Source organism: Pseudorca crassidens, chromosome X (genome assembly GCF_039906515.1).
Source record: "Pseudorca crassidens isolate mPseCra1 chromosome X, mPseCra1.hap1, whole genome shotgun sequence".
NCBI lineage: Eukaryota > Metazoa > Chordata > Mammalia > Artiodactyla > Delphinidae > Pseudorca > Pseudorca crassidens.
Genome location: NC_090317.1, coordinates 59,300,762 through 59,444,940, shown reverse-complemented (window position 1 = coordinate 59,444,940; position 144,179 = coordinate 59,300,762). Strand labels below are relative to the sequence as shown.

Here is a 144,179-nt window from a genome sequence, read left to right as displayed (position 1 = left end):
CCTAGGTTTTTGTCTTATGGGGTAAAATTTTCAACATGTAGTTAAAGCTGGTCTTCCTAAAGCTGGGCCGCCTTCAGCAGCAACTTTTTCCAGCCCCTCTTGCTCTTGTGTACTTTTGACATGATCTCACTGTCTTTGACGGTTGTTTTGCTCATTGACACAACAATATAACACAATTTCATCTTGTTTATTTCCTATCTCAAACCTGGAATTAGCTATTACCCCCAGTAAGTCCTCATACTTTTTCTGTGGAATAGTATTTAGAGAACTTTTTGTGCATCATTTTGTGTATTTTTATCATAGACTAAAGGAAAAATATTTGTAGTCAATGTTGATTTAAGCTAGCTTTATTATAATGTTACTTAAACATAAATAACAGTAGAGCTATGTATAAATAAATATCATAGGCTTATGGTGCTTATACAATTAGAAAACCAAAACAATAAACAACAAAACTAATAAATTAACAGCATTAATGCTATGCATTATATTGTTTTCCTGAAAGTAAATTACATTTCATAACATGAATATGACTCCACAATAGCATATTGAGCAAAGCTTATCTTATTGTATACTATGGGATGACTCACTTGCCCCACCACTTTATTCCAACTACCAAGAAATTATACTATGTACAGCACACCTGGTATATGACCAGACCATACAATTTACAAAGTCTGACTCCTTCATTTCATATCAACCTAAAATAATTAAAGTGGTACTCTCTGGTGTTGATGTGCTTGTAAATACAAAAACAAATGTGAGTGTTGCTAATGTATGACAGTGTTCAGTTACAAAGCAGTCTTCCAGATGATTCTGAATATGCTTGTGTTAATTTATTTTAGATTATTTCCTTGGGAGATGGCCAGGTGCTGGTTAAAGCAAGAAGTCTAAGAGTTTTCAGAGAACAGGTTGAAGTTAAAGGGAATATATCTGATGACAAACTGTGACTTAGGAAGTACATGAGGAAGGAGGGACAGCAACATGTGGTTTCTAAATGTACCATAGCAAAACACTATTAGTTAGCCAAGACTATCAAGGGAAGTAGAGGGAGTGAAGTGAGCAAGCTACAAAACAAAGCAAGCTACAAACTACAAAGAGTTTATAGCACCTAACTAATATTGGTCTTGGGGCTATAGGGTCTCTGTCACAACTATTCAATCTGCAGCTGTAGCCCCAGTGCAGCCATAAACAGTATGTACACAAATGAGCATGGCTGTGCTCCGTAGAACTTTATTTATGGGCACTGACATTTGAATTTTGTCATTTTAAAGTGTCTTGAAAAATTATTTTTCTTTGAATGTTTAAAAACTATTTAAAAATGTAAAAAACATTCTTAGTCTCAGGCCATTAAAAACGCTGAAGCATGACTATAAAAGCAACACTTACTAATTAAAATAATAGCACAAACAGCCATCCTTAACATAGTAGTTAATTTACCCTTCAAATAAATATTGACCAAATATCTAAAAGATGTATGTTGGATCGTCTTCCACATAGTTGCCCAGCTGGGAGTCTTACAAGTCTCCTTCATTCCTTGCCTGAATATCATCCTTGACTTCCAGTGGGAATTGACAGTAATGTTTAAGCAGGGGAATGAGGTATCAGTTTTGTTTGGTTTGTTATGCAAAGTGATCTTTGTGGTGGTGTAGACTCTACACAGTAAAAGATATCAAGTGGAGTAAAGAGAGACTTGTAGCCGAGAAATGAGTTAGGAGGCTATTGCACAGACCTATTTGCTGAGGACCTCAACTGAAATGAAATTGAAGTCAGGAAGCTTTATTTGAGATATTTTTCTGATCTGGTGATTTTTGATTTCAGGATTTGATGGCAAATGGACCAGATGAACAAGTTAGGAAGGTGTTGCAGTAATCCAGGTAAGAAGGGATATGAACCCAAATAGGGTAATGATATTAGGAATGGAAAAAATTGGATGAATTACACAGATATTAAGGAAGTAGAAGTCTCAGGACAATTTGATGGAAGAGGTGTTTGGAGAAAGAGAGAAGAGCAAGGATGATCTTCAGGTTTTAAAAATTATCTACCACAATGTACTGTTCACAAAGGTTTTTAATGTAGAAACCCCACATCTTTCTCAGATTTTTCCATGTCGCCTATTGGAATTGTCACTGGGAGAAGACCTTTCAAATAGTATTTGCCAGGGTATCCAATGCAGAAACACAGCATGGATGGGAATATACTCATAAAAATACCTTTCTTCATCTAGGAGGGAAAATAAAAGTGTAAACAAGTAATACCTACAGGGGTCAGCAAACTATTGTGCACAGGCCAAATCTGGACGGCTGCCTGTATTTTTAATGGCCTGAGACTAAGAATGTTTTTTACATTTTTAAATAGTTTTTAAACATTCAAAGAAAAATAATTTTTCAAGACACTTTAAAATGACAAAATTCAAATGTCAGTGCCCATAAATAAAGTTCTACGGAGCACAGCCATGCTCATTTGTGTACATACTGTTTATGGCTGCACTGGGGCTACAGCTGCAGATTGAATAGTTGTGACAGAGACCCTATAGCCCTCAAAGCCTAAAATATTTACTACTTGGCTCTGTACGTAGACAGTTTGCAGACTCCCGGTCTTCTATAAGCCAGATACTGTTCCAGGGCTTTCACACCGTGTCTCTTACTTTTCTCAAAACCTTTAGTGGTATATTAGGTTATAGAGACATGGAGAAAATATCTAGCTGATGGAGAAAAATAACGTTTTATTTGTAAAATATTCAAATTATTTAGGCAAAGGTAATGTTACTTTTTCTTTTTCTTTTTTTTAAGGATCATACCCTTTCCCTCCTTAAACTCTGCTATTCATTCCAAATGCTCATAGTACTAAAGCTAAATTTCCAGAACATAAGGCCCTTTGCAAATGCAACCTTTTAGTCACATCGCATCACTCTTTTCCCCACCTTTCACCACTGAATTTCTCACTGTTCTCCCATTTTGTTCAGACACAAGCTGAAAGTGACACATTCAAGATATTTAATATTCACTTCATTTAGGTCCTTTGTCCACCTTTCCCTTCTATGCTTTTCTTCACTTTACTTTCTTCATCGAATTGTCTACCATTACGAAATATAAAAGAAATGAAGGAGGGAAACTGCAAAACACACAAGGGTTTCATTTGGGGAGGTAAACCTCTTATCACTCTGGTCAGCCTAATTGGTCAAATCCTCGAGGGTAGGGCCGATTTTTTCTTAACGGTATCCAACATCTATGAGAGGTTCAGTGAGTGGCCATTCAAATATTAATTCTCCCCCTCCCCCTCTTCCTCTCCTTTGAGAAACCTGGAAAATAGAAAATCTTCCCACGGAAACTCCTCAGGGTCGCGCCAAGATCGAGGCTTGCGCACTGGGTCTCGGCCGGTGGCACAGCCCCGGCTTGCAAGTCCGCGGGGTCTCCGGGCAGAAACCCAGCGCGGGCTTCTGGATCGACCGCGCGCGCGTGCGCGCTCCTCCCTCGGCCCCCTACCCTGCAGCAAGGGGAGCGTGACGTAATGCAACCTCAGCAAGTCAGCCGCTATATAAAGGAGGACTAGGCGGCGCGCCTCCCAGACGCAGAGTAGCTTGTGATTGGCTCGAGCTGCGGAACCTCGGAAACCCGAATGTGAGGAGCTTACGGATCCACAGCTGCCGCCCCCCGCAGAAATCCGGAGCGCGGTCAGAAGCCAACTGGCGGTAGCGGCTGCAGGTAAGGAGACTCCTGAGGAGAAAGTAGAGGGACTCGGGTCCGCTGCGCTCAGTGTCGTTAGCGTGAGTTGAGGAGAGGCTCCCACCCAGCGTGTAGTGTAGGACGAAGGGAACAATGGAAGTGGCGTCTAGTCCCTAAGCGTTCCCTCCCCCTCGGGCAGACAGTGTTTCTCCTCAGCAGCAGCGGGTGGCTGGAGGAATTGAGAGAATTACTTCCCCCTCAGCCGATCCGTTCTTCCCCAAGGCCAGAGCCCCCGGGGGCGAGAGCCGTCGTGGAGGCCGTCGGTGGTTTAGGGTGACGGGAAAATGGCGGAAAACAAAACAGTGAAGTGAAGAATGCGGCGGCCCCCTGGCATTTTCTCTCGGCGACCCCCGCCCCGCAATATTCCTCTCGGTTGCACTGCCCCTACCTCGCCCCCGCCCCCCGCCTGCCGCGAATGGTAACCTTGGAACGCGCGAGGGATGGCGGCGTTTGCGAGAAGGTGGCACCGAATCGGGCATTTTAGGGGCTAGGGAGCCGTCAGAGCCTGGGGTGGGGGTGGGGGGCCGTGTGCGGCAACTGTCGCCTCCGTTAAAACACCACCATTTTGGTTCCCAGCCGCCGTCTCCCGTGTAGCGGGGCAGAGGTAGCAGGAGGAGGATGAGGGGTTGGGCAGCACGGCGTGGGTAGCAGCGGTGGCGACCGCTGCACCAAGTGCGGGAGGAGGGGTAAGGGTATTCTTGTTTCTTCGCTCTCTTGACTTTCCACTGCGAAGGTTCTCTTGTTTGGTTGAAGATCCAGGCAGATGGGTAATATATGGGAGGGCACATGTGTGCATTCTGCTCAAAATGATTGAAACTTGGCATGATCATGAGAAAGGGAGACTTCTGCGGGAAGAGGGCTGCGTCCAAAGCTGCAATACTGCTACTTGCCAGGGCTCCTTTGTCTCCTATCTCTGCTAATACTACTTTCACATTCTCTTGCTCTGCCGCCTTAGGATTTCTCTCCTGTCCTTCACCCTATTTACATTATTGAGAAACTAGGTCCTGAGTGAACTATGTTTAGAGGAGACGAGGAGAAAAATGAGAGTAAAATGTGGGGGTGGGGTTGTCTTGTTTTGATTTTTGTTTTGTGATTTCTGCTCCCCACATATTTATGGAAAGATGTTTACTTGAAGAGTGCTTGGTGGGTACCTCCATTCAATAAGGATGGGAGATACACTCTTGAGAAGACTGAGAAGCCTAGCTATCTATTGGCTGTTGAATCCTTAACACACTGCTGTTCTCATACCTCATTCATTATTGATCTTATTGAAACTTCCTATATGGGAAAAAGGTGCTCCAATTTATTTATTTGGTATTCTTGCAGTGTGATACTTCCCGTAATAGTTGCACTGTGTGTTAAAATTTTTACACTTCATTGAGCACTAGTGCAGATTTTTCTCTATGAATTTGGCAAGGGTAACGCTTGCCCTTGGTTGGTTCTCTTTTACTTTCCAAAATAAGGTATTGCTAGTGATTATTAAAATATGCTTTAGGGAAGATTTTGGTTTAATCAGGTGGTCGAATTCTAAGTGAAATAACGTTGCTTATGTCGTTTTAGGTAGTTGTTTCTGTTGCAATCCCTTTGGTTGCTTTTTGGATTAGCAGTTTTGAGCATATGAACCCTTCCTAATCTCACCCTGAACATTAAAGTGTAAAGAAAAATTCTTAAGTTGTGTAAGAGATTTGGTTTAAAATGTTTTAAAATATCTAATTGTGAATGTATTTTTACAATAGGTAAAAAGAACGTTTTTCCAAAGAAAGTAATGTAGTTCAGAAGGAAAAATAACAAAAAGAAAGTGCTGCAGATTTTATTTTACAATATGTAAGAAAATCAACAGTTTCTTCAGGATACTCATATTAAGGTGATTAACAAATTACTTAATGTTTTATCTTTAATAATTAAACAAAATTAAGTGTTAAAACATTTTAAAGACATCTATAATTGTTCTATTAGTTATGTGATAAAGAAAGCAATTACTCTAATTAAATTTGGAATAGTACACTGTTTTAAATGTTAAAAATAAGTCCTTATGGCATTTTAATTTATCTCTCTGAAACCCCAGGTAGTTTATTGTGAACTCTCTTGGCCCCTCTTGACTTCATTTTGAAGGCAGAAAATAATGTGGTATTTGAAAAAATATAGAGAAATATAGCTAAGAGTTTCTAAAAATTTGTAATTTTGCTCACACATGAAGTAATTTTGTTAGAATCATTTTAATATACAGATGAATAACCTACTGCTGTAGAATTTTGATATACATGACTCAAATGTTAATAAAGATTACTCTGTGAGCCTTTCTTGCCTCTTTTACACCTATCAAATTTTGAGACAAGGGAAAAAATCTTAGTGATCTCTGGTACTTAAGGATAGATTAAGTTGTCTTACATGGCAGCTTTCTAAAAGTTTCTAAAACTTAATGATGCAACCTCATCTTTTGTGTGGTATAGCCCAATTTATTAAACATTCCTAACTAAAAATGAGGAAATGTTTTATAAAATTGACAGACTTTTTGGTTGATTTACTTAGAATCTTATGTTTGAAAGCAAAGTATACATGTAGTTGTAAGAAATACGTTGAGTTACAGAACCTGACTTTAGGTTCCATACGATCTGGTGATCTTAAATATAGGATAAGTCATTTGAAATAAAATAGGTTGAGCCCTTGCTTTCAAAACTAGCATGAGGCTAGTGTGACTTTATTAATCATTAATGAAAAAAATTAGTCATACAATTACAAGTAAAAGATATTCTGAAAGAACCAATTTACTAAATGTTTGTATGTGATTGATCTTATCTCCACTATATTTAGGAAGCAGTCATGTTTCATGAGTCCTCAAAACTGTGAGACAAGAGAATGTAGTAGAATAAGGCCAGACGTCCTTACTGGCTCAAAGAACTCCAGGGAAACTGGGATAGAACATTTTACATTATAAGTAGAACCCCGGGAGCCAGAGGTGAAACACACGTTTATCTGCAGAACTACGCTGCAGAGCTGAGCTGGGTCTGGAAGAAATGGATGAGAGCCACTGGATGAAATTCACTAATACTAGACACCTGAGTCCTCTAGTAATGTATAAATATCCCAACTATTGCCTGTTGTCATCTTGTTCTCTTTTTTCTTCTTATTTAATAACATTTTAAGTGGAACCTCAGTGCTACAGTTTTGTTCTTTTGCTTGCTTCTTTCACTTCCCTATGGCTCATCACCCTTACTGTGCTTATTCTCCATTATCTTTGGTTTACTTCCATTTGACCCTTCTTTTATTTATGGTTGTCACGTAAAGCATCTAATCAAGGTTTTTGCTTGTTTTGTTTTCCTTTGTAATAAGATTTGCACACCTGGTTGAGAGGCACATTTTCAATTGCATCATTTTCTCAAAGCAACTGACTTTGGCCTAAATGTATTTAAACTATTTTTAAAACCGTTTCTTTTACAGAGATTTGTGAATGAACTTTGCTAAGTATGGATTCAGGTGGTGGAAGTCTTGGATTGCACACATCAGACTCTAGAATGGCACATACCATGATTATGCAGGATTTTGGTAAAGCATTTTCTTTGTTATATTTTTTCTTTCTTTTTTAAAAGTCAGAACATACTAAATATCAAAACTGTATTGGGGAAGGGGAGAAATTACAATGAAAAATTGTTCTTTTGCCAGGAAAATACATTTGTAGGGCTTATTTTCTTAAAGTAAGGCGATTTGTCAGTAGTCTAGATAAAATCATTCTTATAATTTTGTGGGAAGGTTGAGGTAAGGAAACTTGGAATATAGTGGTAATATGTCATTGGAAATGAAAAACTCAGTTTGCATAAATACCTGCATCAGTTCTCATGTGTAGGAAATATTAAAATATAAAATACATTTTAAGTTGCATTGTTAATAAAGCTGAAAAAGGAAGTACTTCAGTCATTTCAAAGAAGTTAGTTAGATGCTTATATAGTGATAGAGGAATATCTTGCATTAAGTGATTAATTATATTCTGATGCCATATCCTCAGAAAGTTGTTACTAATAGCATTACCTTTTTATTTTTTTTGAAAAAAAAATTCCCTACTTTTGTGGCCAAGTTTTTCAGTAGCCTCTTAACAGTAGTCATTTTGATGAAGATGATAAGACTCGCTTGACAGTCAACAAAGAAACTGAATTTGGACAGGTTCAGTCTGAATGATAGAAGAGAGAGGTATCTGAAGTGTAAGAGGCGGGCATAGAGTGGTAAGAATTAAAGAAAAGATCAGAATGAGAGTAAAAAAGATAAATGGTAAATTGGGACCAAAAGTAAACAGAAACATGAGATACTGTGGAATTGTTAAAGATGAAATTAGGAATGGGGGATTACAACAAGTGATACTTTACTCAGTTAAGAAAATGCTCCTACGGTTTTCAGATAATATGGTTGAATATGTTATTTTGTCCTCTGTTGTAAAGCCCACAGTAATGAGAGCCAGAAGAACTAGATTCTAGTCTTGGCAGGCCTATTAAATTATCTGTGTAAATGGGCAAATTACATATTTCACTTTTATGAAGGGGTTGGACTAGAAAACATTTAATGTCCTCCCCAGTTCTCTGATTCCTTGACCTTTCTGTCTGATGGTAAAGGTGCAATGCGTAGATTAAGATTTAATATGGTGGGAATCGAGATGACTGTGTAGTTCATGAAATAGAAAGGAATTATGGATTTATTCTGCTGAAAGAGTCAGAAGTGAGTTGTGTTGATTATTGATGACTTAGAAGTGATTTTATGTGAAAAAAAAGTATAGGAATAAACTCTAGAAGAAGGACAAAAGGCTGAAGCATAAGAGATTTCACAAATAATTTTGTGAATTCTTTACTAGAGATAGTTTTTCAAATTCTGGAACACTTGAAATTCAGTGTGATAAATTAAGTTTTGGTTGAAATTTCAACTTTAATTTTTTACCTTTTAAAAGTAAGATATTTTTAAATGGAAGAAAGGCAGTATTTTCTCCATTTAATACAAAATATTACCTACCCTGTAGTATCTGGTAAAGTGCCAGAACCACCCTCACTCCTGAAGAAGTTGCCCATTGGCAAGTAAAACTTGATTCATTTCAAAGAGTGAAAAAAATGTCTGATTGGTGCTGGTGAATATTTGCTTGGTGTTCCTCTTACCTTTCTTTCCACTGTTCCTCCTCAATGTCTTGAGGTTTAATTAATCCCTTATTTATCTAATACTAAGCTTTCCAAATTCTAAAAATTGATTAGAAATTAGATACATTCTCTTTAAATTTTTGCTAACATCAAAACTTAGATATCTGCAATGCCATAAATTAATTATACTTGTGAAACATAAGAGTTTAGCATACATAGGTAGACCTAGCCAAGTAAACACATTGTGTGGCTCAGGATCTCTAAATTCTGTAAGGTTTTTGGTTAATATGAAATGGCTACTATATTAAGAATCTACAAACAATAAATGCCGGAGAGGGTGTGGAGAAAAGGGAACACTCTTGCACTGCTGGTGGGAATGTGAATTAGTACAGCCACTATGGAGAACGGTATGGAGGTTCCTTAAAAAACTACAAATAGAACTACTATATGACCCAGCAATCCCACTGTTGGGCATATACCCTGAGAAAACCATAGTTCAAAGAGAGTCATGTACCAAAATGTTCATTGCAGCTCTATTTACAATAGCCAGGAGATGGAAGCAACCTAAGTGTCCATCATCGGATAAATGGATAAAGAAGATGTGGCACATATATACAATGGAATATTACTCAGCCATAACAAGAAATGAAATTGAGTTATTTGTAGTGAGGTGGATGGACCTAGAGTCTATCATACAGAGTGAAGTAAGTCAGAAAGAGAAAAACAAATACCGTATGCTAACACATATATATGGAATCTAAGAAAAAAAAATGTCATGAAGAACCTAGGGGTAAGATGGGAATAAAGACACAGACCTACTAGAGAATGGATTTGAGGATATGGGGAGGGGGAAGGGTAAGCTGTGACAAAGTGAGAGAGTGGCATGGACAAATATACACTACCAAACGTAAAATAGATAGCTAGTGGGAAGCAGCCACATAGCACAGGGAGATCATCTCGGTGCTTTGTGACCACCTAGAGGGGTGGGATAGGGAGAGTGGGAGGGAGGGAGACGCAAGAGGGAAGAGATATGGGAACATATGTATATGTATAACTGATTCACTTTGTTATAAAGCAGAAACTAACACACCATTGTAAAGCAATTATACTCCAATAAAGATGTAAAAAAAAGAAAAAGAATCTGAACTATTAATTTAATTGAGAAGTTTATTGGACCAGTTTCTTTTGAAGGATACTTTAGAGTTTAAATTTTACAGTAGTATGATTTATGTAATAACTTGTGCGTGTCTCAGTGTAATAGTTGCCCTTGGAGTCTGTGCCATTGAATTTAATTGTTGTTTAAGTTTTTATTGCTGAAAAGAGTCCATATTGCTTTGGGACTTAAGTAGCAGAAAACCTTAGATGGTGGCCCAAGATGGACCCAACAAATACCAAATTTTATGCTGTCCTGGTGAAATTCCAGGTATTCACATTTAAATTAAATAACTTTAGTAAAAAAGGAAATGCTTGAAATAATGACTTGTTTCTTACTGTTATCTGGTTATCTAATTGATTTCACACTTTTTAAAAGTTCTTCATATCATTTATAATTTGCTACCTAGTGAGATAAATTTTAATGCCCTTTAATGTTGCTTACTAAATGCCTTAAATTTTAAACGAGTGACTCTATGGTAGGTCTTCTTATTCTTTCTCTTTCAAACTCTTCCTTTAGTAGTTACTCACTTGATTAGCCCTATAAATTCCTTAAAAAATAGTCTCTAGAATAAGTAAATTCTATTCTCCTCATTTAGGCAAGTTTAAAAAAAAAGCCAGTCTGGAGTAAAACAATGAGTTCAGTTCCCAGCTTGAACCTTGGGCAAGGTTATTTATTTATTTATTTATTTATTCATTTATTTATTTATTAACATCTTTATTGGAGTATAATTGCTTTACAATGGTGTGTTAGTTTCTGCTTTATAACAAAGTGAATCAGTTATACATATACATATACCTCCATATCTCTTCCCTCTTGCGTCTCCCTCACTCCCACCCTCCCTCTCCCACCCCTCTAGGTGGTCACAAAGCACGGAGCTGATCTCCCTGTCTGTGCTATGCGGCTGCTTCCCACAGCTATCTATTTTACGTTTGATAGTGTATGTATTTCCATGCCACTCTCTCACTTTGTCCCAGCTTACCCTTCCCCCTCCCCGTATCCTCAAGTCCATTCTCTAGTAGGTCTGCGTCTTTATTCCTGTCTGGGCAAGGTTATTTAATCTCTCTAAACCATAGTTTGTTCATATTTAAAATGGGGATAATAACACTCACCTTATTACAGAGTTCTGAGGCTTAAATGAGATAATATATGTAAAAGTATTAGGTTGCTTGGTGCATAGTACTCAATAAATATAGCTAGAGTATAGCTAAAATAAGTGACTTTGTTTAGAAAGTCAGTGAAATCTAACAGATGAGTTGATAAGAGGAAAGTGCAAAATTTAATAAAAGACATCTTGGATCTTGGTCTGAGTAATGTGCCAATACCCTGTGAGGAACCTATTAATTCTTGGTCTAAGATCCTTAAATTATTTAGTTCAGGGCAAACAAGGATGTTTGGATTTTTTTTGGTTTAGATCTGATTTATTTTGACCTGTAATTTCCTGCTAGAGTTAAAGACTAGGTAAACTAAAAAACACTTATTCCTTCTTCTTAGAACCCTCCCAAACAGATTAATCTGAACCCAAGCCAGCACTAGCATTATTCTATCCTTCCATCCTTCCCTAGTGTCTATTCTCAGAAACCAAACTACTCTCCAGCAATGTTCTAAAATAAATGAGATTTCCCATATTTTAAGTCTAACTTATGAAAAGATTTTATAAAATACTAATTTCATTGTTCATATACATAGAATTGCAATCCTGTGAATTTTATAGGGTTAACATTTAACTTTTCCCTGGTAAAAACCATATTTCCAGTCTGGCTGAATACTAAATTTGAACCCTCACCTTCTCCCTGTCTCCAAAAATGGCCAGTGGAGTAACAAGTGAATAGAAAGTACTTGTTCTGTACGTACTCCCTTTGTCTACCAGATTTTCAAGGTTGAGGCTGTGTCCTTTTGGGTAATATGGTGGTTTAGGTGAGAGTTTGAGAATAGTGAGAAGGCTACAGAAGGGTTGAAAGGAATATAATCCTGAAAGGCAGCTTTTCCCTTCTCACCTTATTTTTTGATGTGTTAGGGTATTAGTAGTGTTTACTGGTCTCCATCCTAACTTGCTAACAAACTTCCATAATGAATTGGTTAATAATAGTGAACAGTGTATAACAAATGGTACTCTTTCAGGTATTACTGTATAGAAAGTGATCATTATGAAGAAAAGGCTTTGTACTGGATTATTTCATGTAGGTAATTTTGTTGTAACCTGGTCCACAAACTCTGTTAATTTGTTTACTATACCACCTCAGGGAGAATGTAACAGAATTACTTATGAAGGAATTTTACACTCTTACAGTATTTACAAGGGGGGTAGGAGTTGGTGTTTACCGTGCTGCTCAAGAAAAACGTTATTTAAAACTTTATTCCTGCAGATTTACTAATTTAGAATTTAATGCAATTTAGAGTTTGTATGTATGTTTTTTAAATAAACCAAATCTTTGCCTAAAATGAGTTGGTTCTTTTTCTCCTCAAATCAGATGTTAAAGGATGCTTTCCATTTTTGAATATAGTAATTCTTGTACAATAAAGAAGTTCAGGGACTTTTATGTTTATAATATGTATTTCTAATGTATTAAGCTTGTCATATTTTATTAACTCAATTTAACATATTAGCAACCTTTTATGTTTGTGTGCTCTTTTTATTTTAATTTTAATTTTTTGAAATGTTAAACTCACAGGAAGTAGAAAAAATAGTATATAGGGTCCTGTATACCCTTTACTCATCTTCCTCCAATGGTGACATCTTTATAATAACTGTAGTACAGTATCAAAAGCAGGAAATTAACATTGGTACATTATTGTTAATGGGACTACAGATCTCATTCAGTTTTCGCCATTTGTGTGTGTGAGAGTGTATATAGTTCTATGCAGTTTTATTTCATATATAGATTTGTGTAGACACCACCACAATGAAGATACAGAATGGCTCCATCTCCATATATATGCTATTCCAAAATAGTCACACACACCCCAACCCTTGGCAACTGCTAATCTGTTTTCCATCTCTATAGTTTTAGAATTTTGAGAATGTTATATAGATGATTCCATTTATACATTATACAGTACAGTAACCTTTGGTAATTGACTTTTTTCATGCAGCATAATTTTCTGGCAGTTGATTCAGGTTGTTGAATGTATCAATAGTTTTGTCCCTTTCTTTATTGCTGAGTAGTATTGCATAGTAAGGATGTGCCAGAGTTGGCTTAACCAACCATTTACCTGCTAAAGGACATTTGAGTTGTTGTATTTTTGTTTTTTGCTACTAGAAATAATAGCTACTATGCACTGTTATGGATATTTATGTATAGCTTTTTGTGTAAACATATTTTAATATCTGTGGGAGAAATGCCACAGAGTACAGTTGTTAGGTTGTATTGGTAAGCACATGTTTTTATAAGAAACTGGGCAAATTATTTTCCAGAGTGGCTGCTGCCATCACGTATGAGAGATCCAGTTTCTCTGCATCCTCACCAACCTGTGGTGTTATTGTTTTTTATTTTAGTTATTCTAATTGGTGTGTAGTGATATCTCATTGTAGCTTTTTTTTTACTTGAAAATAAAGTACATTATTTTTAAGGTCTTAATTTAGATTTTACTAATATTGTTTTCACCCATCTCCACCCCAGTTCCTGGTTGGTGATGATTTTTATTACAGTTAAATTGTCAGTGGTTCTTTAAAATGATAGTTTGCCCAGGACTGTTTCATATTTAAAAACTATTTTATGTCATCTGATATATACATACAGTACTTTTAATTAATAAAATAACTTTACTTTTTTTGGATAATTGTTTGTATTGTAGTGGCTGGAATGGCTGGTACTGCGCATATCGATGGAGACCATATTGTTGTTTCAGTTCCTGAGGCTGTATTAGTTTCTGATGTTGTCACAGACGATGGGATAACTCTTGATCATGGTCTCGCAGCTGAAGTTGTCCATGGGCCTGATATCATCACCGAGACTGATGTAGTAACAGAAGGTGTAATTGTTCCTGAAGCCGTACTTGAGGCTGATGTTGCTATTGAAGAAGATTTAGAGGAAGATGACAGTGATCACATCTTGACGTCTGAGCTAATTACAGAAACTGTTAGAGTACCTGAGCAGGTTTTTGTGGCTGACCTTGTTACTGGTCCTGATGGACACTTAGAACATGTGGTCCAAGATTGTGTCTCAGGAGTTGACTCTCCCACAATGGTATCAGAGGAGGTTCTTGTAACTAATTCAGATACAGAAACTGTGATTCAAGCAGCTGGCGGTGTTCCTGGTTCTACAGTTACTATTAAAACTGAAGATGATGATGATGATGATGATGATGATGATGATGATGATGTCAAGAGCACTTCTGAAGACTACTTAATGATATCTTGTAAGTGAAACTTAAAGTCCATAATTACTTGGTAGAAACTGATTTATGTATAACACCGACAGGTTTTCTAAGATGGGGATCTATTCAATAAAAGTCATGGGGGTGATCTTTTTGAAAAATAATTTTTTCAAAGCTGTGTTGTTGAGATGCTTTTTTGAATTTGTTCATGTTTTTAATTTATGAAAATTTATACCCACAATGGAGTAAAATAATGCAATTTATTAATATCTTAGAACAAAAATACAGATTTGGAAGGTTCAAAAAGAACATTAAGTGACGCAATATTTTAATGGTAAATATATATATTTCAAAATGGGAAGTTTATTTCATGCAACCACTGCTTTCTTTTTAATATGACAGGTACTGGAGATGTCAGTTCAGTTTTGCTTAGGAGTTTAAGCATAGTATGTTAAGAAATGTGTGATTAGTTTTTTGAATTAAATACTTGAAAAGTAAATAATCAACTCAGATTGTGTTCTACAGTTCTGCCTATGTTTGTTTTCTGTTGTCTATATATGTGTCTTTATAGTCCATGCAAAAATACTTTAAACATATTTATTTCAGACTGCTTTACGATGTCCTTAAGACATTCTATCTGAATGAGGAAGATAGAAATATCTTATTCTCATTTTAAGTGGTAAGTTTGCCTGAACAGCAACAATAATAAAAATCTCACGATAAGTTATTGATGGAGCTTGAGGAAGAAGTGGGTCTATTCTTTATAAAATTTGAAGGCATTCCTTTATTTAAAAAATCCCTTTAAAACTTAAATAATTTTTTATTTTAGAAAATAGAATATACAAAAATTAAATATTTTTTATATCATTCATTCTCTTGCCACCCAGATCCCTAACTTTTTATAATGGTTAGAATATTCAAATTGAGACTAGTTACTCTTTTTAACCATTTTCATTTATTTTATTTTATTTAGTTTTTCCCTTTTTTTCTTCATCACTTAATCTTTAATTCATTTTTTTACCTCTTGGTTTCTGTTGACCATTGAATCTTTCAGGAGTTAGAGAATAAATTGCCTTGAAATGTCTCAATGGTAATTTTAAAAGTCCTCTGTTTTTTCCCCAAGATATCTTCAAACTACTCAAGGGATAAAATTGAAGACTTAAAACAGACTGTTATCTTATTCCTAAATCCCTAACTATTCCTATAAGGAAATCTTATCAGCAGCTGAGTTTGTCTTCTCTCAGTCTCTGAGGTGCATCTGAGATTTTTCCACTTTCAGACCAAATGTCACAATTTCTTTATCTTAGCAGTTGGTTAGGCTCTTCCACTTGTGCTAAGTAACTTGGAAATTAATATAGGATAACTGTATCTGTCTAACGTTATCCCAGGTGTGCTTTTCTTTAAAAATACCTAACACCCTCAAAACATTTCTGGGTGATGATTTGCTTTATGAAAAGCTTCACCGGAGAAGGGAGGTTCCTTTAAATAATGAACCAATATAATGCATTCAAATTATTTTTTTTACCTATAAAATCAGTTTTTATTTCTTCCAGGAAAATAATTTTGTATAAAGCAAAACATATTGGTAGGGTCATTATGGGAGCGGTCATGAAACCTCACCAATTTCAGGGGTAAAAGAGAAAAGTTAACACCTTTGTATTTTTTTTTAGTATAATAGCTTTATTGAGATATAATTCACATGCCATACAATTCATTCATTAAAGGTGTGCAATTCAGTGGTTTTTCATATATTCACAGAATTGTATCACCATCACCATAATCAGTTCTAGAATTTTTCTTCCCCCCAAAAGAAACCCCCATACCCTTGAGCAATCACCCCTGCCACTCCATTCACCCCTCAGGCAACCACTAATCCAAATTCTTTCTCTATAATTTGCCGGTTCTCAACATTTCATGTAAATGGAATCATATAATATATGGCCTTTTGTGTCTGGCTTCTTTCTCTTAGTATAATGCTTTCAAGGATCATCCATGTTGTAGCATGCATCAGTCCTTCATTCCTTTTTATTAATGAGTAATATTTCATTATATGGATATACAGTTTATTTATCAGTTCATCAGTCGATGGACATTTAGGTTGTTTCCACTTTTTGGCTGTTATGAATAATGCTGCTCTGAACATTCATGTACAAGTTTTTGTGCACATAGGTTTTCAGATGTCTTGGATATATACAGCTGGGAATGGAATACCTTTGTAATTTAAATATTACTAATTTTTGTTTGTTTCATCATTGCATAATACGGATCCATTACACATTGCCTCACCCCATCCCTGTGGTACATCAATACAGAGTTGACCCTTGAACAACACAGGTTTGAACTGTGTGGGTCCACTAATATAAAGATATTTTTCAATAAATATATACTACAGTGTCACATAATCTGAGGTTAATTGAGTCTGCAGATGCGGAACTACGGATACGGAGGGGCAACTGTAAAGGTATACATGGATTTTCGACTATGTGGAGAGTCAGTGCCCCTAAGCCCTGAATTGTTCAAGGGTCAGCAGTAGTCTATACTGATGTCATATTCACCATATAATTTTGGTAGATGTAACATGAAAGGGGTACAGTAAAAAGCCTACTTAGTGTTTAAAAGAAATATTATACTGTACATTTTGCTAAAATGAAATTTTAATCAAATTGTACCAATGGGCTATAGAAGAATATTGAACGATAGCAAACTTTGTAGGGTTGGCAAATAATGCACCTTACTGTTTTTTTTTAAAAATTTTTATTGGAGTATAGTTGCTTTACAATGTTGTGTTAGTTTCTGCTGTACAGTAGAGTGAATCAGTTATACGTATACCTATATCCCCTCTTTTTTAGATTTCCTTCCCATTTAGATCACCACAGAGCACTGAGTAGAGTTCCCTGTGCTATACAGTAGGTTCTCATTAGTTATCTATTTTATACACAGTAGTGTATATATGTCAATCCCAATCTCCCAATTCATCCCACCCCCGCACCTTACTGTTTTAATGTTATATTTAGCACCAGTAGAATTCTGCGTTTTATATACTATTACCCACTTATCACTGGCTGGGATGTCATGTGGGTTGGGAAACAACACCGTGGGACTTGAATGTTGTAAGCCTTATAACAAAAAGGTTAAGCTTGAATTTTGGGTATTTTGAGTATTATCTGTGTAAAGAAGAGTCTTTGAGGATCTATTTCTAAAATCTGTTGATTGCCTGTTAAATCTTTGTTAACTTTGTACTTTCTATAACAAAGGGTATAGAATAAATCTTGGTGAAGTTGATGGTTTATCTCTTAAAACTGTACACTAACATATTTAATAACTTTATCATCTTCTATGAACTTAAAATACAGAACAAGTTTAATTACTCAATACATTTCAAAATTGTTCATTCTGAGGAATCTAATTAAGTAGAAAATAATGGATGCATTAAACTGTGGACCTCGAGGAAAGGTGTAAATGGAATCAGAATAGCACCAGTAATTTCAATACTTAAAGCAAAAATTATGGTACAAAACTTTTGAGAAATGACCAAACAAATGTCTATTTCATTTCATGAGCTTTAGTTTTGTGAATTACAGTTTTAATTCAGTTTATCCCAGGAGGAACTCTGATTACTTTTAACCATTGAAGTGTAATAAAGTAGTATTTATCAGATGAGAGTATTTTTTTCATTAATTTACTGTTAGTCCAACCTAAGAAATTCATATTTTGGACACTTTTTGAGTGTTTTATATCCTATGTCTTTATTTCCAAGAATGAGAAAGTACTTTTTTTCTGAAGACTTAACTTGCCTCTTAATTTTTTTAATGATCTCATTGTTTTATTCAACGTATTTTAAAAGAGAGGCTGTTAAAAACCAGTAATATCAGATTCTTCCTCATCCTTTTTTCTTTCATTTTAATCTGTCCCATTGTGAAAAAAATATTTGCCAAAAAAGTACTAACAGAATTAGGTTTATGATGGAATGAAAATATTTTTTTCTGTTTATTTTGATCATTTAGGTACTCTCTTTCATAGACAATAAACTATTTGAACTCTTAAATAATGTGGAATCATTTATATTTAACCACAAAGTTAAAGTAGTTTTACATTGTAAAAAGAATTTCTGAAATTCTGGTGTTTTCACCATTTTGAAAAGCCAAAGGAATATTTTTGAATTTGCATGTATCAAATTTGAAACTGAGGTAGAGAAAATCTAGACTTTGACCCATTTAGATCTTACTGAAATTCATATTTTAAGAGTACTGAGTTAAAAACTTTTTAATGTCACTTTATTCTGTTTTCAGTAGCTCTGGAATTGTTTAGATATAGTCAAGTCTTCATGATTTTGTTTCATATATGATACTATGATACATATAGTAGGGAGGAGCAGATTTTCAGTTTAGGTTACATTTCAGTTTTTATGGGGACAGGACAAGCATTGAAATAAAAAATGGTAGGCATATAATCTTTGGGGGAGTATATTGTTTAATATTTATGTTCAAAGAGCAAACTTTATGAATATAATGTATTCATTGCATAGTTTATGCACAGTATTCACTTGAAACTAAATGCTATTCTTAAAGAATCAAATTTTTAAGTATACTTAAAATGTAAGTAATTATTGTTGCTTTATTTTATATATGATTTGAAGCAAATCATACAATGGTAAACCTGGAAATATACAAAATTTCTGATTTGAAGTAGCCTTCCATTGACTCAACAAGAATTAAAAGTATTTACTAAGATTTTATTTTCATGATTTCTGAAAAGCCCTTTTTATAAAATAATTCAAGTGTTTTCTATTTTCTCTTTTTTAAATACTAGATTTTATATGTTAATTGGTTTTAGATATACTGCTATTTAATTTGGGAATTGTTTATGTCAGCTTATTTCATGAGTACTATATATTTTATGTTGTAATTTTTGTTATTAATTTTGGTGTTAGGATTTAGCTTAAAATGTTGAATGCAATGGAAGATTATTTAATCTTTTCCCAAACCACTTTAATTAAAACTGTATGGTTAAGAGTATTTCATATACATAAATTGAAATCTGTGATTATGTCTTTTATATAATTACGATCATGTAGTATATCTGTCTTGTATACATTTTTTCATGAAATATACCACTCTTAATGGTTGCATAATAGGTCATTAATTGAATATAGTGGGTAGGTGGTTAACACATTATTTCACATTGCACTAATACTTAACACCGACTAAATGTCAATGGTACTTTTTGACTGAAACAGTTTCCCGTTTATATTTTACAGTGGATGATGTTGGGGAAAAATTAGAGCATATGGGGAACACACCATTAAAAATCAGCAGTGATGGTTCACAAGAAGATGTTAAAGAAGATGGATTTGGTTCAGAAGTAATAAAAGTGTATATATTTAAAGCTGAGGCTGAAGATGACGTTGAAATAGGTACAAATAATAATTTTAATTTATTGCTATAATGGTTAGGAATTAGAACTTCTCTTTTCTGGAGACTAAGTTCTAATATTGCCTTCAAAGTGCAACTCTTATAAAAGGTTTCTTTGGGGATGGAATATTTAAAAATTATATATAAATATAAATCACGGATAGAGAACAAGTCATCTTAGATATTTTTAAACTTGAGTAGAAGATTCCAGTTGAAATTTCAAAACATATGAGTGGAGGGGATTTGGTTTAGAGAAGGAAATTATGAGTATTTAAGGGCAGGCTAGAGGCAGGGTGCTTTGGATTTTAATCCTAGTTCTTCCATTTAGCTGAGTGGTCTTTGGTGAATTACTTAACCTTCTTCTGCCTCAGTTTCCTCATCCATAAAATGGCCATAATGGTAGTAACTACCTTATAATGCTATTGTGAGGATTAAATGGGTAAATACATGTAAAAGACTTAAATAGTGCTTGGCATATACAAGTGTAATGTAAGTGTTAACATTTGTTGTTATTTCTTAGTGATGACTGAAAATTTAAAGTGCAATTTATAAGAAAATTCTCTTGACACTTAGAACTTTATGTTTGAATATTTGAGGGGGAATATTTTTCTAAAGGAAAATATTTTTATGTATCCTTCTTATTAATTTAGGGAATTATTCCATGATACTTACTGATTTTGATACATGTTTTAACTTTTAAGGTGGAACGGAAATTGTCACAGAGAGTGAGTACACCAATGGGCATTCTGTAGCTGGAGTGCTTGACCAGAGCCGAATGCAGCGGGAGAAGATGGTTTACATGGCAGTTAAAGATTCTTCTCAAGAAGAAGATGATATCAGTAAGGAAAAAAGGCACTGTAGTGACTTATCAGTAGTCATCATGCATTCTTAAAAAAAAACAATCTCATATTCAAGCACTACATAGGAACAAAATTCAATAAAATAAATCTGACCCTTCTCTATAATTAATTTAAAGGAAAAGGGTCCTTTTGACAATCCGTGCATGCATGTATTGTTCAAATGAGCAAACGTAAAATACTGTGTCTGAGATACTAGGGATACAGAGATCAGCTAAATATGGTTCCTGACTTTAGGATAGCCCACAAATATGTAGGGAATTACTGAGAATCTACTTTGTGTGTGTTATTGAATATGTTGCATATGTATTATCTCATTTAATTCTCATAATTCATCTCTGAGGTAGGTGGTATTAGCCCTGTTTTATGGAAGGAGAAAGTGCTCAGGGAAATTAAGCAGTTGCCCAAGGCCATTCCAGTATTAAATGAGGAAGATAGGATTTGAACTCATGTCTGCCTAACTCTGCTGTCAGTAATCTTTGTACATGGCAGTGAGCACTGTTGAACTCTCTCTGAATTTAGCAGTAGAAGGGCTAGCTGTTTGTTTTCCTTCTGCCACTGAGAGATTAGCTGAGTAAGTATTCTTCCAAGTCAAGCCACCAGGATTTTTACTTATTATGCCGTTGATGGTCTCCAAGTAGTTGCTGTTTAAGGTTTCTTGCAGCTGAGTACCACAGGGAGTAAAAAGCTCCTCACATTTCCTTTCCTGCCATGGTACACATTTCCTTATGATGTTTTACTTTCTTCCTACTTTCTCCTCACCTCAGTGTAGGAATGCAGCCCTTCCTTAAGGCTTTTTCTGTCTTCTTGCCATGCTGAGACAAAAATGACTTTGTTTTGCCCTAGAAGAGCAAGAGCCTCCACTTCAGTGCATTACCTTGATAATAGTTAGCTTTACCTATACTGCACTATGATCCCCACTCCTCAAATTTCCTCCCCTAGAAGTCATAGGGAGCTGAATTCCAATCCCAAACAAACATGAATAATATACCACAGCTGAAAATGTCAAAACAAATGAGTCTAGAGGATTTGGTTAGAGAGAAAAAGAATTAATTTCTATTTGGTCTCTAGATTATTTCTTTTCTGTTTTGCTCATTGGTCAGGAGACTGAAGGTTAGGTTAGCTGATGCCAGAATTCCATAAGGATGTGCAAAACTTAGACCAATGTTTCCTTCTGGTTAATTGAAAGAAGGGAAACCTAGGAGAAAAGGGATACTTTTTCCCCACATTTTTTCCACATTTTTTCAGTAGTGAGTAGGGAATTCCCTAGTGGTCCAGTGGTTAAGACTCCATGCGTCCACTGCAGGGGGCATGGGTTTGAGCCCTGGTTGGGGAAGTTCCGCATGCCGCACCTCGCGGCGCGGCCAAAAAAAGAAAAAAAAATTTAGTAGAAAATCCCAGTATGTGAATCAAAGGAAAAGCATAAATTCAAGCCAATTTTCTACTTAACACTTCAAATCCAAATGGATTATTTCACATAAAATATACTTACTGACCTTCTAGGTTTAAATTCTTTTACACTAATACTATGTTTTTTTAAATGTCTCACTTAACGCTTTTGTCTTCAGTAGGGTCTCTGAAAATCCTGCCTCTTAATGGGTGTCCACATAGCCTTGAGCCACCAGCATTTTATATTATAACCATATATTATGGTTTTACTTTCATTTTTAATTCTTTTTCAATTACTAATATTTTTGACAATTTTTCACTGCACATACAGTACTGCATTTAATTTACATGTGGGATAGCATGGACCGCTTTTTAGTACTGATTCTATGGGAAATGCCTTCTGAGTTCTGAAGAACTGTCAGGCAGAATTATGGAATACAGCTTTTCTTATAAATTCCTAATGCCCAATGGACTGTGAAATCAGTCAATATATTTCAAGCGCACGTTTTATATAATCTAGAAGTCATTTTCGTAGGACTAGGTTTTAAGAGGAGGATAAGAACTTTGATAAATTACTGTTTCCTAGTGGCACCAGCCTGCGAAGTGCCTAATGTAATTTTTAAATTAACCAAATTGAAATCTTGAAAGTTGAAAGATAATCGTTTGGAAATTTTTACCCATTTATTAAATACTTGGGGTTATAAACAAGCAATTATTTCTAAAATTTAGGTTGCGCTGAAATAGCAGATGAAGTTTACATGGAAGTCATTGTAGGGGAAGAGGAAGGAACTTCTCTCCCTGAGACTCAGCTTGAGGACTCTGATGTTAATAAAACAATTGTCCCTGTTGTCTGGGCTGCGACATATGGTAGGACACTGGCATTTTTTCACCTGATAAGTACATAACATATCTATTTGATCAGCCTTTAGGTCATTAAATATGCTGTGCTAATGCCCCCATGAGTTGGCTAATACTATAAAATGTTTTGCTGTGGACTGATTCATCTCTAGTTACTTACATAATTTTTGTACCACATATCTTGTGTTATTTACAATGAACCTTGCTTAATGCATTTTGTTTTTCAGTAGGATTTATTTTAAATCCTACATGTATAAGTGAGTGCCATAAAAAGTTTTATTTTTCTAAAATAGGAATATCCTTTGAAAATTGATCCTTCCCCTTTTGGAAAAACTTATTTTATGTTTTAACACCACAAATAATAAGATATTGGGGTTTTGAAAAGGAACAGAAATCCAAGTGTGCTCTTCTAGGAAGTACGTAATGAAAGGTAAATTTATCAAGTTATTTTTTCCCTTTCTATTTTATCTCATTCTTACTTAATTTACAAGATGGTCCAGGTATACTCTTTACTTTGAAAAATTTTGTTGTTCAAATGCATTAATTTATCTTTACTTGGTTTTTCCAAAGATTCATTCATTCAACAGTCATTTATTGAGCATCTTCAATTTTGAGGGTATTCTGCGGAAATATCTACCCAGGTTTTATTTGAAAAGTAAGGTTGTCCTAGATGTTAGTAGTTCAAAGGATGCTGACAGCAGCCCTTATTTTCAGTGTGTGATATTATCTAATCTATGGGAGTGGAAGAACTCAACAACAAAAAAGTTTAATCCAAGGAACGGTGATCAAAGTAAGATTTTGTAGATTAAGATGTGATCTACTAGTAATCATTATACTCAGTCTATTAGTTTTTAATTAGCCTTTTTTTTTTTAAGGAGATGAAAGAAGAGTTTCTCGAAGGTATGAAGATTGTCAGTCATCAGGTGAGAGAGCATTATATGTGAGATGTAAGTTAAGTAGCTGGTTTTGTGTACTGCTTGGTAGATACAGAGTTATTAGTTTGTGTGTACAGACCCATTTGTTAGACTCTTACTTGCCTGGTCATATCTAGTTAGTTAGAAGAGTTTACCTCCTTGGGAAATTGATTAATTTATATAGAGACATAGCGTGTGTTATTCTGTGAATGCAGTTCATTTTAGATTTACCTCGTGATTTCCTTGGTGGTCCAGTGGTTAAGACTCTACCCTTCCACTGCAGGGGGGCACGGGTTTGATCCCTGGTTGGGGAACTAAGATCCCATATGCCACATGGCATGGCCAAAAAATAAAAAATTAAAATTAAAAAAATAGATATACCTCAAGATACAAATATCAGGCCACTTACTACATGGGCCATAAAAAAGTTACTATGGAAAAAATTATAAAATAGAAATTACTCTGACATGAAAGTAAAAGTTGCCCATGATATCAACCACTTGTTAATGTCTTCCTTGGGATGGAACTATTTTTTTAATTTCTATGGCAACCAGTAGATTTATATAGCTGTTACATAAAGCTCATGTGTCAGCGTAAATTTTTCTTTTTTAGTTTTGATACACTTCATATAGTGTTATTTATTCCATGGTTGATAGTTCTTTTTATTTTCTTACACAAGGAGACTTTTTCTAATGATAAAGTGTCTATTTTGTTTCTATCTTTAGGAGGTATTTGACTCTCTAACTGTAGATTTCAGGGGAATTAATGAGAGGCATATATATCACAGCATTTAAGCTAAACAGTTTCTTAGGGCTACATTTTTAAACTAAATTGCATAACACAAGAGACTGTGAGAACTGAGATTTTATTAAGTACTTTATTCCATATACACTGATCCCACTGAAATTGCAGTAGATTGCCTGCCACTTTTATCTTAACACTTAAAAAAATCAATCTTAATACTTTTAACATTAAGTAAACTATTCTAAAGCATAAATACAAGAAATCTGTTGTTTGTCATGTATTACAGTTACCATGATTGTACTGGATAACTGACATGTGTAAATTTCTTTGCTAAATCTCTTTAATTTCATCAGCCTTCATCAATGAGAAATTGATCTGATGTCAAGATTTTGTTTAGGATCATAAAATTCAGTTTCTTATGTTTCATTCACCTTATCAGTTTGTTCCTTTAGGATGAATAAATTGGGATATTTTAAAGTTACTTCCACATGGTATCGTATTTAAAGTATTTGCATATACACGTGTGTGTAAGAGTATAAAAGACAGAGAAGGAGAAGATGGGTGTACTTTGTGAAATTTAGTACTGCAATGGCAACTGAATGCCATGTCTTCTCTAATTCCTCTAACTAAAACCAAAAAAGTATAAATATATGTAGTTTAATAGTGTATCGATTTTTTTTCTAGGAAATACTTTGGACTCAACATTAGAAAACAGAAGTAGTACAGCAGCACAATACCTTCAAATTTGTGATAGCATTAATACAAATAAAGTACTTAAACAAAAAGCTAAGAAGAGGAGAAGGGGAGAAATGAGGCAGTGGCAAACAGGTAAAATACTAATACATTACTCGATGAATATTATAATTACTTGAAATGCAGTAGTATTTTTTGTAACCCAAGAATATGCCAGTTGTTTGTAGTGTAGTTAGTCCTACTCCCATGTACCTACTTGTGTTTGATCTAAATAGTTGGGGTTTTTTAAATGTTCTACTGGTATTTAATAAAACTGTGCTTGTTTGCTTTTTACCCAAATGATGTTTTTAAAGAGAATTTTCAGGTTGATTTAACAATAAAGGGTGCCTATTTCTAGTTTACAAAGTGCATGTGATATAGCATTTTGGCAGGTGAATAGTCTATAGTAGAGTGCTGCTCATTACTTTTTAGTGAGCTACTTTATTATAAATTGCTTTCAATGTGCATTTTATCTTACGGGATCTTATTCTACTAGTACAGTTCTCACATTGTGAATGTCAGCTAATTTTGCCGCCTTTGTGGTAAAACTTTAAAACAGTCTGGCCAAATTTCACAACTTCCCTGTTTTGTTTTGTTGTTGTTGTTGTTGTTTTTAATCTAGCTGTTATAATAGGTCCTGATGGACAGCCCCTGACAGTATACCCTTGCCATATTTGCACGAAAAAGTTTAAATCCAGGGGATTCTTGAAAAGACACATGAAGAATCATCCTGATCATTTGATGAGAAAAAAATATCAGTGTACAGATTGTGACTTTACAACTAACAAGAAAGTGAGTTTCCATAACCACTTAGAAAGCCATAAACTTATAAACAAAGTTGACAAAACCCATGAATTTACGGAATACACACGAAGATACAGAGAGGCTAGTCCATTGAGTTCAAATAAACTTATATTAAGAGACAAGGAGCCGAAGATGCACAAGTGCAAATACTGCGACTATGAAACTGCAGAACAAGGACTGTTAAACCGACATTTACTGGCTGTTCACAGCAAGAATTTTCCTCATGTTTGTGTTGAGTGTGGGAAGGGCTTTCGACATCCTTCTGAACTCAAGAAGCATATGAGAACCCATACTGGTGAGAAGCCATATCAATGTCAGTATTGTGTCTTCAGGTGTGCAGATCAATCAAATTTGAAAACTCACATTAAGTCTAAGCATGGTAACAATTTGCCATATAAATGTGAGCATTGTCCCCAAGCATTTGGTGATGAGAGGGAACTTCAACGCCATCTGGATTTGTTTCAAGGACATAAGACACACCAGTGTCCTCATTGTGACCATAAGAGCACCAACTCAAGTGACCTTAAACGGCACATCATATCTGTCCACACTAAGGATTTTCCTCACAAATGTGAGGTCTGTGATAAAGGTTTCCATCGTCCTTCTGAGCTCAAAAAGCATAGTGATATCCATAAGGGTAGGAAGATTCATCAGTGTAGGCACTGTGACTTTAAAACATCAGATCCATTTATTCTTAGTGGTCATATCCTTTCAGTTCATACTAAGGATCAGTCACTGAAGTGTAAAAGGTGCAAAAGAGGGTTCAGACAACAAAATGAGCTCAAAAAGCATATGAAGACTCACACTGGAAGGAAGATTTACCAATGTGAGTATTGTGAATACAGCACTACAGATGCATCTGGCTTTAAACGACATGTGATATCAATACATACAAAAGACTATCCACACAGGTGTGAATTCTGCAAGAAGGGATTCCGAAGACCATCAGAAAAAAATCAGCATATTATGAGGCACCACAAGGAGGCTCTTATGTAATAAGATCAATATAAAGAAAGAAGCTATTTAGAAAATATGACATGCTACATGGAAAGATAATTTCATGAACTGTTTCACCTGGTTACAAAGCTTGATATTAAATCATAAATTTACATTCTTTTTACTAAAGATCTTAAGATATTTGAATTGAGAGGGGATCTCATAGCCCTTTGAAATTAAAGAATTTAAGGAGCACCATAGAATGGTTGCAGAAAACCTTATTGTCTATTTAATAGTATTATAAGCATAATTCAGCTACAGGGGGCAAGAGCAAAGACAACCACTTTATTTGACTGATCATACTAGAGACAGATGTTTCTGAAAAGATCATATCTAATTGAGGAGTTTAGCAATGCTTTGCTATCGCAAGCGTCACTTTTATGCCGTTTTAGAAATGGAGTGGGGAAATAAAATGCAGTCATCCATTAGTCACTTAGTCATTGAGCCTTTATATGGTACCTGGAAATTGAATTCCAGAAATGGCAAAAGTTTTGTGTATTCATCAAAAGAAATTTCACTGGAAAACAGGTTAGATTAATTCAATACTATTTAAAAGAATTTCAGAGCTGCTAAGATTTTAACACAGGATAGGATGTTTAAAATATAGCATTCTGTACTGAAGTCTAAAGATTAAAGATCCCCTTTTTCTGATGTTCAAGTTGATTGTTGTTCAGTGTGGCATATATGACAGAAGTATATTTGAGTCAAATGTGGCTTTCTAAAATGGATGCAACAGTAATGTTGCAAAGTTAGCACTATATTTCTTAATGATCTAAAGATTACATTGAGAGAACACAGTTTTCTTAAATATTATGTTTAGAGGTTTTTTTAGGACAGTCATAGCAAGTATGATTGTTCTAGTCTTACTTGCTCTAATGTTTAAAGGTGCAATTTTATGCCATTATTGAAAATTTTGATTTTTAAAATCTATATACCATATTATTAACATGAATTTTCAATATGAGGCAGTATTTATGCGGTATTTAACAAAACACTATGCTGCCAATAGAACTTGGAGGTGGATATTCAGTTTACAGTGTATAAATTTAAAATATGCATCCCTTTAACAATGCTTCATGTTAGCATGCTGCAAATCAACATGGCGCTTAAAATAAAAAGCAGGTTTAGGGAAATTTAATGAAAATCCTGTTCATAAATGTAATGCATATGATGTGTATTTTAAAGTTTTAGTTGCTTCATGTTTACACTCATCTGTTAAACATAACTAAAATGTAATTTTACTTCATGCTATATTGTGGCTTTGTGTTTTAAATAATGTTCACCTTTCTGTTTTTGCACCAGATAGGAATCAGTTCCTTGAGAATAAATTTTTTATCTTTCTTAACTTCAGAATATTAAATTTGGAAATCTAAAATTGTGTGTCATGTGATTGTAAATGATGTACACGCTGTAAAATAAGATTGTCACTGTTATGTGGGATTATTATTTCTAAATGTTACTCATTGAAATGAGCATACAATAAAAAGCATTTATTGCACTTCAGGGTTTTATGAGTTTATTTAAAGTTGTGTTGCAGTGTCCCTCATTAAAAGACTTCACTTAAAATTGCTCTTAGGCAATTTTGTCTGCAGTTTAGCGTCTTGTAGGATTTTGTGCATTAACAACATGAGCTAGGAATTTAAACAATTATGATGACTATGGCATGATTATTCCTCAAAATTTTGTGTTTTTGCTAAAACCGTGATGGAATGCTTTAAAGTTGCCCATCTTAAGACTTGAGACTTAGTATTACAGAGGAAACTAAAAATTCTTAACCTCCTTAAGTAACACAATCCTGAAAAATGAATCTAATTATATTCCCAATAGACCAATATACATTCAAAAGGAAAAGTATTAAATCAAGTATTTGGGAAATATTTCTGCAAATGAGCGTAAAAATAACGTGCTGTATTCAAACTAGTCAGCATTCAGTAGAATCCATGTACCTGGATAGAATATATAGCACTATTGCTAAGACTCTTTGTCAATTGGGTTATTCTTTAATGATCACTAAGAGAAAAAGAAGGAATCTGTTAGCCATTACATGTTAGACCGGTGCTTTAAGCTTTAATTCTATAGAGTTCATCTAGGGATCTTGTTAAAATATACTAATTCCATAGGTGCAGGCCGGGGCCTACAATTCTGCATTTCTAGCAAGCCCCCAATGTGTTACCACCATAGAAACAGTAAGGTGTTAGACAAAGCCCCCAGTGTAATTCCCGTACACTTTGCCAACTTTGCTTAAACAAATATCTATGGGTGAGTACATAGAGGAGATCCATACTGAAGACTTGGCATTTGAGCTGAGACATGAGTGGCAGGAAAGAACCAGTCATGAAAATCTTGTGCAAGTGCAAGAGCATTCAAGGCAGAGAAACACACATGCAAATGCGAACAACCTGAAATGGTACCAGCTTTGGCTGGATCATGGTGAAGGGAGACTGATAAGGGATGACACCTGTGAGAATTTGAAATGGGAAGTCATTGGAGGGTTTTAAGGAAAGGAGTGATATGATGTGATTTACGTTTTGAAGATCACTGTAGAGGCTGTGTGAGGAATGTATTGTACAGGGACCAGAGGAAGCAGGCAGCCATGTGAAGAGGTTATTCCAGTTGTTCGTGGTCACAGTGGTGCTGGAGAAAAGCAAATGGATTTTCTTTCTTATAAATTGGGCCTAGAAAACAGCCAAGATGGACACATAAGAATTCAGCCCATGTTACAAACAAAAGAAAAAAACAGCCAAGATAGAACACATGAGAATTCAGCCCATGTTACAAACAAAAGAAAAAAAAAGGCACTTTTCCAGGACAGTCCAGGGTCATTAGGGTCATTATGTGCAGATGAATTTGTCTGATTGTCACTTCTATGCGGCCTATACCATGATGGACAGGAAAATATTTAGAATTATTCAGGTAGACCTCTCCAATTCACGTCTCATACAGGACAACCACCAGTTTGAACCTTGGCCTTCCCTTAAAGATATGTATGATAGATGTAGTATGACAGATAACTTTTATTGTAAAATATCTTCAACCACATACAATATAATGAATCCCCATACAGCCATTACCCAGCTTCAGCAATCATCACCTTATGGCCAATTTTGTTTCACTTTTACTCTTCCTCACTCCTGCTTTCACCAACCTGCCTCTCATTGGTTTATTTTGATGCCCCCTTCTCTCACTGGCTTAATTTGAAGTAAATCCCAGACAGCTTTTTAAGAATTTTTGAAGGAAAACAGCAGAGATTAAGAACTGGACTTAACATCTCATCTACAAGAGACCAACCCAAGATTACCAAGACTGCCTGGCTATCATGTATTATAATTATGTCATACAACGATTCCAGTCTTCCTTTGTAGACTCAAAAGCAGTATGTCTTATTTTGTCACTAAAGATTAATGGTTTTATAAGACAGATGTAGTTGTTTATTCCATTCTTTGTTTTTAAAAAATATATTTTATTTATCCTAGGTTGGTCTTGAAATACGTTGCACTTTTTTATTGGACAAAAAAGTACTATGGAAATCCAATAAATTCAGTAATGGTGTGTGGTGGGAGAGAGAGACCTTGTAGGGAAGTCTTTTCATGGCTTATTATTTACTTTCGAGGGAATTATGTCTACATGTTATCTTTGTAGATTATAACAGGAAAGAAGTGAGAATGGCTTTTTGTTAAAAGTGATCTAAATTGGGTGGTGACATGCAATTTTTTGAGCTTTATTTTTTTCCTTTTGTACTGTTTGTGTAAAGACAAAGTATAACAGTTAAAGCCCCATTACAAAGATAGGAAGAATGCTTTATGGCATCTAGTTATGAACTTAGAGAATTACAGAACTTAGAAGACTAGGTTTGTAAGCAAATAAATTCTCATTTAAAGCAGAAACCTGCATCAACCAGAGGTCCAACTATGTTAAACTGCTGTCTCTAGTAGTCCACATCAGGATTATTTTTATAGTGGTGCTTGTTAGCTCTAACATAAACATTCACATGATAATAACTTCCTGACAAAAGTATACAGCTAAGCTAAAACTCCATTCCGCATGTTTCCTACTAGGACTTCCACAAAGACCATACAGATATATATTTTATTTACACACTTAAACAAATTACTTTGCATGTCATTGCACAGTCTCCATTTTATTCAACATCTAAAGCAAAATATGCTGGGAATAGAAATTAGATAAACAGGCATTCCTCATCCAACAATATCTTTGCAATTTTCAGAGATAAGCTGTGCGAAACTTGTGAGAGGAAAAAATCACTAGTATTTCTATTGAGCTTAATCAAAAATTGGAAAAGAAATACATACATTTAACTTTGTTAAGTATAATAAGCACCTTGTTATGACCCCCATTTCTCACTATGCATAGATCAAGTGAGCCAATGAAGTGCTGACTTCTTAACTATCCCAAATTTTGGACACTTATTTTTATTTAAGAGTATTTTAGGAAAATCACACTTGTTCTAATTTTCAGACAGTTATGGTGGCACTTTTCTATCAAGCTACTAAAAACTTTCACTTATATGCAATGGGTAGATAACATGGCATAATTACAGTTACACATATGAGTAGTTAGCAGAGGAGAAACTACCCTGTTCTTACACCAAGGGAAAAAATGTAAGGACTACATAGCTCATAAAGAATATTAACATTTTCTATCACAAAATAACTAATAAGACTGGAATTGTATCAATCCACATTATAGAGCTTAACATTTAATATTTTTTAATATATTTTCTTTTTTTGGCCACACTGCACGGCATGGAAGATATTAGTTCCCCAACCAGGGATCAAACCCTTGCCCCCTGCAGTGGAAGGGCAGAGTCTTAACCACTGGACCGCCAGGATGTTCTCAAGCTTAACATTTTAGTTGAGGTATTAAAATAAGGCTTTTAGCTTCATATCAAAACTTATTTGGCTATTTACATAAGTATTAAAAGCATTTTCTCTCTTCATTTGTGGTTTGATTTCATGTAGTGCCTTATATGTTGCTATCTTAACAGTTTCTTAATATAATGGATAATTATTAGAATATAATTATAAGGAATGACAGAATTCTATATAGTTACTTGCAGAGACATTTCAGTGCAAAATCTCATTCACATGTAAACCCAAATTTATTTGTTATCTTAATCTATACTTTGTCAAATGCAAACAGTTTAATTTTTGCTAATTCTTAACTTTAACCAAAGGCCTTGACATTTTAAAAATTTATTCTTATCTACTACTGTATTTAGAAAATACTTTAGTTCACTTTTAGTAAGGTCATTAGAACCCAATTAATCAACCAACTTCTAAGTACATTAAATATTCTACTATAAAGTCTCTCCCAAGTAGAATACACATATCAAGTATTTGTTTTCGTTATTTTTATTCCTTAAGCTTTTACACAGTATTTCAATGTTGTTTTGTCTACTGCTATAAAAAAAAAAAGCCCACCTTCCTTCCACCAGTTACTATAATAGTAGTGTTACAGGTTTTTTGTTTGTTTTTGTCTGTCTTTTTGCGGTATGTGGGCCTCTCACTGTTCTGGCCTCTCCTGTTGCGGAGCACAGGCTCTGGATGCGCAGGCTCAACGGCCATGGCTCATGGGCCCAGCCGCTCTGCGGCATGTGGGATCTTCCCGGACCAGGGCATGAACCCGTGTCCCCTGTATTGGCAGGCGGACTCTCAACCACTGCACCACCAGGGAAGCCCAGTGTTACAGGTTTTTAAGGAAGTGGGTGGGCTCATTTGGGGATGATATGCTTCAAAAGAACAGATTTGCCAAGCTACTGATATGTACTTAGAACCATAATAGCATAATGTACAATTTAGTGGATTTAGGTATTTTAAAAAATATGCTTCCCACTTCCCTGCTAAATGAAATTAATCATCACCTTTGATTTAGTTCTGTCTCCAAGAGGTATGAATAGCATGTAATAAATCACCTCTTTTATTCACAAAGTCTAATGTGAGAAAAGCAAATATATGCTGTATATACCATGCACTAAACTGTTGTTTTTAATTCAATAGTATTGCTTTTTGTTGTTGTTAAAACACAGTATTTACTCTTGTAGCTAAATTGCACATCTAATATCATAGAAAAATCTTCTAATGGAATAACTTGTAAAATCTCTACCCCAACAAAGTTAATTCAGTGTCTAGGAAGCACCCTATTGAAAAATAGTGGATTAAGTCCTACAGTGCCTGTAATTGAGTTTTAAAAGTGGTGTCCCTTGTAAAGCAATTATACTCCAATAAAGATGTTAAAAAAAAAGTGGTGTGTTGCTATACTGAATACAAAAATGTGATAGAAAGGATTCAGGCCTTATAAATGGTTGGAGAAACTCTCATCTGTATATCTAATTAATTCCATTAGACTTCCTGGGTAGTAGCTTGGTTCAAAATATTGATTGGCTTTAGTTATGGAAAAATAACAAAGTACTAATGAAGACAAAAAAATTTCCTTTGAGTTGGAGATTCATTCACGGCTAGAAAAGAAAAAAAAAAGTCAGTTTAGAATGGGTTATAATTAATTTAAAACATTGTAATTGTATGCACACAGTTGTAAAAATGATTTAAATTGATATGAATAATACCAAGGGAAATGTATGGCACAGTTTGGGCAGTTTTTATATGTATATTCAATGAAACAATGGTTTGTCTGACTTTAGCCAAAGTATATGTTTCAAATGATTTTAAGCACAAGGGAGGGAGATGTGAGTAGATTTACTCCTTGGTGTCATAGTTAGAAGTTAAATATGTCCAAAAGTCTCTGTTAATAAGTACAGATCTATCATCTGTGAATTTACTTAAATATATTTTGAATTTGCTATCAGTATCTAGTTCCTTCAGATACTGAGTTTGATGTTCATTGCTGTATGCTGTTAATGAAAGGAGAAGTAATGACTATTATTCTGTAGACCCTTTATTTGGTAGGTCTTCACATTGATGCCACCTCTGAGACACATGTGGTTAGTAGCAGCAATTGCTTCTCAGTATTAAATTTCAGAATCAAATAAACTTTGAGTGACAAATTTTAAATCCTATGCTGACTTTCTCTTGTTGCTCAACTGGTTCTTGGGCCACAAAGCACCCTTTGTCAATTAATAATTAGTAATAAATAATTCTCAACTAATTAATGACCTAAGAAGCACAATATATTTCAAAGCTTAAATTTTTATCTTAGGATTACTAAGTGTTGGTTGCTTTCAGTGATGATAGATAATCATGTATACAAGATTGATGGCTTTATTGTAGTCAGAGAAGTGCTTCAGAGCTATCAACTTTCTGAATTTTTTGGTTTATTCAAATATTTGAGCTTGTTCAACCAAAAGATAATTTTTTTAAAGTGAGTTATTTAACAGATATTTAATTTTATTAACTACATCTGTAGTAATTTATTAGTTATACATCTGTAGTATTTTATTAATGATAAATCTACATTTAAAAATTTCCTCAAAAGGTTATACAGAATAATTGATTGACATACATTTATCTGTTGCTCATCATGATATACTTAAGCATTTTAAGACTTTTATTGAAGTATAATAAACATAGGAAAAGTGCACATATAGGTGTACAACTAAATGAATTTTCCCAAACTGACCATGTATATGCAACTATCACTCAGATCAAGAAACAGCATATTATTAGTACCCCAGTAGTCCTCCTTTTGTTTCCTTCCAATCAGTACCCGACCTTGAGGATAACCAACCACTTCCTGACTTTAATAACCATGGATTAGTTTTACCTGCTTTCAGTACCTAAGAAGTTTTTAACATAACAAGACAAAGACTGTCATTTTCATAGTGTTAAAAGTGAGATTCTACATCATTTTAGAATGTCCTACAATGTGCAGGGAAGTCCCCCCACATCAAATTATCCAGCCCAAAATGTTAATAGTGCTGAGGTTGAGAAACTCTGCTAACACAACAAAATGGCCTTAGGATTTTTTTCCTCCCTAATTATATACTCGAAAAATGCCCAAGTGAACTTACACAAGTCCATTTGTCTTCTATTTTCTCAATCACAATAGTCTGTGTGTCACTACCTGGTGGTATATATTCATAGTCATCATACAGGAGGCCTAAGATAGGATATTGTGACCTGTACCTATATAGAAAAAAAAAGTTAGTTTACAAGCTGGACAAGAAAATAACTCTCATTACTTTTTAGTCACTCCTAGTTTGATCCTCCTTATTTAATTAATTTGGCTTTGAATGACTTTTAACTCTTTCTAAAAAGAAAATCACCTCTCAGTGGTACAAAGATTTACTACGGCTATTTTCAAGAGAGTAAGAGGGAAGTACTTTTGCTTCTGGCAATAATGGACCACTGGCTGCACAATACAGTGATCCCAGAGAAGGGAAGCAAATGACATGAGCACTACAAGTGCCTAGCTCATGGCCTGGAGTCAGAATATGTGGAGCAGAATACCAGACAGGAGAGAGCTACATAGTTGGAGAGAGGTCATGGGATCTGTAGAGAGTTCCCCCACAAGTCCTTTGGTGAGCACTGATCAGTATAGGCTTGTGAAAAAGCTACTGAGGCTAGGGAAAGAAGCACTGAAAAAGAGCACTCTTCAAATTCCTGGAGTTCACATAGTAAAGGGAACTCCAATCTGTGTTCCACTAACCAGAATGGAAAGACCTCCTAATACCAGAGGGCATCAGGCAAATACTACAAAAGACTATCACCTTAGTAGTGAGAAAAATTACCAATGGCATTTTTCACAGAACTAGAACAAAATATTTCACAATTTGTATTGAAACACAAAAGATCCCAAATAGCCAAAGGAATCTTGAGACAGAAAAACGGAGCTGGACGAATCAGGCTCCCTGACTTCAGACTATACTACAAAGCTACAGTCATCAAGACAGTATGGTACTGGCACAAAAACAGAAAGATAGATCAATGGAACAAGATAGAAAGCCCAGATATGAACCCACACATATGTGGCCTTATCATTGATAAAGGAGGCAATAATATACAATGGAGAAAAGACAGCCTCTTCAATAAGTGGTGCTGGGAAAACTGGACAGTACATGTAAAAGAATGAAATTAGAACACTCCTTAACACCATACACAACAATAAACTCAAAATGGATTAAAGACCTAAAGGTAAGGCCAGACACTATAAAATTCTTAGAGGAAAACATAGGCAGAACATTCTATGCCATACATCACAGCAAGATCTTTTTTGACCCACCACCTAGAGAAATGGAAATAAAAACAAAAATAAACAAATGGGACCTAATGAAACTTCAAAGCTTTTGCACAGCAAAGGAAAACATAACACCAAAAGACAACCCTCAGAATGGGAGAAAATATTTGCTAATGAAGCAACTGACAAAGGATTAATCTCCAATATTTAAAAGCAGCTCATGCAGCTCAATTTCAAAAAACAAACAACCCAATCCAAAAATGGGCAGAAGACCTAAATAGACATTTCTCCAAAGATATACAGATGATTGCCAACAAACACATGAAAGGATGCTCAACGTCACTAATAATTTGAGAAATGCAAATCAAAACTACAATGAGGTATCACCTCACACCAGTCAGAATGGCCATCATCAAAATAATCTACAAACAATAAATGCTGGAGAGGGTGTGGAGAAAAGGGAACACTCTTGCACTGTTGTTGGGAATGTAAATTGATACAGCCACTATGAAGAAAAGTATGGAGGTTCCTTAAAAACTAAAAATAGAGCTACCATACGACCCAGCAATCCCACTACTGGGCATATACACCAAGAAAACCATAATTCAAAAAGAGTCATGTATCACAATGTTCATTGCAGCTCTGTTTACAATAGCCAGGACATGGAAGCAACCTAAGTGTCCATCGACAGATGAATGGATAAAGAAGATGTGGCATGTATATTCAATGGGATATTACTCAGCCATAAAAAGAAACGAAATTGAGTTATTTGTAGTGAGGTGGATGGACGTAGAGTCTGTCATACAAAGTAAGTCAGAAAGAGGAAAACAAATACCGTATGCTAACACATATATATGGAATCTAAAAAAAAATTGTACTGAAGAACCTAGGAGCAGAACAGGAATAAAGATGCAGAGGTAGAGAATGGACTTGAGGACACGGGAAGGGGGAAGGGTCAGCTGAGACGAAGTGAGAGAGTGGCATGGACATATATACACTACCAAATGTAAAATAGATAGCTAGTAGGAAGCAGCCACATAGCACAGGGAGATCAGCTTGGTGCTTTGTATCCACCTAGAGGGGTGGGATAGGGAGGATAGGAGGGAGATGCAAGAGGGAGGAGATATAGAGATATATGTTTATGTATAGCTGATTCACTTTGTTATACAGCAGAAACTAACACACCATTGTAAAGCAATTATATTCCATTAAAGATGTTAAAAAAATAAAATGAAATAAGCTATAAGGATATATTGTACAAAACAGGGAATATAGCCAATACTTTATAGTAACTAAAAATAGAATATACTTTAAAATTGTGAATCACTACATAGTGTACTTAAAACTTATTTAATATTGTAGATCAACTATACCTCAATAAAAAAATTTGGACTAAAAAAAGTACATATAAATGAAAAAAATAGCAAAAAATCATGAAGGGGAAATGGAAGTATACTACCATAAAGTTTGTATGCTACATGTGATGAGGTATATTATTTGAAGATAGACTGTGATAAGATAAAAAGGAATACTTTGAAACTTATACCAATTATAAGAAAGTAATATACCCAATAAGCCAATAAAATAGATAAAAACAATAATGAAAGAACATTTAAAATATCACTAAAATTGATATAGTTCTAAGCAGACTAGTTAGCAAAGAAAGAGCACACAATTAACTGATATTAAGAAAGAGAAGCTATCACCTCACACATGTCTTAGAACGGCTATTATCAATAAGACAAGAAATAGCAAGTGTTGGCAAGATGTGGAGAAAAGGGAACACTTGTGCACTGTTGGTGCAAATGCAAACTGGTGCAGCCACTATGGAAAACAGTATGGAGAGTCCTTAAAAAATTAAAAATAGAACTAGCATATGATCCAGCAATGTCACTTCTGGGTATTTATCAAGAGGAAATGAAAACACTATAATATATCTACACCCTCATGTTCACTGTGGCATTATTTACAATAGTCAAGACATGGAATCAATGTAAGTGTCCATCAATATTAGAATGGATAAATAAAATATTATATATATAATAAATGTATAATATATATATACATATATTTACACACATACTGGAATATTCTTTTTAGTTTTTTAAAAATTTTATGTTTATTTTTAAAAAATACAGCTGGTTCTTGTTAGTTATCTATTTTATACATATTAGTGTATATATGTCAATCCCAATCTCCCAATTCATCCCACCACCACCCCGCCCCACACTAGAATATTATTCAGCCAAAAATGAAGGAAATCCTACCATTTATGACAGCATGGACGGACCTTGAGTGCATTAAACAAAGTGAAATAAGTCAGAGAGAGAAAGACAAATACCATATTCTCTCACTTATACATGGAATCTAAAACAAATGAACTCATAGATAAAGAGGATATATTGATGGTTGCTAGAGGTGGGGGGTGAGAGTGGGCAAAATGGGTGAGAGTGATCAAAAAGTACAAACTTCCAGTTATAAAATAAATAAGTCCTGGGGATGTAATGAACAGTGTGGTGACTATAGTTAATAATACTGTATTGGATAATTGAAAGTTGCTAAAAGATTAGATCTTAAAACGTTCTCATCACAAGAAAAAAATTTGTAATTATGGATGGTGACGGGTGTTAACTAGACTTATTGTGGTGATCATTTAGCAGTATACACATAGTGAATCATTATTTTGTACATCCAAAACTAAAATAATGTTATAAGTTAATTATATCTCAATTTTTAAAATTTTAAAGGAGATACTTTGTCTTGAAAACATAATAAAGGAGTATTATGACAATTTTATGCCAAGAAAACTTGATAACTTAGATGACATGCACCAATTCCTCGAGAGACACAAACTACAAAACAGAGCTGACAGAAGACCTCAAACTTCCGAAAAGACAAGAAAACCTCCACATAACCTGATAAGACAAAAGGAAAAAAAAAAGGAATCAGGACAGGGAGGGAACTGGGAAAGAAGAAAGATTCCCGCACCTTGGAAAGTCTGCTCACCAGTGGAGAGATCAGACTGGATGAAGGGGGAGTTTCGGAGCCTAAGAGGGGAGAGCAAACAACCAGTTCGTGTAAGGCAAAATGGAGAGTAACCTGCATAGAGGGCTGGAACTGCCACCCTGCACTCCCCAATCTGAAACACTCCTCTGTTGGTGAGGGTGGGAGTTGGGTGCTTAAGCTCAGACTCTGAAGTTCGGTCCCAGGGAGAGGACCAGGGTTAGGTGTGGAAGCAGCCTGAAGAGGTCAGGCAGTGGCAACTGAAGGTATACCATGAAGAAGCCTTGGCCAACCAGAGAAACAAGGCACCATTATTGGGAGGTGCATGAGGAGAGGGATGTGACCACAAGCTTCTTTCCCTATGAGTGCTCCCAGTCAACAGGACACTGCCTAGAGGAGTTCTCAGGGTGGGCGTGAGTCACCACCTCCATCTTGGTCTCCAGAGGCAGGCACTGGCCACCTCTTCCAGACCCACAGGCAGACACTGGAACCCATCTGACTGTCTCAGGAGTGCCCTGATAGCTCTCACTACAAGGAAATCCACCAGTGGGTGCTGGGACTGTCAGCGTGTGCTAGGACTTCACCCGCTGTCCCAGGAGCACACAGAAACCTCTCACTACTAGGAAATTCATCAGCGGGTGCCAGGACCTGCCCCACTATCCAGGGAGCATGTGGATAGCTCTCGCTACAGGGAAATCTGACAGTGGGTGTCCGGACCTGCCCCACTGTCCCAGAAGGAGAGGGATAGCTCCCACCACTAGGAAATCCACCCAGAGTAGGGGCTGAAACCACCACTGAGAGCCAGGGGTTGTGTGACTAAGGAAGAAGAGCTGAAATCTCTCCTCGGAGCTGAACGAACTGTGGAGTTACACCTCTGCTGATGGCTTCCTAAATTCAGCACCTGTGAAACATCCAAAAGGACAACAAGAACTCCTGCACTTGGATGGAAATGGCACTAGTAGCTGTGGGATTTGTGGGCATGTACACATGGGGAATGTGCCAGACCAGAGTCTGAGCAGCCTCCATAGCTCCCATGGCAGGTCCAGGTGAATGAATGCTGCAGTCCTAGGAACTGACCTCAGTGGATCTGTGCCAGTGACTGGGTGAAAAGAATGCCTGAGAGTCACCAGGGCCAATTGCTGGCATACCCACAGTTAAGGTGGGACCAAGAGCAGTGCCAACAACAGTGTACTTTGTGAGTCCACACAACGGATGAAAGGGGACACAACAGAGCACATTCACAGTGAACACCTCCAGAGGAGGAACACTCATTAGCTTCTCTCTCAGTGGGAGTCCTCCAATCCCACATACTTCACATCACACCGCAGATCAGAATCACAGCAAAGAAAAAGATCTAGGGACCTCTACTCCAACAAATAGAGAAGACCCCACCCCTCACAGGGCAGCAACAGCCACTGGGAGCAAAGGGGAGGTCCTCTCAATATCCAGGGCAGGCTCTGATCACCACAACACCAATCAAACAGCTTACCAACGGGATAACAGCAAAAGCCAATGGACTAACCTCACCCACCAGGCGGCAGACAACAGAAGCAAGAGGAAGTACAATCCTGCAGCCTGTGAAAAGGAGACCACAAACAGAATAAGTCTGACAAAATGAGATGACAAAGAAATATGTTGCAGGCAAAAGAACAAGAAAAAAACCTACAAGAACAACTAGATGAAGAGGAGATAAGCAATCTGTCTAAAAAAGTATTCAAAGTAATGATAGTAAAGATGATCCAAGATCACAGAAAAAGAATGGAGGCATGGATCGAGAAGATACAAGAAAAGTTTAACAAACACCTAGAAAAACTAAAGAACAAACAGAGCTGAACAACACAATAATGAAAATAAAAATACACTAGAGGCAGAGGACCTTTAAGAGGGCAGAGGAGTAAAACGTGGAGAACACCTTCCTCCCCACAAATACATCAAAAATACATCTACATGTGAAACAACTCCTACACAACACCTACTGAACACTGGCAGAAGACCTCAGACTTCCCAAAAGGGTGTGTGAGGAGAGAGGATTCAGAGCACCGCCTAAACGAGCTTCAGAGACTGGTGTGAGCCTCAGTTATCAGTGCATACATCACAGACGGGCATGAAACGCTAACACTGCTGCTGCAGGCACCAAGAATCCTGTGTGCAAGCACAAGTCACTATCTACACCACCCATCCCAGGAGGCTGTGCAGCCCGCCACTGCTAGGGTCCTGTGATCCAGGGACAACTTCCTCAAGAGAACACACAGCACACCTCAGGCTGTGGCAATGTCACTGCGGGCCTCTGCCACCACAGGCTCGCCCTGCATTCTGTACCCCTCCCACCCCCTGGCCTGAGTGAGCCAGAGCCCCCTAATCACCTGATCCTTTAAGCCCACCCTGCCTGGGCAAACAACAGATGCCAGAGGGTGACCTACATGCAGAGGTGGGGCCAACTCCAAAGCAGAATCCCAGGAGCTCTGTGAACAAAGAAGAGAAAGGGAAATTTCTCCCAGCAGCCTCAGGAGCAGCGGATTAAATCTCCACAATCAACTTGATGTACCCTGCATCAGTGGAACACCTGAATAGACAATGAATCCTCCCAAAACTGAGGTAGTGGACTTTGGGAGCAACTATAGAATTGGGGTTTTCTTTCTACGTCTAATTTGTTTCTAGTATTATGTTTATCTTAGTTTAGTATTTAGAGCTTATTACCATTGGTAGATTTGTTTATTGATTTGGTTTCTCTCTTCCTTATATATATATATGTATTTTGTTTGTTTGTTTTTTCCCTTTTCCATTTTTGTGAGTGTGTATGTATATGCTCCTTTGTGTGATTTTGTCTGTATAGGTTTGCTTTTACCATTTCTCCTAGGGTTCTGTCAGTCTGTTGTTTTTTACTATAGTTTCTAGCACTTCTTATAATTGGTGGATTAGTTTATTGGTTTAGTTGCTGTCTTCCTTCTTTTTATTAATTACTTAATTTTATTATAATAATATTTAAAAAATTTTTTTTTACTTTAATAACTTTAGGGTTTTTTTTTCTTTTTTCTTTTCTCACTTTTCTTCTGAGCTGTGTGGCTGACAGGGTCTTGGTTCTCTGGCCAGGTGTCAGACCTGAGCTTCTGAGTTGGGAGAGCCGAGTTCAGGACAATGGTCCACCAGAGACCTAAGAGCTCCTCATAAGATCAATCAGCAAGAGTTCTCCCACTGATTTCCATCTCAATGCTAAGACAAAGTTTCTGTCAATGACCAGGAAGCTCCAGTGCTGGACACCCCATGCAAAACAACCAGTAAGACAGGAACACAGCACCACCCACTAGCAGAGAAGCTGCCTAAAATCATAAAAAGTTCACACACACCCCAAAACACACCACTGGACATAGTCCTTCCCACCAGAAAGAAAAGATCTAGCCTCAGCCACTAGAACACAGCACCAGTCCCCTCCACCAGGAAGCCTACACAACCCATTGAACCAACCTTACCCACTGGGGGCAGACACCAAAAACAAAGGGAACTATGAACCTGCAGCCTGCAAAAAGGAGACCCCAAACACATCCGGTTAAGCAAAATGAGAAGACAGAGAAACACAAAGCAGATGAAGGAGCAAGGTAAAAACCCACCAGACCAAACAAATGAAGAGGAAACAGGCAGTCTACCTGAAAAAGAATTCAGAGTAATGATAGTAAAGATGATCCAAAATCTTGCAAGTACAATGGAGAAAATACAAGAAACATTCAACAAGGACCTAGAAGAACGAAAGAGCAAGCAAACAATGATGAACAACACAATAAATGAAATTAAAAATTCTCTAGAAGAATTAACAGCAGAATAACTGAGGCAGAAGAATGGATAAGTGACCTGGAAGATAAAATAATGGAAATAACAACCACAGAGCAGAAAAAAGAAAAAGGAATGAAAAGAATAGAGGACAGTCTCAGAGACCTCAGGGACATTAAACACACCAACATGCGAATTATAGGGGTCGCAGAAGAAGAGAAAAAGAAATGGACTGAGAAAATATTTGTAGAGATTATAGTTGAAAACTTCCCTAATATGGGAAAGGAAACAATCAAGTCCAGGAAGCGCAGAGAGTCCCATACAGAAAATATCCAAGGAGAAACATGCCAAGACACACAGTATTCAAACTATCAAAAATTAAATACAAAGAAAAAATATTAAAAGCAGCAAGGGAAAAGCAACAAATAACATACAAGGGAATCCCCATAAGGCTAACAGCTGATCTTTCAGCAGAAACTCTGCAAGCCAGAAGGGACTGGAAGGACATACTTAAAGTGATGAAAGGGAAAAATCTACAACCAAGATTACTTGACCCAGCAAAGATCTCATTCAGATTCGAAAGAGAAATTAAAACATTCAGAGACAAGAAAAAGCTAAGAGAATTCAGCACCACCAAACCAGCTTTACAACAAACGCTAAAGGAACTTCTCTAGGCAGGAAACACAAGAGAAGGAAAAGACCTACAATAACAAACCCAAAACAATTTAGAAAATGGTAATAGTAACATACATATCGATAACTAACTTAAATATAAATGGATTAAATGCTCCAACCAAAAGACATAGACTGGCTGAATGGATACAAAAACAAGACCCATATACATGCTGTCTACAAGAGGCCCACTTCAGACCTAGGGACACATACAGACTGAAAGTAAGGGAATGGAAAAAGATATTCTGTGCAAATGGAAATCAAAAGAAAGCTGGAGTAGAAATTCTCGTATCAGACATAATAGACTTTAAAATAAAGACTGTTATAAGAGACAAGGAAGGACACTACATAATGATCAAGGGATCAATCCAAGAAGAAGATATAACAATTGTAAATGTTTATGCACCCAGCATAGGAGCACCTCAACACTTAAGGCAAATGCTAACAGCCATAAGATGGGAAATTGACAGTAACACAATAATAGTAGGAGACATTAACACCCCACTTTCACCAATGGACAGATCATCCAAAATGAAAATAAATAAGGAAACACAAGCTTTATATGATACATTAAACAAGATGGACTTAATTGATATTTATAGGACATTCTGTCCAAAAACAACAGAATACACTTTCTTCGCAAGTGATCATGGAACATTCTGCAAGATAGGCCATATCTTTGGTCACAAATCAAGCCTTGGTTAATTTAAGAAAACTGAAATCGTATGAAATATGTTTTCTGACCACAACACTATGAAACTAGATGTCAATTACAGGAAAAAATCTGTAAAAAATACCAATACATGGAGGCTAAACAATACACTACTAAATAACCAAGAGATCACTGAAGAAATCAAAGAGGAAATCAAAAAATACCTAAAAACAAATGATAATGAAAACACGACGACCCAAAACTCATGGGATGCAGCAAAAGCACTTCTAAATGGGAAGTTTATAGCAATAAAATCCTACCTCAAGAAACAAAAAACACCTCAAATAAACAACCTAACCTTACACCTAAAGCAATTAGAGAAAGAATAAAATAACCCCACAGTTAGCAGGAGGAAAGAAATCATAAAGATCAGATCAGAAATAAATGAAAAAGAAATGAAGGAAACGATAGCAAAGATCAATGAAACTAAAAGCTGCTTGTATGAGAAGATAAACAAAATTGTTAACCATTAGCTGGACTCATGAAGAAAAAAAAGTAGAAGACTCAAATCAACAGAATTAGAAATGAAAAAGGAGAAGTAACAACTGACATTGCAGAAATACAAAGGATCATAAGAGATTACTAGAAGCAAGTGTATGCCAATAAAAAGGACAACGTGGAAGAAATGGACAAATTCTTAGAAAAGCACAATCTTCCCAGATTGAACCAGGAAGAAACAGAAAATATAAACAGACCAATCACAAGCACTGAAATTGAAACTGTGATTAAAAATCTTCCAACAGGGCTTCCCTGGTGGTGCAGTGATTGGGAGACCACCTTCCAATGCAGGGGACACAGGTTCGTGCCCCAGTCCGGGAATATCCTACATGCCACAGAGTGGCTGGGCCCGTGAGCCATGGACGCTGAGCCTGCGCATCCAGAGCCTGTGCTCCACAATGTGAGAGGCCACAACAGTGAGAGGCCCACGTACAGAAAAAAAAAAAATCTTCCAATGAACAGAAGCCCAGGACCAGATGGCTTCACAGGTGAATTCTTTCAAACATTTACCGAAGAGCTAACACCTATCCTTCTCAAACTCTTCCAAAATATATCAGATGGTGGAAAACTCCCAAACTCATTCTACAAGGCCACCATCACCCTGATACCAAAACCAGACAAAGAGTTCACAGAGAAAGAAAACTACAGGCCAATATTAGTGATGAACATAGATGCAAAAATCCTCAACAAAATACTAGCAAACAGAATCCAACAGCACCTTAAAAGGATCATACACCATCATCAAGTGAGGTTTATATCAGGAATACAAGGATTCTTCAGTATAGGCAAATCAATCAATGTGATACACCGTATTAACAAATTGAAGGATAAAAAACATATGATAATCTCAATAGATACAGAAAAAGCTTTTGACGAATTTCAACACCCATTTATGATAAAAAATCTCCAGAAAGTAGGCATAGAGGGAACTTACCTCACCATAATAAAGGTGATATATGGCAAACCCACAGGAAACATCATTCTCAATAGTGAAAAACAAACCATTTCCACTAAGATCAGGAAGAAGACAGGGTTCCCCACTCTCACCACTGTTATTCAACATAGTTTTGGGAGTTTCAGCCACAGCAATCACAGAAGAAAAAAGAAATGAAAAGAATCCATACCAGAAAAGAAAAAGTAAAGCTGTCACTGTTTGCAGATGACATGATATATACATAAAATATCCTAAAGATTCTACCATTAAACTAGTAAAGCTAATCAGTGAATTTGGAAAAGTTGCAGGATACAAAATACACAGAAGTCTCTTGCATTCCTATACACTAACAATAAAAGATCAGAAAGAGAAATTAAGGAAACAATCCCATTTACCATCACATCAAAAACAATAAAATAGCTAGGAATAAACATACCAAAGGAGGCAAAAGACCTGTACTCAGGAAACTACAAGATGTCGATGAAAGAAAACAAAGATGACACAAACAGCTGGAGATATACCATAGTCTTAGATTGGAAGAATCAATATTGAGAAAATGACTATACTACCCAAAGTAATCTACAGATACAATGCAATCCTTAACAAATTACCAATGGCATTTTTCAAGGAAGTAGAACAAAAAATTTTACAATTTGTATGGAAACAGAAAAGACCATGAATAGTCACAGGAATCCTGAGACAGAAAAACAGAGCTAGAGGAATCAGGCTTCCTGATTTCAGACTATACTACAAAGCTACAGTCATCAAGACAGTATGGTACCAGCACAAAATAGAAATATAGATCAATGGAACAGGATAGAAAGCCCAGAGATAAACCCACACACCTATGGTCATGTAATCTATGACTAATGAGGCAAGAATATACAATGTAGAAAAAACAGTCTCTTCAAAAAGTGGTGCTGGGAAAACTGGAGAGCTACATGTAAAAGAATGAAGTTAGAACACTCCCTAACACCATACTCAAAAATAAACTCAAAATGGATTAAAGACCTAAATGTAAGGCCAAAAACTATAAAACTCTTAGAATAAAACATAGGTAGAATACTCTTTGATATGAAGCACAGCAAACTGTTTTTCAGTCCACCTCCTAGCATAGTGAAAGTGAAAACAAAAGTAAACAAATGGGATCTAATTAAACTTAAAAACTTTTGCACAATGAAGGAAGCCATAAACAAAACAAAAAGAGAATCCACAGAGTGGGAGAAAATATTTCCAAATGAAGCAACCCACAAGGGGTTAATCTCCAAACTATACAAATAGTTCATGAAGCTCAATATCAAAAAAACAAAAAAACCCAATCGAAAAATGGGCTGAAAATCTAAATAGACATTTCTCCAAAGAAGACATACAGGTGGGCAAAAAGCACATGAAAAGATACTTAGCATTGCTAATTATTAGAAAAATGCAAATCAAAACTACAACGAGGGAGGCTTCCAGGAAGATGGCGAAAGAATAAAATGTGGAGATCACCTTCCTCCCCACAGATACACCAGAAACACATCTACACATGGAACAACTCCCACAGAACACCTACTGAATGTTGGCAAAAGGCCTCCGACCTCCCCAAACACAAGAAACCCCCACGCACCTGGATAGGGCAAAAGAAAAAAGAATAAACAGAGACAAAAGGATAGGGACGGGACCTGCACCAGTGTGAGGGAGCTGTGAAGGAGGAAACGTTTCCACACACTAGGAAGCCCCTTCGTGGGCGGAGACTATGGGTGGTGGAGGGGGAAAGTTTTGGAGCCGCGGAGGAGAGCACAGCCACAGGGATGCAGAGGGCAAAGTGGGGATATTCCCGCACAAAGGATTGGTGCCGACTGGTACTCAGCAGCCCGAGAGGCTTGTCTGCCCACCCGCCCCAGTGGGCACGACTGGGAGCTGAGGCTCGAGCTTCGGTCGGAGCTCCGGGAGAGGACTGGTGTTGGCGCCGTGAACACAGCCTGCAGGGGGTTAGTTCACCACAGCTAGCCAGGAGGGAGTCTGGGGAAAAGTCTGGACCTGCCGAAGAGGCAAGAGACTTTTTCTTCCCTCTTTGTTTCCTGGTGCGTGAGGAGAGGGGATTAAGAGCGCTGCTTAAAGGAGCTCCAGAGACAGGCGTGAGCCACGGCTAAAAACGCGGACCCCAGAGACGGGCATAAGATGCTAAAGCTGTTGCTGCCACCACCAAGAAGCCTGTGTGTGAGCCCAGGTCACTATCCACACCCCCTTTCCAGGGAGCCTGTGCAGCCCGCCACTGCCAGGATCCCAGGATCCAGGGACAACTTCCCTGGGAGAATGCACAGTGCGCCTCAGGCTGGTGCAATGTCACACCGGCGGCAGCGCAGGCTCGCCCGGCATTCCGTGCCCCTCCCTAACCCGCCCCCGCCGGCCTGAGTGAGGCAGAGTCCCTGAAGCAGGGCTCCTTTAACCCCATCCTGTCTGAGCAAAGAACAGACGCCCTCTGGCGACCTACATGCAGAGGTGGGGCCAAATCCAAAGTTGAGCCCCGGGTGTTGTGAGAGCAAAGAACAGAAAAGGAAATCTCTCCCAGCAGCCTCAGAAGCAGCGGATTAAAGCTCCACAATCAACTTGATGTACCCTGCATCTGTGGAATACATGAATAGACAACGAATCATCCCAAATTGAGGAGGTGGACGTTGAGAGCAAGATTTATGATATTTTCCCCTTTTCCTCTTTTTGTGAATGTGTATGTGTATGCTTCTGTGTGAGATTTTGTCTGTATAGCTTTGCTTACACCATTTGTCCTAGGGTTCTATCCGTCCATTTATTATTTTTCTTAATAATTATTTTAATAACTTTATTTTACCTTACTTTATTTTATTTTACTTTGTCTTCTTTCTTTCTTTTTTCCCTTCCTTCCCTCCTCCCTCCCTCCCTCCCTCCCTCCCTCCCTCCCTCCCTCCCTCCTTTCTTTCTTTCTTTCTTTCTTTCTTTCATTCTTCTTCTACTAATTCTTTCTTTCTACTTTTTCTCCCTTTTATTCTGAGAAGTGTGGATGTAAGGCTCTTGTTGCTGCAGCCAAGAGTCACTGCTGTGCCTCTGAGGTGCGCAAGCCAACTTCAGGACACTGGTCCACAAGACACCTCCCAGCTCCACATAATATCAAACAGCGAAAATCTCCCAGAGATATTCATCTCAACACCAGCAGCCAGCTTCACTCAACAACCAGCAAGCTACAGTGCTGGACACCCTATGCCAAACAACTAGCAAGACAGGAATACAACCCTAACTGTTAGCAGAGAGGCTGCCTAAAATCATAATAAGTCCACAGACACCCCAAAACACACCACCACACGTGGATCTTCCCACCAGAAAGACAAGATAGAGCCTCATTCACCAGAACACAGGCACTAGTCCCCTCCACCACGAAGCCTACACAACCAACAGAACCAACTTTAGACACTGGGGGAAGACACTAAAAACAATGGGAACTACGAACCTGCAGCCTGCAAAAAGGAGACCCCAAACACAGTAAGAAAAGCAAAATGAGAAGACAGAAAAACACACAGCAGTTGAAGGAAAAAGATAAAAACCCACCAGACCTAACAAATGAAGAGTAAATAGGCAGTCTACCTGAAAAAGAATTCAGAATAATGATAGTAAAGATGATCCAAAATATTGGAAATACAATAGACAAAAGGCAAGAAACATTTAACAAGGACCTAGAAGAATTAAAGATGAAACAAGCAATGATGAACAACACAATAAATGAAATTAAAAATACTTTAGATGGGATCAATAGCAGAATAACTGAGGCAGAAGAACGGGAAAGTGATGTGGAAGATAAAATAATGGCAATAACTACTGCAGAGCAGAATAAAGATAAAAGAATGAAAAGAACTGAGGACAGTCTCAGAGACCTCTGGGGCAACATTAAACACACCAACACTCGAATTATAGGGGTTCCAGATTAAGAGAAAAGGAAAGGGACTGAGAAAATATTTGAAGAGATTATAGTTGAAAACTTCCCTAAAATGGGAAAGGAAATAGTTAATCAAGTCCAGGAAGCACAGAGAGTGCTATACAGGATAAATCCAAGGAGAAATATGCCAAGACACATATTAGTCAAACTGTCAAAAATTAAATACAAAGAAAACATATTAAAAGCAGCAAGGGAAAAACAACAAATAACACACAAGGGAATCCCCGTAAGGTTAACTGCTGACCTTTCAGCAGAAACTCTGCAAGCCAAAAGGGACTGGCAGGATATATTTAAAGTGATGAAGGAGAAAAACCTGCAACCAAGACTGCTCTACCCAGCAAGGATCTCATTCAGATTTGGTGGAGAAATTACAACCTTTACAGACAAGCAAAAGCTGAAAGAGTTCAGCACCACCAAACCAGCTTTTCAACAAATACTAAAGGAACTTATCTAGGCAAGAAACAGAAGAGAAGGAAAAGACCTACAATAACAAACACAAAACAATTAAGAAAATGGGAATAGGAACATCCGTATCCATAATTACCTTAAATGTAAATTGACTAAATGCTCCCATCACAGAAACAGATTGGCTGAATTGATACAAACACAAGACCCATATATATGCTGTCTACAAGACACCCACTTCAGACCTAGACACACATACAGACTGAAAGTAAGGGGATGGAAAAAGTTATTCCAAGCAAATGGAAACAAAAAGAAAGCTGGAGTAGCAGTTCTCATATCAGACAAAATAGACTTTAAAATAAAGACTATTAGAAGAGACAAAGTAGGACACTACATAATGATCAAGGGATCGATCCAAGAAGAAGATATAACAATTGTAAATCTTTATGCACCCAAAATAGGAGTACCTCAATACATAAGGAAAATACTAACAGCAATAAAAGGGGAAATCGACAGTAACACATTCATAGTAGGGGACATAAACACCCCACTTACACCAATGGACAGATCATCCAAAATGAAAATAAATAAGGAAACACAAGCTTTATATGATACATTAAACAAGATGGACTTAATTGATATTTATAGGACATTCCATCCAAAACAACAGAATACACATTTTTCTCAAGTACTCATGGAACATTCTAAAGGATAGATCATCTCTTGTGTCACAAATCAAGCCTTGGTAAATTTAAGAAAATTGAAATCGTATAAAGTATCTTTTCTGATCACATGCTGTGAGACTAGATATCAATTACAGGAAAAGATCTGTAAAAAATACAAACACATGGAGGCTAAACAATACACTACTTACTAACGAAGTGATCACTGAAGAAATAAAAGAGGAAATGAAAAAATACCTAGAAACAAATGATAATGGAGACACGATGACCCAAAACCTATGGGATGCAGCAAAAGCAGTTCTACAAGGGAAGTATTTAGCAATACAATCCTACCTTAAGAAACAGGAAACATCTCGAATAAACAACCTAACCTTGCACCTAAAGCAATTAGAGAAAGAAGAACAAAAAAAATCCCGAAGTCAGCAAAAGGAAAGAAAGCATAAAGGTCAAATCAGAAATAAATGATAAAGGAATGAAGGAAACGATAGCAAAGATCAATAAAACTAAAAGCTGGTTCTTTGAGAAGATAAACAAAAGTGATAAACCATTAGTCAGACTCATCAGGAAAAAAGGGAGAAGACTCAAATCAATAGAATTAGAAATGAAAAAGGAGAAGTAACAACTGACACTGCAGAAATAAAAGAGATCATGAGAGATTACTACAAGCAACTCTATGCCAATGAAATGGACAACCTGGAAGAAATGGACAAATTCTTAGAAATACACAGCCTGCCAAGACTGAATCAGGAAGAAATAGAAAATATGAACAGACCAATCACAAGCACTGAAATTGAAACTGCGATTAAAAATCTTCCAACAAACAAAAGCCCAGGACAAGATGCCTTCACAGGCGAATTCTATCAAACATTTAGAGAAGAGCTAACACCTATCCTTCTCAAACTCTTCCAAAATACAGCAGGGGGAGGAACACTCCCAAACTCATTCTATGAAGCCACCATCACCTTGATACCAAAACCAGACAAGGTTGTAACAAACAAAGAAAACTACAGGCCAATATCACTGATGAATATAGATGCAAAAATCCTCAACAAAATACTAGCAAACAGAATCCAACAGCACATTAAAAGGATCATACAACATGATCAAGTGGGGTTTATTCCAGGAATGCAAGGATTCTTCAATATACGCAAATCAATCACTGCGATACACCATATCAACAAATTGAAGGAAAAAAACCATATGATCATCTCAATAGATGCAGAGAAAGCTTTCGACAAAATTCAACACCTACTTATGATAAAAACTCTGCAGAAAGTAGGCATAGAGGCAACTTTCTTCAACACAATAAAGGCCATATATGACAAACCCACAGCCAACATCGTCCTCAATGGTGAAAAACTGAAACCATTTCCACTAAGATCAGGAACAAGACAAGGTTGCCCATTCTCACCACTCTTATTCAATATAGTTTTGGAAGTTTTAGCCACAGCAATCAGAGAAGAAAAGGAAATAAAAGGAATCCAAATCAGAAAAGAAGTAAATCTGTCACTGTTTGCAGATGACATAATACTATACATAGAGAATCCTAAAGGTGCTACCAGGAAACTACTACAACTAATCAATGAAATTGGTAAAGTAGAAGGATACAAAATTAATGCACAGAAATCTCTGGCATTCCTATACACCAATGATGAAAGATCTGAAAGTGAAATCAAGAAAACACTCTCATTTACCATTGCAACAAAAAGAATAAAATATCTAGGAATAAATCTACCTAAGGAGACAGAAGACCTGTACGCCGAAAATTATAAGACACTGATGAAAGAAATTAAATATGAAACAAATAGATGGAGAGATATACCATGTTCTTGCATTGGAAGAATCAACATTGTGAAAATGACTCTACTACCCAAAGCAATCTACACATTCAATGCAATCCCTATCAAAACACCATTGGCATTTTTCACAGGACTAGAACAAAAAATTTCACAATTTGTATGGAAACACAAAAGACCCCGAATAGCAAAAGCAATCTTGAGAATGAAAAACGGTACTGGAGGAATCAGGCTCCCTGCCTTCAGATTATAGTACAAAGGTACAGTCATCAAGAAAGTATGGTACTGGCACAAAAGCAGAAATATAGATCAACGGAGCAGGATAGAAAGCCCAGAGATAAACCCACACACATATGGTCACCTTATCTTTGATAAAGAAGGCAGGAATGTACAGTGGAGAAAGGACACCCTCTTCAATAAGTGGTGCTGGGAAAACTGGACAGGTACATGTAAAAGTATGAGATTTGATCACTCCCTAACACCATACACAAAAATAAGCTCAAAATGGATTAAAGACCTAAATGTAAGGCAAGAAACTATCAAACACTTAGAGGAAAACATAGGCAGGACACTCTATGACATAAATCACAGCAATATCCTTTATGACCCACTTCCTAGAGAAATGGAAATAAAAAGAAAAATAAACAAACGGGATCTAATGAAACTTCAAAGCTTTTGCACAGCAAAGGAAACCATAAACAAGACAAAAAGACAACCCTCAGAATGGGAGAAAATATTTGCAAATGAAGCAACTGACAAAGGATTAATCTCCAAAATTTGTAAGGAGCACATGCAGCTCAATAACAAAAAAAAAACAAATAACCCAATCCAAAAATGGGCAGAGGTCCTAAATAGACATTTCTCCAAAGAAGATATACAGACTGCCAACAAACACATGAAAGAATGCTCAACATCATTAATCATTAGAGAAATGAAAATCAAAAGTACAATGAGATATTATCTCACAGCAGTCAGAATGGCCATCATCAAAAAATCTAGAAACAATAAATGCTGGAGAGGGTGTGGAGAAAAGGGAACACTCTTGCACTGCTGGTGGGAATGTGAATTGGTACAGCCACTATGGAGAACAGTATGGAGGTTCCTTAAAAAAGTGCAAGTAGAACTACCATATGACCCAGCAATCCCACTACTGGGCATATACCCTGAGAAAACCATAATTCAAAAAGAGTCATGTACCAAAATGTTCATTGCAGCTCTATATACAATAGCCCGGAGACAGAAACAACCTAAGTGTCCATCATTGGATGAATGGATAAAGAAGATGTGGCCCATATATACAATGGAATATTACTCAGCCATAAAAAGAAACAAAATTGAGCTATTTGTAATGAGGTGGATAGACCTAGAGTCTGTAATATAGAGTGAAGTTAGTCAGAAAGAGAAAGGCAAATACTGTATGCTAACACATATATATGGAATTTAAGAAAAAAATGTCATGAAGAACCTAGGGGTAAGACAGGAATAAAGGCACGGACCTACTAGAGAATGAACTTGAGGATATGGGGAGGGGGAAGGGTAAGCTGTGAGAAAGCGAGAGAGAGGCGTGGACATATATACACTACCAAACGTAAGGTAGATAGCTAGTGGGAAGCAGCCGCATAGCACATGGAGAGCAGCTCAGTGCTTTGTGACCACCTGGAGGGGTGGGATAGGGAAGTTGGGAGGGAGGGAAATGCAAGAGGGAAGAGATATGGGAACATATGTATATGTATAACTGATTCACTTTGTTATGAAGCAGAAACTAACACATCATTGTAAAGCAATTATACTCCATTAAAGATGTAAAAACAAAACAAAACCAACAAAAAGACTACAATGAGGTTTCACCTCACACCAGTCAAAATGGCTATCATCAAAAAATTTACATACAATAAATGCTGGAGAGGGTATGGATAAAGGACAACCCTCCTACACTGTTGTTGGGAATGTCAATTGGTACAGCCACTATGGAGAGCAGTATGGAGGTTCCTTAAAAAACTAAAAATAGAACTACCATATTACCCAGCAACCCAACTCCTGGGCATATTTCTGGAGAAAACCATAATTCAAAAAATACATGCAGAACAGTGTTCACTGCATCACTAGTTACAGTAGCTGGGACATGGAAGCAACCTAAATGTTCATCAAAAGAGGAATGGATAAAGAAGATGCAGTACATATACACAGTGGACTCTTGCATAAAATAACAAAATAATGCCATTTGTGGCAACATGGATGGACCTAGAGATTGTCATAGTGAGTAAAGTAAGTCAGACACAGAAAGACAAATACCATATCATATCGCTTATGTGTGGAATCTATAAAAAAGTGTACAAATGAACTTACTTAGAAAACAGAAGTAGAGTCACAGATGTAGAAAACAATCATTGTTACCAGGGGATAAGCGGGGGAGGGATACATTGGGAGGTTGAGATTGACATAAACACACTACTATATATAAAATAGATAACTAATAAGGACCTACTGTATAGCACAGGAAAATCTACTCAGTACTCTGTACTGGCCTGTATGGGAAAAGAATCTAAACAAAGAGTGGATATATGTTTATGTATAACTGATTCACTTTGCTGTACACCTGAGTGTTAACACAACATTGTAAATCGACTATACTCCAATAAAATTTTTAGAAAAAGAAATTAAAGAGGATCTAAATTGAAAAGAATCCCATGCTTATTGACCAGAAGACAGTTTTGTTTACATGGCAATAATACCTGAAGTGTCCTACATATTCAATGAATTTTCTGTAAAAATTCCAGTGGGATCTTTTTTAACAGAAATTAACAAGCTTAACCTAAATCCCATATGGAAAAGCAAAAGACCACAAACAGCTAAAGCTTTCTTGAAAAGAAAAGTTTAGAGACTCACACTCCTGCTTTCACAACTTCAATAAAATGCTATAATAATCAAGACAGTATGGTACTAGCATAAAGACAGATAAATAGATTAATGGAGTGAAACTGAAAGTCTACATATTTGCCCTTACATTTATGGTAGTTTGATTGACAAGGATGCCAAGTCAATTTAATGGGGGAAAGGATAGCATATTCCATAAATGAGTCTGGGACAACTGGATATCCCCATGCACAAGAATGAACTTGGATACCTAATTTACAATATATAAAAAATTAACTCAAATGGATCCTAAATCTAAATGTAATAGATAAAAATATAAAACTCTTTAGAAGACAATGTGGGTGTAAATATTAATGACCTTGTATTAGTCAATGGTTTCTTACATATGATACCAAAAGCACAAGTGAGTAAAGAAAAAAAATAGATGTATTGGACTTTCTCAAAATTAAAAACTTGTGCTACAAATGATACAATCAAGATAGTGAAAAGACAATCCATGGAATGGAAGAAAATGTTTGCAAATCATATCTCTGATAAGGGACTTGTATCCAGAATATATAAATATCTCTTGCAATTCAACAATAAAATAGCAAATAATACAATTTAAAAATGAAGAAAGACTTTAGTCATTTCTTCAAGAAGATATACAAATGCTCAGTAAGCACATGAAAAAATACTATGCAACACTAATTATTGGAGAACTACAAATCAAGAGTGCAATGAGATACCACTTCCCACCCCTTAGAATGGCTACAATCCAACAGATGGACAATAACAAATGTTTGGGAGGATGGAGAGAAATTGGAATCCTCTTACATCACTGGTGGGAATGTAAAATGGTGCAACTGTTTTGGAAAAGTCTAGCAGTTCTTCAAAAAGTTAAACAGAGTTACCATGTGCTCAGCAATTCTACTCTTCTTTATATACTCAAAGAAATGAACACATATGTCCACACAGATTTGTACCCAGATATTTACAGTAGCATTTTTCAAAATTGAAAACAGCCCCTAAATGTCCATCAGTTGCTGAATGGATAAATAAAAGGTTGTACATCCATAAAATGGACTATTATTTAGTAACAAAAATCAATGAAGTACTGACACATGCTAAAACATGGATGAATCTTGAAAACATGCAAAGTGAAAGAATTCAGCCACCAAAGACCACATTTTGATTATCCCATTTATGTGAAATGTCAAAAACAGACTTTTGCTGAAACTATTCATAAAGAGTCACTTTCTATTTGGTTTTGCTAAATTGTTGAGATGTAAGCTATGGTCGTACTGCTAACATGAGGAGAGACCCTGCCTAAGAATGACGTCTATCCAGGAAAGAGCAGAGCCAAAAGATATACAGATTTCTGAAGACATATTTTGATCACACAAATCCATCTGGACACCAAGCAATCCCAATTACGTGAATTAACTAATTCCCAGTTTAAGTTGGGTTTCTGGCGTGTGCAACTGAAAGAGCCCTGACTAATATGGTTGGTTAAACAACTAATTATTTGCTTTTCACTTTCATTGTATTTACTGTATTGTAAATACAGTAAAAGTGTGCTCTTGAATTTTATTGACCATAATAGCTATGTCTTTTTGTGAACATTCATTCTTCAGTAGAATTATTGGCCAGCAGAAAACACCAAACTCTGTCTAGGGGCATATATATCAGTTAAACATGCTATAACTTGGATTATAACATAACGAAAGTCATATCCAAATTTCATTAAAAATACATTACTTTCTAGTGGTAATAGTTGTCCTTCCACCACTGGAGGGTTGGTTATGAGATGAATATATTTCTTGTCTCAACTTCGAGAGTTCCTTACAAATAAAAGACAATATAATCATTTGAAAACCATAGAAACATGAGGTAAGAGGTATGTTTGATAATTTAACAACGTTACTAAAGAATAATTACTTTTTTCCCTTCCTTTTTAGCCTTGAGGTAAGAATGTTCCAATCCCACTTGTTGAATTCCATATAGTCTTGCTTCATGGTACCTAATCAGTTACATTGTAAGTCTCTGCAGGAATCCACTAACTGGTTCTATACTTAAGGGATAACATGAGATAGAATGGGCATGATTCTCAAGATGAAGATGTGAAAATTTTTGTTCCAAAAAGATTTAAATGTGTATCTATAGCAGAAAAATATGAAATTTCAATATGGAAGTAGATATTGTTTCATAACAGAAAATCTATCACTGAATGTTACTACAAATACCATTTGTTCAATAACAGCAATACAACATTAGCCACGATTTGGGTAGTTTCTTCCTTCAGTACCTATTTTATGACAGATCTTGGGCTACATGCTACAGACATAGAAAGGAATATAACACAGTCCCTTGCTGAAGCAGCTCACAGCCTTATTGGGAGTTTGACTGCCAATGAGGTAGAAAATCAATGTCTTAAAATTATTAAAGGCACAATAGCACATATTTTTTGCTTCAATTCTAGCTTTCATTTGAATTATTTCTCCTGAAATGTGAGTCTTCTACTTCTCATAGGCACTCACATTCTACTTCATGAATAAAGTAAGTCTTGGAAACATGTCTTTTTATAGTTTGTGGGAAGTATTTATCCTACAGGGCTGAGTTGTATGGTTTGTCTCCACCTTGACCCCTTCTCTGTTACCTCCGATTGATGCTTTATAAGGGAATCCTTCTCTTCCAGCAAGCTTGTCAGTTCATGAATCTTGAATTGGAAGTCACTGCAACTTCCTTCTCTTCTTGAAACATCTTTTTGGTACTGATTTAATTGAGTCTAAGGATTTAAAAAGAACTAAGAATTATTATAATTCTCATTAACAAAATGGGTAACTGAGTTCCAGAGAGGTTAAGTGACATAAAGTCATACAGCTAGTTATGAAATGAAGAGCAAAATACCAATAGTTATAAACATTTAAAGAGCTTTATGAATGTAATATGTGAACTGAAATGCCAATTAGGAATTTCTCACTTTTTTAAGATTTATTGTTTATTTTTGGCTGTGTCGGATCTTAGTTGCAGTACATGGGATCTTCATTGAGGCTTCTACCTAATTGTGGCATGTGGGGTTTCTCTTCTCTAGTTGTGGCGCGCAGGTTCCAGAGCACATGGGCTCTGTAGTTTGTGGCAACGTGGGCTCTCTAGTTGAGGTGCACGAGCTCAGTAGTTATAGCATGTGGGCTCTAGCTGCCCCATGGTATGTGGGATCTTAGTTCCCTGACCAGGAATCGAACCCGAGTCCCCTGCATTGTAAGGTGGATTCTTTATCACTGGACCACCAGGGAAGTCCAATAAATTTCTCATTTTTAAAAGGTGACTTTACTATTTAGGCTTAAGCATTACTTAAGTAAAAGTCCTAGGCAACAAGAATTAAAATAAAGCTAAGAAAACAGGTACTTTATATTCCTTCAAATACTAATTAAGGAAAACTCAATAACAAATATTATATCATAATTTGCAGTTCACAACATATTCCTCCTGCATGACTCATCTCAGTCCTCACAGCAGCCCTCCGAGATAAGTATTATTATAATCTTTATTTACAAAACAGGTAAATGAGATCCAGAGACACGAAGGCACAACAGCTACTAAGCAACATAGCTGCAACTCTATGACAAGTCTTCTGACTGCAAATCCTGTCCATTTCCCTTTTTACTGCATTATGTGTGCACAGATGGCTGTTTAGGTTAAAGTGTTATTAGTAACGTTCAGATGGAAAATAAACCAGTGGAGGACATCTGCAAGAAACATCAGCAGACTTTTGAACAAATTCTATTTTGTTTCATTTTGATTTTTGGTAAAGACTGTACATTATATTTGGAGAGAAAAAACTGTGGTCAGTTTTTCTATTAAAATATTTGAGTTTATATAACTACAATTAGGAATCAGTAAATTAAGGGTTAGTCAATTTGACCTAGAATGACAAAATAAGGCAATGTATATTTATTCTCACAAATATCACCTTAATTTTGATGCCAATTACAGGTATATAATTCAACAGTTCTTATCCATGTGCTTGACAAAACTCTTGCTAGCTATCATCCTTCAAAATCAAGTGAGGATATTTATGAAGTCAAATGCGGCTTCACTGGATAATCTTGAAAGTTGCTTGGCTGCATAGAGCAAGCTTTAGGCAAGATCATAAAGTGTTCCCCTGTCACCATAAATAAATAAATAGAAATTAAAAATCAACAACCCTGCACTTAAGGTCTTCTTTTGCTTTCCTAGAAAAGATGAAGCTAAATTACAAGACAATTTAACAATATTCCCTACATAGTGATATGTATTTAAAGAAATGGTTCTATGGCATACTCCTAAAACTCTACCTTTGGTTGATTTTTCTTTGTAGCATTAAACTTGAGACTATCATTATCTTATTAGAAAGTTTGTGCTGAACTGTGTATTTATGCAGTGTAGGATCTACATACCCTTAGTTTGCAGATCTCTCTATCTTTCTCCATTCTTAAGCTTTTTACCATCTCCATGTAATGGTTGCCAATCTCAGCCATTTTAGCCTGCAGCATCGGGCCTGTGCAAGTCTCTGAGAGCTACACAAGACAAAATAAATTTCTGTAGTTAGACTGTTATGAAGGAAACACATATTATATTACAAGACATTAATAGATGAAAACCACTTGATTAAACAAGACATTGAAATAATGAGAGTGATTTTTAGGAACTGCATTATACAGCTCAGATGGCAGTGAGTTAAGACCTAACTGCATGTGAGATCATCAGAAAGCAGTCTACATATTTTCTCGAGATGAATTGGATATATGTATATATATATATATATATATATATATATATATATATATATATATATATATATATATAGCCAATGCTAGGATTACAACCATATAACTAAGACAATAACACACATTTAAAACAAAATTTGAATACCTGCACTCTAAGATTTTTATTCTCTTGCTCTAAATTACGCTTACAGTATTCCAGTTCTTTTAGTTTATATTCTATGTCTGATAGTGTATGCCGAAGAGAAAGATTGTTTTCTTCCAATGCTTGGCATTTTGAGGTTGAGTCTTGAAGTCCTTGCTGTAAAGACACAGTAAATAAGACAAATGGATTCTACTTTTTGGGAGAGAGTGCTTTTAGTTGATTAATTCAATGAAACAAAGCAAATATTGATATTTTTCCATGCCCAGTTTTCTTATATATTTAACCTTAAAAGGTAAGTTAAGGGCTTCCCTGGTGGCGCAGTGGTTGAGAGTCCACCTGCCGATGCAGGGGACTCGGGTTCATGTCCCAGTCCGGGAAGATCCCACATGCCGTGGAGCGGTTAGGCCCGTGAGACATGGCCACTGAGCCTGCGCGTCTGGAGCCTGTGCTCCGCAACGGGAGAGGCCACAACAGTGAGAGGCCCGTGTACCGCAAAAAAAAAAAAAAAAAGGTAAGTTAAATCAGCTATGAAAGACATCATTACCCTCACTTGCCTATCTTGAGTGAGAAGGAATCAAGATCAGATGAATTTTCAGTGTACCAATCTAGCAACCTGACTCTTGCTGCTTTTTGACAATACCGTAACCTGCCTTTTAGTAGGCACCAAAATGACCATATGCCTGATTATGTGACAAATGAAAACTCAGCCAAATTTGGGACTGTCATGGGAATGAATTTTAAGAATGGACTGGCCTCAGAGACTCATTACGATTTCCTAAGAATCCTCTCTGCTCAGGTATCTGGAGAAATCTTCTAGAGTTCATTCATTCAGTTATTCATTGCACAAACATGTGTTAAGATCTACAAAAACTTTTTTATTGACACATTAGTAGATTAAATGAACGAGTGAACTTAGATTTTCAATATTTATACAATTTTTGTCACCCAACAAAACAGATAATTGTGGATAGTATATACTTTATATCTAAAATACTTGGGGTTATCTATTTTTCTGAGAGGGCTTCAGTATTTGGAAATACCTAAAGCCACTCAATTCCCATATGAACAAATTGTTCCATCATATTTAATTTTCTGGATTATATCTCATAACTCCAATGTGCTAGTAATTGTGCATATGAAAAACTATCAAATTTATTATCAAAGAAAATGTCAACTTACCTGCTGCTGGCGATTATTTGCTCTCACTGATGCTAAGAGTTCTTCATACTCTTTTATTTGAGTTTCTTTGAATGCCAAGTCTTTCTCAAGTCTTATCTTGTCATTTTCCAGTGACTAGAAGCAAAATTATTTATGACTCAGAATTACAGAATCCTGTCAACAGTTATGTAATACAAAGACCTGTTTACATTGGAAGGTTTAAATAAGCACTTGTTTCATTTGTAATTGTTTAATAAAACGGAATTCTTAAAAGTTAATCAAACTATGGGATACAAAGGATTGAAAATTTAAAAACCTGCATCAATGGACATTTTGATGAATTGACTAATTGTAAGTACAATGAAGCAGAACCTTTTGAATTATTTTAATGTTTTTCTTCAATCTACAAAGACCCTTGTTAATCCCAGCAGGTGGTGAATTTTCAAATTAAGAGTCTAAATGTGTTCATCAGAACCCAGAAACAAGAAAGCCCACTCCAAAGTCCCCAAGGAGTTATTCATTGTATGGAAAGTATTCTGAATGTATCTAACTGATGTCATGAAGAGCACCAATTAAAATAGAAAATGTTAAGTTCTTAGAGAAAGAAGTTTTCAAGTATTCAAATAAATTCAAAGTATGCTTTATTATTACAGAAAAGGGGAAATTATGAATCAGAGTCAGATTATTGTAATTTTACAAACTACTCCCTGGTTTTAAGCATTAAATTACCTTAGCGGTAAACTAAGTAGTAAGTGTTCACCCAACTTTCATTTTCACATTGGATAATTCTTTACTCCTCTCTCCCAACCCCAATTAACTATTTCAGGAAAATAACTATATCTGGGTGAGCACAATGTTGTTGTGTTGTATTAAATTTTAAAAAGGTATACTGAATGCTTTGATTTCTATGTTATGAAGCTAGGATCTAGAAAAGATTTGGAAAGAAAAATCAAAATAAATGTTACTGTCAAGTCATTCTGAAGATTTCCAAGCTCCTCCCGTATGTTGCTGAATGTGGACAGCACTAGCCGGAGTGATTTATCAGACATACCCCTCATCTGGAGGAAGAAAATTATTGATGGTTTATTTTTACTAGCATTTAAAAATAGGCAGTATAAGTAATAATAATCTTATTTTTTCTATTCCTACAAGCAAACTTATTAACAGTTTCATTTTTGATATGGCAATATTAGAATAGTGATGCAGGGCATTTGGTCAATAACATGCATTAGTAATCCAAGCAATATCCCTGAAGAGTACCTGAAGAGATCATAGCTATGCTATTAAAACAAGGGTCTCTTATTTTTTCCATGATAAAGTATCATCTTTCTCATGACAGAAATGTATCATCAAATTCTTAAATTTACTTTTCTTCTCTATTTAAAGATTAGAAAAGATGAGACAGTCAACCTTCAAGTAATAAATTGCATCTCCCTAAGTGTGTTGTCAAATGCATAGATTTTGCCTGAGTTGAGAAGAATCTAATACAAATTAAGTTTAACCTTGAAGTATAGAAATGTCTCAAAATTTAAAGAGGGAGAAAAACCCTTTAACTAGATTAAACTCATTTCTTCAAAGAAAAGTGGTTTTGAAAACAGGCAACTTCTGTTTCTGAAAAGATGGAGCAGAAATACTTTTCTCTATTTTTCCTGCTAAGTCTAACTAAAACCCCTGCACTTTATGTATAAAACAAACATAAAAAGACTCTGAAAGTTAAAAAAGAAGAATGAAGTCTGGTTGAGAACATTGGGAGCTAAGGAATAATACGGAAGTGATTTCCTGGGTTTTCTTTTTGCTTCATATATGAGTGGTATTGGGCAAACCAATAACAAAGAAACACCAGTGGATACAGACAACAAAAGTCCCTAGAAAAGCCTGCTCTTTCTACCCAAAGTACCATGAAAAGGGCAGCCTAGCAAGGCAGATAGCATTTAGATAATAACCAGTCTACTCCAGCCAAACACCACAGAAAAAACCTGCAACTCTATTCTACGCCCACCTAAACCATCAAAAGCCAAGAAGGGAACGTAGACTCTCTCTCTCAACCTCCCTGCTTGGGTGATGTCAGAGAATTCTTAGTGAAGTGTCAAGACTTTCATCATTGCCCAACAGAAATGAGGCCACTCACATTGCAGTGTCAGTAGAGGCCAACAAGGGAACAGTAACACAACACACCTCCCCATCCAAACCAGGGTGTTTTCAGTGGAAGCCTAGTAGAGAGCCACACTTCCTACACCTGCCAAGGAAGAACAAAGAGCTACTCCCCCAACCTGTGTCAACAGAGGCAGAATGGGGAACCTGGACTTCCACCCCCATGTGGCAGTAACAAGTCATGCCCCTACTTCCCCTGTTGCTCAGTATCAGAGGAGGTCTGCTAAAACAGAAGATGTGAATAAGATCCAAAGTCAGAAAACAGTACCCAAAATGTCCAGGTTTCAATTTTAAAAAAGTCACTTATTCTAAGAACCAGGAAATCTCAACTTGGTAAGAAAAAAGGGTTAATACATGCCAACATCAAGATATCAGAAAAGTTAGAATTATCTGATAAGGATTTTAAGGCAGCCATTTTAAAAAGGTTTCAAAGTGACTAAATGTCCATCAACAGAGGAATGGATAAAGAAGATGTGGCACATATATACAATGGAATATTACTCAGTCATAAAAAGGAACAAAATAGTGCCATTTGCAGAGACGTGGATGGATCTAGAAACAGTCATACAGAGTGAAGTAAGTCAAAAAGAGAAAAACAAATATCACATAATATCACTTATATGTGGAATCTAGAAAAATGGTAGAGAAGAACTTATTTGCAAAGTAGAAATAGAGTCACAGATGTAGAGAACAAACTTATGGTTACCAAGAGGGGAAGGGAGGGGTGGGATGAACTGAGAGATTGGGACTGACATAAATACACTACTATGTGTAAAATAGATAACGAATGAGAGCCTACTGTGTAGCACAGGGAACTCTACTCAGTGCTCTGTGGTGACCTAAATGGGAAGGAAATCTAAAAAAGAAGGGATATATGTGTATGTAAGACTGATTCACTTTGCTGTACAGCAAGAAACTAACACAACATTGTAAAGCAATGATACTCTAATAAAAATTAATTTAAAAAACACACCAAATTAAAAAAAGTTTCAACAAGAAATTGCAAAGATTTAAAACAAATAAAAAATAGAAAGTCTCAGCAACAAAACAGAAAATCTCAGAAAACAAACAGAAGCTATAAAGAGTAACTAAATGAAAATTTTAGAACTGAAAACTCAATAATTAAAAAGCAAAACAAAAACAAAAACCTCAGTAGATGGACTAAAAAGCAGAAAGGAAACCATAGAGCAAAGAATCAGTGAACTTGAAGACAGAACAATAGAAAATACTGAGTTCTGAACATCAGAGAGAAAATAGGTTGGAAAAAAATTGAACAGAGCCTCAGTGTCCAGTGGGAGTATGACATATATCTAACATTCATGTCATCAGAATCCTAGAAGGAAAAAAGAAAGAGGGGGGAGCTGAAAAAGTATATGAAGAAATAATGGCTGTAAACTTCCCCAAATTAGCAAAAAAAATACACAGATTTAAGAAGTTGAGCAAACCCTAAACAGGATAGACCCAAAGAAATCCATGCCTGGACATATGAGGCAAACTTCTTAAAACTGAAGATAAATTTAAAATCTTAAAAGCAGCAAAAGAAACCTTAACTATTGGGAATAGCAATTCAAATGACAGCCGATTTCTCATGAAAAATCATAGAGGCCAGAAGGAAGTGGCATACATTTTTAAAGTGATGAATGAAAAGAATTGTCAACTACAAATTCTGTATGCAATGAAAACAACCTTTAGGAATGAAGGGAAAATCACATTTTCAGAGGAAAAGAAAAAGAATTTTTCACTAGCAGACCTACCCTTAAAAAAATGGCTGAAGGAAGTTCTCTGAAGAAAAAGAAAATGATAAAAGAAGAAATTTGGAATATCAAGAAGGAAGAAGTAACACAATAAGCAAAAATATAGGTAAATACAGTAGGCTTTCCTTCTCCTTTTGAATTTTCTAAATTATATTTGAAGATTGAAGCAATATATATATATATATATATAACACTGTGTGATGTGGCTCTCAATGCCTGTAGAGGAAATATTTTAAAAATTATAAATGTGGAGGTTAAAGAAAGATAAAAGAAGCAAAATTTTCTGCAGTTCACTGAAACTGATAAAATGTTGACACCAATACACGGGGATAAGTTATGGGTATATAATGTAATACTTAGAGCAACCCCTAAAAAAGCTATACTACGTGATACACTCAGAAGCAATAGAGGTAAATCAAAATGGAATTCTAAAACATATTCAAGTAATCCACATGAAAGCAAGACAAAGAAAACAGAAACAAAAAACAGAACAAACAGAAAACACAATGGCAGATCTAGCCCTAACATATCAATAATTACAACTTGGTCTAAATACACCAGTTAAAAGACAGATTGACAGAATGATAAGAAAAAACATGACCTCACTATGTGTTTTCTATAAGAAATTCATTTCAAAGATAATGAAAATTAAAATATACATAATGAAATTTAAAAGTTGGGAAAAAAGATATACCATGCAAACATTAATCAAAAGAAAGGAGTGCTATTGATATTAGATAAAAATAACTTCAGAGCAAAGAAAATTACCAGGAACACAGAGGGACATTACATAATAAGAGTCAGTCCACCAGGAAGACATAGCAATCCTAAATGTTTATGCACCAGACAACAGAGCTACAAAATGTATCAAACAAAAACTGATAGAACTGAAAGGAGAAATAGACAAACCCATAGATATAACTGAAGACTTTTATACCCCTCTCTCGGCAACTGATAGTACTGCTTAGAAGAAAATGAGCAAGAATACATAATACAATAATTCAACAATACCATCAACCAAAGGATCTAATCAGCATTTATAGAATACTTCATCCAACAACAGATGCACATTCCTTTCATATACCCATGGAACATATACCAAAATAGATCATATCCTTGACTATCAAACTTAGCCATTTCAAAAAAATTAATCTCATATGGAGTATATTTTCTGCCCACAGTGGAATCAAACTAGAAATGAATAACAGAAAGACAATAGGAAAATCTCTAAACACTTAGAAAGTAAACAATACACTTCTAAATAATCCACCAGTCAAAGCAGAAGTCTAAAGGGAAATAAAAATATATAAAACTGAAAGAAAATGAAAATACATATCATAACTTGTGGGACACAACTAAAGCCATGCTGAGAGGATATTTATAGCACTAAATGCTTACATTAGAAAATAGAAAATGTGTGAAATCAATAATCTAACTTTCTATATCAAGAAACTAGACAAAGAAGATCAAAATAAACCAAAAGCAAGCAAAGGAAGGAAATAATACAGACGAGAAAAAAAATCAATGGAAGTGTAAACAGGAAAACAATAGAGATCAATAAACTAAAATATAGTTCTTTGAAAAAAATCAATAAAATTGATAAACCTCCAACAAGACTGACAACAAAAAAAGAAAGAAGACACAAATCACTAGTGTCAGGAGTTAAATAGGGAAGAGTAATACAGACCCCACAGACATCAAAAGGATAATAAGGGAATACTGTGAATAGTTATGCACATATAAATTTGATAATTTAGTTGAAATTGACTACTTCCTTGAAAAACACAGATTACCACAACTCACCCAACACGAAACAGATCATTTGACTAGACCTGTAACTACTAAGGAATTGAATTTAGAATTTTTTTAAACTGCTGAAAAATATATATCCATGCCCAGATATTTTCACTGAAGGATTATACCAAATGTTTAACGAAGAGTTAACACTATGTCTATACATTTTCTTCCAGAAAACAGAAAAGGAAGAGACATTTACCAATTCATTTCATGATGCTAGATTATCCTGACACCAAAATCAAAGCAAATACAAGAAAACTACAGACTAATGTTTCTCAGGAACTTAGATGCAAACATTCTCAGAGTTTTTTGAGGAAATAGGCCTTGAATGCACTTTGGATGGACATCCTGCCACCAGAAATAATATCAAGGATGTATCCAAGATTCAGGTTCTGCAGAGCATATGTGTTCCCCATACCACTGTCTCTTTATAATACAGACTGTGTGCCACTAAAAATATTTCATTTAAGTTTCACAGATAAGATGTCAGGTCCAATATCTGGATGATCAACAAAGATTTGAGACCAAATATCAAACTTAGAAACTTGCCTCACTAGACAAAACTAGAGTATCTTTAGAATCCTTTCTTGCAAACACATGTACTCTTCATTTTAGCCTTATTTCTTTAGCACCTATCTTGATCTGTCTTGGTCTGTCTCTCCCTTCAGTGTAGGGGAATTTACTGCTGCAGTGGTCTCTAGCATTCCACAATTCAGGAAAATCAAGTCATTGGCCTTTCCATCTGCCAGGGGTAGGGTAGGGAGGTATAGAAAGTAGAATGGAGAAGAGGAGGGCAAATCCTATAAGTTAGAGTCAGGTTGTGCTACAGCAGTGAGGAGAGAATAAGGGCATTCCACAGCCCGGAATATTTCTATAATGATTTCCTGAATGCTAGTCATTCAATACTAGTGTTTGATAGTCTGACCAAACTATAATGCAACCCTTGTTTAATCAAAATGCAATCAACTCTTGTGAAATAGGAATTTTATTTGGGACTTTCTGTCCTTAATTAAAGGAAACATCCTGGGCTAGTGGTTTGTTAGTGTTGCCTTCACAGCCACTCTTGACCCCATCTCACCTGCAGAATATAGCGAATTTGCTGTTTTGTAAATTCTGACAATCCTTTAGGAATCAACGATTCGGTGTCTTCTGACTGTAAGAAAAGAGAGGCTTATCTTTCAACAGATACATTTTAGTGTTTTAATCAGAGGGTCAGCAGACTTTTGTAGAGAGGGACGTGTTTTTATGGATATCAGAAGATTACTTCACTTTCTGGGTAATAGTTGCCACAAACTTTACTTCTAGCATTATCAGTTCTTACTTTTTAAAAAAATCATTGTACTACATACGCCATGGAAAGAACCCTGAATTACAGGAAGTTTAGGGGGAAGTTTGGGGCAATCAATCAGATGTCCCATTTCTATTTTTTAAAAAGAGCAACTTAAAAACAAAAGGGTAGTCACTTAAATCCCATTACCACTTTATTTCCATGTATTTTTTAACAACTGGAAGTTTAGTTGGGTGGTAGATATGACACTTTAAAGGCTGATTTTTTAAATAATGAAAATTTGAGTAAATAAAATAAAATTAAAGGTTTACTGAGAATTTGCATAGAGCTGTGGTGACTTTTGAAAGATTATGATGTTGCCACAGCAACATTAAGAAGCTTCAACAAATTTTAAGTGAGAAGCTGAATTGAATTCAGTACTTCATAAAGACAATTTAGGGCTTACTGAATTATTGTAACAAATGCAGTACGTCAATACTTTGGAAATAAAGATGAAAATTAACATAAAAGAAGCCATTGTGATTGCTGCTTTGAAATCAGTTCTTTCTCTATTTGATGACTTATTCCATTAAAAGTAACTATTACCAAAATGTATATACATAATATTTAGAATTGATACTTGAAAATATTTACTTCAAGTTGCTGGCTATTTGGCATGGGACATACAAGTTTTCGAAATACATTAAAACTAAATTTGCTATTTAATTAGTTAACGTAGATTTCAGTTTTGTAAAACAGAGTATGTAGTCAATGAACTTTTAAATGTTCTCATAAGCAAAGACAAGCTAAATCATAAGGTGACAGCTGATAAAACATTTTTTGTGTGAATGATTATTACTTTTACAATTATCACCTTTAAAGCCATTACAAAGATATAAATGGTTATATCATTTTAAAGGCAAAAGGATCATTATTTCTTTCACTAACCTGTTTCCAGTCTAATAAAAATACCAAATTAAAAACAATATTATTAATGCAAGTATCTGCTTTGTTATCTGCTTTGTTATCAACTATATTTGATTTTCAACTCTTTTTGCACTTACCTCATCTGTAGACTCAAAGTCCTGTTTGCTGCAAGAATGAAAAAAAAAAACAGACAACCTTAGGAAAATATATACATTGATCATATATAAATGTTAGTGTTCTAAATATTTTACCTTACTTTTTGATATATAACATATCAAGTGAAATTTATAATCCTAATGAAAAATTTAAAGCTAACTAAAATGGCACTTGACAAAAATAAAGTTAATTTTCCTGGAATTAGCTAATCTATTAAAAATGAACAACATCCAAATAACAAGCCAATATAATATGCAGAATTACTACCATTCATTAACACCGGTTTATTTGTGACTAGATGTAGAAGTCTTCAGTTTGGCAAAAAATACTATCTGAGTGAACAAATAACAATAAGTCATTTTCTATTTCCACCTTATTTTTCTCCTTGTATTGCTCCCTTTTAATGCTGATTCCAGCTTCTCCCTACAGTGTCTTTAAGTTATTCATACCCTTTTAGTCAAAACCAAAACTTGTAAGACTTCGCAATCTACACTAATCATTCAATCTACACTACAGTATGTATAGCAATGACAAAGCTTAAAAGGATATTGGAATGTTTACATAGGGACATAGCCTTAAGCAACATCACCAAAATTCTAGTGGGAAAGTAGAATTTCCAGCATCAAAATGAAGGTTTGTCCATGAGGGTTGGAAGGCCCTTTGTGAAGCCATGTTAGGTAGGCAAATGCTGCAAGCGAATTGTTAGTGGTTATACCAGTCCGGCACTGGCTCCTTTGGGGAATGGTGAAAGCTGGGAAGGATACAGTTCTAGCGTTGCCAGTGGCAACAGATAGGCCTTTATTTTTGCCTACTTGTTCCCCCTGCACTTCGTGGAAAAATTGGGTCCAAAATACATACGATGAACATACTTCTCAAACAAACAAACAAAAAACTGTACACATGTTCTGACAGCAAGACAAAGTATGTTAAAGTAAGACTATCTTAGGAAATCATAGATATATGACTGCCATATCGTCAGGTACAACAGAAACATATTTTAGAGATATAAGCTAGTACATTAGCTTCTACCTTTACCTTCTAAGTAAGTGCTTATGAGTAATATATTGCTTACAGAGATAAGTGGGTCACTCACTGTGCGAAACCTCTCGCATGCATTTATAGAAATACACAAGCTAATGTGGAGAATGAGAACTGAAGATTTCATTTCCTGAGGCATGACTGCATATGTGCAATTGTCTGTATGTATGTATGTGGTATTTCCTGGGTTGCTCAAAATATAAATTTTGGGGAGGCCCTAGCGAAAAAAAATGAAGTATCTTCTACTTTTTTAGTGTGTTACTGAAGTAACTGCATGCATATATTGGAAGCTAAAAGAAGTTAAAATATGACTCACAATGCAGGTATAGTAGTCTTGCATTACTGTTAACTGGAATTATTATCACAATATTAATAGATCTTTTATGTTTAAAATCCCAATTCCAATGCCAACCTAGTACACATGTCCCTAGCCACTTACTTCTTTCTACAAATAAGAAAACAAAACAAAGAAACAAACAAGGAGCAATCAACAGCACTTAATACTGGAATTTACAAATGTAACCAAAATGGTTTCATAAGACAACCTTTCTTAATTCTGACCTTCCAGTCTACTTATTGCTGAATTGCAATTTAGAAAGAGAAGAAAAGTGGAGACAAAGGGGTGGGAGAGAGAGAGAGAGTGGAAACAAAGAGAGCAGAGGCGGGAGGTGGAAAGACCATTGTGGATTATATCTCCATTCAGTACAAGGTGATGGTGACTATAATTACAGTGGGCAGAAAAAAAAAAAGAGAGGCACTCACTATGTCATCTCACCTCCTAGGAAGGAAGGAATGTAATAAGGAAAAAAACAAAAGAAGAAATAAAAGGCGGGTGGAATGAAGAGAAAGAAACTGACAACCTTCTGACAAACAAAAACTCTTAAGCACCAAAATTTTATGAGACCCTCTCCACTCTGGAGTGTTTACTAATGTGGAGACCCCAGCTTTCTATTTTCTTTTTAGTATTTTTAGCTACTCTAGAAATTAAACTCAATGTTTTTCAGTGCTTAATTACACATTTAGGTCACCCATATACATTTATCAAAACCCTCAATGACAGGGAGTTATTTCAAAACCCCAGATTACATCTCTACCTGGTTGGTCATTATAAAACAATTTAACTTCCCTTGCTCAATTACTTTGTCTACTTCTAATTAGTATGAGACTAATACATTTGGAATATATTTAACTCTCATTCTATAAACCTTTATTGAGTAGCGACTTTGTCAAGGCCATGTGCTCTGAACTGGATTTCAGCAATCCAAACACAAATATTATCTTGTCCTGTACGTGACACAAACATAAGTGATCTAAGGCAAAATTTGAGCAATGTAAAATTGGTCTAAGTCCTCCAACGTTTTCAAATTTGATGATTCAAAAATTGATAATTTCTTTAATGTGTCTGCAATATGTTAAATAATTTAGAGACACATATCTAGTATGAAAGGTTAAGTGATTTGCCTAAGGTAAAAAGGTTCTCCCATAGGTTCTAGTCCCAGATTTGCCACTTTTGTGGCCTTAGGTCAGTGGTTCTCATACTTTAACATGTATCAGAATCCTCCAGAGGGCTTGCTGCTTGGCCTTACCCCAGAGTTTTTGATTCTACAGGTCTGTTTCCAGACCTGCATTTCACATGATGCTCCTGCTGCTTGTAAGTACATGTCTTAAATAAATCATTTATTGCTTATAACAAATCTATGAAATAAGCATTATTATAATCCCTATTTCACAGATGAAGAAACTGAGGTACAGAGAGGTTAAACAGGTTGCCTGATATTACACATCTAGTATGTAACAAAAGCTAGGACATGAACCCAGGGTATGAACCCTGCATCTACAATCAGCGTACTTAAGAATATATGTCTCTATATGCTCTTGATTTTACCATGTGATACTTTAACAGAAATATTCACAAGACATGATTAATACACAGAAGAGGAACATCTAGACAAAACAGTATCTAGAGAAGGCTTTGCAGAAAAGCTGAGTCATGGCTTATAGGTATAAGAGTACTCAAAACTGTTTGAATCCATCTCAAGCACTTAGTAGCTATGTGATCTTAATAACTTATTCTCTTTGGGTGTCCATTTGAAACTTTCTATGGTTACTGTACAAATTAGATAATATTCAAAAAGCACTTAGCACAGTGTCTGGCACAATAGTGGACACTCAATACATAATAGAGTACTCAGAATGAGGGGAAAGATTTTAAGGTAGTGACATTATGCAAATGAATGAATGTGTGAAATAGTTGTTTGGATAAGGGGAGAGGATATTGATTAGTATAAAACACTGATGAAGGCCTAGCTGAAGATGGAAACCATGCGTTAATAATTACCATGCGCTTTTCTCTGTGCTCAACTGCATGGATGTAGCATAAAGAAGGCATTCATTCAACAAATATTTATTAAGCACCACACTAAATCAGTCACCACACTAGGCACCAAGGAAACCAGGGTAAATGAAACAGCCCTCGGGGGGTAGTGTCTGAATTCTAGGGGTAGTGGGCAGTGAGTACTGGATAGAGGAAAAAAAGAAAACAATAGATAAAGCAGAGAGCTAGACTGATCCAGAGTTGGGATTTTGCTAAGTGGCAGGGACAATATGATAAAGAGGCAAGGCAGTTGAGGGTGATGCTAAGAGAATGGTTGCAATCATGAATAAGAAAGCAAGAAAAGTTGGGGAGGAGGGAGCTAATAAACAGAATTGTAATAAGCAGAGAGAGAAGAGATTAAAGATCTCTGAGAAGTAGAACAATCTAGTTGGTGAAGTTTATACTGACTTTCCTTTAACCTCCAGATTTTTCTGAGTTTATGGAGCTTTCCTAAATTTTGCCTGACAGATGACCACATATATGATGTGACTATGTAGTAGAAGGCAACTTTTGGAGTATAGCTTATGAAATTCATTTCATGACATAATGTGCTCTCATCTACACATGAATAGTTGATAAATTGTTTATGTTTATATATTTAAATAAGTATTATATATTATTATATAATATTATTGTATAATATACATATTTACATTAACTTATAAATAGATATTTGTATAATTTATATTTCATACATTATATGTAATATATAATATTAAAATAATACATGACATTTATAATAATACACAACCCTAAATGTATATTAAACTCTGGTCTTCATATGTTGAGCACACATCAATGGAAGATAAACAGTAGTGTGTTGGCAATGGGACTGTATCTTATATCATCAGTGTAATATCTTAAAACAAGTCATCGTATGCCACACATTTTTGGAGCTCCTTGTCTAAGTGGTTGCATTTTTCATCAAAGTACGTTAGAAAAGAAGATCCACGTAATTCTTTACTGACCCCAAAATAGCTGGTAAGATATCTTCAATGATTTTCATTAAGTACATTAACTCTTAAAATGAGATATTTCCTCAGATCTGCTCATACAGTTGCCTGTTTCCCCATTAAAAGTACTCAAGTTTTGCTGTAAACCTAAAATTGCTCTAAAAAATAAAGTCTATTAAAAAATACCAGGGTATTGTAAAATGTTTGAAAGCTACAACGCCAAGCAAATGATATATTTACAGTACCTTCCTCCAATTCTCTGCAAATGTTCTAATAAGCAGTGATATAGATTTGTATTTTTACGGCATAGATCAGCAAGCAACTCTCCAAAATACTTGGGGTCCAATTTTTCAGGGCCATCATCCTGAATTATCACCTGAAGAAAATATCAATCACAATTATAAACAATATTAAGTTCACAGATATTTTGCTGTGAAATGAAAAAAGTGAAATAACCTATTAATACAAGTAACTCATCACAGTCATCACATAAATGAAGCCACTAAATTTTCTTTGTAGCTGATGTATACATTTTTCAATATGGGAGGAATTTAAAGGAAAAGCAACATTGTAATGGCATTTTCAGTTTCATTTCACTCAAGCCTAAGTGATCTAATGAATGCAAACCTTGAATAATTTACATAAAAATTCTTGAATATAGATGCTTAAATGAAAAGTAAAACAAGTAAATCAAAATCTCTGAGTTGCTCATTATCATCACATGGCTTATCCATCTGTCAGTGTCATTCCACTGATCCTCAGGTTATCTCATTGCTATAGCTAGCCAGGTAGATAACGCCTTCCTGCCTCACCTCTCTATATGTGTTCCTTCCAAAACCATTAACTTTCCCAAGTAGAAAAGGGCATTTCTTTAGCCAGGACATTCAAGTACTGAGCTCCCTGTTAGAATCTGCACACAAGTAATTTGATACACTTAGTATTTTGCCTATTTTTCTCTCTTAGCCAATTATAATGCCCTCATAATGCTGTGAAAACCATGGAGTTTTTTTTTTCCTTCCAGTTTAATTTGACAGAGTAATTTTATAGTTTCAAATTATCTTAAAGTATTTATTCCTTTTTTTATTTTTGCACAAATATTCTCCTGTCATTGCACTGTACACTAGTTAACATGTTGGGTATACAATTCTTTGCCCACATTAGTAATTTGTGCCATTACTAAAACTCTTGCTCTTGTGACTTCAGTGTGGCGCCCAAATAAAGAGTCACAGAGTCCAGGACGGGGAACGATTTGCATCAGCCTCGTGTCTGTGTTCATAGATAAAAAGAGGTGTTAAAAGTTACCAAAGGAAAAAAAAATAGTTACCAAAGGGAGGTGATTTTATTTTGAGAAATGATAACAATAACTAATATTTATTTAGCTCTTACTATGTGCCAGCCATTGTGCTATGAACTTGACATAAAGATTAAATGAGGTAATGTTCTCTTGTAACCACTACACAATATTGCCTCCCAGAAGACCTCTTGTGTTTGTTTTCTCAGCAACTTAGGAATTACACTGCCCCTAACTGCATTATTTTGGAGGTTAGCTGGGCTAGGAGTTGAAACAGTCAAGAGTTTGATTTTCTTATTGTGAAACCATGCAAAATATGGCTGAAATTCAGTTAATAAATTTTAATCAGTTAGAGAAAAGGTGAGAGCATTAAAATTGAAGAATGGGTTCTTTTGACCAAATAGCCATCAAGGTAGAATAGCAAGAAACAAAATTTCACTCCTTTGTATATATATTCCTCCTTAGTTGTATACAGTCCACAAGTTACAGTAACATTTGAGTAACACAGTAAAAACCAAAACCCACTTGGGTTCAAAAGTGTGGAGGGGAGAGGACAGACAGAAATCAGATTCTCTTCTGCTGTTAAGTCTTTGACAGGACTACACTCAATAATAAAATGAAATTTCCTAACCATAAACTATGACGTGCCAGTTAGCAATATTTTCATTACTAAATCACAGGTCGGTAGATTTTAGTTTTATTGGAACTGTTTGTAGGTGTGCTTTGACATTTCTTTTAGAGCTGGCTCAAAACCATGTTCTTGTTGACTTGAAAAAGCCAAGACAGGGAGCCTCCCAAGGAAACATGAATGTTTTCAGTCAGAATGGTAGCTCTAATGGATGGAGGTTTTCTCTCTGTGACAATATTGAGTTGATAGGATACTTGAAATAAAATTACCTCACATCAGCATTTCTGCCTGATGAATGAGAGCTATCTTGAATGTCAATCTAAGATAATAGCTTTAGCTTTCACATAAAAATAGGGCAGGAATACAAACTGTGCTGAAGAATAGTTGTTCCAAGATACACAAAATGTGATATTTCTCAAAAAATTACAAAAATTATTAAAGATTCTTCAGCATGCATCAATCAAATACCTTTAATCAGATCACTATTTGACCATAATAATGGCTAAGCAGTCCAACTCCTTGCGTCTGATTGCTAGTAAAAGCCTCTGATTAGAATTACTGCCACAAACCCAAGGCAAGCAACAATGTTTAAGTGTGAAACCAGAGGCAAATCAGCAGTCATTTTTCAGAAAATCTATAGAAAGGAAGTACCTTGTAAAGGAAAACCATGGGCTTCACCTCACTACTGCCTTGGAAGTTCTTGTCCTGTTTCTAGTCTGGAGTTTTGTTTCTTATTTGTGGTCTATGAGATTCCAGGTGTGGAATTTCTTTTGTTAGTATCTACATTATATAAACTTTGATATTCAAAGATGATACTTTTGACCAACCATATTTACAAAGTTCAGTGGTAGTGATTATAGAGTCCTACCGATAGTAGACACACAATAGTTGCAGATTTCAGCTGAGCTATCTATATTTTCTTCCCTGGCCCCCTTCAAGCTTAGTGACACACATTTTTGAGAATACTGTTCAGGACTAGGGATAGCCTGTGATGAAGGCACAAATCACAATCTAGTAGTAATCTCGTAGTAGAGGGTACTGGCTTAATTAAATTTATCCCCACTAGGTAACTGGCTTATGTATGCATTTTTCACCTATTTAGAATGGTTGCTTAGTGGATTCAAAAGTGCTTAAAATGCCATATTATATAAAAGCAATTATACATAAATGCCTAACCCTCTAAAAGGTCATGGACATGTTAACTAATAAGGTCTTCTGTGCTTAGACCCTCCTGGGTAGTAACTTTTTGCTACATGACAACAGAAAACATCACTATTAAGGAAAGTTTACAACGTATAGGTTGTAATAATAGGATAGGATAATAGGATTAATAATAATCCTAATAATAGGATAATAGGATTATTATTAATATAATATATATTATATTATATAATAATATATATTATATAATATATATAATATAATATCCTAATAATAGGAGAATAGGATTATTATCCTGCAAACCTTATATGGTGACACTTGTAGATAAATAAGGTTACTGCTTCATTAATTTTGCTTTGATTTGGGACGTTTAATAGCTGTCAGATAGATTGAAACCATAGTTAATCCAGTTGGCATTAATCCCCATGAAATGAAATGCATTTTATGTACAATGTCATTTAGCTAACAAGGTAAAAAAAAAGCAATAATTGGTCTCTTCCTATTTTGTACCACAAGAAGAAATCCTAGGAGAAAAAGTATCAGAATTTTAGGTTCTGAAAATCCTCAGTGCTATTTTAATCTCCATAGATATTTTAGTAAAGAAATGTTGCACTATACAGTACCTGGTACACAGAAGATTTTCAATAAATGTTGTCACTGAATTGAATGTACTGTACAATAATTATAATTCTAAAATGAAGACTTGACTCATAACAACAGTCCTGTACTTGAAATAAAGACCTAATTTAATTTCCTGTGAGTAACTCTAGGCAGAAAAGTGTTGCAATGAAGAAAGAATGGAAATTGGAGCCAAAAGTGGAGCGCCCACTTCCTAGTTGTGGCCTAAGTGTATGTACTGCTTAACCTCTCTGAACCTCGGGTTGCTCAACTGTAAAATGCAGGTAATTTAGTACTTATTTTATAAAGTTGCTGGAGGTATTACTTTGGAGGGGGGCAGGTAAATTATTAAACTGTCATGTAAAAACCATCATATAAATAATGGTTTTATTTAACTTAACACATATGGACAATTGGTTATTTGAATAATGATAGGAGTGGAAGATGATTATAAATTTTCTACATGACTCTCAGCTACTGGAGAGTAGAGACACTCTTTTTATACATTTCTTTAATTCCAGCACATACCATAGAGTCTGAGTATAGTAGATCCTCAGTAAACATTTGTTGCATGAGGAAGTTGTCATAAAGGATGCAATTTGGGCTAAATGTTAACTATAATAGATGGAAAAGCACTAATTGGAAGAGGTGCTTTAACAAGGCAACTGAAGGGCTTCCCTGGTAGTACAGTGGTTAGGAATCTGCTTGCCAATGCAGGAGACACAGGTTCGAGCCCTGGTCCGGGAAGATCCCTCATGCCTGGAGCAACTAAGCCTGGGCACCACAACTACTGAGCCCACGTGCCACAACTACTGAAGCCCATGTGCCTAGAGCCCATGCTCCACAAGAGGAGCCACCGGAATGAGAAGCCTGCACTCCGCAACGAAGAGTAGCCCCTGCTCACTGCTACTAGAGAAAAGCCCGTGTGCAGCAACGAAGACACAATGCAGCCATAAATAAATAAATATATAATTTTTTTTAAAAAAGTAGCTGAAATTGACTTTATCCGAAACCTAGTCAATGCTGTCCTTGCTCCCTTTTTAGTGTATATGTATAGCTTTTGACATGTTATTATAAAACAAGATGATTCTTCCACTCCTCTAACAACTAAAAATAAGTAGATGGTTTGGATTGTCATTTTATAATGAATCCAGGTGACTAATTTGTAACTGCTTAAATTATTCTCTCTGACTGGAAAATAAAATATATTTTCCTATAACACACGTGACTACTGAAAACTTATGAAGCTTTTTCTCATGAACAATGGGAATTTTGCCACTAATCATGTTTTTCCCCCTTGTGGCTTCCAGAAATCTCAGAGCCAAGTTTTTAGCCCATTTTTACTAATGACATGGAACTCTGTGGCCTGCATTTCTGTGTACTCTATTTTCCTTCTGGTGTTATTGCCCCATTATATTTACACTGTCCTTGACATTTCTTTTTCTGTTCTATTACATCTTATTTGTTCTTTTAAGCCACTCTAAATACTTTTTGTAATGAAGCAGGAGATATATCCCAATGAAATTAATTTTAAATGAATATGTATTTTTTAATGCATAACTTCTTGGAAACATCTTTGTTGCTACTTTTGTCTCTTCTCCACCTCTCTGCCATTTCTCTATTCTGCCATTCCTTAGTATGTAATTTATTCAAGGAATGGAACCAGTTCTTTATTATGTAAGTAAAGCCAATGGAGGAACTCACTGCACATATGTAGTAGCTCTTTCAGTGTATTGATAATTTATCTTACATTCTAACATTTTTTCTTAACACAAAGGCTAAAATCTATACCCCCAAGCCACATGCAGGATTTAAAAGGTCTCAGTGACATGATGCTTTCATTCATTCAGCACACATTTACTGAGAACTTACTAAGTACTGCCTTATGGTACAGTTTTAAGCACTACTGGGGGAAAAGACATAAGGTACTGTCTCCTCCTCTCTCAAGGACCTTATGGTCTTTTAGAAGAGCTAAGATATGTATCTAAATAACTTTATATGATAGATTGCCCAGTTCATAAGAGATACGAAGAGAAGCACAGATCAAATGGTAAAAGAGTGCTCTCTTCTCTTCGGCAGCACATACACTAAAATCGGAACGATACACAGAATATTAGCATGGCCCCTGCGCAAGGATGACACACAAATTAATGAAGCGTTCCATATTTCTATGGGCGGGATGTGAGCCCCGGAGCCTTCTCCCCGTCCTGTGGTGTCTCCCCAGGTCTTCCACAAGCTGGCCTCCTACAAGGGCTGTTTGTTGTCTAGCCTCAGCACGATGCTGAAGACGTGGGTTAGACTGCAGCCCAGGGCAGTCTCCTGAGAGCCCTTGTTGCCGAGAAAGCCAACTGTGAGACGCCTTGCTGGCTGCTTGGAGAAAAAACCCTAAATACCTGCTGGCCGAGTACTGCGAGTGGCTCCCGCAGGCCATGCAGGTTGACCTCGAGAAAGCCTGGCCACCCACCCCTGACTGCTGACCCAGTGCCTGCCTGAGGGGCCAAGGACTGGCCTGCGGACCCAGGGGGACTGGCAGCGGCCGGTGTCCGGCACAGTCACCCTGACCCCAGACCGCGCCCAGGAGGCAAGTCGAGCCTCTGGACACCCTCGTTCATCATGGCTCGATTCTGCGCACGACGTGCTGCCTTCCCTGAGCAGTCTGACCCAGGGGTGACTTTTGTAACTAGTTATCACAGGGTGGATAATGGTTTTATCTCCCATGCTGGCCCCATTTTAAATGTGCTCTATGTACTACATTAGTCCCTGTAGAGCAGCAGGGCTGCTGGGCAAAGGCAACCACAGGCCCTTCCTCTGCTCTCCGTTTCCTGTGAGTGTGGTGCACCCTCCCCACAGCCAGGGAGGGCCCCCAAAGCAACTGCTGGCTCCTGTGGAGTGGGTGTCTCCTCCCCAGGGGTCAGCCCCCCACTGGCTATATTACTGTAATAAACCTTAGCTATGATGACAACAACAAAAATGGTAAAAGAGTTATAGGAAGGAAACCCAACTTTCAGCTATATGAGAGTGGTTTTATGTAGGAAGATTCTTCAGACTATGACAACTGATTAGGTGTGAGGTGGCAAATGAGAGGGAAAGTAAAAAATAATCCTAAGGGACTTCCCTGGTGGTCCAGTGGTAAAGAATCTGCCTTCCAATGCAGAGGATGTGGGTTCAATCCCTCGTCAAGGAACTAAGATTCCACATGCTGCGGGGCAACATGCCAAAACGTGCCCGCATGCCGCAACTACTGAGCTCACACACCTCAACTAGAGCCTGCGTGCTGCAAACTACAGAGCCTATGCACTCTGGAACCTGGGCGCCACAACTACAGAGGCCATGCGTCCTGGAGCCTGCAAGTCACAACTAGAGAAGAGAAAAACCGCTGCCACAACTAGAGAGAGGCCTGTGCACAACAACAAAGAGCCCACATGCCACAATGAAAGATCACACGCACCTCAACAAAGATCCTGCGTGCCACAACTAAGACCTGATGCAGCAAAAATAATAATAATAAAATAAATAAATAAATAAATAAATAATCTAAAAAAAATAATGCTAATTTTTTCTTTTTTTGGCGGTACGCGGGCCTCTCACTGTTGTGGCCTTTCCAGTTGCGGAGCACAGGCTCTGGACGTGCAGGCTCAGCGGCCATGGCTCACGGGCCCAGCTGCTCCGTGGCATGTGGGATCCTCCCGGACCGGGGTACGAACCCACGTCCCCTGCATCGGCAGGCGGACTGTCAACCACCGCGCCACCAGGGAAGCCCAATAATGCTAAATTTTAAGTCTGGTGATTAGTGCACTGAAGATATCATTAATAGAAATGGAGGGCATAGAATGAAAAGTTGGTATATGGTCAGTTGGAGGTGACTGTGGGACAGCCAAGTAGAGACATCAACTAGTCCATTAAAAATTATGGATTAGGGCTTCCCTGGTGGCACAGTGGTTGGGAGTCCTCCTGCCGATGCAGGGGACGCGGGTTCGTGCTCTGGTCCGGGAGGATCCTGCAAGCCGCGGAGCGGCTGGGCCCGTGAGCCATGGCCGCTGGGCCTGCGTATCCAGAGCCTGTGCTCCTTGGCAGGAGGGGCCACAGTGGTGAGAGGCCCGCGTCCCACACACACACAAAAAATTATAGATTAGAGCTTCGGAGGGAAGTTTGGGGAGTTGTCCATGTAAAGGTGATATGTAAAGGTAATAGAAGTCAAGCTTTTACACCATATAGTCAAGGCAGAAGGGGTAGAGAAAGGAGAAGAAGGCCAAGGGGATGTGTCTTTGGGGAAGATCTGATGAAAGAAGGAAGAGGAGCCTGAGAAGAATTAGAAGCAGCAGTACAGTATAATGGAAAGAAAGAATATCAAGAATACAATGGATCAACATTATCAACTATTCCATCTTATTCGAACTGGAATAAGATGAAAATGAAGCAAAAAAGGAAGTGGAATTTGCAACTTAGAGGTCAATAAAAGCAGTTTCAGAAGAATGTTGAAACTAGAAACTGGTTTTCAAGGTGTTAAGGAATCTGTGGGTAATGAGGAAATGGCAGCAGTGAGTATGCCTTCCTCCTTCAGGGATTTTGCAAGTGAAGGGAACAAAAATGATTGAGATCATAAGTCAGTAGATTGGTAGGGTTGCTAATGGAGTCATCTTGAAGACAAGGTTAGATTATTAATTCTCAAAGATCAGAAGAATCAAAAGTTCACTGAAAGTATAGAGAAATTTTTCAATGAAGTAGGGTGTTGAAGGAGTTCGCATAGTGAACTCAAATTGTGGTCCCTGGACCAAGTAGCATTAGGATAACGAGTGAACTTGGAAATGCAAACTATCAAGTCCCAGCAATCTATATTTAAGCAGGTCAGCCAACTGATTCTGATACACATTAAAATCTGAGTTCCACTGCCCATTCTTGGTAGAAGGGAAGGCTACCTGCAGAAAGTAAGAGAACAGCAATGGGACCTGGAGTGTGAAGAGGGAAAAATAAAGACTATATACTGAGGACTGGGGTGGCAAGTCAATCAGAATTAACTAAAAGGACTGTCTAGCAACAGAAGGAATCCAGCAAGACAGAGATAATCTGTACTAGACTAAATTGGCCTAGTTTGCGAACTTTCTCTAGCACACGAAGTCAAAATCTAGGTGCAGAGAAAGTGGATGGCAGTCTATCCAAAGTAAGAGATTAGCAAAATGAGGACTAATCAGAGAAGGCAACAATTTTAAGGGTTTCTAGCAAGAGCATTGTTGAATCAGCTGACAGGGGACACCAGCCTGGTTTGGAACTGAGGGCTGGAGAGCTTGTTGAGGGCAAGGCTCAATGGGAATTAGGGAGTAGGAGATGAAGTAAGAAAGTGATGATAAGAGAAAGAGAGATTCAGAATTCCAGATGAAACAGTTTCAAGTGATGTGGAGGTTCAAGGAGTGGCCAAAGTCTATGAGAGCTGAAGATGTAGTAGAAATGAAGAAATTAAAGGTGATGAAGAACCATGAGGACAGAGCATGAGAAAGATCTATCATTTGAGTGGAGAAGTTCTCATAGATGATTCCAGGGCAGGGGTCAGGGGAAAGTGGGGAGAAGATTGTAAGCGTGCCAGTGAAACTGTTGAAGGATGATGAGAGTGACTAGAAGGTCAGTAGTAGTGATAATATGAGCCAAGAGGAGAGGTGTATATGGATTGCAGGGTTTTAAAGAGAGGAAATGGTTGATCAACAAAAACCAGAAGACTTGACTGTATAAAATTGTACTGAGAGGGCTTCCCTGGTGGCGCAGTGGTTGAGAGTCCGCCTGCCGATTCAGGGGACACAGGTTCATGCCCCGGTCCAGGAAGATCCCACATGCCGCGGAGCGGCTGGGTCCGTGAGCCATGGCTGCTGAGCCTGTGCGTTCGGAGCCTGTGCTGTGCAACAGGAGAGCCCACAACAGTGAGAGGCCCGCGTACCGAAAAAAAAAAAAATTGTACTCAGAAAATAATTAGCAATAGATACATAGAAAACCAAACAAATGAAAACATTTAGGGAATTATTAACACCAGCAAATAATAGTTATACTAATAAAAGCAGCAAAATAGTACACAAATTGGTTCAGCAGTAAATAATACTTTCATAGCAATAATAATATAAACACTGAATAATGATTTAGCCCAAAATATGGGGATTTAACTATACTGAGATGATGAAAGGGATGTAAACAGGTAGGTGGGTGATTAATAGAACTAAATCCTTATGTACCAGAATTACCAACAGATAATATACAACGTTGATAAATCAAAAAAATAGCAGCATAAGTATACCCATATTATTTAGCTATATGGAAGTAAAGACAAGAAGAAAAAAAGCTGAGTTGAAAATTGTTGCCTCTAACTTCCGCCCTTTTGGCTCTCTGAGCAGCACCATGGCAGTCGGCAAGAACAAGCGCCTTACAAAAGGGGGTAAAAAGGGAGCCAAGAAGAAAGTCGTTGACCCATTTTCTAAGAAAGATTGGTATGATGTGAAAGCACCAGCTATGTTCAATATAAGAAATATTGGGAAAACACTATCACAAGAACTCAAGGAACCCAAATCGCATCTGATGGCCTCAAGGGTCGTGTTTTTGAAGTGAGCCTTGTTGATCTGCAGAATGATGAAGTTGCATTTAGAAAATTCAAGCTTATTACTGAGGATGTTCAGGGCAAAAACTGCCTAATTTCCATGGCATGGATCTTACCCATGACAAAATGTGCTCCATGGTAAAAAAATGGCAGACCATGCCTGAAGCTCACGTTGATGTCAAGACTACCGATGGTTATTTGCTTCGTCTATTCTGTGTGGGTTTTACTAAAAAATGCAACAATCAGATTCAGAAGACCTCTTATGCCCAGCACCAGCAGGTCTGCCAGATCTTCAAGAAGATGATGGAAATCATGACCCAAGAGGTGCAGACAAATGACTTGAAAGAGATGGTCAATCAGTTGATTCCAGACAGCACTGGAAAAGACATAGAAAAGGCCTGCCAATCTATTTATCCACTCCATGATGTCTTTGTTAGAAAAGTAAAAATGCTGAAGAGCCCAAGTTTGAATTGGGAAAACTCATGGAGCTACATGGTAGTAGTTCTGGAGAAGCTGCTGGGGATGAGACAGGTGCTAAAGTTGAAAGAGCTAATGGATGTGAGCCACCAGTCCAAGAATCTGTTTAAAAATCAGACTTTTAATGGTGACAAATAAAAGATCTTATTTGTGATAAAACAAAACAAAACAAAAGAGAAAATGGTTTCCTCTGGGCATCAGGCGTGCATGGAAAGGGTTGGGACAGGAACTTGCTGTTTGTTTTATGCCATTTAATAATATTTGAACTTTTATGCTATCTATATGTATTATTTTGATTAAAAAAATAAAAACTTTTTAAAAGAGTAAATAAATAACAATTCTTGTTTGCCACAGAACAAGAGTTCAAAAGGGCACAAGAGCAGGAGGTAGCTGGAGACAGATAAGGGTGGTGTTGGAGAAAAAATGGGTCCAAAACAGATATCAATTAAATTTGGGGAAAGGATAGCAGGGAATAGAGTTTTGCACAAAAGACACTCATTTTCAATAATGGGGATGGAGAAGGCAATAAAGATGGAGAAGAGGGCTTCACTGGTGGTGCAGTGGTTGAGAGTCCACCTGCCGATGCAGGGGACATGGGTTCGTGCCCTGGTCCGGGAGTATCCCACATGCCGCTGAGCGGCTGGGCCCGTGAGCCATGGCCGCTGAGCCTGCGCGTCCGGAGCCTGTGCTGTGCAATGGGAGAGGCCACAACAGTGAGAGGCCCGCGTACCGAAGGAAAAAAAAAAAAGATGGAGAAGGACTGGAGTCACATGTGACTGAATGAGGGAACAGGCAGAAATGCTGAGTTTATTAAGCTAAGCAGCCCAGAGTTTCCATAATTAGTGAACGACTTATGTTAAATAAACATTGTAACAAGCTTCCTGGATACTTGTCAGAGAAAGCACCTGACACTAAGATCTGTGCTGTCTTGATGTTGACAAAAATTAAATTTTCAAATGACAGAAGAAAGGCATCACAAGTTGGAGAATTTTCCATTGGCAATAGCACTATCCAAGTGAGCAGGACTCTTCCCTTGACATCTTCCCATGACTCAAAGTTTTCTTGGAAGCCTCAAGCCAAGTGCAAAAGAGTTGTACATGCAATATATATAATTATTTGAGTCTTTCTTATAAACACCACCTGTATAACAACTTGTAAAACGAGTCCAGCTGAGCTTTTCCCTGTCACTAACATATGTGAAATTATCTGTTCCTTGCTAATGGCAGGAAAATGATCACAGCATGTTATTCTTAATGTCCTCAGGGAAAGAAATGTGATTGGTGCTGTTTCGAATTTGAAACCAAAATAATGATCTTTCTAAGGAGAACCATGGAAAACATACATAAATTAGTTTTATTAGAAATATTTTGGAGCCAGGTTTTTGGACATCTAATTTTCAAAAATATTTTAATGCCTTTTGCTTCTTGGAAAGCACTTTAAAGGTGATTTAGTTTCATTTAAAAATATCATTACAGGGACTTCCCTGGTGGTGCTGTGGTAAAAAAAAATCCGCCTTACAATGCAGGGGACGCGGGTTCAATCCCTGGTCAGGGAACTAAGATCCCACATGCGGAGCAACTAAAGCCTGTGAGCCACAACTGAGCTCTTGCACTTCAACTAGAGAGCCCGCGTGCCGCAAACTACAGTACCCATGCACCCTGGAGCCCGTGTGCCGCAACTAGAGAAGAGAAAACCCACACACCACAACTAGAGAGAAGCCTTCGTGCCGCAACGAACGATCCCACATGCCTCAACTAAGACCAGATGCAGCCAAAAATAAATAAAATAAGGAAATAAATAATAAATAAATCTTAAAAAGAATATCATTACAATGGAAACCAATTTTTTATTTTGATGCTTTGAAAGATTTGGGGACTGGGGTTGGGGGAGGAAAAGGCAGAGAATCAAACATTCATTTGTGTACCTAGTATGTGCTTGACACTAAGCTGGATACTTTACATATTTTACCTCATTTAATCCATTGTAGATACACTGCACATTAAGTGTGATTCTCCCCCTCTTTTATAGATGGGGAAATTGAGGTGCAGTCCAGTTAAGTCGATTACCTCAGTCCAGTTAAAGTCAATTACCTAGGATCATGCAACTCAGTAGAATCAGGTTTTATAAACCCAGATAATTGAATTGACAGTCTGTGTTCTTTCTACCTTATTATACTACCTCTGAATTACAATTTAACTCTAAACACAAACTGAAAATGGGTCATCCTTTAGTTTTAAAGAAGCCTAACTGACATCTGCTCTATTACTCTTCAGAGACTCTTCCACTCATGTGGAAGACACATGTAAACACCAAGGAGCCTAGGTGAGACAACTCATTCTCTGCCCTACTTTGTCCATGGGATCTGCACAATCGGGTTACCCCATCCCTACTCTGACCAGAAATGGATCCAATCCTGTGTAATCCACATAGGTGGAAATTACCAGCTCTAAGCTTCCCAGGGCACTATTCCATTTTCAGAAGCACTTCAACTTTATCCATATAAAATACTGAAAAACCAGAAGAAAAGTATACAAAAAGCCTCCAGCCTTTAACAAAGCTAAGTCGGAATCTCAAACTAAAAGATGAATAATAAAATAGAAAGTAATATATTAGTTACCAATCTCTGCCTATTTTCTAAACAGACAATATCTGGTCTGGTCAAATATATTATTAGTTGCACTAAGCTAATGAAAGGATATCATAGCATTACCATTGTCACTGTACAAGATTCTTAATCCTATGATATTTTTCCCATCTCTGATAATTGTCCCTCACTCCATTCCTACTGTCATTTTCCTAGTTTAAGTTTTACACTTTGACTACTGGAATATTTAGCTTTTAATAATCTCTCTGCAACTTCTTCTCTGTGGTATTTTTTCATGTTGTAGGCTTTATAGTTTATAAAGCATGTCAAACATATATTTTCATTTAGTCTTTACATCAACCCTGTGAGGTAGACATCACTACCAAAATTTATGGATGAGGATATTTCTGAGAGATTTAGTATCTATTAAGAACACAAAGCTTAGAAGGGACATAGCTGGAACTGGAACCCAGGTCTTCCTACCCTGAAGCTAGTCCACTTTCTGTTATAGCATGAATATCTCCCCAGTGGCAGACTATTAATCCACTGTCCTATTCATGTTTACATTATTGACCAAGGACTCTCCACATTACTGACTCAACTTCCAGAGGGAACTCTCAATAAGCTCTGGAGTCAGGCTACCTATATATGAATCCTGGCTCTACCACATGCTAGAGCTATGCAAGCCTTCACAAGTAACTTAACTTCTCTGAACCTCAGTTTCCTTCTCTTGAACAATAAAGGCAACAATGATACCTTCTTCATCTGATCATTGTGAGAAGAAAACTAATCAATATTTCAATCTATCTTGTGCAAAGCTTCTAGAATTAACCTCCTAAATCATACCTATCAATATTTTCCTACTCAATAACCTTCAACCTTTCTCCATTGTCTGCCAAATAAAGTTCAAAATTTTAAACTTAACATTCGGGAATTCCCTGGTGGTCCAGTGGTCAGGACTCTGTGCTTTCACTGACGAGGGCCTGGGTTCAATCCCTGGTTGGGGAGCTAAGATCCTGCAGTGGGAAGGACCTCATGATCTGGCCTTAAGGTATCATTTTAACCCTACACTCTAGTACTCTTCATCTCATGTCTTCCTTGCCATACAAACCAAACCACTATTCCTGAAACCCAAAGTGTACTTTCCCAAATATATGACTTTTTTCATGTGATTCCCTGTTCTTAGGATGTCCATGCCACACACCACAATACCACGTTTGGAAATTCTGCTCACTCTTCAAAACCCAGGACAATCTCTTCTTCCTCAACAAAGCTTTCCTAGATCTCCCAGCTGAAATTAATTTCTTCTCTCTTCTGTTCCCAAAGCACACTGCATGATCCTCTTTTATAACAGACAACACTTTGCTTTGTATAATGTTTTATGTGTTTGCGACTTTCCCCTATTAGACAATAAGCACCTAAGAGAAATGTGACAATGTCTTACCCACATTTGTATTTTTCATAGTACCTGGCATGAAGATTTAATGCTTACAAATAATAATTACTACTAAAAATTAGTAATTACCATTTAAGTACTTATCATCAGCACTCAACAATGGTTAAGTGCTTAACATACATGACATAATTTATTCTTACAATAACCCGGTAAGAAATGGATGATGAATCTTTATTTTATGATGAAGAAACTGAAGCGTAATGAAGTTAAGTATTAGACTGAACCGTATGAAACTGTTGCTCTTTGATCAACTTTGACCTATAAAAATGACAATTTCAAATTATTTAACCTAATAAAATGTCTTTCTAATGGCTATTACTAATCCATTTAATTTAGGAAATTCAACACCATCTGGACCATGTTTTAGAGTAATTCTAAAGACCAGTATTTCCATACATGATAATTTAAGGCTTTTTTAGTTTGGAAAAACGTGGGTATTAAATTTTTTGTGCTTCTTTTTTACCAATATGGCCAAAGTGTATATTTCAAGTTTCAGTCCTTAGAAATAATCTCATTCATATTTAATATAAAACAATCATATCCTTATGTGGGCAGGCTCCCTCTTTATTTTTTCTTATTCTTTTTCTTTTGTCTTTCTGTAGGAGTTGCCTATGAGAGCGGTCAATTTGAGCAAGCTATTCTTTATTAGAAAAAAATATGAAAAAATACAAAGGGTGGATTATTCCCCACAGTTCCAGTTATAATTGTTAGTTTTTCCAAGAAACAAGACAATCTTTTTTCCTTTAACACATGTATAACAGAGGTTTACAAGATTCTAAAGTATTCAGAACATAAATTAGTCACTGATGATTGCATCCCAAGATACTTCTTCTTAGCAAGTAAGTTTTAGTTTCTATTTTGTTGATGTAACAAATAATAAAATGTATGCCTATTCTGACTTAATATGCCATATTTTCAAAGAAAACATAAAAAAATAATGGTCACATGGTGACCATTATAATCATCTTAGACAATATCACTTCCAATTCATTATTCACTTAAATATCATACTTCATGAAAATATTTAATGTTGCACAACTGTTGGACCCATTTTAGAACTGAGGATCAGCTAGAAATTAAGTGTTCATTGATCAGTTCTTAACTCCCCTCATAGATTTAATGTATTAATAAACCTGAATTATTTTGTCTTCTGAGAAGAGATGGAAAATTTTGTTTTAAAAATGCCATAATACATATACCCTGAGAAAACCATAATTCAAAAATAATCATATACCACAAGTTCATTGCAGCACTATTTACAATAGCCAGGACATGGAAGCAACCTAAGTGTCTATCAACAGATGAATGGATAAAGAGGATGTGGCACATATATATAATGGAATATTAGCCATAAAAAGAAACAAAATTGAGTTATTTGTAGTGAGGTGGATGGACCTAGAGTCTGTCGTACAGAGTGAAGTAAGTCAGAAAGAGAAAAACAAATACCGTATGCTAACACATATATATGGAATCTAAAAAAAAGTGGCTCTGATGAACCTAGGGGCAAGACAGGAATAAAGACACAGACGTAGAGAATAGACTTGAGGACACGGGGAGGGGGAAGGGTAAGCTGGGACGAAGTGAGAGAGTAGCACTGACATATATGCACTACCAAATGTAAAATAAATAGCTAGTGGGAAGCAGCTGCATGGCACAGGGAGATCAGCTCAGTGCTTTGTGACCACCTAGAGGGGTGGGAGGGAGACGCAAGAGAGAGGGGATATGGAGATATATGTATGCATATAGCTGATTCACTTTTTATACAGCAGAAACTAACACTACACTGTAGAGCAATTATACTCCAATAAAGATGTTAAAAAATAAATATATAAAAATGCCATAATAAAACATGAATCTTCATGGTATAACTCCTCAATATTTTGATGAAAAAATAATGTGGGTACCTATACAGTGGTGTGAGCAGTGTTTAAGAGATTATTTCAGTTTTACAAGGAATCAGCTCATTAATCTTACCTGCTTATGTGTATGGTTTGAGTCACTATGATACAGTTCAATTCCAGTGTTTGTAGAAATTGAATCACTTCCTGTGATGGTTTGGACTTGCTGGCTAGAATGGGATTGTTGATAGTGTAGAGAGTGGAAGATCTGGGGCTGTTAGACAATGTGATGAGGGCACTGAACCTGAGGATAGCATTCCTAAAATACATGCACATGCCAAAAACAGTCACTCAGAATAAAAATAACTAATAAAAGAAAAGCCAACTGAATCCACTTTAAAAAATTTAATGTGTTCTTTCACAAGATAATTCAAGCCCTAGGATTTATAGTTTTAATAAGTGATATATTATTTTTTCCAATTATTCCATTGCGAAAAATTGTATTGAACTCTATTTTTATTTGATCAGGTGGCTGTAAACATCCAAATACTTACCTAAGTTGGCTAGAGAATTGCATGTTCTGATTAAATTAATATTACAGTTATACTTAACACTAAAACTATAATGAATATTAATATTAATATTTCTTTGATGATTCAACAGGCACTTCAGGATCTAATTACAAAATAATACTGAAGATGTTGATGGATATAAATTAGAAAATAATATAATGTAGTGATTTTCAATGTCAGGAAGCATATTAGAAACACAGTGGGGGCAGGTGAAGTTCTTATGCTTGTGAAAATCAAGCATAAATTTAAAAAGATTGGAAAACAGTGACTAAGCCTTCAGATTCAGAAAACATGGATTTTAACTCTGATTCTACCACTTACTCTGTGATCTTGAGAAACTGTATATGCAACCTTTATAAGCTTCAGTTTCCTCATGTGTAAAAGTGGAGATAGTATGTACCTCACTGGGTTGCTATGAGGAGTAAATTAACTAATGTTTGTTAAGTGCTTAGTACAAAGTAGGTGGGTAATTAACATTTATTATTATTATTATCATATATTATCATTGTCATCATCATCATCAACTTAATAATCATCCACCCCATTAATTCTGCAGGTGAAAAAAAAATAACCATGTGGTCCAGAGAAGTAAGATGATTTACTTATAATGACACAAATAATTAATGGCAAAATTGGGACTGGAACTCACGATTTCTTGCTCAGAGTTCTGTCAGAACATTAAACTGAATTTGTACTGTCTTCAAAATATTTTGGAACTTCTTTTCAAACTAAGTCTTTGCTATCTGCTTGCTTATTTACCATGGCTTTTTTCTGGTAAGTGTAGAGCACAGAATAAAAATAGATATCTGGTTATAGTTTGGGGGATTTCAGGTATGCTTGAATTTTCTATATTATTTTGTTATTATCCTACTTTGAAAGCAGGCACCCGAAAGCCAGTTTTCAAAGAAAAACATACTCTATTTGAATCATAATGCTACATTCATGCACATACAATTAACTTTGAAAGTATAAATTCAATGCTCTATTTCCTTTTGACTGTTGGAAAGATGACCTATATTAATAAAGTAAGGCACTTCAAATTTTAAGTTTTATATGGAACAATTTTCAAGCTATATTAAATGAAGAAAGCAAGATGCATAAGGATGAATATAATATGCTCCTTTTGTATAATATTTTTAATGTACATACATGTGTATTTACAAATATATACAGCTGCTTTTAAATGCATTAATAGAGCAAAAAACATTTTAAGAGTAACTGCCTCTGGGAGGAAGAACTGAGGGACAAGAGGATCAAGATAAAGAAGCTGTTTTTTCACTATATACATTTTAATTCTCTTTTCACACTCTTTTTGTACCTTTTTATACTTTTTATGCTTTGAAATTTTTTACCATGTATACAAATATCTTTTCATGTATACAAAAATTTTTTGAAAGAAAAAAAAATATATATAAAGAAACACATTTTACAAGTAGACACTGCCTTGGTAGACATATAGATAATAAAGGTCATAGAATCAGTTCATAGAATTATTTTCTCTAGGCTCTTTTCAAATATGACCTACTTTACAAATATGCTAGCACTAAGTAAGAGCTCTACAGTTTAGAAGCCTGACTGTGTACTATCAGTAACTTTTGTACAAATTTTGGGGGTGAATGTATCATCTGTTCTTTTATGTTACAAAATACCTTCATACACTAGATTAGGATAAAGTCAAAGTGATAGTCAGAGAACGCTTTCACCAGTGGGGAGCTTGTACACTACTGAAGTAGAATTCCTCCTGAAAAAATAAATGTGTCCCTTAAAAAGCAGATTAGGAAAAAACTTGAAAGGACAATAAATAAAACAAAACCCATTTCTCAATCATCTTTCTTTATTAACGCATCAGTTGAATAGAATGCTGACAGTTTCTCCATCTGGGATGTCTTGTGGTTTTCCTGAGCCTATTTGGCATCTGAACCACTCATTGGTACCACTAAAGTCTTAGCAGGTTTTCAGTTTCCATTCCTCACACCTGACTACTAAAATTATTGTTCCAAAGCAAGATATTCATACATTTCTCATACTTTTGAAGTATACCACAAGCTGAGTTTTTAATGTACAAAAGATCAAACATTTCTGATTTACCATATATCTTATCTTTTTTGCTCAAGAAAAATATACACAGAGTACAATTTATATGAATTGGATAATTATCTTGAAACTGACACCACTTTACCACCCTTCTACTATAAATACCTCTTTTTTTGGACAGGTCCCATCTCCTAAGAGCTAGTCCCATTTGGATTAGTCTCATATGACATTAAACAGGTTCATCCAGACTCTGGCTTTATCCAGCTCATCCCACTGTATTTCTGTCACTGAGGAAACTCAGCTAGGTCAAAGCAGTTGTATGCATGTTTCCTTTTACCTTGGGCAGCCTCCCATGGCAGTTCCAAAACTCCCAAATCATTTAAGTCATTAATAAGAAAAGTGGACATGTAAAAGTAAATATTCTAGTTAACAGTAAGTAGCAGCAATGTTCTATTAAAGGAATTCTTCTTTAATTGTTCCAGATGCATAGCAATAATAATGTGTAGGATATTCAATATTTTCTTCTAGGGCCAAGATTTAGAAAAGCTGTTTATTCTCTTTGAAACAAGAAGTTGGAAGCAGCATGAAATGATGTGTCTCAAACATTCCTTCCTATTTAAAGTGTGTCAGACATTGTTTTGGCTGTCCAGTTAGATAAAGGACAGATGTTATAATCTGGTAGCTTGAGGAAAATGCCTTTTGAAGAACTAAAATATTTTGAGAAATTTTTCTATTTGGTATCATAATGTCCAGAAATATTCTGCAGTTCTTTTGGAAAATATGTATTTAATATGTACTCTACTAAACCCTTCAGACTATATACAGTTTTCCAAGCAGACTAGAATCTTAAAGATTTGGATATTTATGATCCTGAGAGTTTACTCTTTTTCATTTTTATTGGGTATCAAATGAGTAATGATGTATTAGTTCCTATGAATTGGGTAACAACTGCCCATAAATGCTCATAAAAATAAGACATGTTCTCATGCCAAGAAAAATGAAAAAAAGAGAATTTAGTATATTTTAATGTTTCAGTTGTATATGAGAAAAATGATTTTGTGATCAAAATTCATTTGATAATATTTAACTGCCTGTTTTGGGTTGAATTGTGCCTCCCAAAAAAAGATTCATTGAAGTCCTAACTCCCAGTACTTCGGAATGTGAACTTATTTGGAAACAGGGTCTTTACAGAGGTAATCAAGTTAAAATGAGGTCAACAGGATGGGTCCTAATCAAACATGACTGGTGTCCTCATAAAAAGAGGAAATTTGACACAGAGACAAACATGCACAGAGGGAAGACCAGGTGAAGACACAGAGGGAGGGTGCTATGTGACACTAGAGAATTAAAATTACGCACCTACAACCTGAGGAACACTTGAGGCCACCAGAAACTAGGAGATAGGCAGGGAAGAGTTCCTTCTATAGAGGCTCTAGAGGGGGCATCGCCCTTTAAACATGGCAATTTCATAGTCCTGGCCTCCAGAACTGTGAGACAATAAATCTCTGTTGTTTCAAGCCACCCAGATTGTGATACTTTGTTACCACAGCCCTAAGAAGCTAAAACACTGTCCTAGTTCAAGAGATAAATCCCAGGATTTGTCTGGGCTGCGAATGCTTGTACCCACTGAGGAGATCATTGTGAAACCTCTTCTGGTTACAGTAACAACTCTGCTTAAAGGACGGAAGGGCAGGGGGAGAGAGGAGCTCTAGATGCCATGGAATTACCATCACCCTGCTGCAGTTTTGTACTCTGTACTTGGTCTCTCAATTTAGCTTAATGGAATTTCAAAAACTGACTTCAAGCTTTAGCTTTCTAGACCTTTTACAGTATACAGTATTTTACAGATCTGTTCATAGATAGTGTTCATTTAAAAATTCACTTCATATTAAATGAATTAAGATAAAATTGCAATGTTTTATGATTTTTGTGAGCCTCGTTTAAAAGAAACATACAAAGCATTGAGATATCTATATTAAGTTCAGATTCTTAATTTTCCCCGTGACTGGACATATCTTTATTTTAGTTTCCCTTTCAGTAAAATGCGGACAATACTTCAAATGAGGAAATGGAAATGAAAGTGTTAAGGATGATACAAAGGGCTGTAGATATAATGAGGTATCATTATATAGCGAGCTTGCCTGGCACTTGACAATTGAAGGTCATTTTAGCTCTATTAAAATATTCATAATTCAAAAGTATACACATAAAATAAGCCTTAAAACAAATTTCACTTACCGGATCCGTATTTAGCTTCTCCACTTTTCTTATGGTTTTTTCATAAATGGCATTATTTCCTGGAAAGAAATGGCCTCCTCTTAGGAATGGCGACAGTGGTTCCTATAAAGACAGTAAAGACTGTGTTTTGCTTTGAAAGTTACCTTTTCAGAGGAATCTGAACTTAAGCAAATATGCATTCTCCAATAAAATCTGAGGTAGTGGCAGACTTTAGGAGGAAAGTGGAATGACATCCCAAAAAGGTTCTGAGAGATATAAGGATATAGTAATAAAAATAGTCCATTTTCTCAAACAGAGCAAAATGTATCTCCCACTACATTTTACTAAGCCTAACAGTGTTTTGGGGAAATTGGAAGAGTGGTAAAGATTTTTTTTCTGTTCCTAAGGCAAGATAAGTTTCCTCTGAGGTAGACAGGCATGAGGTCAACCTCATCTAAACTGCGTTCACTGGCAAGTTACTTTCTATGCCAAAGTATTATTAGAGAAATGCAAAATAAACATAATTCAGCACCACTGAGCCATAAAGTAGGTAGAACTGTATTAAAAATTTTTTTTCTTGGAACTCAATTTGGGTTCCCTTGAAGTGTACAATTCCTACTTGTGATTACAATCAAAGCTAAGGCTCTCAGTACAAAGTATGTTTTGAATACTGAGAACAGAGTAGAGGCTTTAAGAGCCACTGTATCTCCATATAATCAACTAAATTGATGTAGGATTATCCAAGTGCTTAGAAGTTGTCACCAATGTAATAATGGGTGGTGACATATCCAAGATCTGAAAGAAACCAGGAAGGGTTAATAAGAATCAGACCAGGAGTCCAAAATAAATGTACTGTGTATTATACTCCTCTCCTTTCTTTTGGTTTTCATATGACTTTTCACTTGTATAGGGAGAGTGAGGGTTATTTTGTTACAAACCAAAAATTGCATTCATTTATTTTTGTAATGCAAGGGAACAGTAGAGAAGGGGATTGGCTAAACCTATTACCAGTTAATGTGCTTAGGACCATTTCAAAACCAACAAAATATGATAGCATTTTTGTAGTCTGCTATTGTAAAAACTGTTAGAACTGGACTAAAACACTGGTTGTTGAGAAAGCAAGACACTCTTGAACCCAAAGTATACACTTCTTGTATTCAAGTTTGGATAAAGGGTGCTTTAACTTAATGTTCCTGGGATACTTTGGTAAAACAAACATATAAGTGATTCATTTTGACTAGCTGATGAATTACCAAATCTAAAGATGGATATATATTTAAAAATTTCCCTAGAAACTATTTTGTGTTTGTTTTTGTAAAAAAAAGCCTCTTTAGTAATACATGTAACACATGTTTACATTCATGTAACATGTTTAAGAGCTTACTATGCACAATACACTTTGCTAAGTATTATAAGGCATGAAGCAAAGTTAGATTATTACTAGGAGCACTGAATATTGATCAGGGTTCAAACTGTAGCCAGCAGCCTATACTTGTAATATTCTCAAGCTAAGAATGGTATTTATATTTTTAAAGGATTGTAAGTAAAAAGAAGGAAGACCAAGACCCTATATTTCTAAAGGACTATAAGTAAAAAGAAAGAAGACCAAGACCCCATGTGGCCAACAAAGCCTAAAATATTTACTATATTGCCCTTTACAGGAAAAGTTTGCTAATCCCTAGTCTAGATGATATATGAACACAAATACCTATAATACAAGGGAGAAAGAGGCAAGGGCCAATAAAAAGTACAGAGAAATAACTTATGGGATGGAATTCAGAAGAAGAAAAACCAAGTTCCATTGGCAGTGCTTGGGTAGGTTACTTGGATCAGGTAGCATTTAAGAGAAGGTAAAGGTGGGCTTTAAATATAAGGAGGTGAAAGAAAATGGTATTTGAAGTGACGGAAACAAAGTCAAGACACCAAGGTTGGAAAAGTGTAAAGTTATATGTAGGGGTCATACTTCGCAGATGGAGCTTGGTTCTGCAAGCAGTGAGATGCCTTTGAATGCTTTTAAACGGGGCTGTGATTTGAACATAGGTCTACTTCAAGAAGATTAATTGGGGAATGGAAAGAATACAGGTGAGGAGACCAGTTAGAAAATTATCCTAAATCAAGGACAGCACTTTTCAAAGAAGTCTCCGAGGTCTTGAACCTGAGGAATCTACTATATGGTAAATGGGCTCAAAAACTAAAACAGTAAAAGTGGAGACACATGGAGTTTTCTGTGCTCCTGGTAAGAATCTAGGTCAGATTCATGTTTTTATTCCTCATAACACTTAGCAAAGTATATAGTGCATAGTAATCCCTTAAACATGTATTAACTTATGGCAAATAACTAGCAAAAGAACTCTTTTACAGCACACAGTTGAAAACACATGTCTGGAACTAAGTGGGGATTTCATGGCTATTGTTCTAGATTTCAGAATCATGTTTAGAAGTTCTAGTTAAAACCATGCAATTGCTGAAAAGGCAAATGAAGATCAAAGACAGAACTACAAATCTTCAGACATATGAGAATCATAAGAGAAAAATGTCATACAGTCAAGAGAAGAGAAGTTTTTAAGAAGCAATAGGAAGGTGAGTGAAGGTATAAATGCTTCAGGGAGGTCAACAGGTGAGAAATACAAAGTAGATTGGATTTGAACTACTATGAATCTATTGGATTTGACTACTAAAATTAATGGAAATAGGTATAATAAAAAAAATTTCTGGGTTAATAAAACCTATATTCAGTTCTGCCTCTATCACCTACATGCTGTGGAAAGTTAGGTAAGTCATTTACCTTCTCTGAGGCTCAGTTCCTTTATCATAAGGATAGTAATGCAGGGTACTTTATGCCAAGCAAAATATGTATGTTAAGTACCTTTAATCTGTCATGTAAATATATAAAAGGCATTGGTTTTGAATAATACAGTAATATAATATTTAAAATCAATACTGGTTTTAAAATAATTTATGAGAATCTTGTTAGAACTTTTCTAGGATATCGAGTTTAAAAATACACAAAAGTAAGCTTGTTGAGGACAGGAACTTTATCCATCTTAAATACCCCATAGTGAATGAACAGATGATTGGATGAGAAGGGACGATATGAACTTTTATATAAGGATATAAGCATCTTCTAATAGGGGAAAAAATTTTAACAAAAGCATGAAATCTTCTTCTCTATGAACTAAAATTCACTCTAAATGCTGAACCATTATTTTTTAAGAAGAAAAAGGACTTAGGTGCTAAGAGTATTAATTCTCCCTAAACTGTGTGTTGGACTTATTTTAGACGATCTACTGAAAGAAAAACTTCTAAATTTAGGGAACTATTATTTTCCCCAAATCTATAAGAAAGTAAAACCAAATATTAATATGAATAGATCACTCTGCATAAAACAGGTCAGCAAAATTAATCAAAAGTTTTAGATTTCTAACAAATGAGTTGCTAAACAGTTTCACTATTTGGTAGCTTATTTTATTTTTCTACCTGTACATTGGAATTGGTGCCAGACCCACCCTAAAATTTAACAGGTGTTTTCAAAGATGGCTGATCTTATAATTTAATTGTTACTTTTAGAACCTCTGGGAGTAGTTCTCACATCTAACAAAGTACATATTCCCCAGCATCCACTTTACTGTTTCCAGGCCATGAAACCTTGTTGGAGAACATTTTTTTAAAAAGATTTGCTGATGTGGCTCAGTATGAATTCAAGTTATCCAACTTTAAGAGGCCCTCCGACATTCATGGTCATACTTGTATTCACCAAGTTCTCTATAACTACTGTTAACAAATATTTTTTTTTCCTCAAAGCCCCATGCTCATGTTCGTTCATTCACCTTCTACTTACTGAGAAAACCAATATAATCTGTCCAATGAGATTCCTCCATTTTCCTCCCCATCTCAAAAATCTCTTCAGTTTCTGCTCGTTCCACTCATTATGGAATAACAGACCCCTCTTTTATCTGGAAGTCACTTCTCTGTCTGCACCTGGAATCCTATCCACTCGACTCTTCCAGAATTGTGTCCCCTTTCTTCCCTTTCTCTGCTGCATCGTAACTTTTCCTTACTACTAGTTATTTCCCTGTCTATAAATCTCTCAGATCTCCAAGATTCTGTGCTACTATCCCACCTCTCCTCCTTTGACCAATATCCTTTTTAGGAGAGTAATCCTCACTTATTTCCTCCACTTCGTGATCCAGTCACCCATTAACTTTTTGCATCTGGATTTTGCCTCCATATGTATACCACAACTGCTCTCTCAAACATCACCATTGCTTTCTTAATGGTCAAACTCTATTTTCAAACCTCATCCTCCTTGGCCCTTTGGCCATTTGAGATGGTTGACCACCCCCTTTCTCTATTTGCTTCAGTTAGTCTGTGTTCACATCCCTCTCTGACCGCTCCTCTACCTGTGAAAGTGGTTCCTTCCTTCTGTTCCTTTAGAGTAGGCATTTTAGGTTCTGACCTCAACCCCTTCCATTACCCCTCAGTGATCTCACTCATTCCCACAGCTACAAAGATAACTTTAAGAGGAATAACTCCTATATCCTTATCACAAATGTGACCTTCCTCAAGTCACTTTTTAACTGCCTGTTGGGCATCTTCGCTGCCATGTGTCTCAAAGGCTACTGGTTCAAACAGATCTCAGTCTCCCCGTTTCCAAAACCAGCTTCTCCTCTCCCCTACTTCTTACTCCTTTTAATTGGGCTACCATGTTCCCTGTATCTCAAACTGAAAAGCTTAAGTCATATGTGACTTTTCTTCTTTTAACCCCAAATCCAATATAGGTTATCAAAACTTGTCAAAATTACCCCCAGAATAACTGTCAGAAAAGATAGAGAGTGACACATTTAGTCAGAAAACCTAAGCAAGTCACACTTATTTAAGCTTTTGTTTCCACATTAGTAAAATGGTACGAATAATGATGTTCATTGTAATATTTCCTTAAATACCACAATAAATCCTTTTCTGATTTCCCAAACAAATGTGTTATCTCCAGCCTCTGAACTTCAGTAAGACTTCATCTGTATTTCTCTTATGGCATCTATCATACACCTCATCATATATTTTACATAGCTGTTTGTGGACATAATCTTATTCCCCTTCCTGAGAGGAACTGTAAGCCCCTTTGATTCAGGAACCATGTCTTATTTCCTTTTATTTTCCAATTTGAAGGCTGTAGAGTGCCATTCTCAAAGTAGGAGTCTGTGAGTGGAAAATTAGTGAAAATGACTAATATAAATTGGGTTATATCTACTGATTGAATAAAAATACTTCCCCATTTCTGAGTCATGTTATATACCAGAATGCATAAATCCCTTGACTAAAATGACAATAAATGGAAAATAAGGAAGATCAGGAGCAACCAAAAATAAAAAGGCTGAACAGAGTTAGGATATCATGAGAGAAGTGGATTGAGATCAGTTTAATTATGGGGAGAAGAAGTAAAGATTAGACAAACTGGAAGGTGAAAGAGGATAAAGTTGCCATTTAGGAGGCTCAGCTTATTATAAGTATTGTAATTTAGCCAGAATCTTCTCCTGAGGGAATTTAAAAGAACAAACAAAAAGCCATATACTTAGATAAATAAAATGTATCTGGACAGGATTTTCAAGCTGCTCTGCAAAACCAGTTAGATTATTTTTGTTTACAAAGCATGGGGATTGAAATTTGTTTTACCCCTCAATAATGTAGAGTTAAAAGCTGAAAATGTTAAAGTTAAAATGATCATTTTTCTTTAACCCTCTGCTGCATCTTCTCCCTGAGAAACTATTTGCTTCTTTGCAGTTGAACACAACCATAATGAGGCAGGCTCAGTGTTACAAATATGTTATGTACTTGCATACATAATTCTGATTTCTCTGCTTTTGTGATTACACTCTAGCTGGTGAGGATGGGGGAGAGAAGTGGTATGTGGGTGGGTCTCTGGATCCTAGTTCACCTACATCATCAATCATCCTTAATTCCCAAATGTTCCTCTCCCATATCTGCATTGTTCAATTTCAGTCCCAACTCTGCTGTTTTGTAACCGAATGGTTTGGGGTCAATTAAGAACTTCAGTTCCAAGAAGGTTGCAACCTTGTTTTGTTCACTAGTCAATCTCCAGTTCTTGGGGTAATTTTTGGTGCATAGTGGGCAATCGATAAAAATTCACTGAATAGGTGGGAGCTTCAACAAAAATTCACTGATAGGTGGTAGTGGGCGGCCGGGCATGGAGGGGCAAAGCTGCCGGGTCCTTCATGGTAAAAGATTTGGGGGCATTTCTCTCTCCATTGTGTAGTTGATAGTTTGGGCAGTGAAGAGATGGCGGACAGTGTCAAAATTTTTCTACAGGACCTTGCCAGGGGAATCAAAGACTCCATCTGGGGAATTTGTACCATCTCAAAGCTAGATGGTCAAAGTCAACAAAAGAGAGAGGAGCAGCATCGAAGAAGGGCAAGCAGTGTCCTGGCTCAGAGGAGAGCCCAGAGTATAGAGAGGAAACAAGACAGTGAACCACATATTGTTAGAATTTTTCAGTGCTGCACTTGGAATGGCGGAGTATTCTGGTTGTCTCCTCTTGTTTTACTGAGTGTTTATTCCTGTGCTTCAGTCAGCAGTGGGCCAAATTTTGGTGAACCATCACTCCCTCGGGATGTTTTGTTGTGGCTAGAATTCTTCCTCACGTCAATTTTCAGTACTCTTTGGGTGCTCCACGTTTGTGCTTAGCAAAGTTGTGAACGCAATCTGGTTTCAGGGTATAACTGATCTGGCATTCGAGGTATCAAGGATGAAGGCTCACCATTCGTTAGTTTCAGCAAAATAATTGCTGACATGCTCTTCAACCTATTGCTGCAGGCTCTTTTTCTCCTCCAGGGGATGTTTATGAGTCTCTTCCCCATCCATCTTGTTGGTCAGCTGGTTAGTCTCCTGCACATGTCTCTTCTCTACTCGCTATACTGCTTCAAATATCGTTGGTTCAATAAAGGAATTGAAATTCACCAACAGTTGTCAAACATAGAAAGAATTGGCCTTACTACTTTGCATTTGGTTTGCCCTCATCTTTCCTCAAAGCAATGCAGTACTCCTACGTTGTCAGTGCCTGCCTCTTCTCTATCCTCGTTCCTTTATTCATTATCAGTGTCTTCCCAGTTGCACCTCTTCTCCTTGGTGGTTTTCTTAAGCAACAGATTCTTCTGCAAGACAGTCTACCTGCAGTCTGCCCTGAGTAGCTCAACTTCTGCAGAGAACTTCCCCTCACCTCACCCATGCCCTGCCAAACTGAAAGCTGTTGTAGGCCACTGAGTCAACTGCCATCAAGAGGAGATGGGCGAGATTACAGGAGCACCATGGCAGCTCTTTTCCTTGTTCACCTCCCTGACCAGGGAAGGCAACAACTCTGCCAAGGGCCCTGTGCATATTCCGCTTTCTGAGAAATCGGGCATTTTTTGTTTAACATCTTTATTGGACTATAATTGCGTTACAATGGTGTGTTAGCTTCTGCTTTATAACAAAGTGAATCAGCTATACATATACATATATCCTCATATCTCTTCCCTCTTGCATCTCCCTCCCTCCCACCCTCCATATCACATCTCTCTAGGTGGTCACAAAGCACAAAGCTGATCTCCCTGTGCCATGCATCTGCTTCCCACTAGCTATCTTTTTTATATTTGGTAATGTATATAAGTCCATGCCACTCTCTTTGACTTAGCTTACCATTCCCCCTCCCCGAGGCCTCAAGTCCATTCTCTAGTAGGTTTGAGTATTTATTCCTGTCCTGTCCCTAAGTTCTTCATGACAATTTTTATTTTTTTTATTCCATATATGTGTTAGGATACAGTATTTGTTATTCTCTTTCTGACTTACTTCACTCTGTATGACAGACTCTAGGTCCATCCACCTCACTACAAATAACTCAATTTTGTTTCTTTTTATAGTTGAGTAATAGTCCATCGTATATATGGGCCATATCTTCTTTATCCATTCACCTGTCGAAGGACACTTAGGTTGCTTCCATGTCCTGGCTATTGTAAATAGAGATGAAATGAACATGGTGGTACATGACTCTTTTTAAATTATGGTTTTCTCAGGGTATATGCCCAGTAGTGGGATTGCTGGGTCTTATGGTAGTTCTATTTTTAGTTTTTCAAGGAACCTCCATACAGTTCTCAATAGTGGCTGTATCAACTTACATTCCCACCAAAAGTGCAAGAAGTTCCCTATTCTCCACACCCTCTCCAGCCTTTATTGCTAGTAGATTTTTTTGGTGATGGCCATTCTGAACGGTGAGAGGTGATATCTCATTGTAGTTTTGATTTGCATTTCTCGAATGATGAATGATGTTGAGCATTCTCTCATGTGTTTGTTCACAATCTTTATATCTTCTTTGGAGAAATGTCTACTTAGGTCTTCTGTCAATTTTTGGATTTGGTTGTTTGCTTTTTTGATATTGAACTGCTTGAGCTACTTGTACATTTTGGAGATTAATCCTTTATCAGTTGCTTCATTTGCAAATATTTTCTCCCATTCTGAGGGTTGTCTTTTGGTCTTGTTTATGGTTTCCTTTGTTGTGCAAAAGCTTTGAAGTTTCATTAGGTCCCATTTGCTTAGTTTTGTTTTTATTTCCATTTCTCTAAGAGGTGGGTCAAAAAGGATCTTGCTTTGATTTATGTCAGAGTGTTCTGCCAATGTTTTCCTCTAAGAGTTTGATAGTATCTGGTCTTACATTTAGGTATTTAATTCATTTTGAGTTTATTTTTGTGTATGGTGTTAGGGAGTGTTCTAATTTCATACTTTACATGTACCTGTCCAGTTTTCCCAGCACCACTTATTGAAGAGGTTGTCTTTTCTCTGCTGTATATTCTTGACTCCTTTATCAAAGATAAGGTGACCATATGTGCATGGGTTTATCTCTGGGCCTTCTATCCTGTTCTGTTGATCAATATTTCTGCTTTTCTGCCAGTACCATACTGTCTTCATTGCTGTAGCTTTGCAGTATAGTGTGAAGTCAGGGAGCCTGATTCCTCCAGCTCTGTTTCTCTTTCTCAAGATTGCTTTTGCTATTCGGGGTCTTTTGTGTCTCCATACAAATTGTGAAAATTTTTGTTCTTGTTCTGTGAAAAATGCCATTGGTAGTTTGATAGGGATTGCATTGAATCTGTAGATTGCTTTGGGTAGTAGAGTCATTTTCACAATGTTGATTCTTCCAATCTAAGAACATGGTATATCTCTCCATCTGTTTGTATTATCTTTAATTTCTTTCATCAGTGTCTTAAAGTTTTATGCATACAGGTCTTTTGTCTCCTTAGGTAGGTGTATTCGTAGATAACTTATTCTTTTTCTTGCAATGGTAAATGGGACTGTTTTCTTAATTTCACTTTCCGATTTTTCATCATTAGTGTATAGGAATGCCAGAGATATCTGTGCATTAATTTTGTACCCTGCTACTTTATCAAATTCATTGATTAGCTCTATTAGTTTTCTGGTAGCATCTTTAGGGGTCTCTATGTATAGTATCATGTCATCTGCAAATGTGACAGCTTTACATCTTTTCCGATTTGGATTCCTTTTATTTCTTTTTCTTCTCCGATTGCTGTGGCTAAAACTTCCAAACCCATGTTGAATAATAGTAGTCATAGTGGGCAAACTCGTCTTGTTCCTGATCTTAGTGGAAACGGTTTCAGTTTTTCACCATTGAGGATGATGTTGGCTGTGGGTTTGTCTTATATATGGCATTTATTATGTTGAGGAAAGTTCCCTCTAAGCCTAGTTTCTGGAGGGTTTTTATCATAAATGGGTGTTGAATTTTGTCATAAGCTCTCTCTGCATCTATTGAGATGATCTTATGATTTTTCTCCTTCAATTTGTTAATATGGTGTATCACATTGATTGATTGGCATATATTGATAGTCCTTGCATTCCTGGGATAAACCCCACTTGATCATGGTGTATGATCCGTTTAAAGTGCTGTTGGATTCTGTTTACTAGTATTTTGTTGAGGATTTTTGCATCTATATTCCTCAATGATATTGGCCTGTAGTTTTCTTTCTTTTTGACATCTTTGTCTGCTTTTGGTATCAAGGTGATGGTGGCCTCATAGAATGAGTTTGGGAGTGTTCCTCTCTCTGCTATATTTTGGAAGAGTTTGAGAAGGATAGGTGTTAACTCTTCTCTAAATGTTTGATAGAATTCCCCTGTGAAGCCATCTGGTCCTGGGCTTTTTTTTGTTGGAAGATTTTTAATCACAGTTTCAATTTCCTTACTTATGCTTGCTCTGTTCATATTTTCTATATCTTCCTGGTTCGGTCTTGGAGGGTTATACCTTTCTAAGAATTTGTCCATTTCTTCCAGGTTGCCCATTTCATTGGCATACAGTTGCTTGTAGTAATCTCTCATGATCCTTTGTATTTCTGCAATGTCAGTTGTTACTTCTCATTTTTCATTTCTAATTCTATTGATTTGAGTCTTCTCCCTTTTTTTTGCTGAGTCTGGCTAATGGTTTATCAATTTTGTTTATCTTCTCAAGAAACCAGCTTTTAGTTTTATTGATCTTTGCTATTGTTTTCTTTGTTTCTATTTCATTTATTTCTGCTCTGATATTTATGATTTCCTTCCTTCTGCTAAATTTGGAGGTTTTTTCTTCCTCTTTTTATAATTGTTTTAGGTGTAAGGTTATGTTGTTTATTTGAGATGTTTCTTCTTTCTTAAGGTAGGATTGTAATGCTAAAAACTTCCCTCTTATAACTTATAACTCTTATAACTGCATTTGCTGCATCCCATAAGTTTTGGGTCATCGTGTTTTCACTGTCATATGTTTGTAGGTAGTTTTTGATTTCCTGTTTGATTTCTTCAGTGATCTCTTGGTTATTTAGTAGTGTGTTGTTTAGCCTCCATGTATTGGTATTTTTTACAGATTTTCCTGTAACTGATATATACTCTCATAGTGTTGTGGTCAGAAAAGATACGTGATATGACTTCAATTTTCTTAAATTCACCAAGGCTTGACTTGTGACCCAAGATATGATCTATCCTGGAGAGTGTTCCATAAGCACTTGCGAAAAATGTGTATACTGTAGTTTTTGGATGGAATATTCTATAAATATCAGTGAAGTCCATCTTGTTTAATGTATCATTTAAAGCTTGTGTTTCCTTATTTATTTTCATTTTGGATGATCTGCCCATTGCTGAAAGTGGGGTGTAAAAGTCCCCTACTATGATTGTTACTGTCGATTTCCCCTTTTATGGCTGTTAGTATTTGCATTAGGTATTGAGGTGCTCCTATGTTGGGTACATAAATATTTACAATTCTTATATCTTCTTCTTGGATTCATCCCTTGATCATTATGTAGTGTCCTTCTTTCTGTCTTGTAATAGTCTTTGTTTTAAAGTCTATTTTGTCTGATACGAGAAATGCTACTCCAGCTTTCTTTGAGTTCAATTTGCTTAGAATATCTTTTTCTATCCCCTCACTTTGAGTCTGTATGCGTCCCCAGGTCTAAAGTGAGGCTTTTTGTACACAGCATATGTACGGGTCTTGTTTTTGTTTCCATTCAGCCAGTCTATGTCTTTTGGTTAGAGCACTTAGTCCATTTACATTTAAGGTAATTATCGATATGTATGTTCCTATTCCCATTTTCTTAATTGTTTTGGGATTATTATTGTAGGTCTTTTCCTTCTCTTGTGCTTCCTGCCTAGAGAAATTCCTTTAGCATTTCTTGTAACGCTGGTTTGGTGGTGTTGAATTCTCTTAGCTTTAGCTTGTCTTTAAAGGTTTTAATTTCTCCTTCAAATCTGAACCAAATCCTTGCTGGTAGAGTAGTGTTGGTTGTAGATTTTTCCATTTCATCACTTTAATATGTCCTGCCACTCCCTTCTGGCTTGCAGGGTTTCTGATGAAATATCAGCTGTTAACCTTATGGGGATTCCCTTGTATGTTATTTGTTGTTTCTCCCTTGCTGCTTTTAATACTTTTTCTTTGTGTTTAGTTTTTGATAGTTTGATTAATATGTGTCTTAGCATCTTTCTCCTTGGATTTATCCTGCATGGGACTCTGTGCTTCCTGGACTTGATTGACTATTTCCTTTCCCATATTAGGGAAGTTTTCAACTATAATCTCTACAAATATTTTCTCAGTCCCTTTCTTTTTCTATTCTTCTATGACCCCTATAATTCTCATGTTTGTGCATTTAATGTTGTCCCAGATGTCTCTGAGACTGTCCTCAATTCTTTTCATTCTTTTTTGTTTATTCTTCTCTGCAGTATTTAATTCCACTCTTTTATCTTCCAGGTCACTTATCCATTCTTCTGCCTCAGTTATTCCCCTATTAATCCTTTGTAGAGAATTTTTATTTTCTTTTATTGTGTTGTTCATCATTGTTTGCTCTTTAGTTCTTCTAGGTCCTTGTTAAACGTTTCCTGTACTGTCTTCATTCTATTTCCAAGATTTTGGATTATCTTACTATCATTATTCTGAATTCTTTTTAAGGTAGACTTCCCATTTCCTCTTCATTTGTTTGGTCTGGTTTGTTTTTGCCTTGCTCCATCATCTGCTGTGTTTTTCTCTGTCTTCTCATTTTGCTTAACTTACTGTGTTTGGGTCTCCTTTTCACAGGCTGCAGGTTCATAGTTCCCATTGTTTTTGGTGTCTGCCCTAAGTGGCTAAGGTTTGTTCAGTGGGTTGTGTAGGCTTCCTGGTCAAAGGGACTAGTGCCTGTGTTCTGGTGGATGAGGCTAGATCTTGTCTTTGTGGTGGGTAGGTCCGTGTCTGGTGGTGTGTTTTAGGATGTTTGTGACCTTATTATGATTTTAGGCAGCCTCTCTGCTAATGAGTGTTATGTTCCTGTCTTGCTAGTTGTTTGTCATAGGGTGTCCAGCACTGTAGCTTGCTGGTCGTTGAGTGGAGTTGGGTGTTGATGTTGAGGTGGAGATCTCTGGGAGATATTTGCTGTTTGATATTACATGGAGCTGGATGGTCTCTGGTGGACTAATGTCCTGAACTTGGCTCTCCCACCTCAGAGGCACAGCCTGACAACTGGCCGGTGCACAAATAGCCTGTTATCCACACAGCTCAGAATAAAAGCGAGAAAAAAAGAAATAAAGAAAAAGATAAAATAAATAATATAAAATAAAATGAAATAAAATTAAGTTATAAAAATCAAAAATAATTATTAAAAAATTTTTAAATAAAAAGAAAGAGAGCAACCAAACCAAAAAAAAAAAAAATCTACCAATGATAACAAGTGCTAAAAGCTATACTAAAAAAAAGAAAAACAAAAACAGACAGAACCCTAGGACAAATGGTAAAAGCAAAGCTATACAGACAAAATCACACACATAAGCATACATATGCACACTCGCAAAAAGAGAAAAAGGGAAAAAAATATACATATCTTTGCTCCCAAAGTCCAACTCCTCAATTTGTGATGATTCATTATCTATTCAGGTATTCCAAAGATGCAGGATAGATCACATTGCTGGTGGAGATTTAATTTGCTGCTCCTGAGGCTGCTGGAAGAGATTTCCCTTTCTCTTCTTTGTTCACACAGCTCCTGGGGTTCAGCTTTGGATCTGGCCCCGCCTCTGCATGTAGGCCACCTGAGGGCGTCTATTCTTCGCTCAGACAAGACAGGGTTAAAGGAGCAGCTGATTCGGGGGCTCTGGCTCTTTCAGGCAGGGAGAGGGAGGGATATGGGAATGTGGGGGAGCCTGTGGCAGCAGAGGCCAGCATGACATTACAACAGCCTGAGGTGAGCCATGTGCTCTCCCGTGGAAGTTGTCCCTGGATTCTGGGACCCTGGCAGTGGCAGGCTGCACAGGCTCCCAGGAGGGGAGGTGTGGATAGTGACCTGTGCTTGCACACAGGCTTCTTGGTGGCTTCAGCAGCAGCCTTGGCATCCCACGCCCTTCTCTGGGGTCTGCGCTGATAGCCGCACCTCGCGCCTGTCTCTGGAGCTCAGTTAAGCAGCGCTCTGTATCCCCTCTCCTTGCTCACCACAAAACAAAGAGGCAAGAAAAATTCTCTTGCCTCTTTGGCAGCTCCAGACTTTTTCCAGGACTCCCTCCAAGTTAGCTGTGGCACACTAGCCCACTTCAGGCTGTGTTCATGCAGCAAACCCCAGTCCTCTCCCTGGTATCTGACCTCCAAAGCCCAAGCCTCAGCTCACAGCCCCTGCCCGCTCCAGGGGGTGAGCAGACAAGCCTCTCGGGCTGGTGAGTCCTGGTTGGTACCAATCCTCTGTGCAGGGATCTCTCTTCTTTGCCCTCTGCACCCTGTTGCTGCTCTCTCCTCTGTGGCTCCAAAGCTTCCCCCCTCTGCCACCCAGTCTCCACCTGCAAAGGGGCTTCTTAGTGTGTGGAAACCTTTTCTCATTCACATCTCCTTCCCAGACGTGCAGGTCCTATCCCTATTGTTTTGTCTGTTTTTTCTTTTTCCCTACCCAGGTATGTGGGGAGTTTCTTGCCTTTTGGGAAGTCTGAGGTCTTCTGCCAGCGTTCAGCAGGTGTTCTGTAGGGGTTGTTCCACATGTAGATGTATTTCTGATGTATTTGTGGGGTGGACGGTTATCTCCATGTCCTACTCTTCTGCCATTTTCAGGAATCGGGATTTTTGTCTCCAGTGCAGGTAAGGCAGAATCTTCCTGACATCAGTATGGATTTTAAACACCGGTGAGTATGAAAGGACCACAGGTTTTTCTGCAGTTCTTTTCTAGCATTTGCCAGCCCCCATGCCTAGACTGATTTGAATTTCTCCCTGTGCCATTTATCTTCCCACTTCCCCTTCCTGCCTTCCACCACCCTTTGATGAATGGGTTTTTGTAATTCTAGCTGTTGTATTTTGTGGACTTGTTATTTTTGTTTTTCTGTGAAGTACATATATTGGATGTGGGAGGTAAAGGAGGCTCTGCTGCTCCTGGTCACTCCCTTTATAGCCATCACTGTCTTGTTTCTTGTAACTCAGGTTACATTTGTTCTCTTGCTGCACTACAAGGAAAACAAGCCTGAAGAGATGGAACAGGAGTTAAGACCTCACAGCTAGATCCTCACAGCTAGATCTGCTGGGTTTTGAGAAGTGATTTTCTTTCTTCCCCTTCTAGCGGAAAAAGATTTTTTCATGGGTACATTTAACATGCCCCCAACTATAGGGAGGTACCAATTTTGTACAAGTGCCATTGCAACACAGAATGCTCAGAGAATCTGAACTTTTAAACTCTGGAGGTCTGAACTTTACTGTTGGCCACTGATGGGTCTTTCTGGTATTGCAAAGGATATTGGGTGCTGCAAATAGGAACTGAAATGGTAAACTTATTAAACCCATTAAACCTGAGGGAAAAAAATTCACTGAATAAATGATAACTTCTCTGTGCTGCTGTTTTCTCACTTTTTTAGAACTAAATGAGATAAAATATGTAAATTGCCTAGCATGGAGTGTATATCCAATAAGTATTAATTCTTCCATTTCCTCATTAACTAAAGAATAAGAATGCATCCAAAGTCACATAAGAATCACTTGCAAAGAAGGCTGGAATTCAAATGATTCGATATTTAAAATCTCTCCATGGATATATCTTAGGCAAACACAATACTTCTCACATCGTGAAAAAAAAGTGCTATCTAGAACTAATTCTTTGAGAGCCAGGGATGTCAAGTGTAATATGAATTCAAATATGCATATTCCCCAGTTTATTTGTGAAAGGAAGAAAAAGAGAATGAGAGGAAAAAGGGGAAAGCATAAAGTGATTGGCTAAGTTGTAGAAAGAGGCACAGTCTCATCTCCGAGGCCTTCCTCATGTCTCCCTTCCCCCACGCACATTTTTCAGATTTTTTGCTTAAACATTTGATTCTGCAAAAGGAGCAAGCAGCTGCTTTACTATAATCACATTCTCTCTTGATTTTTACATAGATGTATGAAAACTCAAAGAAATGTCCAAAACAATCAACCCCTCCAACACAGAGCTTGTAAGCTCATAGGTTCACACATGCGCATGTGCACAACTGACAGCCTCTCTAGCTAAAGAGACATGAGACGATAATTTTTAAATGAATAAAGAAAGAAGATGGGAGATAGATAGATACAAGCAGAAGTATAGTATTAATATATACTTCCCACTCAACTAGACTAGTACCAAGTGTGTTACCCTAATTTAACCCTTTGTTTTCCACAGCTGAAGAAAATGATCAGTTTTATTTTTGAGAGAGAGAACTGTTTCCTGCAGTAGTAGAAAAATAAAAAAGAGAAAAGCAAAGAATTGTGGTATTATCCGGGGCACAGTTTCTATTTGTGAAACTTTTGTCCTTATAACCCCATAGAAGAACCTCCTTTTGCAGCTAAAGTAAGGCCGTGTGTGTGTGTGTGTGTATGTGTTGAGGAAGGCTTATTACTATGGGAAAAATATTTTTCTTAATTTTCTCCTCAAAATGAGTCAAAGAATAATATCCTAGTTTGTATAATATAAAGTTAAATATCTTTGTAGAAAATATAATAATGTAATTTTCAAAAGACCTCATTTCTAGGCACAAAAGTTCATACACTGTAGGAAACAAAGGCATGGAGGCATTTTTGAACTTTTGACTTTTCATTTTCTTCTTCCTAGCCCATATCTCAATGGCAAATCTAAATAGACTAAAGACTCCAACTGCCGATGCAACAGGTGATAGTTTTATATGAAGCCTGTGAAAGAACTTTGTCCCTTTTTTCTTTGGTTCAAAGTGCACAAAGGGTGGTGCTATAGAAGCAGAAAGACTTTATAACCCAACAATTTCCATGTTACTTGGAACTGTTGCATCTCTGAGGCACATGGTTGTCTGGAGCTAAAGATGGCTTTGTTAATATTAATAATCAGAAAGTAACTTTATAACTGGAAGAACTCCAACAGTCTGATTTTAGGAATCTAGTAGCTGACTCACCCTTCTTGTTTAAGCTATCAACTTCTGAGGAATTACTAGGTTGTGACAAGAGTTTGCATGATATAGCTTACCTGTTCAGGATTTTGCACTACATATTGCCTAATAGTGGTCTGCGGATATGTAGTGACTTTCACTGTTGGAGAATGGAGTTCCTGTGAAGAAAAGATAAAAGCTGCATATAATCATAGTTATTTAGTGACCTTGCAGCCAGAATAATAGGGAGCAATTTTCAGAGTGAAATTTTAAAAACCATTTACATAAATGATGACATATGAATTTAGGTTTTGGTTAATTTCAGTCTGAAAAACATACATGAAGGAGTGTGTTTATGGGCTCAGCACCATGCTAGGTATTTCTATTATACTCATTGCATAGTAATTCATCACACATTCCAAACTATATTTGATGAGAGTTTCAAAATATTTGTTTCATTGTAAATGCCCCCACATGATTAGAAGAAAATATAGCTTAATATTTATTAATCAGAGTTTCTGTTTGGAAAGGACATCCTATATTTTAAAAAATGAAAGGAGACGCAAAGAGAAAACTGTGTGTGTGTACACTTAAACATTTAAATCTTCAGTGTGGTGGTGGGCGAGGGCCATAAATAATGTTAAAAGGGAGACAAAACACAAGAACAAAGTCATTTGTAAATTTTGGGTGGAAAAAGAGTGGTATCATTAATATAAAGAGAGTTTTATACCTCGGTGAGAAAAAAAATCTTCACACTAATAGAAAAATGAGCAAACGGTATGAAAGCAGAAAAGAAGAAAAGCAAACGATTAACAAACAACAAAAATTATTCAAACAAACTAAGAATCAAGTAAACATAACAAAAGAATACCATATTTTAACTGAGAAAATGTTAAAATAATAATGCTGATGAGGGCACAGTAGGAGGAGCATTTTCCTGTGGAGAGGGGAAAGATTAAATAATCATGCATAAGCTGAAATATGTAGCCATCGAAATAATGATCTTGATAATACAAATTTACATTAAAAACTCATAACATTATGTAAGATTAAATGAGAATGAAGATATAAAACTGCATATATGGTATGATCTTAATTTTTTATTTGAATGGAAGAAAACACAACAAAATGCTAAGAGTACCATCTCTGGGTAGGGGATGGGTCATGAGTGAATTTTATTTTTTCTTCTTTATGTTCTTTTGTATTTCCAAATTTTCTAGAAAAAACATTTTTTGTCAGAAGTAAAATTTACAGCAAACTTAATTATAGAGCCATTTATTATGAAAAATAACAGTAAATGCAATTTTATGACTGGATTTCAGTGTAGTGAACGGCTCTGTGATTTAAGTAGACTTACTTTTCTGAGCTAATCCTATCTTGGTGGTCCATCCCATGGGGCTCCACTTTTAACTCAGTTGTAACCTTTATTCCACTGTCCTATGTTTTGTTAGTGTGTGACCCATGTTAGTCTGAGGTCTTTGGGAGTAGTGATTGGTTCCTATTCACCTTTGTGCAATATTTGGTACACACTTGGCAGTCAGCAAATGTTCGCTGAATAAATGCATGACTCTAACTGACCTAGCTCTAGGCCAGGCCAAATTGGTACATGGTAGGCAAACTTTTCTTTGATAATCTTACTTGTTCTGCATAATATCACCTTTTCCTCACTGTACCCCAGGTCTAGAGACCAGCTTTTGTCCATTTGTCCCTTCACTATTCAAGTTCACATCGTGACACTTCAGTCTGGGCAGGCATGTTTTCTCAGAACAGTATCTTTCTCCCTCCTATCTTCCAAATCCTGCAGCCTTTATACTCCCCTCCTGTGTACTAACAAACTTAAGATGTCATATGGTTTATTTACTCAGAATTTACTTTTTAATATGTGGGACTAGCTCATTAAACACATATTTGTTAATATGGTATTTAATTATTATTACAGGTACCTACCTTTTGGAGATATAATGTGTACACTCAAAAATAATCTTAAAAGTGGGATTATTAGGTCACAAAGGTTAAGGGAACTTGAACTTGTGTGTCTTTCAAATCATGCACCTTGGAGAAGGGCTAGTTCTGACCCTGCAAGTTATTCTCTCTGGATATAAATGTACAGTATTATCATTCACAAAGCCACGTCCTCACTCAATCCAAGATCGAGGTACTTCATTTCTGCTCAGATCAAAGACCCTTAAAATATACATAATCAGTGGGAGATCCTTAGAGAAAAATAAACTGCACTCAAACAAAAGCAATCAGATTGAGTAGATAATGAAATTGAAAAACCTCAATCCACAGCACTTGCTTCACATTCCTATAATGGGCTGAGCTGACTTTCATATGTAAGGCTCTCCTTTCCAGTTTTATGTTCCTGAATTTTTGTGAATGTGTAAAGTTTTATGAGGGCCTAAAGATCACTTAAACAGACAAGCAAGGTTTACACAAAAAGAAAGTAATCTGATCTAACCCATATCTTATTTTACCTGTTCAATATTTGGGGTTATATGTACAGTGCTTGGGGCACAAGTAGATATTTTCAGAGTTGTAGAATGAAGTTCCTGTTGATAGAAACAAAAGGGGGTTCAGAAAGTTACTGAGCAGTGTCGTTTAAATGTCTTAAGTTCTTGGGCTTCCCTGGTGGTGCAGTGGTTGAGAGTCTGCCTGCTGATGCAGGGGACACGGGTTCGTGCCCCGGTCCGGGAAGATCCCACATGCCACGGAGCAGCTGGGCCCGTGAGCAATGGCTGCTGAGCCTGCACGTCCAGAGCCTGTGCTCTGCAACAGGAGAGGCCACAACAGTGAGAGGCCCACGTACGGCAAAAAAAAAAAAAAAGTCTTACGTCCTTAAGGTATTATTATTTCCTTTATTTTTATAATAATCCAAATTTGTCAGAAATAAGAACGGTATTTAGTGCTTTCTTAGATGATGTCCATCTCTCCAAAGAGCACATTACCAATTCCTTTGTCAGCATTGCAAGTAATCTAATGAAAAATAATTTCTAGAATGCTTTCATAACAGTACATACTTCTTTCACTTTTAGTTTGCATCCTTTTTTTTGCTTTTTTGAGGACTCGCCTGATGTATCCCCCGATGTTATTGTATGTCTGCAATTAACAAGATTTAAAGTTTAACAAACAAAAACATTAAATGTAAAAAAATCTGAAACCAATATAGGAAACTACCTTTGAAAACTCAACTAAGACTACTGCTCTTATATTACTTCAAGCTGATTTTTAATTATGCTTCATGTGATCTGCTTCTAGTTTAATTTCAAAGAGTAGATTCTAATGTTAAAGAATGATCCATAAAGATGAGAGTATGATTTTTGATAATGTTTAGATAAAATGTTCACTCTATCGATTATGCTGGCATTCTTAACATTTTTCCCAGATCAGCAAATTGCATAACTTTATCAGTGTGCAAAGAGTCGACAGCATTACTCAATTTCTTCATACATTACTATAATTTACAACCAATTGACACAACTCCAGGATATATTCCTAAAACGATAAAAATAGTGTTTTCTTCAGATCAAGGAGGTATTAAAAATCAGAATCACAGACTTACAAGGGAAACACTGACAGACTCATATCAAAATATAGCTATAATGTAGGTGTAATGTGCTGTTCTTAAAACAGGACTGTGCATTTACTCAGACTGCCAAATGTTCTGCATGCTGTGGTTTTCCTTTTGGTTCAACTTGTAACATTTTCATCCTTCCTCCCCTCTGTTACATCAACAGCAATACTGCAAGCTTAATGTTTCTAGGCAGACTTTGAATAGGTTCCCAGATTTCCTGCTGGTAGCTGAGGATAATTGCTCAGATAAATGCACAGAATTAAAGACTTTAGACCAAAAATGTACGTGTTCTTCAGTTTAGGAAAATGGTTACAAATACAACCAAGTGCAGGTGGATTTGGCCCAGAGATCCAACAGGAATAAGTTCAGAAAGACAAAAAATGTGATTTTTAGTTATACAACAGTGCATGAATACACTCTAACATAAAAATTTATAAAGCCAAAAATCTTCCCTTAACCATCCTCCCTTCATTCAAATCTCTTACCCATATTTATACATATATGTATAAATAATATTTACTGCTTTTATTATTCTGCAATATAAGCCTAACAATATCTCATATTATAGATTAATGTCTTAATTCATTATTTTAAATTATAGTGTTCCATAATGTTTGTTTGATAGTTTATTTATCTATCTTTTTAAAATTGTTTCCAGGTTTCCACTATGCTGCAAAGAGCATCCTTGTGCAATGTGAGTACTTCTCTAGAATCCCACAAAGTGGAATTACTAGAGCACAGAGTATGTGCATTATTCATTTTAATACATACTGCCCAATTGATTTCTCAAATGGCTATGCCAATTCCACATCCATCAGCAAGTGTAAAATTACTCATGTGTGAAAGATGCTTTTATGAAAACTTTTAGCCTTTTTAGGCTGTAGCTAGTAATACTAGGGTTATTTTGAGAATACAGTTAGTGCACACTGCCTGGTACCTGGTTCTATAGATGGTAGTTCTTTCCCCTTCCCTTTATCCTATTCAAATATGATGACATCAGAAAATTAAACAGAATGAAACTTCACTAGCTATGTGGAGTAGCTTTTAAGATGAAAGAGTGTACTGAGAAGTTTTATAAACTTGCTGAAATTAACCCAAGTAAGAATACACACACATACACAAATATGTGTGTGTGTGTGTGTGTGTGTATGTATCTTACATATTTAAGGCATATATTGATAGGCAGTTACTTTACTCAGATGCCAAGATAGCAGATATTCAAAAGGCAAATTGGTGTATTTACACAAAGACTAGTCTAGTGCTAAAATGAAGAAATTATTCAATCTTCTTATATTTGGAAAGCTGGTACATTAATTCCACAAATTATGCTTTACTTAATTGTTCTGAGCCTTCATTATTAGAATTGATCTAGGCAAATGTGGCTTTTCCCATACAATCCTTATGGAAACGAAGGACAAATGGAATGACTTCAAAAAGTAAAATATTAAGGTGGTAGCTTAATATGGGTCAAAGAGATTAAGACGTATGGCAGTGACCAGAATGAGTTTAAATTACAGCAGTATTAGACTTATCATAAGATGGGAAAAAACCTATCTGAATATAAGGTATATTAATTTCAGAAAAACTTGCTAAAGAAAACCCTTTTCCCCTGAAAGTCTATGGAATTAGGTAAGTAGGGTGAGTAAAGGTCCAAAATGAACATTGTCTTGATGATGGAAGTTACTTTCAGTGGCATCTAGCGCTAGGCAGGATTGCAGCAAGTCATCCCACAAGTAGTCATTGCCTATTCTACAGGAAGTGATCAAAAATGTTTGTGAATGAATGAATGAAGAGGATGTCTTAGTTTTAAAGGCATCTCGGGAATAGAAATCTAAATCTCTCTCTTGATAACCTACATCAATGTTTAATTTTCAGCATCATTCATCCGTACAGAGCTTCCCTAAATCCTTCATGTTGAAATCATTAAATCTAATGAATAGTTACATCTTTTGTACTTATGCCCTCTATGCCATAGCCCCATGTTCCTTATAACAAAATAACTGAAGGCTGGGGAAGGGGTGGTGGTGACTATCATAATATAGTGGAAAGAGTCCTGTGCTTGAAGTCCAGAGCCCTAGGTTCTACTTCTAGTTATACCACTATACCACCAGCCAGTTATGATAATGAACACTCATGCCATCTTCCTGAGCTTGTTTCCTCATGTGAGAAACGGGATGTGGGTATGTTTAAGTGTGAACTGGAGGATCTTTAAGCCTCATTCTATTTCCGACATTCTGTGAATATAAGAGATCACTCCCAGCTTATTTTTCCATACAGACAAGACAATTTCAAATCCTTTCAACTTGTCAGTCTTGTTTTCCTTTGATGAAGATGATAATGACAACTAACACCTATTAAGAGCTTTCTATGCCAAAATATATTACATAGATCATCTTATTTAACACTCAGAAAAACTGTCATCAGAAAGGTACTATTATAATAACCCCATTTTACATATGAGTAAAGTTAGACAAAGATAGGTTAAGTAGCTAGCTGAAGATCACACAGCTAATACTAAGGTGTTGGGATTCCAACTCAAGTAGCATGATGCTACTTAATCACTAAATCCAGAACTCATAACCTTAATCACTATACGTTCCCACACCTATAGCCTGCCTCATTATATTTTCTGTTGAAGTTGTGGAACAAAATTCTACTGTTAGATTTGAGTAATTCCCATAATAGGAGACTAGATATTTGACTCTTTTTATTATTTACTATCAAAAGTAACTTTTTGGTGCCTGAAAACAAGAAATCCACCTATAACTGACCGTGTGAGAGAATAGCCCTGATTAAATATTTTAAACTTCTACAAATACAATAGGGTTTTTTTAAAAGTAGACAGCATTATATATTTAGAGTGTACATACAGAACTCTAAACTTAATAAAACATTGAATTTTTATTTAATTTTCATATCATTTAAGCCCTTTGATTTTGCAGGAAGGCCCTACATTTTCTGATCAAATATTCAGCCTAGTATTGAGTCGTTTATTCCTGTGGCTCATATTTGCTAAATACATAAATATTGCCTGTTGGCAACATTCTTTAGGTAGAGTTTTGTTGAAAAATAATTTTGTTTATAATTAGTAGATTTAGGCTTAGTATGAAATCCAAGGGTGTTTTTCCCACGATGACTAAAGTCATTTTCTACTTTGGGAAAGTTGTAGCAGCCCTCTTCCCTCTTCCTCCTCCTCCTCCCCACCTTTTTCCTTCTCCTTCTCCTCCTCACCCTTCTCTTTCCGTTTTTCTCCTCCTTCTCCTCTTATAAGTACATGTGGCATTACCAATTTTAAGATCAGAGTGGATTAAAATCAGTCTGCTTTTCTGGGATAATTTTACAACATCACTTGAGATAATTGTTCATACCTTTGTTTAACCTAAATCCAAGTTGGGATACAGGAATCAGATATCAGAGACTGTATGACATAAATAAGAGTCAAATATATAGATCAGGAATATCCAGTATAGCATGGTGGTTACAAGCATAGACCTAGAACTAGACTGCTTAGATTTAAATCCCAGTTCTACCACATACTAGCTCCATGAACTTGAGCAAGTTACATAGCACTCCTGTGCCTTTGTTACCTCATCAGGAAAAATGGGAATGATATTTGAACATTACTTACTAAAGTTTAAAATTAATTCAGTAGCTTAAGGGACATAGGCAGTTCCAGAGAGGCTATGAAACCCAGATCATGTGCTAAAAGAAAGGGAGGTGCATTTTTATTGAGGAGGGTTATTTCATCATTTTCCTCTATTTAAATATTTACTCTTTCAAAAAGTAAGGTTCTGGGGAAATTATATAAAGGATAGATACAGTCACCCCTCCGTATCCACAGGTTCTGCATCTGCAAATTCAACCAACGAAGGATTGAAAATATAAAAAAAATCTGGAAGTTTCAAAAAGCAAAACTTAAATTTGGTGTGCTCTCTCAACTATTTATATAGTATTTACACTGTATTTACAAATCTAAAGATGATTTTAAATACGGGCAAGGATATGCATAGGTTATATAAGATACTTGACAATCAGTTAGAAGAGGGCTTCCGGGAAGATGGCGGAAGAGTAAGACGTGGAGATCACCTTCCTCCCCACAGATACACCAGAAATACATCTACACGTGGAACAACTCCTACAGAACACCTACTGAATGCTGGCAGAAGACCTGAGACCTCCCAAAAGGCAAGAAACCCCCCCCACGTACCTGGGTAGGGCAAAAGAAAAAAGAATAAACAGAGACAAAAGGATAGGGACAAGATCCGCACCAGTGCGAGGGAGCTGTGAAGGAGGAAAGGTTTCCACACACTAGGAAGCCCCTTCATGGGCGGAGACTGCAGGTGGCGGAGGGGTGAAAGCTTCGGAGCAGAGGAGGAGAGCACAGCAACAGCGGTGCTGAGGGCAAAGCGGAGATTCCCGCAAAGAGGATCGGTGCCAACCGGCACTCACCAGCCTGAGAGGCTTGTCGGCTCACCCGCTGGGGCGGGCAGGGCTGGGATTTGAGGCTCGGGCTTCGGTTGGAGCGCTGGGAGAGGACTGGGCTTGGCAGCAAGAACACAGCCTGCAGGGGTTAGTGCACCACAGCTAGCCAGGAGGGAGTCTGGGGAAAAGTCTGGACTTGTCCAACAGGCAAGAGGCTTTTGCTTCCATCTTTGTTTCCTGGTGTGTGAGGAGAGGGGATTAAGAGTGCTGCTTAAAGGAACTCCAGAGAAGGGGCGCGAGCCGCTGCTAAAAGCGTGGACCCCAGAAATGGGCATGAGACGCTAAGGCTGCTGCTGCCACCACCAAGAAGCCTGTGTGCGAGCACAGGTTACTATCCACAACCCCCTTCTGGGGAGCCTGTGCAGCCCGCCACTGCCAGGGTCCCTGGATCCAGGGACAACTCCCCTGGGAGAACGCATGGTGCACCTCAGGCTGCTGTGACGTCATGCCGGCCTCTGCCGCCGCAGGCTCGCCCCGCACTCTGTGCCCCTCCCTCCCCCTGGCCGGAGTGAGCCAGAGCCCCTGAATCAGCGGCTCCTTTAACCCCGTCCAGTCTAAGCGAAGAACAGACGCCTACGTGGCGACCTACACGTAGAGGCGGGGCCAAATCCAAAACTGAGCCCCTGGGAGCTGTGCAAACAAACAAGAGAAAGGGAAATCTCTCCCAGCAGCCTCAGAAGCAGCGGACTAAAACTCCACACTAAACTTGATGTACCCTGCATTGGTGGAGTACATGCATAGATAATGAATCATTCCAAATTGAGAAGGTGGACTTTGAGAGAAAGATTTATGATTTTTTTCCTTTTCCTCTTTTTGTGAGTGTGTATGTGTATGCTTCTGTGTGAGATTTTGTCTGTATAGCTTTGCTTCCACCTTTTGTCCTAGGGTTCTATCCGTCCATGTTTTGTTTGTTTGTTTTTTAATATTTTTTTTCCTTAATAATTATTTTTTCTATTTTAATAACTTTATTACATTTTATCTTACGTTATTTTATTTTATCTTCTTTCTTTTTTTCCTTCCTTCCCTCCTTCTTCCCTTCCGTTCCCCCTCCCTCCCTCCCTCCTTTCTTTCTTACTACTTCTACTCATTCTTTCATTTTACTTTTTCTCCCTTTTATTCTGAGCCGAGTGGATGAAAGGCTCTTGGTGCTGCAGCCAGGAGTCAATGCTGTGCCTCTGAGGTGGGAGAGCCAACTTCAGGACACTGGTCCACAAGAGACATCCCAGCTCCACACAATAACAAACGGCGAAAGCTCCCAGAGATCTCCACCTCAACACCAGCACCCAGCTTCACTTAACAACCAGCAAGCTACAGTGCTGGACATACTATGCCAAAAAACTAGCAAGACAGGAACACAACCCCACCCATTAGCAAAGAGGCTGCCTAAAATCATAATAAGTCCACAGACACCCCAAAACCCACCAACAGATGTGGACCTGCCCACCAGAAAGAGAAGATCCAGCCTCATCCACAAGAACACAGGCACTAGTCCCCTCCACCATGAAGCCTACACAACCCACTGAACGAACTTTAGCCACTGGGGACAGACACCAAAAACAATGGGAACTACGAACCTGCAGCCTGTGAAAAGGAGACCCCAAACACAGTAAGATAAGCAAAATGAGAAGACAGAAAAACACACAGCAGATAAAGGAGCAAGATAAAAACCCACCAGACCTAACAAATGAAGATGAAATAGGCAGTCCACCTGAAAAAGAATTCAGAATAATAATAGTAAAGATGATTCAAAATCTTGGAAATAGAATAGACAAAATGTAAGAAACATTTAACAAGGACCTAGAAGAACTAAAGATGAAACAAGCAACGATGAACAGCACAATAAATGAAATTAAAAATACTCTAGATGGGATCAAGAGCAGAATAACTGAGGCAGAAGAACAGATAAGTTCTTATTCCACAGATAAAATAGTGGAAATAACTACTGCAGAGCAGAATAAACAAAAATGAATGAAAAGAACTGAGGACAGTCTCAGAGACCTCTGGGACAACATTAAATGCACCAACATTTGAATTATAGGGATTCCAGAAGAACAAGAGAAAAAGAAAGGGACTGAGAAAATATTTGAAGAGATTATAGTTGAAGAGATTATAGTTGAAAACTTACCTAATATGGGAAAGGAAAGAGTTAATCAAGTCCAGGAAGCACAGAGTGTCCCATACAGGTTAAATCCAAGGAGAAATACACCAAGACACATATTAATCAAACTGTCAAAAATTAAATACAAAGAAAACATATTAAAAGCAGCAAGGGAAAAACAACAAATAACACATGAAGGAATCCCCATAAGGTTAACAGCTGATCTTTCAGCAGAAACTCTACAAGCCAGAAGGGACTGGCAGGACATATTTAAAGTTATGAAGGAGAAGAACCTGCAACCAAGATTACTCTACATAGCAAGGATCTCATTCAGATTTGATGGTGAAATTAAAACCTTTACAGACAAGCAAATGTTGAGAGAGTTCAGCACCACCAAACCAGCTTTACAACAACTGCTAAAGAAACTTTTCTAGGCAAGAAACACAAGAGAAGGAAAAGAGCTACAATAATGAACCCAAAACAATTAGGAAAATGGGAATAGGAACATACATGTTGATAATTACCTTAAATGTAAGTGGACTAAATGCTCCCAGCAAAAGACAGGATCGGCTGAATGGACACAAAAACAAGACCATATATATGCTGTCTACAAGGGACCAACTTCAGACCTAGAGACACATACAGACTGAAAGTAAGGGGATGGAAAAAGATATTTCATGCAATTGGAAACCAAAGAAAGCTGGAGTAGCAATTCTCATATCACACAAAATAGACTTTAAAATAAAGACTATTAGAAGAGACAACATAGGACACTACATAATGATCAAGGGATCAATCCAAGAAGATATAACAATTGTAAATATATATGCACCCAACACAGGAGCACCTCAATACATAAGGCACATACTAACAGCCATAAAAGGGCAAATCGGCAGTAACACATCCATAGTAGGGGACTTTAACACCCCACTTTCACCAATGGACAGATCATCCAAAATGAAAATAAATAATGAAACACAAGCTTTAAATGATACATTAAACAAGATGGACTTGATTGATATTTAAAGGACACTCCATCCAAAAATAAGAGAATACACATTTTTTTCAAGTGCTCATGGAACATTCTCCAGGATAGATCATATCTTGGGTCACAAGTCAACCCTTGGTAAATTTAAGAAAATTGAAATTGTTTCAAGTATCATTTCCGACAACAAAGCTATGAGACTAGATATCAATTAAAGGAAAAGATCTGTAAAAAAATACAAACTCATGGAGGCTAAACAATACACTACTTAATAACGAAGTGGTCACTGAAGAAATCAAAGAGGAAATAAAAAAATACCTAGAAAGAAATGAAAATGGAGACACGATGACCCCAAATCTATGTGATGCAGCAAAAGAAGTTCTAAGAAGGAAGTTTATAGCAATGCAATCCTACCTTAAGAAACAGGAAACAACTTGAATAAACAACCTAACCTTGCACCTAAAACAATTAGAGAAAGAAGAACAAAAAAAACCCAAAGTTAGCTGAAGGAAAGAAATCATAAAAATAAGATCAGAAATGAAATGAAGGAAACGACAGCAAAGATCAACAAAACTAAATGCTGGTACTTGGAAAAGATAAACAAAACTGATAAACCATTAGCCAGACTCATCAAGAAAAAAAGGGAGAAGACTCAAATCAATAGCATTAGAAATGAAAAATGAGAAGTAACAACTGACACTGCAAAAATACAAAACATCATGAGAGATTACTACAAGCAATTCTATGCCAATAAAATGGACAACCTGGAAGAAATGGACAAATTCTTAGAAATGCACAACCTGCCAAGACTGAATCAGGAAGAAATAGAAAATATGAACAGACAAATCACAAGCACTGAAATGAAACTGTGATTAAAAATCTTCCAACAAACAAAAGCCCAGGATCAGATGGCTTCACAGGCTAATTCTATCAAATATTTAGAAAAGAGCTAACAACTACCCTTCTCAAACTCTTCCAAAATATAGCAGAGGGCGGAACACTCCCAAACTCATTTACGAGGCCACCATCACCTTGATACCAAAACCAGACAAGGATGTCACACAGAAAGAAAACTACAAGCTAATATCACTGATAAACATAGATGCAAAAATCCTCAACAAAATACTAGCAAACAGAATCCAACAGCACATTAAAAGGATCATACAACATGATCAAGTGGGGTTTATTCCAGGAATGCAAGGATTCTTCAATATATGCAAAACAATCAATGTTATAAACTATATTAAAAAAGTGGAGGAGAAAAACCATATGATCATCTCAATAGATGCAGAGAAAGCTTTCGACAAAATTCAACACCCATTTATGATAAAATCCCTGTGGAAAGTAGGCATACAGGGAACTTTCCTCAGAATAATAAAGGCCATATATGACAAATCCCCAGCCAACATTGTCCTCAATGGTGAAAAACTGAAAGCATTTCCACTAAGATCAGGAACAACACAAGGTTGCCCACTCTCACCACTGTTATTCAACATAGTTTTGGAAGTTTTATCCACAGCAATCAGGGAATAAAAGGAAATAAAAGGAATCCAAATCGGAAAAGAAGTAAATCTGTCACTGTTTGCAGATGACATGATACTATACATAGAGAATCCTAAACATGCTACCAGAAAACTACTAGAGCTAATCAATAAATTTGGTAAATTGGCAGGACACAAAATTAATGCACAGAAATCTCTGGCATTCCTATACACTAATGATGAAACATCTGAAAGTGAAATCAAGAAAACGCTCCCATTTACCATTGCAACAAAAAGAATAAAATATCTAGGAATAAACCTACCTAAGGAGACAAAAGACCTGTATATAGAAAATTATAAGACACTGATGAAAGAAATTAAAAATGATACCAATAGTTGGAGAGATATACCATGTTCTTAGATTGGAAGAATCAACATTGTGAAAATGACTCTACTACCCAAAGCAATCTACAGATTTAATGCAATCCCTATCCAGCTACCACTGACATTTTTCAAAGAACTAGAACAAAAAATTTCACAATTTGTATGGAAACACAAAAGACTCCGAATAGCCAAAGCAATGTTGAGAACGAAAAACGGAACTGGAGGAATCAGTCTCCCTGACTTCAGACAATACTACAAAACTACAGTAATCATGACAGTATGGTACTGGCACAAAAACAGAAATATAGATCAATGGAAGAGGATAGAAAGCCCAGAGATAAACCCATGCCCATATGGTCACCTTATCTTTGATAAAGGAGGCAGGAATGTATAGTGGATAAAGGACAGCCTCTTCAATAAGTGGTGCTGGGAAAACTGGACAGGTACATGTAAAAGTATGAGATTAGATCACTCCCTAACACCTTACACAAAAATAAACTCAAAATGGATTAAAGACCTAAATGTAAGGCCAGAGACTATCAAACTCTTAGAGGAAAACATAGGTAAAACACTCTAAGACATAAATCACAGCAAGATCCTTTTTGACCCACCCCCTAGAGAAATGGAAATAAAAACAAAAATAAACAAATGAGGCCTAATTAAACTTCAAAGCTTTTGCACAGCAAAGGAAACCACAAACAAGACCAAAAGAGAGCCCTCAGAATGGGAGAAAATATTTGCAAATGAAGCAACTGACAAAGAATTAATCTCCAAAATTTATAAACAGCTCATGCAGCTCAATAACAAAAAAAACAAACAACCCAATCCAATGGGCAGAAGACCTAAATAGACATTTCGCCAAAGAAGATATACAGACTGCCAACAAACACATTAAAGAATGCTCAACTTCATTAATCATTAGAGAAATGCAAATCAAAACTACAATGAGATATCATCTCACCAGTCAGAATGGCCATCATCAAAAAATCTAGAAACAATAAATGCTGAAGAGGGTGTGGAGGAAAGGGAACCATCTTGCACTGTTGGTTAGAATGTAAATTGATACAGCCACTATGGAGAACAGTATGGAGGTTCCTTAAAAAACTACAAATAGAACTACCATATGACCCAGCAATCCCACCACTGGGCATATACCCTGAGAATACCATAATTTAAAGAGTCATGTACCAAAATGTTCATTGCAGCTCTATTTACAATAGCCTGGAGATGGAAACAACCTACGTGTCCATCATCGGATGAATGGATAAAGAAGATGTGGCACATATATACAGTGGAATATTACTCAGCCATAAGAAGAAACGAAATTGAGTGGTTTGTAATTAGATGGATAGACCTGGAGTCTGTCATACAGAGTGAAGTAAGCCAGAAAGAGAAAGACAAATACCATATGCTAACACATATATATGGAATTTAAGAAAAAAAAATGTCATGAAAAACCTAGGGGTAAGACAGGAATAAATACACAGACCTACTAGAGAATGGACTTGAGGATATGTGGAGGGGGAAGGGTAAGCTGTGACAAAGTGAGAGAGTGGCATGGACACTACCAAACCTAAAATAGATAGCTAGTGGGAAACAGCCACATAACACAGGGAGATAAGCTCAGCGCTTTGAGACCACCTGAATGGGTGGGATAGGGAGGATGGGAGGGAAGGAGACGCAAGAGGGAAGAGATTTGGGAACATTTTTATATGTATAACTGATTCACTTTGTTATAAAGCAGAAACTAACAACAAAATAAAGATACTTGAGCATAAGTGGATTTTGGTGTCCGGAGCAGAGGTCCAAGTATCAATCCTCCTCAGATAGCAAAGGATGACTATACCTGCATACATACAGAAAAATATTTCATTCAGCTCTTTTCAAAAATTTTATGAATTTAATTCTTCTTCTACTGAAATTGTCATTCTAAACTTGTACTTTGAAAGTTTGTGGCTTCCTTTTTTGTTTCATTCCTATGTTTCCGTTAAAGCTGACCCTGTACTTTGGCAGCCCTTTGATCGCACATTTGCACCACCATGAATTTCTTTGAATTGTAATGATCTTAGAGGTAGTTCTATACGTAAATGAGTAGCTTGAATATATAGATCTGTAGTGTCCAGTAGAACTCTCTGCAGTGGTGGAAATGCCCTGTATCTGTGCCGTACAGTTCAGTAGTCACTAGCCACATGTGGCTGTTGAGCACTTAAAATGTGGCTATTGCAGCTGAGGAACTGAATAATTAGTTTTATTGGATTTGAATTAATTTAAATGTTAATGTAATTAACCACATACTACCCTACTGGAAGTGTAGCTCTAGAGGAAGTATTAAGTGCATTAGGTAAGAGGCAGACTGCAAGCAAGCTTTAATGTCAGCATCACTACATTTTAAAAAGGAAAAAAAAACACACACACTAAAAAAAACTTCATTTCAAATATTGAGGTTCAAGTTCAAAGACTCTAAGAGCATGGGAACTTCCAAATTACTCTTTCTAAAGGATATTTATGCCAGTAAACATTATAAATACATCCCTGCTGCTCCAGTCTTTTGATCATATACCATGTTTCAGAAAATTGCTTTAATGGTTTTCCTTGTTAGTCTTTCTTAGCTAGTAGAGCCCTAATAAGCCTTTCAAGCATATGTGTTTACCTAATCTTCCCAGTGTCAAAGGAACCCTTACTTTATAGTCTATTCATTTAGTTTATTACCGTAGTTTGTGCAGCTATCAGCTTTTGTTGGCTATATTTTTATAAATCAATAATACAAACAGAAAGAATTATCCAGTGCTAACTCTGTGCTGGACACCTTCACATGTTATCTCAATACTCACTACAACTCTGAAGGAAGGTATTATTGTCCCCACTTTACAAATGAGGACACTAGGTCATGAGAGGTCAAGTCATTTATTCTGGGTAATACAACATTAACATGATGTGTCAGGCACTGTGCTGTGTAATTTTCACCGTATATTATCGCATTTGACTCTAATAACAATCCTATGACTTAGGTGTTATTATCACCCCATTTTATAGATGAGGCAACTGAAGCATATAGCTAGCAAGTCCCTGGACCAGGAATTAAACCAAAGAAGTTTAAAACCTAAGCTTACACTATTAGCCACTACACTTGACTGTTTCATAGTTCAGTTCTCCCCAAGTCTACCTCATCAATGCACATTTATTATTTGTAGTTCTCTCTGGGACACTACACATAGATTCATTTGCATGGGCACTTTCTCCACACAATGTTCTCTGTGACTGATCTTTAGGCTCTACGTAATATGAACATTTTCAGTCAATACCTATTGGCTTTCATTTTCCTATTGATAGCTCTGATCAAAGAGTTCAAGACCTCGGTGCAATATGTAAGGGAGAGACAGCAAGACTGCTGGGAACGAGAATTAGGTAATAGAAAAGATTACATGCATAGTACAGGACTTTGTTCTTTAAATATTTGGAATCTTGTTGAAATAAACATGGCACTCTTTCATGTTGCCTAATTTGAATTTTAAAACTTTACTTAAAAACTAATACATAATATAATGTTCCAAGAAGGAAAACCATGGGAGCCTTCTATACGCTCCTGTCAGTTTTAATGACTATGAGAATCACTGAAAGTAATAAGAGTGACTTAGGAAAAGGCTAGGCTGAATAGTTTCAAAAGAAGCAGTATCTTTAAAAACCACCTGAAATTTATGCTGACAGAATTTGCCAAGGCAAACGGCCATTTAAATAGGCCATTTAAATAAATTTTCGGAATAGTTTGGGAGATGCTTTTGTTAGAAACTGTCAAAGACAGTAACATGGTTAAACACTTGCCTTAGGTTATTGTTGAGATGCTGTTCTGAACTTTGTACATGAAGAAACATGTAAATTATAGTGACCTCTGTTTATATGAAACAAACACTTCCTTAATTTAGGATAAAATCTGTGATTCTGTTCTCATGTAAAGAAAGCAATAGAATGTAATAGTAATAGAACTCCTTCCACTCATCCCTTCCCTCCAAGGAAAATCTCTCATTTAAGAGACCCATTCCTGGATTCTTTCTTTTCTTGAAGGCAACTAGGAGAGAAAATAAAGTATACAGTCCCTTTGTAGCGCATGCTTTTTGACTTAATTTAAAAACTCAAAGTACATACGTTCCATTGGAAGCCAAAAAAGGATGGCTATTAAGATAGCTGCTGTTGTGAAGAAAAAGTTAGCTCAAATATACCTGTTTAGAAAGGTTTTCACTTTTAAGTAGGGTTTAAGAGCATGGCAAACTTGCAGTTATTTTACCAAGAATTGTCAAGAAAAAAAATTTGGATCACAACAGTTAAAGGAAAAGTTCACCTCCCTCCCCTTTGCCCCCACCACCTTTCTCTCTCTCTCTCTCTCTCTCTCTCTCTCTCACACACACACACACACACACACACACACACACACACACACACAATGATAGCTCATGAGTGCCATTGACTCAAAACAGGCCTAGCAATTTATCAGACCTCCCTTAAACAAGAGACAATTGGCAAGGACATTTTCACCCAGCAATTACTTGCACTCAATTTCTATAGCTTCATTTAATTGTAAGTACAAAAGGGATGACCAAAGCTGAAAACTGGGCCTCTTTATCCTTTAACCTCATTGCTTTCTCAGGCAACCTACTTCCCTGAATAATCATTCACTTTAGTGACCACTCCTTTGAACAACAATTTTTCAAAGCAACACACCCATCCCCACAGAACAGGAAAATTTTATGATAGTGTATATAAATCCTGGCACAGTAAGGGAACTAGCCACTATCTCTGTAACCAAAGAAAAAGGAAAAAAGTCATGTAAACAAAGAAAAGCCTAAGCTGGGTAATTATTGAGAGCAGAGGCCATTCATAAACTCACTCACATTCTCCCCTGGGCTGCTTTCTGGAGCTAAATTTGGTTGCAAGTTTCAAATTTAAAAAAATGGTAATCCATAAAACACAATCTCTAAGAGATCCCTTCTTGCACCAAAATGTTTTATTCAATAAAATATTGATGGCAAAAGCACAAAATTATATTTTAAAATGAAATCTAAACATATAGGACACCTACAGATCAGGTCGTGTATATCTGTCCTCAATATGAACTCTCCCTGGATAAGCAAATGGTATTTATCCAGATAATCATGGTGCTTCTTATATAATAGGCACTTAATAAATATGTGTTCAATTAATGAATGGTATTAAAAATATTTTATTTTGATCAATTTCTCTCTCTCACAACAGAACTCTTCTGTATATGTGGAAAATATCTTGAACTTCATAAAAAGCTAAAATTAATGGAAGAGAAATACATATGTTCAATGCATATTAACATCAATGCTGTTCATCTGAGGCAGTGTTTCGTTCTGAGTTAATGACAGTTGTTTAATATTTAGGCCTTTTAAAAGGTTGAGCCATAAGGTTTTTGTTTTCTTTAGTTTTATGTAGTTTCTAGAATTCCATTTATTTACAAGACTATATTCAGTTCTAAAATGCACATATGACCTTGATTACACCTGCTTTTGATTTTTTCCTGTTCATATGGATAAACTTAGTAATTTTAATTCTACCATCAATTTAGACAATTTCACCATACCTGGTTTCTATAGTCAGTTTTCTCTGAGAAACACTTCATCAGTCAGACAAAATAATAACTGAGGGAATCATAAAATATATCTGATAAATTTTAGACAAGAAGCAAAGCAACATTATATCTGGAGAAATTTAAAATATGTTTATGTCCATAAGCACTATTTTAGTGCACAAGAAAGGAAAAACGTGGGCCAAAAAGCCAGAAATAGAAAATACTAAAGTGCTGCAAAAAGCATTTGGTTAAATCCAAAATGTCTATTACATAAGCGAAAATTAAGATTCAGGAAGCAAAGCAGAGTGACATCAATTTCGGTTTCTCAAAGGGAACATATTTTACTACTGGCAATTATATATATTTTTAATCTTAGGAATTCTTTTACTATCATCCAAACACAAAAATGCTAAAAACAATTCAAGTAAAAGTTTAATTGAATTCATGATAACTAACAATTGATTATAATACTTATCTTCCTAGCTGCCATGGTCACAAACTTTAGCATCAGAATAATTGCTATATACCAACTCAAAATGTCATTGAAACATGGCATATTAAGGAGAGAATTTTAAAGCATAAAACAAAAAGTGTTTTAAGTAATGTGTACTACTTGCTTGTGCTTGGCATGGTATATAATAAAGCTGCCACTACATTTTACTCATTTTGTTAACATGAAGGTAATTTCAGATCAATTTTAGGTTCTACTTTATATAATGCCATCCTGCCACTAAACAGGGAGAAAAGAAATAAAATAATAGAATAATAGTTTCCTAGTCACATTCTTTGTGGCAGCTATCTAAAAGTTTTCTTGCCAAATTATCTTTTAGTGGATTTATGAATGCCCATTGATATCGAACTCAGTTTGAAATTTTATAGTCAAATTTTCTTTCTAATTTCATTAAGAGAATGAAGATTCTTATTTTTTTTCCTTTACCACATATCTAGAAGTTCACCTCCCTCTTCCTTACCCAGCCCTTTTCTTTCTTTTCAATTATAAATCACTTCAGACTTCACAACACCCTCCATTCCAATTTCTTTTCCCTGTTTCTGAGGCCATACTTTCTGTCCCTAAGGCTCTTTATAAAGTCCTTTGGGGAACTACATTTCAGGATAGAGCTAGTCTTGTGAGGATCACTTAGCAAATATCAGATAGAAAGGTGAGTCTCGTAAAAAACTCAACCAGCTTGGTCCCAAGAATATTAAAAAGGAAAGTTGAACCATGGAGTATACAATAAAGTGTGACCCTAAAAGTTATTCTGTGGTCAATGTTTATAATTTGCCAAATTTAAGCTTTTTAAATTTTTATCTATTTATTTTTCTTTTACTAGGAAGTTGATAAGAAAAGAGGTTAACGTATTTAAATAACTATGCCAGATAGGGTGATTTTAGCATTCGTATGATAATGATAACTGTTGTTTCAACTTCCCCATTGTTTTGGGGCTACTCAGGAACATAGGTGACACCCACTTTGTTGTTCATTAACATCACTGAATACTGGAATGTACATTTGCACTATTATTATCACAAACTAGTAGTTTTGACCTTTTATTTTTCTTCCCTTTGACTTCAATGCAGGTGGAGTTTTTCTCAAATAGGAAATTACTGACAGTGAATACTGGGTTTTTCTTCATATTTTTCCCTCAAATTAAGCTAGGAGTGAAATAAAACAGGAAAATTGTGGCCTTTGTAGTTGTTGGGTTACCTATATCTTTTAAAACTTCTTTTTAAAATAGTTTCATTATATACTTTAGAAATGTTGCTTCATATCCTAATTTAAATTATTGTTTTGGGAAAAATAATCCATTTTATTCCAGATCAGCATAACAATGCAACATAGGATATCATCCCGATGGTTGCTTTTTGAGCTTTTCACAGTACTACTTGTATCTTGAAACATAATTTTAGTTTGGACTGAAGTTTCCAGAAAGCTTAAAGACATGCAAATTTAATATAAAGAGAGTCAAAGATGAAAACAGACATAGAGCTGTTAATTTTGTATTGTCTTACAGTGTTCTTTCATACTCATTGGCAAGTTTATTAACACAGATACTGATGTTAAACTAACCCCTTTAAAAACAAATTTGTTTCATTTTAAAGGGTGTCTTAGACTTCCACAATTTTTAGCTTTCATGTAACAATTGCTTACATCTTGCCTTCCTCAATCTTATATTCACTCTTTCAATATTCCTTCTACTAATATTCATAAATTATCCACCTTGACTATGCAAGAACAAATGCATCATTTTCAAAAGATGAAACACATATGACAATTGAAATAGACATTGTGCCTGTCACTTATCCTGGAGTAGCATCCTATTTGCTAAACACAAATAATTGCTCGTCACTCCATACATGCCATTGCCCCTGCACCGCCATATTTGATACAAAAAAACCTGTTTACTTTTGATATGAAGTGAATCAGTGGGAACCTATTTTATAAAAATGATGGTATTCTAGTTGAGGATTGCTTTGTGGTAGGAGCAAAAGAATACCTCAGGTCATATATTCCAATCTAATTCAACAAAAAATGAACCATCCTATGCTCTAGTTAGATTATGAAAATCACTGGAACTCATAAACAAATGGCTACAAGAACTAGTAAATGAAAGAACAGCCAAGAGATGGAATTTGGGTGACCGTACATTGCGTATATAGCTGCAATCCAAGAGATAATATCCTGTAGAACAGAGCCAGAGAAGCAGAAAGAAAAGAAATGAGGTTCAAAAGCAAACAAAGGCAACAAAGATTTCCCTTTTCTGGCATAGCTGTCTTTGTGGTACCTGGGAACGGTCGCTCCAAAGCAAGCTTTGGTAGGAGGAGGCAGTTTTGAGAGGGGAGCACACTTCCCGTGAGCCGATCGGGTCCAAGGCCTCAACCACCTTGTTCATGGGCCCACTGTAGGTCCTCACTCGCTCATACACTACATTTTTTTCTGGAGGCTGCTGGGCTTGTCTTGACTGATGGTAGCAGCGGTAATGCTGGGGCTGGCACTGCAGCACTTCTGGGGATTGCTGAGTCCCACAGCTGCTGCTGCTCATCTCACTCCAATAGTTTGAGCTCATCATCTTCTCAGTGGTCACCAAGGTACTCCCCAGATGCTCTCCCTAAGGAACAAACAGAGAGAGATCATGAAAGAAAGGGGTAGGAAAGCAGGCAGGCAGGCACACGTTAGAAGCCTTTTATCAACCACCTCTGCCTATAGTGGTGCCAGGGAGAGATGGGAGTTACCTGAGCAACAGCAGAAGCAGGTCTGGCAGCTACAGAGGAGGCAGCAAATAAAGTAATTGAGTGCAAATGCAAAGTGGAACCACCCCGTGAGATTGCTCCAGGAAATAGTACTGCCACGCCCCTGAGGGGAGGAATCACTGGGTAGGTTTACCTGCCGGGAGAGGCCCTGTTTTGTTATGGAGATAGCTACTAGGCTGTCCAGTAGGGTAAGGAAGTCTGGAAAGAGCAGGAATGTGGAATTTCAGGGCTAAAGCCAGAGCTTCCAAATTCACAGTCTTGGAAATTCACTTGAACTGTAAATAGGCAAACAAAGACATGCCCATGCCAAAACTTACTGCAGAAAAAAGGTCACAAATATCACATGAAAGTGGCTTTCCCATGGTTCTTAAGCTTAGCAAAGGTAATTACAAACATGAGTATTATCATTCCAGAGTCCCAGACCAAAATAAGGGGTATTAGCCTAAGGACACATTAGTTTTCACAGATAAATCTGCATTCTTTGCAAAACCCAGCTAGTAATTGCAGTTAAGGGAGATTGCTATGAGGTTTCCTTCTAGCAACACTCTCTAATTTGTGGACCTGTTTATCTTGCTCCAGGCCTCGTGTGGCTTTCTAATTTAAATTGAGGAAGATTTATCTAAATGATTAAATTGCTGTCTGTAGGTGGGAGATTTGGTCAAGAAAAATCTAACCATTCCAGAAACCCTTTGCATTTTAGCACTTATATTTATTGTTTCACATTTTTACAAAGGAATGTACCCTGACTTGATTTGTGCCTTAGGAAACACTGAGTTTGATTGCCTTTTTAATATCTAGTTGTTAAGGGAGCTGCAAGTCCTGAGAGGTGCCTTACCTGATATAATGAGATTAAATATGCTCAGCACTTATATTTATCACTACTTGAAATTACAATCATAAGGCCTACTTAACCACCAGGTTTTTCCCTGCAAGATATTTCAGCACCACGGAACTCTAGAATATTCACTGAGGGTGTCTTCAGAAAAGGGACATCTTCCTAGTGTGTATATATACCATAGAACCCAAGCACACCACCACCATTCTGGAGAGGAAGAGAATATCATCAAGCTGTCTAGCCAGGTTTTTAATCTGCTAAGTAAACAAAAAGTAGTGACTTACTGGTCATTCACTCTGACCATGCGAGAAGCTTTACATGGAATATCTGTCATCCTCACAAATTTATGAGGGTTTATAGGTGAGGAACTGAGGCAGAGACACAGAGAGGCTGAAAAACTTCCCAAAGTTAAACTACTAGTAAAAAATGAGTCTGGGATTTGAACATAGAGCCTATAGCTCTACTATATTATACTGCTAAGTAAAAATTTAAATTATGTTCTGTATCTGGGCATCCAATACATCTTCTAAGTGGAAACCTAAAACAGTTTTGAACCATTAGCACGTTAAGTGACTTTAAAAAGAATCTATGGATTTTTTATGGAGGAGAGGTATGCAAAACCGACCTTAAAAACTCTTTAAAATAATTTATTGTATATTTATGTTTATATTTGCATACTGTGTGCAAAGCTTTCAAATCTAATCCTTGTTCATTATAATGCTGTTCCTCAAGGATCAATGAAAATTTAATTAGGAACACATGACCTGCCAAACAGCCTGGCAAAATATCAGATCAATAACTTGTTAATATCATTAGCAGTATCATTTTGAATAAGCTTTATATGTGAATAGGGAATGGGTATGAAGTGGGGTAATCCAGTCAGCTCTGATTGTTGAAATCTGAACTTAAACTACACACAAACACATATACACAGTGCTGTTAATATCTGCATCCAGTGCTATTAATATCTGTATCCTAGTAACTAAAGTAAGAGATTGAGATGAAGAATAAAAATTCCTTCATCCATATCTGCCCTTCACATTTCTTGGATATATAGCATTTTGAGGCAACCACCTTAATGCAGTTGGGCAAAGAGTAAAGTGTGAAACTGACACCCTCTTTCAATTCCTGAGCCTCATCCATCACTTTTCCACATGCCTGGATATGAGGAAAAGAGAGCTTGAAGCTCAGGGATACTATATAAGAAATGAGATTAGACACTCTCTGGCAGGCAGACTACATCTAAATATGAAACAGATGTTGACCACCCTTGCACACCTCAGAGAGACTTACCAATCATTCTCACCAAAGTTTGTGCTCCTTCTCTGAGAATGCATTTGTGCCTTCGTTGATCTGCTTCTCCAATTGTTTTATTTCTCCTTTATGCAGATAATGTTAATACTCACCTATTTTTATTAATAAATGCATATAAATTATTTGACCATTTAATAATGGTAATTGCTCTGTTTTCTACTTGAAAACCCAAGGGCTTGACACTCTGCATTCCTCAGGCTTCATGATTATGCTACACTTCTTACACTGGTGGATGAGACAGTAAGAGTTGATTTCTTATTCTCAGCTCCAGACTTGTTCAGAGAATCCTTAATTATATTTCTGGCAGTTATTTTGTTTCACTCAGTAATATAGATATTTTATGTTTAGTACTGAAAAAACCTCATTTATGATGATGAATTTGATTTCCCCTTAGACGTGATATCCCTTTAGAAGCTAATTCAGTTCTAACAGACTTTTAAAATCCTTTAGTGTTTTTGATTATAAAAATAATTTATTCTTTAAAAATTAAAATAACTGAAGACATGGAAAAAGTAGAAAATGAAACTTCCCATATTGATGGTAAGAGCAAGGGATAGAGTAAGGATCAGGAATGTCTGCCATATACATTACTGGTAATAAAAATAACAACATATATACACTACCAAACGTAAGGTAGATAGCTAGTGGGAAGCAGCCGCATAGCACAGGGAGATCAGCTCCGTGCTTTGTGAAGGCCTGGAGGGGTGGGATAGGGAGGGTGGGAGGGAGGGAGATGCAAGAGGGAAGAGATATGGGAACATATGTATATGTACAACTGATTCACTTTGTTATAAAGCAGAAACTAACACACCATTGTAAAGCAATTATACCCCAATAAAGATGTTAAAAAAAAATAACAACAGTGATTTGCATTTTGACTAAGCTGTTTCGAAGGTCATCTGAAGTCTTGACTTTACTTACCTCATAAAATTGTTATTAGGTTTAAATGAAAAAGTGCCTGCGAATTGTAATGCACTATCCAGATACAAACATTTTTAAATATACTATTAACAGATGGTGTTGTGTGATTTTTGTGAAATAGAAGGCTTTGAAAAGCAAAGCAAATATGAATGTCCCAAGAGGCTATAGGTCTGGTTTTTTAAAAGCTTAGCTACATAAAACCATTAAGGTAAAATAGTTCAGTTATTTATCAAAATTGATATACAGAACTATCTTAGAATATTAAATAATAACACTAATTATAAATTTAACACCAAATGAATTTTATAAGCATCAGCAGTGGAGTTTTCATTGTATAACTAATCCTGTACTCCACCTCTTGTTTTATGAGGCTGACTCTCAAATCTATCTCTAGCCCTGGCCCATTGCTTCAGGCTAATGGTGTAATGGTAAAAGATAGAGTTAAAAGCAAAGTTATTCAAATATTTTTACTTTTGATTTCTCTATGATCAGGGAGAAATATGTTCGTATAAAAAGGGTCGACAAACGATGGTCAGAGGGAGCTAAAGGCCAAGGTAGTGAGATGATTGTAGGAAAGCACCTATGTTTTATTAAATAGGTCCAAGTCACTTGATCCAACAGAACTCCATTCCAGCCTTCTGACAGAACTAAAAGTTGAGCTTGCTTAACTGTTGTTGGGAAAGTTTAGACTAGGCAATGTTTCAGAATATCAGATATGAAAAATCATTGTCTTGATTTTTAAAAAACTGAATGGCGAAGTTTACATACTGAACAGTTTAGTCTGATATCAATTCAGGTCAAAAGTCTGTATTGTATTATCAAGTGTCTGATGATACACATACTTAGAATAGAGATAGTTGATACCTGAAAGTCCTTTGGTATCCCCTATTATGGTTTCTGAATCTCTGTCCTTAAGTAAATTTTAAGTGTGACATAATTTTGCTCAGAAATAACTAACTCCGACATTCTAAGAGTCACACTAGAGAAAATCAGACCTCGATTCTGAACAGAGTAAATAACTCCTCTGGATGATATGAATGCAGCTGAACAGGCACCAAGCCACTATGATTCTGGCAGATCCCCAGGGATGCCTGACCTTTCCTGTGAAAGAGATTATTTTAGAACAGCATTTCTCAAAGTGTGTCCTGAATAACACTAGTGTACAGCATGTTATACCTGGAAAAGTGTTTTATGACCAAATAAGTTTAAGAAACACTTGGTTAAATATATTGCAAGAAGTAGCTTTATTGACATAATTCTTATAGGCTTTCATAAGCTAATGGACACTGTGATATTCTAAATGGGTCAACGATGTTTAGATATTTTCAAGTTTTGTTGGTGATGAAATATATTTTGTGTGGAAAAACTTTAGTGACTGGTGCTTTTCAGACTTTTTTCTTCTCTATGCTTTTTCTTGCTTTGTTTTTTTTTGTTTGTTTGTTTTTTTGCAGTACGTGGGCCTCTCACTGTTGTGGCCTCTCCCGTTGCGGACCACAGACTCCGGACATGCAGGCTCAGCTGCCATGGCTCACGGGCCCAGCCGCTCCGTGGCACGTGGGATCCTCCCGGACCGGGGCATGAACCCATGTCCCCTGCATTGGCAGGTGGACTCTCAACCACTGCACCACCAGGGAAGTCCCTTCCATATGTTTTAAACTAAACTCATTAGGTGGAAATTCATAACTAGTTTATAATTCTACCAATATTATGAAAACGTACCAAAGACCATTTGATCAGCCATATCACTATACCAGTGATACTTGAAGTTAGGTCCCTGAACCAGAAGCAGCAGCTTCACCTGGAAAATTTTCAGAAATGCAAATTCTTGGCCCCCACACCAGATCTACTGAGTCAGAGACTCTAGTGGTGGGACACAGCAATCTGTTTAACAAGACCTTCTGGTGATTCTGATGCACAAAAAAGTATGAAAATCCATGAATTATACCAATATGTTGGGGGCAGGCTTGGACAAAAGAGGAAGGCAGTAGTGCCAGAGAGATGAGACTTCCTGTGTATTGGGTAAGAAATTGTAAGCAGCTCAGGAGTGGGCGATTAAAAGTCTATGAGGTGATATCTCATTGTAGTTTTGATTTGCATTTCTCTAATGATTAATGATGTTGAGCATTCTTTCATGTGTTTGTTGGCAATCTGTATATCTTCTTTGGAGAAATGTCTATTTAGGTCTTCTGCCCATTTTTGGATTGGGTTGTTTGTTTTTTTGTCATTGAGCTGTTTGTAAATTTTGGAGATTAATCCTTTGTCAGTTGCTTCATTTGCAAATATTTTCTCCCATTCTGAGGGCTGTCTTTTGGTCTTGTTTATGGTTTCCTTTGCTGTGCAAAAGCTTTGAAGCTTCATTAGGTCCCATTTGTTTATTTTTGTTTTTATTTCCATTTCTCTAGGAGGTGGGTCAAAAAGGATCTTGCTGTGATTTATGTCATAGAGTGTTCTGCCTATGTTTTCCTCTAAGAGTTTGATAGTGTCTGGCCATACATTTAGGTCTTTAATCCATTTTTACTTTACTTTTGTGTATGGTGTTAGGGAGTGTTCTAATTTCATACTTTTACATGTACCTGTCTAGTTTTCCGAGCACCACTTATTGAAGAGGCATCTCACACCAGTCAGAATGGCCATCATCAAAAAATCTAGAAACAATAAATGCTGGAGAGGGTGTGGAGAAAAGGGAACCCTCTTGCACTGTTGGTGGGAATGTAAATTGATACAGCCACTATGGAAAACAGTATGGAGTTTCCTTAAAAAACTACAAATAGAATGACCATATGACCCAGCAATCCAACTACTGGGCGTGTACCCTGAGAAAACCATAATTCAAAAAGAGTCATGTACCAAAATGTTCATTGCAGCTCTATTTACAATAGGCAGGACATGGAAGCAACCTAAGTGTCCATCAACAGATGAATGGATAAAGAAAATGTGGCACATATATACAATGGAATATTACTCAACCATAAAAAGAAACGAAATTGAGTTATTTGTAGTGAGGTGGATGGACCTAGGGTCTGTCATACAGAGTGAAGTAGGTCAGAAAGAGAAAAACAAATACCATAAGCTAACACATATATATGGAATCTAAGAAAAAAAAAAGGTCATGAAGAACCTAGGGATAAGATGGGAATAAAGACACAGACCTACTAGAACATGGACTTGAGGATATGGGGAGGGGGAAGGGTAAGCTGTGACAAAGTGACAGAGTGGCATGGACATATATACACTACCAAACGTAAAATAGATAGCGAGTATGAGGTAGCCGCATAGCACAGGGAGATCAGCTAGGTGGTATGTGACCACCTAGAGGGGTGGGATAGGGAGGGTGGGAGGGAGGGAGACACAAGAGGGAAGAGATACGGGATCATATGTATATGTATAACTGATTCAGTTTATTATAAAGTAGAAACTAACACACCATTGTAAAGCAATTATACTCCAATAAAGATATTTTAAAAAAAAGTCTATGAGGAAGTAGAGGTGAGCTACAAACTTGGGTAAGAGTCTCTCTGTTCTATGTATATAAAGAAGTTAGAATAAGAATGAACTACAGTGTAGTACATTAATTATAGCTATCTAAGGTATTCTGATATTAATATTTTCATCTTAATAAAAGGAGAATATTGAAGGTTATATAGTGTAGTGTCGATGAGCATAACTTTGCATTCAGACAGACCTGGATTTAAAATTTTGCTCTACCACGTATTAGCTCTATGGCCTGGCAAATCATGTTACTTCTCTGAGCTTCTGTTATTCTCAATGAAATGGATAATAGCCCCTAACAAATGGCTTGCTGTGTAGATTAGATAAAATGCATGTAAAGTGTTTAGCATGGTGTCTGGTATCTAGTAGCTATACAATAAATGGGAGTTCTTAACATTATGTTCTACATTTGGCTTGGGATAAAGAAAGAAAGGGCTTGCCATGGCTTTGCAGATAGAAACCTGCCTATAGTAGAAACTATCATATGATACAGGTCTGACTTGAGAAAAGGGAAAACATCAAAAGTGGGGAAATGCCAGATGACATAGCCACAGAGAAGGCTCAGTCAACTTAACAAAAAGGAGAGATAGAATGACGCTTGATTGTAAGGTTTTCATTTATAATTTTAAAAGCTTGGCTAGAATGGAAGAGCTTAGCTAGAAGGTAAAGTCCCGTGGTGTGTGTTCTAGGTATCTGTGTTGTAATGTAGAGAAACTATAAGGAGTAATTTTAATGTAATCAAATTACTTAAAGTATATGTACAAAAGTATCCAAAGCAAACATAAGAAGGGAAATAATAAGAACTGAAATCAATAAGATTGAGAACAGAAAAACAATGGAGAAAATCAGTAACACCAAAAGATGGTTCTCTGAAGAAAAATCAATGAAATTGATAATCCTCTAACAAGATAAAGAAAAAAGTAAAAATAACCAAAATCATGAATAAAAGAAGAGATATCACTACTGACTCCACAGACATTAATAGGATAATAAAGTACCCTATGAACAACTCTATGCACATACATTCTCCAATTTAGATGAAATGGACCAATTCCTTGAAAACCACAAACTACCACAACTCAGACAAGATGAGATAGATAAACTGATTAATCCTATATCTATAAAAGAACTAGAATTCATAATAGTAAACCTTCCAAAAAGAAAAATGCTGAATTTCACCAAATATTTAGGGGAAAAATCAATACATTTTCTATACAATCTCATCCAGAAAACAGAAGAGGAAGGAACACTTACTAATGCTGGTAAGTGTTTTGAGACCAGCATCAAAAGAGACAAAGACAATACAAAAAAGAAAACTATAAAACAACAACCCTCATGAATATAAACTCAAAAATCCTCAACAAAATGTTAATTCAAATCCAACAATATATAAAAAGAATAATATATTATCAACAAGTAGAGTTTATCCCAGGAATGCAAGACTGACTCAACATTTGAAAATCAATCAATATAATTCACCATATTAACAAAGCAAAAAAGAAAAAAAATGTATAGTCGTCTCAGTTGATGCAGATAAAGCAGTTGACAGGATCCTACATTCATGGTTGATGATAAATCTGATAAAGGATATCCAAAGAAAAGACCTACAGCAAATATACTTAATGGTGAAAGCCTGAATGTTTTCCCCCTACAATCAGAAACCAGCAAGAACATCTGCTCTCATCACTCCTTGAAGTCACTGACAATGGAAAAAGGGAAGAAAACAAAATAAAAGAATTCCAAATTTGAAAGGAAAAGAATATAACTCCCCTATTAGCAAATGACATGATTGTCTATGTAGACAATGCCAAGGAATCTACAAAAAACCTCTTGGAACTAATGTAAGTAAGTTTGGGACGACTGCAGGTTGGTAAGATGAACATACAAAAATCAATAGTATTTCTATACACTACCAATGAACAAGTGGAAATTGAAATAAAAACAAACAATATCATTCACAATACCTCCCAGGGAAATATTAAAGTATATATCAAAAAATATATGAACTGTATGCTGAAAACTACAGAACACTGATGAAAGATATCAAACAAGGCCTAAGTAAACAGAAAACACCCCATGTTGATGGACTGGAAGATTCCATATAGTTATAATGCCAATTGTCTCCAAATTCATCTATAATTTTTTTAACATCATTATTGGAGTATAATTCCTTTACAATGGTGTGTTAGTTTCTGCTTTATAACAAAGTGAATCAGTTATACATATACATAAGTTCCCATATCTCTTCGCTCTTGCGTCTTCCTCCCTCCCACCCTCCCTATCCCACCCCTCTAGGTGGTCACATACCACCTAGCTGATCTCCCTGTGCTATGCGGCTGCTTCACACTAGCTATCTATTTTACGTTTGGTAGTGCATATATGTCCATGCCACTCTCTCACTTTGTCACAGCTTACCCTTCCCCCTCCCCATATCCTCAAGTCCATGTTCTAGTAGGTCTGTGTCTTTATTCCCATCTTACCCCTAGGTTCTTCATGACCTTTTTTTTTTTCTTCTTCTTCTTAGATTCCATATATATGTGTTAGGATATGGTATTAGTTTTTCTCTTTCTGACTTACTTCACTCTGTATGACAGACTCTAGGTCCACCCACCTCACTACAAATAACTCAAATTTGTTTCTTTTTATGGCTGAGCAATATTCCATTGTATATATGTGCCACATCTTCTTTATCCATTCATCTGTTGATGGACACTTAGGTTGCTTCCATGTCCTGCCTATTGTAAATAGAGCTGCAATGAATATTTTGGTACATGACTCTTGTTGAATTATGGTTTTCTCAGGGTACATGCCCAGTAGGTGAATTGCTGGGTCGTATGGTAGTTCTATTTTTTAGTTTTTTAAGAAAACTCCATACTGTTCTCCATAGTGGCTGTATCAATTTACATTCCCACCAACAGTGCAAGAGGGTTCCCTTTTCTCCACACCCTCTCCAGCATTTATTGTTTCTAGATTTTTTGATGATGGCCATTCTGACCTGTGTGAGATGATATCTCATTGTAGTTTTGATTTTCATTTCTCTAATGATTAATGATGTTGAGCATTCTTTCATGTGTTTGTTGGCAATCTGTATATCTTCTTTGGAGAAATGTATTTAGGTCTTCTGCCCATTTTTGGTTTGGGTTGTTTCTTTTTTTGATATTGAGCTGCATGAGCTGCTTGTAAATTTTGGAGATTAAACCTTTGTCAGTTGCTTCATTTGCAAATATTTTCTCCCATTCTGAGGGTTGTCTTTTGGTCTTGTTTATGGTTTCCTTTGCTATCAAAAGCTTTGAAGTTTCATTAGGTCCCATTTGTTTATTTTTGTTTTTATTTCCATTTCTCTAGGAGGTGGGTCAAAAAGGATCTTGCTGTGATTTATGTCATAGAGTGTTCTGCCTATGTTTTCTTCTAAGAGTTTGATAGTGTCTGGCCTTACATTTAGGTCTTTAATCCATTTTTAGTTTAGTTGTGTGTATGGTGTTAGGGAGTGTTCTAATTTCATACTTTTACATGTACCTGTCCAGTTTTTCCAGCACCATTTATTGAAGAGGCTGTCTTTTCTCCACTGTATATTCTTGCC

General features: G+C 36.6%; 2 protein-coding genes, 1 non-coding gene and 2 pseudogenes across 16 annotated transcripts; 4 read left to right on the top strand and 1 right to left on the bottom strand.

Annotated features, from left to right (window-relative positions):
- The first annotated feature begins 3,552 nt into the window (after positions 1-3,552).
- Positions 3,553-28,506, top strand: ZNF711 (zinc finger protein 711). 8 transcript variants are annotated; one of them, XM_067722384.1, is made up of 11 exons: positions 3,553-3,704; positions 5,462-5,589; positions 6,705-6,793; positions 7,164-7,268; positions 13,782-14,345; positions 19,561-19,716; positions 20,416-20,553; positions 22,690-22,827; positions 23,694-23,741; positions 25,161-25,304; positions 25,831-28,506. In XM_067722384.1, the coding sequence occupies exons 4-11, from the start codon at positions 7,190-7,192 to the stop codon at positions 27,006-27,008; spliced, it is 2,445 nt and encodes an 814-aa protein (XP_067578485.1). In that variant the 5' UTR covers positions 3,553-3,704; positions 5,462-5,589; positions 6,705-6,793; positions 7,164-7,189; the 3' UTR covers positions 27,009-28,506. The 8 variants fall into 8 exon arrangements, with proteins under 8 accessions (XP_067578485.1, XP_067578487.1, XP_067578483.1 ...); XM_067722386.1 differs by having other exon boundaries at positions 6,705-6,798; XM_067722382.1 differs by having other exon boundaries at positions 6,537-6,793.
- Positions 28,507-32,362: 3,856 nt separating this feature from the next.
- On the bottom strand, positions 32,363-134,026 carry POF1B (POF1B actin binding protein). 7 transcript variants are annotated; one of them, XM_067722609.1, is made up of 16 exons: positions 133,575-133,678; positions 122,882-122,927; positions 114,681-114,755; positions 112,302-112,382; positions 95,377-95,478; positions 74,154-74,284; positions 69,525-69,552; positions 68,272-68,346; positions 62,457-62,549; positions 61,513-61,626; positions 60,337-60,489; positions 59,862-59,981; positions 58,082-58,210; positions 57,184-57,266; positions 34,993-35,107; positions 32,363-33,483 (listed from the first exon to the last, which is right to left on the bottom strand). In XM_067722609.1, the coding sequence occupies exons 9-16, from the start codon at positions 62,547-62,549 to the stop codon at positions 33,478-33,480; spliced, it is 813 nt and encodes a 270-aa protein (XP_067578710.1). In that variant the 5' UTR covers positions 68,272-68,346; positions 69,525-69,552; positions 74,154-74,284; positions 95,377-95,478; positions 112,302-112,382; positions 114,681-114,755; positions 122,882-122,927; positions 133,575-133,678; the 3' UTR covers positions 32,363-33,477. The 7 variants fall into 7 exon arrangements, with proteins under 7 accessions (XP_067578710.1, XP_067578711.1, XP_067578705.1 ...); XM_067722610.1 differs by lacking the exon at positions 122,882-122,927 and adding an exon at positions 115,224-115,302 and having other exon boundaries at positions 133,575-133,625; XM_067722604.1 differs by lacking the exon at positions 122,882-122,927 and having other exon boundaries at positions 133,575-134,026.
- Positions 79,672-79,776, top strand: LOC137217733 (U6 spliceosomal RNA). The gene has a single exon (XR_010940234.1). It is a non-coding gene; the product is annotated as a U6 spliceosomal RNA (small nuclear RNA).
- On the top strand, positions 83,978-84,801 carry LOC137216395 (small ribosomal subunit protein eS1-like; annotated as a pseudogene).
- On the top strand, positions 101,401-102,707 carry LOC137216471 (etoposide-induced protein 2.4 homolog pseudogene; annotated as a pseudogene).
- Positions 134,027-144,179: the final 10,153 nt, after the last annotated feature.

Bases quoted from the DNA above. Each gene is read 5' to 3' on its own strand.
- POF1B (XM_067722604.1), bottom strand. From the start codon at position 133,859: ATGATGAGCTCAAACTATTGGAGTGAGATGAGCAGCAGCAGCTGTGGG. The intron at 60,490-61,512 runs GTAAGTTGACAT...GTGTCTTTACAG, and splicing joins CAAATAATCGCCAGCAGCAG to CAAGGACTTCAAGACTCAAC. The intron at 35,108-57,183 runs GTAATGTATTTT...TTTTCTATATAG, and splicing joins ACAACTATTACCACTAGAAA to GTACAGGTCACAATATCCTA.
- ZNF711 (XM_067722389.1), top strand. From the start codon at position 7,190: ATGGATTCAGGTGGTGGAAGTCTTGGATTGCACACATCAGACTCTAGA. The intron at 22,828-23,693 runs GTAGGACACTGG...TTTTTTTTTAAG, and splicing joins TGTCTGGGCTGCGACATATG to GAGATGAAAGAAGAGTTTCT. The intron at 25,305-25,830 runs GTAAAATACTAA...TTTTTAATCTAG, and splicing joins AATGAGGCAGTGGCAAACAG to CTGTTATAATAGGTCCTGAT.